At 41.7% G+C, this 143,249-nt stretch overlaps 1 protein-coding gene across 3 annotated transcripts; it reads right to left on the reverse strand.

Moving 5' to 3' along the window:
* Positions 1-10,500: 10,500 nt before the first annotated feature.
* On the reverse strand, positions 10,501-115,101 carry me2 (malic enzyme 2, NAD(+)-dependent, mitochondrial). 3 transcript variants are annotated; one of them, XM_043720243.2, is made up of 16 exons: positions 114,966-115,101; positions 101,520-101,641; positions 100,085-100,218; positions 87,939-88,088; positions 83,556-83,631; positions 75,768-75,929; positions 72,808-72,911; positions 70,016-70,125; positions 63,872-63,969; positions 42,784-42,897; positions 38,722-38,836; positions 35,806-35,948; positions 24,814-24,916; positions 22,746-22,816; positions 21,531-21,629; positions 10,501-12,840 (listed from the first exon to the last, which is right to left on the reverse strand). In XM_043720243.2, the coding sequence occupies exons 2-16, from the start codon at positions 101,625-101,627 to the stop codon at positions 12,679-12,681; spliced, it is 1,749 nt and encodes a 582-aa protein (XP_043576178.1). In that variant the 5' UTR covers positions 101,628-101,641; positions 114,966-115,101; the 3' UTR covers positions 10,501-12,678. The 3 variants fall into 3 exon arrangements, with proteins under 3 accessions (XP_043576178.1, XP_043576266.1, XP_087846790.1); XM_043720331.2 differs by lacking the exon at positions 114,966-115,101 and adding an exon at positions 101,733-101,852; XM_087990664.1 differs by lacking the exon at positions 87,939-88,088.
* Between the last annotated feature and the right edge of the window lie 28,148 nt (positions 115,102-143,249).

Consider the following 143,249-nt stretch of genomic DNA (forward strand, 5'->3'; position numbering starts at 1 on the left):
GCCGGGCCAAGGCAAGCGAGCTTCTTTGAAGAAGTGTCCACTAACCTCGCTTCCATCGACGAGAACCAGTGCGTCATCCTCGGGGGAGATTTTAACTGTGTCCTCGAGGGCAGGGACCACGGCGGTGCCCGCACTGGCTGGGCGTCGGGGAGGAGGTTGGGGGACTTGGTCAAATCCTTCGACCTGGTGGATGTCTGGCGGAATCTCCATCCCGACTCCATCGCCTTCACCTTCGTGAGGCCTGGGGTCGGAGTGTCCAGAATCGACCGCCTGTACGTTTCGCGGGCGTACGCCTCCTGTTTTCCGAAGGCCTCCATGCGGCAGGTGTCGTGCACGGACCATCACCTGGTGTGGGCGGAACTCCTTCCGTTCGGCGCCAGGCTCGGCTCCGCGTATTGGCACTTTAACAACCTGCTGCTGGAGGACGAGCGGTTCCGGGACTCGTTTCGTCATTTCTGGGCCGGCTGGAGAAGGAAGCGGGGAAGCTTCCCCTCCCTGAGGCTATGGTGGGATGTGGGCAAGACTCACGTCTGCGTCTTCTGTCAGGAGTATGCGAGGGGGTCGACGAAGAGGCGGAAATCCAGGATCGGGGAGTTGGAGAGGGAGTTGCTCGACCTGGAGTCACGCCTCGGTCAGCCCGATGCGGACCCGGCCCTGCCCGGGGCGTACGAAGAGAAGAAGGCCGCGCTCCGGGACCTGCAGCTCGTCTGGGCTCGGGGCGCGTAGGTGAGGTCGCGGATCCAGCTCCTCCAGGACCTGGACCGTGGTTCCCCCTTCTACTCATTGGAAAAAAGGCGTGGCACCCGTCAGCAGCTCCTTGTGCTGCTGGCCGACGACAGGTCCCTCGTCTCTGATCCGGAGGGCATCAGGGCCCACATCCGAAACTATTACACAGCTCTGTTCTCTCAGGATCCGTCCAGCGAGGATGCTCGCAGAGTTCTGTGGGAGGACGTGCTGCAGCTCAGCCCGGAGGATGCCGGAAGGCTCGATGCTCCCGTCACTTTAGAGGAGCTGACCGGCGCTCTCGAGGGGCAAGTCCCCGGGGCTGGACGGGCTGACTGTGTGGAGTTCTTCAGGGCGTTCTGGGACGTCCTGGGGAGCGACTATGCACAGGTCCTGGGGGAGTGTCTAAATGCTTGAGAGCTGCCCCTTTCTTGGTGCAGGGCGGTCATCATCCTGCTGCCAAAGAAGGGGGACCTTCGTTCCTTGAGGAACTGGCGTCCAGTCTCCCTCAGCAGGGACTACAAAATCTTCACCAGGGTGTTGTCTTCTCGCCTGGCCTCCATGCTGGCCCACATGATTCACCCGAACCAGTCCTACACGGTCCTGGGCCAGGGGATACACGACAACATCCACCTGGTCCGGGACCTGATCCATTTCTGTCGACGGGCTGGTCTGCCGAGCGCCTTCCTGTCTCTCGACCAGGAGAAGGCGTTCAACAGGGTCGATCACGAGTACCTGCTCGGGACTCTGCAGGCATTCGGGTTCGGGACGCAGTTCGTCGCCCGGATCCGACTTTTGTACGCCGCTGCAGAGTGTCTGGTTAAAGTTAACGGGTCCCTGACAGCGCCACTTCGCTTCGGGAGAGGAGTGCGTCAAGGCTGCCCCCTGTCCGGCCAGCTGTATTCCCTGTGCGTGGAGCCTTTCCTGCGCCTCTTGCGGAGGAGGCTGTCGGGGCTGGTTCTGCGCGGTGTGGGCACGGGGGTGGTCCTCTCTGCCTACGCCGACGACGTGCTCCTCACTTTCACCGACCCGGCTGAACTGGGGAGGATGCGCGAGTGCCAGGCCGTGTACTCGGCAGCGTCTTCTGCCAGGATCAACTGGGCCAAATGTTCCGGACTACTGGTCGGTCCGTGGCGGGTGGACTCTCTGCCGGAGGATTTACGGGGGTTCAGCTGGAGTACCACCCATCTCCTCTATCTGGGGGTCTACCTCAGCCCGGCTGAGGAATCCTGGCCGGCCAACTGGCTGGAGCTGGAGGCCAAAGTCTCGGCTCGCCTAGGCCGCTGGACAGGACTGCTCCGAGTGCTATCTTACAGAAGTCGAGTGCTGGTCATAAACCAGCTGGTGGCCGCCATGCTGTGGTACCAGCTGGTCACTTTGGTCCCTCCTCCTGGCTTTGTCGCTGACATCCAGAGAACGTTGGTCGACTTCTTCTTCTTCTGGGACAAAAAGATGCACTGGGTCGCCGCGCAGGTTCTGAGTCTCCCTATTGAGGAGGGCGGTCAGTCGCTGGTGTGCGTCCGCACCCAGGTCGCGACGTTCCGCCTTCAGACCTTGCGGCGATACCTTTACGTCGAGCCTCCTCCTAGGTGGTGTGCCCTGGCGATGTATTTTTTCCGCCAGGTGCGTAACCTCAACTACGACACGCAGCTCCTGTTCGTCGACCGTGACGGTTTGGAGGTCGCCCTCAAGACGCTGCCTGTCTTTTACCAGGACCTGATCACTGTCTGGAACATGGTCGAATCGCGTCGCGCCTACCCTCCGGCTGGAGTAGCGGCTGTCGTCAGGGAGCCGTTGCTCAGGAATCCGCACCTCCGTACTCGTGGGTTCGAGTGGCTGTCGGAGGGGAGGGCCGCGGCGGCGAGGGTGACCAGGGTCGGGGACGTGCTGGGTGCCGGGGGCCTGGGCTGGACGCTGCCGCAGGACATAACAGGCAGGGCAGCGGTAGACGTCCAGTACGTGGCCACCGCCATCCGACGCCTCAAAACGGCGGTGCTCGGACCCGACGTAGTGCACCAGTTGGAGGACGCTCAGGTGTGCGGTGGGATCCCGTCCGCGCTCACCCCAGCCCGGACGGAATTTCACATTGGGCCCCAAGGTCCCATACTTCCCGCGGGAGCCTGTGCCCCACAACCTGAGCCGCCTCCAAAATTTTAATTTTGTTTTGTTTAAGAAAATAAAGAGTCCTGTACCGACTGCTGCTGCACACCATCCACCTCTTCTCCCTCATCCACCGTCCGGACACGCCTTGGCGTGCCCATTTGCCACCGGGTGGTGGGGATCCCCAGTGGAGGGCTCTCTACGCGGGAGTCCTCCCCCTTTCTCTCGGGGATCTGGGGTGGAGGGTGCTGCACGCAGCAGTCCCCTGCAACCGCAGGTTGCGGTGGTTCACGGACTCCCAGCCCAACATGCAGTCCGTGGACCATGTATATATTGGGTGTGGGCGTTTGCACTCCCTTTTTGATTTCCTTAAAAACCTTCTCCTCTGTTTTTGGCTGCACTTCAGTCCCACCCTCCTGATCTTTGGGCACCCGGTACGGAGGAAGGAGGGCAGGTCTGAAGACCTCCTCGTGGGTCTGCTCCTGGGCCTGGCCAAAACCGCCATCAACAGGTCCAGGCAGCGGGCCGTGGAGGGGGTCGTTAGGGCCGACTGCCTGCCCCTCTTCCACGGTTATGTTAGAACCCGGGTGTCCTTGGAGAAGGAGCACGCGGTGGCCACCAACACCCTGGAGTTGTTCAGGGAGAGGTGGGCGCCGCAGGGAGTGGAGTGCATCATTTCTTCCTCCAATTCTATTTTGATTTAGTCCCTACCCTCCCCTTCACTGTTTTGATCACACAGCACTGTCCCTTGATGTGAAGGGCAGTGTTTGTCACTGGCCACTCGGATGTTTTCCTATCTTCCTGGTGGTGGAAATTGAATAAAGATTCGTGCACTTTGTGTCTCTCACTGTGTCTCCCACCTGCACACACACACACCATGGGTGCTGGGGATAAAATAAGCACTACCGCATTTAGGTGGTAGTGTGGCGGTTAAATTTAAAAAAAAAAGAAAAGAAAAAAATAGAAAGCAGAGTGTTACGTTAGAGCCCGGGTGTCCTTGGAGAAGGAGCACGCAGTGTCGACCAACACCCTGGAGTTGTTCAGGGAGAGGTGGGCGCCGCAGGGAGTGGAGTGCATCATTTCTTCCTCCAATTCTATTTTGATTTAGTCCCTACCCTCCCCTTCACTGTTTTGATCACACAGCACTGTCCCTTGATGTGAAGGGCAGTGTTTGTCACTGGCCACTCGGATGTTTTCCTATCTTCCTGGTGGTGGAAATTGAATAAAGATTCGTGCACTTTGTGTCTCTCACTGTGTCTCCCACCTGCACACACACACACCATGGGTGCTGGGGATAAAATAAGCACTACCGCATTTAGGTGGTAGTGTGGCGGTTAAATTTAAAAAAAAAAGAAAAGAAAAAAATAGAAAGCAGAGTGTTACGTTAGAGCCCGGGTGTCCTTGGAGAAGGAGCACGCAGTGTCGACCAACACCCTGGAGTTGTTCAGGGAGAGGTGGGCGCCGCAGGGAGTGGAGTGCATCATTTCTCCCTCCAATTCTATTTTGATTTAGTCCCTACCCTCCCCTTCACTGTTTTGATCACACAGCATTGCCCTTTGATGTGAAGGGCAGTGTTTGTCACTGGCCACCCGGGTGTTTTCCTATCTTCCTGGTGGTGGAATTTGAATAAAGATTGGTGCACTTTGTGTCTTTCACTGTGTCTCACACCTGCACACACACACCATGGGTGCTGGGGATAAAATAAGCACTACCGCACTTAGGTGGTAGTGTGGGGGTTAAAATAAAAAAAAAAATAATAATAAAAAAAAGAGACAGGGAAAAAAAAATATAAACAGGAGAGCTGTTTTCCTATCTTCCTGGTGGTGGAAATTGAATAAAGATTCGTGCACTTCGTGTCTTCCACTGTGTCTCACACCTGCACACACACACCATGGGTGCTGGGGAAAAAAAAAAAAGCACTACCGCAGTTAGGTGGTAGTGTGGGGGTTAATAAAAAGAGGAGAAAAAAAAAATTTAAAAAAATGGAGTAGCGGCTGTCGTCAGTGAGCCATTGCTCAGGAATCTGCACCTCTGTACTCGCAGGTTCGAGTGGCTGTCGGAGGGGAGGGCCGTGGCGGCGAGGGCGACCAGGGTCGGGGGTGTGCTGGGTGCCAGGGGCCTGGGCTGGACGCTGCCGCAGGACATAGCGAGCAGGGCAGCGGTCGACGTCCGGTACGTGGCCACAGCCATCCGACGCATTAAAACGGCGGTGCTCGGACCCGTCGAAGTGCACCAGTTGGAGGACGCTCAGGTGTGCGGTGGGATCCCGTCCGTGCTCACCCCAGCCCGGATGGAATTTCACATTGGCCCCAAGGTCCCATACTTCCCGCGGGAGCCTGTGCCCCACAACCTGAGCTGCCTCCGGAATTTTAATTTTGTTCCCTTCCAGGGGGTAAAAAGGAGGGCCCTGTATAGACTGCTGCTGCACACCGTCCACCTCTTCTCCCTCATCCACTGTCCAGACACGCCTTGGCGTGCCCATTTGCCACCAGGCGGTGGGGATCCCCAGTGGAGGGCTCTCTACGCGGGAGTCCTCCCCCTTTCTCTCGGGGATCTGGGGTGGAGGGTGCTGCACGCAGCAGTCCCCTGCAACTGCAGATTGCGGTGGTTCACGGACTCCCAGCCCAACTGCTTGTTCTGTGGTGCTGTGGGGTCCGTGGACCACGTGTATATTGGGTGTGGGCGTTTGCACTCCCTTTGATTTTCTTAATAACCTCCTCCTCTGCTTCTGGTTGCACTTCAGTCCCACGCTCCTGATCTTCGGGTACGCAGGAGGGAGGGGAGGTCTGAAGACCTCCTCGTGGGTCTGCTCCTGGGCCTGGCCATCAACAGGTCCAGGCAGCAGGCCGTGGAGGGGGTCGTTAGGGCCGACTGCCTGCCCCTCTTCCGTGGTTACGTTAGGGCCCGGGTGTCCACCAACACCCTGGAGTTGTTCAGGGAGAGGTGGACGCCGCAGGGAGTGGAGTGCATCATTTCTCCCTCCAACTCTATTTTGATTTAGTCCCTACCCTCCCCTTCGCTGTTTTGATTACACAGCATTGTCCTTTGATGTGAAGGGCAGTGTTTGTCACTGGTCACTCGGGTGTTTTCCTATCTTCCTGGTGGTGGAAATTGAATAAATATTCATGCACTGTGTGTCTTTCACTGTGTCTCATACCTGCAAACACACCATGGGTGCTGGGGAAGAAAAATAAGCACTACTGCACTTAGGTGGTAGTGTGGGGGTTAAATTAAAAGGGGAAAAAAAAATAAATATTTGTGCACCTTAGGTCTTTCACTGTGTCTCACACCTACATACACACCATGGGTGCTGGGAAAAAAAAATAAACAGGAGTGTCAGGGGTTCTGTTCACTCAGAGCTGGCTCTGAAGGAGCTGGTCCAGTGTTCAAGGATGGAGACAGAGACGGATAAGCAGTACTGCAGTTAGGTGGTAGTGTGGGGGTGAGAAAGAAAAAATAGAAAGCAGAGTGGCCCTCTCCTTCACTGTTTGATCACGCAGCATTGCCTCTTGAGAAGGACACTGCTTGTCACAGGCTACTCGGGTGTTTCTTTTCCTCCTGGTGATGGAATGTAAATAAAGATTTACACGTTTTTCACTGTGTCTAATGCCTGCACACACACAACATGGTGTTGGGGAAAAAAATAAGCATTAAGAACAAAAAAAAGGAAAAAGAACTCAAAAGCAGAGTGTGAGAATAAAGATTGTAATTTGGTGGCAGAAGTTGGGAAGTGGTATTTCTTAAGCTGGAACAACTGTTATTCACAATTTACATTTATAATTTGGACTTGAGAATCAAAAATCACAATTTCTACATTTGCAGATTATCTCCCTGACCCTTATTTAGTGTAATCAATATTGAAGACAAGCAAACTATAGGAGAACATTATTAATCTTGCAGAATGGGCAAATTAAATCCAATTCAAATGTCAAGTTGTACATTTTGGTGACAATAGGGAGATCACATAAGTCAGGCAGCATCCAGGGAACAGGAGAATCGACGTTTCAGACATAAGCCCTTCTTCAGGAAACTTATGCCCAAAACGTCGATTCTCCTGTTCCCTGGATGCTGCCTGACCTGCTGCGCTTTTCCAGCAACACATTTTCAGCTCTGATCTCCAGCATCTGCAGACCTCACCTTCTCCTCAAAGATCACATAAGTCAAAATGTACAAGTCTAGGTGGGAAAGAAGATGAACAACATTTGAAAGGCATTTTGACAAATACATGGAGAGTTAAAGAGTAGAAAGATATGGGCCAAAAGCAGGGAAATGGGGTTAACATGGATGGACATTTTGGTTGGCATGGATCAGTTTGGGCCAAAGGACTTGTCTCCATGCTGTAGAATTTCGATCAAATGGACCTCAGATTGTACATGTGTGTATGTGCGCATGCATGTGTGCATACATGGGTGTATACACACACACGCAAGTTGTGGTACAGAAGGTCAATGAAAACAAAAAGCACGTGTATATAGAAATTAGACCACCTCTAATGGGTGCAATAACATGCGCAGTTTTGGCTGCCATATGATAAAAAGGAGTGCGAGTGAGATGAAAATGACCAGGGGTGGGGAGTGGTGGACACTACATTTGTGGGTGTCACAAAGATTAGCTGAATGGATGAAGGTGGAAGGAGGTCTCAGGTTACAGTATATAGATGGATATGTCAGATGGGCAATTCAGTGACGCATGGAATTTAATCCCGATTAAAATGTGAAGTGATACACTTTGGGAGTAACAAGACAATGAATGCCAGGACACTAAAACTCAGAGGAATAGAAAGATCTTGGGGTGCTTGACCTTCGATCCATGAAGGCAGCAGGACAGCTTTGTTAGAGTAGTTAAGGTGTCATATTGGACACTTGCCTTTACCAGCCATGGCATAAATTATAAGACCATGGACATTACGTTGGTGCTACACAAAAAGCAAAACTTTGGTTAGGCCATAACTAGAGTACTGTGTGCTGTTCTAGTCACCACACTAAAGGATAGATGTGCAGAGGAGATTCATCAGAATGTTGCCTGGGATGGACCATTTTATGTATCAAGCGAGGTTGGATGAGCTCTGCGTATTTTCTTCAGAGCAGGAAAGGCTGGGGCCTGACAGGTGGAGAAGATGGAGGGGCCTGGATGGATTGCACAGGAAGCAGCTGTTCCCTTCAATTGAAGGTTAAATAACCAAGGGGCATAATTTTAAAGGTGAAAAGCATGATGTTCAGGGGAGATTTGAGGGAACTTTTCATCTGAGGTGGTGGGAATCTGAAATGCACTGCCTGGGAGGGTACTTAGGATGGAAAACCTCTCAATCTTTAAAAGGTGCTTGGATGACCATTTGAAAAGGTCTTAGCACTCAAGGTTACGGGTCAAGTGTTTGTTGGTGCAGATTTGATAGACCAAAGGATCTCTTCTGTATCCCATAATTCTATATACTGGAGAGAGTGCAGAGATTTACAAAAAATGATTCCATAACAATATGGACATATTTATCTGGAAAGAATTGGAATGGGGTGAGCTAACAGAGATCTTTATAAGTATGAAAGACTTTGATAGTGGTTATACAGGGAATGCTTCCTTCTGTGAGGAACAGCTTAAGTAGAACTAACAATATAAGATAGTCACCTATGGAATTCCAAAGAAACCTCTTCATCCCAACAGTGCCAAGAATGTGGAACTCAGTGACATTGTGTGGTTAAAGGAAAGTTAGACAAGTATTTGAAATGGCACAGTGGTTAGCACTGATGCCTCACAGCAACAGGGACCTGGGTTTGATTCCAGCCTCAGGCGACTGCCTGTGTAGAGTTTTCACATTCTCCCCATAGCTGCATGGGTTTCCTCCCACAATCCAAAACATGCAGGTTAGATTAATCGGCCATGTGAAATTGCTGATAGTGTTCAGGAATATGTTAGGGGTAAATGTATGTAGGAGAAAGTGAGGACTGCAGATGCTGGAGATCAGAGCTGAAAAATGTGTTGCTGGAAAAGCGCAGCAGGTCAAGCAGCATCCAAGGAGCAGGAGAATAGACGTTTCAGGCATGAACCCTTCTTCAGGAATGAGGAAAGTGTGCCAAGCAGGCTAAGATAAAAGGTAGGGAGGAGGGGCATGGGAAATGTGATAGGTACCTATCACATTTCCAATGCCCCTCCCCCAAGTCCCTCCTCCCTACCTTTTATCTTAGCCTGCTTGGCACAGTTTCCTCATTCCTGAAGAAGGGCTCATGCCCGAAACGTCGATTCTCCTGCTCCTTGGATGTAAATGTATGTAATATGGTTGGGGAATGGGTTTAGGTTGGATACTCTTCAGTGAGTTGGTGTGGACCTCTTGGGCTAAAGGGCCTGTTTCCACACTGTAGGGATTCCAAGCGAATAGATGGTTTCAGTGGATGACTTGGATCAGAAAAGATGGAGGATATGTGAACGAAAACACAAACACCAACATAGACTGCTTGGGTCAAATGGATTGTTACATATATCCTATGTAATTCCACCGTCTCTCACCATCTGATACCTTCTCCTCAACATCTAATAATCTATTGGTTTCTGTCCTGCATGTACTAAGTGACAAAGCACACACCTCTGGGGAAAAGAAAAAGAGAATTCCAAGTTCACACTCCTTTGACTGCAGACATTTCTCATTCTTCTCAAAGGCTGCTCATTTATTTTGTTACTTGCCACAAGCTCTAGTCTCCTCAGCCTATGCAAACATACTCCCAGCACTTACTCTATCACATGTCTTAAGAATATTGAAGGTTTTATCATTAATTCAAGGGAATATGCTTCCAAATGATTAACCTTTTTCCTTAAAAGGACAATTCTGTTGTGCCAGGAGGATCAAGTTTAACCCACCTTAAATACACTCCTTCAGGAAGTGGTAATATCACACTAAATCAGAGGTTCAAGTTGAGGCATAGGGGATAGATATTTCAATTGTACCTTGGCAGCTAATTTGATGTTTTTAAAAAATTGCACTAATCAGTTGGGAAATGAGACAATGTGAAGTTGATCATTTAAGGCTCTTGTGGCGTACTGACCTTAACTCTGGGCCAGAAGATTTAGTTTAATTCCTAACTGCTCTAAAGGTTTGTGATAACTATCTGTACAGATTAAAATATCCTTTCATAAATAAGGGGAACAAAACTGCATACAGTCCTTCAGTTGTAAGCTCAAGGTCCTTTACAGTTGTGGAGCGATTTCTCACTCATATTCCAAACCTTTTGTAATATTCTTTTTATATTCTTTCATAGGATACAATGCCAGTGGTTAGGCCAGCATTTATTGCCCATCCCCAACTGCCCTCTAGATATAATGGCTAACACACTATTTTGTTTCTTAATTGCTTACTGCATCTAGAAGTTAACTTTCATTGATTAGTATACAAGATCACCCCAGGACCCTCTGTCTGTTTTCTCCTGTCTCTTCTCATATAAAAATATTCTGCTTTTACAAATAAAATGGGTAAATTCCTGTGAAGGTTTTATTCCTCAAAAGAAATTATACATATTGATAATTATATCAAAAGGAAGGTACATTTGACAATAATGTGACAAAACAACAGCCCTCAGAAAGCATGACAAATTTCAGTTCAGGTGGGACACTGTCAGAACTCTAAACAGCATGTTAAAGGGAAATGGGTTCCTGTACTTAATTAGCTCTAAATTTTAGCAAACACCAATACAAAAATATTGAAAAGACTTTTATTATTTCAGTAATAAGCAATTACAGACAAACACCGATACATAACACATGGACCATCAGGAATATGCCTATGTAGTTCACGTTCAATGTAAAGATTCCATGACGAAAAAGGTGATAAATCACAAAGCCTACATTCCAAGGCAGGGCAGGGAATGGGAATAAAGAATCATGGTTTAAAAAAAAAACAGTATGGTGTCAAGTAGTTAACACTGATCATCAATAAATAAAATCTTTACCATATGCAAGCATTTCTTTCAGTGCATTCCATTCTGATAAATGTTTTGGTTAAACCAGAGACAAAGTTTTAGATAACTATTCCTAAGATCACAAAGTCCTATTTATTAAAAATAAATAATTTAAAGGCAGGATTTGAATTGGAAAGTGCTTTGAGAACCTTTCTCGTATACTGCTATTTTTTTCCATTATTTATTTAAACAGTAACATCACCGATCGCAATTGTGTTTAAGCTTCAAAAGGTAGTACAGCCATATTCATTTCAAAAGTTACTAATCTCAAAAAATACACATCTACACTTCACAGGTGCAGGCACATTCAACAGGCTCAAATCACCAGCCACAAAGTATATTAATACCATTCTAGCCCAATTCTTTGGAACAGCCTCCAGGATTTCTAAGTGACCAGAAATCGGGATAACTTCAGGTTGTCAGGCAAACAACAAATGATGGAAGAAGTAATCACTAAAGGTTTAAATGAGTGACTAGCTTGCTATCATTTAGTTTTCACCTTAGGAAAGTTCAAATTAATCCCATTTAATTGATACTAGGAGCTCGTGCAGATTTAGAGCAAAGAGGTACAACACATGCAAAATTACAAACATTTTCCTTTATTGCTATTTGCCTCATATGGGTTCACAGTTTTTCCAACTTCACCTAAAGCCATCCTTTCCATTGTATAAAGATTTAGCCTTTGCAGAATAGCTACCAACACCAACTTAAAAGTGGAACAGACCTAACTGCCCCGTAATCTAGCATCCCCCTTAGCGACTACACAAGAACTCTCACTTTTAATTTCATTCGTAGATAATGAATTAGGTAAAGGTATATTTTAAGCGAAAGATTTAGATCAGAAAGTTCCTATAGGAGCTTGTGAAGTGTACTGCGAGGTAGGCCCAGACAATGGACAGGATCGTTTGAGAAATGTGCAAAAAAGGGATCAGCCAGCACATTAACAGTAATTATGCATTGGTTGGCAGAATCATTAACAAAAAAATCATGGCAACCAAAGCAGTGCTCTTGTGTTCCCTTTCAAATATCAGACTGCAAATTAATTCATGATACAAAAGCAAAATATCCTAAATCTGGAAAGAACATGCTAAACATTCTCAGTCAGGCAACATTGGTAGAGACTGGAACAGAGAAGTTTACTACTACTTCTTGCAGATGTCACGAGATCCAAGAATTTCCAGAATTTGTTTTTAATCTTGTTTTCCCGACATTTCTGTCCTTTGAGTTCTGCATATAGTATCCAAAATATGATTCAATATGTAAAAATATTCAGAATATTCAGGTATATCTTCGAACTACAAAGTTTAGAGTTTTAGAAAATGTCATTATTTCTTATACACTTGCCATCCTTACACACAAAATATAGTGAAGAGATGTAGAATTTCAGAGGAAAGGAGTGTCATAACTAATGCTTTTTTGATGATTTACTAGGAAAATACAGATTTCCAAAGGTGACAGAGTATTTTTATTTGTAAATTCATGCCAAGGTACTGCAAAACTGAACTTGGCCCAGTACCTGGACTCTTGTGTCCAAGTTGAAACTTAAAATTTTAGCACACAAATGAGACAGATTGAGACACTCCTACTTTGTTGGAGGGGCCATCTTTCAGATTAAAGAAATCTGTATTTCAAGTTGGTAACTGTATTTGACAGAACAATTTGGAACATCCTCAGACAATGAAAACCATTTAAACATAGTTCTTTCTTTCTTTAGATACAAATTGAATATTTCCTATGAATAGTGACTAATGAAAGGTGAAAAACAGATCAAGTTAATAAAATCAATTTGCAAGATACAAAAGGAGGTGATTGGTAAGTTTGATAATTTAAAGAAGAGTGGTCTGCTGCCAGCTGGATAACGTTCCTATAGTTAGTAAACCAGATACATTAGAAGAAAACTTTTAAACATAGCATTGGACTACATCTTAGGTAGTCTTGTTGCAGTCTCTGACCAATCGTAAACATCTGGAAGGAATGACTCATAGTCCGTCTTCCAGACCTTTGACAGAAAATACTTTTCTTTGTCCTTAGGTTCTGGGAACTCGAATGCCATCCCATTTGCATACAAGTATTCAGCAACCTATAAAGAGACCAAAACAACTTTTAAAAATTTAAGCATCACAGTGGAATATGCCAAGAAGACACTATCTGCATTTACGAAGTTATAATATTAAAACTTTTACAGACAGCATACATCTATATTGGAAAGAGGGAAAAGAAAATGGCAAAATACAGATACTGCTAGAAAATCAGAGTACAACATAGCATCAACACAATAGGGAACAATGCCTCCTTCCCGAGGGAAGAGATTTGTTGTCAAACAGGCAAAATGCAGGGAAGCACTCTCAAACAGTATGCCAGATTGTCCTTTACTTTTTACACATCCCCACAAGGGCTGTGCAGTAGTCACTCTTCCCAATACTGTCTTGGACAGATGCATCTGCAGCTAGCAGATTGGTAAGGATGAGGTCATGTGTGTTTATTCCTCTGGTTCCCTCACCAACTGCTGCAGACCCAGACTTAGCAGCTAAGCCCTTTAGGGCCCTACCAGCTCCATCGGTAGTGCTGCTGATGAGCAACCCAGAGTACATTTTGCACACTGCCACCCCAGTGCTTCCTCCAAGTGTTGTTCGACACGATGGAGTATTAATTCATCAGCTGAGAGGGGATGGTACCTGGTAATCAGCAGGAGGTTCCTTACCCATGTTTATCCTGAAGCCATAAAACTTCATGAAGATTCCCAGGGCACCTCCCTGTATACCACTGTACCTCCAGCTCTGCTGAGCTGGTCCTGGCAGTTGGACAGGACATATTCAGGAGATGGATATCGTGGTTTCTGGGACATTGTCATACTTGGGGAATTCATACCTTACAGACAATGTCAAGCTGTTGCTTGACTAGTCAGACAGCTCTTCAAAGTTTGGCACTAGCCCCCAGGAGGACACTGCAGAGTGGATAGGACTGTTTCTGTGACTGTCTTTTCTGGTGCCTTAGTCAATGCCAGATGTTCTGATTTCATTTCTTTGTTGAGACTTCATAGCGATTGATACAATGCAGTGGCTTGCTAGGCCATTTCAGTCGGCAGTTGAGTGTAACTGATGTCGTCTGGAGTTACATGTAGGCCAGACTAGGTGAGGATGGCAGAATTCCTTCCCTGAAGGACATTAGTCATCGAATCATAGAATTTTATAACACTGTTTTTGATCCAGCTGCTGAAAAAGCTACCCAGCTTGTCCCACTCTCTAGCCCTTTAAAATTCATCTCTTTCAAATATATATCCAGCTGTTTGAGACCTCCTATGGTATCTACCTCCGCTACTCTCCCAAGCACGGCATTCCAAATCTCAAGTAAGTAAAGAACTTTCTCATCTCACTCCTAGCTCTCTTGCTGACAATCTTGAAATTGTGACTCCTAGTTACTGACATGCCAACTAGTGAAAATGAGAGTATCTTTCTTTACTCTGCAAAAACTGTTCAAAATTTTAAACTCTTCAACAAGATCACCTCTTAATATTTTCTGCTCCAAAGAGAAATGGCCCAATTTCTCCCATCTTTCCTTGTGTATAAAATCCTGGTATCATTCTAGTAAATCTTCTTTGAATTCTCTCCAGGGCTTTAACATCCTAGGGCAGCATGGTGGCTTAGTGGTTAGCACAGCTGCCTCACAGTGCCAGGGACTCAGATTTGATTCCAGTCTCGGGTGTCTGTCCGTGTTGAGTTCGCACATTCTCCCAGTGTCTGCGCGTGCTTCTGCCAGGTATTCCAGTTTCCTTCTACACTCCAAAGATGTGCAAATTAAGTAGATTGGCCATGCTAAGTTGCCCGTGGTGTGTAGGTTATGTGCATTAGCCTTGGGAAATTCAGAGTTATAGGGATAAAGTAAGGGGATGGGTCTGGGCGGGATACTCTGGGAGAATGGTTAGATTCGTGGCAGCCATTTTGTCACATATTAAAAGCCTGGAAACCATATTGAATCTCATCTTAGTGCCTGCTTGCTAAAAGCTTGTGTTTTCCCATGCCCAGCTAAGACAGCTAAGGCCTTGCAGCTGTATGATACCTGATAAACAAATTCTTCTCTTTGCATAGAGCTATTCTTCTCTTTGCAAGAACCTGTTGCATACTAACACCTGCTTATCAGCTACTAACCGACACCGTTTGAAACAGACATTATGTGACTGAAGCAAATGACTGGGCAAGATGTCTAACTTGCTCATTATCCTGCAATTAACAGTTTGCTCATTGTTAATCAGTTCTGACCTATATAACCACACAATGCTGCCTTGTCAGAATGATGAGTGGCCATCCGATCAAGCTGGTTGCCTTGTCTCTCCCAGTGAGCTCATGAATAAATTAGTCAATACTCAAGGCTTTTGTGACGCAGTATTTCTAAATTGGATCGCTATGAGCGAGTCACCCAATGCATAAATTATTTTTTTCCCCCCAACAGATACTTGAAGGGTTGGTGTGGATCTTTGGACCAAATGGCCTGTTTCCACACTCAGGATTCTATGGTATTCTGTGGTATCCTTACTTAAATAAAAGGTGCTCAGAATTGAACACAGTACTCCAAATGTGGTCAAACCAATGATTCATAAAGTTGCAACATCACTTCCTTGCTTTAGTAAGCCAAAAGGATTTTTCCCATAATTGTTTCATGGTCATCATTAGATTCTTAATTCCAACTATTGTTGTGGTTCTGTTCGCTGAGCTGGAAATCTTTGTTGCAAACGTTTCGTCCCCTGTCTAGGTGACATCCTCAGTGCTTGGGAGCCTCCTGTGAAGCGCTTCTGTGGTGTTTCCTCCGGCATTTATTAGTGGCCTGTCCCTGCCGCCTCCGGTTGTCAGTTCCAGCTGTCCGCTGTAGTGGCCGGTATATTGGGTCCAGGTCGATGTGCTTGTTGATTGAATCTGTGGATGAGTGCCATGCCTCTAGGAATTCCCTGGCTGTTCTCTGTTTGGCTTGCCCTATTATGGTAGTGTTGTCCCAGTCGAATTCATGTTGCTTGTCGTCTGCGTGTGTGGCTACTAAGGATAGCTGGTCGTGGCATTTCGTGGCTAGTTGATGTTCATGGATGCGGATCGTTAGCTGTCTTCCTGTTTGTCCTATATAGTGTTTTGTGCAGTCCTTGCATGGGATTTTGTACACTACATTAGTTTTGCTCATGCTGGGTATCGGGTCCTTCGTTCTGGTGAGTTGTCGTCTGAGTGTGGCTGTTGGTTTGTGTGCTGTTATAAGTCCTAGTGGTCGCAGTAGTCTGGCTGTCAGTTCGGAAATGCTCCTGATGTATGGTAGTGTGGCTAGTCCTTTGGGTTGCAGCATGTCCTCGTTCCGTTGTCTTTCTCTTCGGCATCTGTTGATGAAATTGCGCGGCCACTACAGCGGACAGCTGAAACTGACAACCGGAAGCGGCAGGGACAGGCCACTATAAATGCTGGAGGAAACACCACAGAAGTGCTTCACAGGAGGCTCCCAAGCACTGAGGATGTCACCTAGACAGGGGACGAAACGTTTGCAACAAAAATTTCCAGCTCGGCGAACAGAACCACAACAACGAGCACCCGAGCTACAAATCTTCACCCAAACTTTAATTCCAACTATTTTTTGTTGAATTCAAATTCCACCACCTGCATGGACAGATATGAATCCAGGTTCTCAGAACATTAACTGAGTTTGTGGGTTAATAGTCTAGTACTAGGCCATTGCTTCCCCTGCTAATGAAAGGCTCTTCAATCTCTCATACCCACTCACTGACAGGAGGTGGTCAAAATCCTGGAATTGCCTCCCTAAAATCATTGCGGGCCAACCTACACAGGAGGACTGCAGCAGTTCAAAGTGGCAGCTCACCAACACCTTCAAGGGCAATAAATGCTGGCCAGCCAGCGGCACCCACATCCAATGAGTGAATTAAAAGCAAAGGATGAAATGGTAATATTGCAAGATTTCACTGCTTATGGTTTATTGTAATTGTATTCCAGAAGCCTGATTCAGAGAATTAGTTTAAATCCTGTTTTGGCAGTGCAAAAATTTGAATTTTAATTAGTATAGAATCTTACATCAGCGGTAGGAAACTTATTGCAGGAGATTCTTAGGGATAGGATTTACTCACATTTGGAAAAATATGGACCTATTAGCAATAGGCAGCATGGTTTTTGTGCAAGGAAGGTAGTGTCTTAAACTTGATTGAGTTTTTTGAGGAAGTGACAAAGATGATTGATGAGGGCAAGGTGGTAAGATGCTGTCTACATGGACTTCAGCAAAACCTTTGACAAGGTCCCTCATGGAAGGCTGGTACGAAAGATGAACTCACATGGGATCAACAATGAGATGGTAAGATGGATACAGAACTGGTTTAAACATAGAAGACAGAACTGTGGTGGAAATGCATTTTTTGCAACTGGAGGTCTGTGACCAGTAGTGTTCCGCAGGAATGTGCTGGGTCAGTGTATGCAATGATTCTAGGGATAATGCAGGTAGCTTTATTAGTAAGCTTGAGGATGACAAAAAGCTGTGGATAGTGAGGAGGATTGCCACAAGATACAGCAGGATATAAAAATAAAGCAGGCTGGAGACTTGGGCCAAGAAATGGCAGATGGAGTTTAACCCAAACAAATGCGAGGTAATGCATTTGAAAGATCTAATTCAAGGGAAGTATAGAGTAAATAACAGAAACATCAATAATAGTATTAGTAGTCAGACAGGTCCATGTTTCCCTGAAAGTAAAGGGAAAACAAGGTGGTCAAGGCAGCGCAAGTCATGCTTGCCTTCACTGGTCAGGGCACAGTATAAAAATTGGCAGGTCATGTTGCAGCTACATTAGAACTTTAGTTCGGCCACATTTGGAATATTGTGTACAGTTTGGGTCACCACGCTACCAGAAGGATGTGGATGTTTTGCAGAGGGTACAGAAACTGGTTTACCAGGATGTTGCCTGGTTTGGAAGGTATTAGCTATGAGGAAAGATTGGTTTGTTTCCACTTGAACTTCAAAATGTGACTGGCAGTCTGATAGAACTTTACAAAATTAAGAGAGGAGTAATATGGGCGGCACGGTGGCCCAGTGGTTAGCACTGCTGCCTCACAGCGCCTGTAGACCCGGGTTCAATTCCCGACTCAGGCGACTGACTGTGTGGAGTTTGCACATTCTCCCAGTGTCTGCGTGGGTTTCCTCCGGGTGCTCCGGTTTCCTCCCACAGTCCAAAGATGTGCGGGTCAGGTGAATTGGCCATGCTAAATTGCCCGTAGTGTTAGGTTAAAGGGGTAAATGTAGGGGTATGGGTGGGTTGCGCTTCGGCGGGTCGGTGTGGACTTGTTGGGCCGAAGGGCCTGTTTCCACACTGTAAGTAATCTAATCTAATCTAATAGAATGGACAATCCTTTTCCCAAGGCAGAAATGTCAACTATTAGGGAATATGGGGGTAGTGTAGAGTTCAAAGGCGATATAAGATGCTAAGTTTTATTTCCCCAGAGGACAGTAAGTGCCTGGAATGCACCGCCAGATGTGGTGGTGGAGGCATACAATAACAGTGTTTAAGATGCATCTTGACAGATACATGAATAGACAGGGAACAGAGGGATGCGGACTGCATAGAGGCAAAAGGCTTTTAGTTCAGAAAGCCAGCATGTGTCAGCACAGCCTTGGTAGACTGAAGGCCCCCTTCCTGAGCTCCTTTGTTGGAAGCAAAGTGGCAGTGAAAACAGCTGTGAGGCAATGGTTTGTCATATAAACCAAATTGGTTCATGTATCAAATACCAGCCTATTCAGCATTGTTCACAATTCAAGAATAAATGTTTTTTTGGAAATGAAAAGGGGACAGAGGATAAGAAAATATGACATCACATTAATGAAATTTGTATATTCAGTTGACAAATTGCAAGGATGAAGAACATAATTTCTGATGCTCATTTAAAAAAAAAACTAAAAACATAGAAACAGCTGTCTACCATTCAAAACCCCTGACCTGTTCTGCCACAATAGGTTCTGGCATTGATTGGATCATACCTAACCTGTCTCTCAACTCCAATACCTGCCCTTGCTCCATATTGCTTAATACTTAACCTTACCTGACAAAGTATCAGTGTCGATCTTCAAAATACTGACTCCTAGACTTCCACCATCCTTTGTATGAAAAAAATGCTTCCCGATTTCCTTTATATACGGTCTAGGTTAATGCTGCCTTGTTTGGACTCACCCAAAGAAAATGTGCACAGAAAAACTACACCACTGATATCTACTGATTCGCTACCCATGCATTTGTGAGGTCGGCCCTGGATCCCTTTTTTCTCATTGACTTATTTGGTTTGATCACACAGCCTTTGTGGTATATTAAAGAGTTACAAAAGGAGCAGTATCTGTGCTTTGCTGTCCACAGACAATCAGTGTCTCTATTCCCTGTGGATAACAAGGATAGGCTGCATTAAATGATTTTCCCAGGCAAATGCGAGGTGAGGCATTTTGGAAGATCAAGTACAAATGGAAATTATACAGTGAATAGTGAACCCTTAGGAGCATTGATACGCAGAGGGATCTGTGTGCACAGGTCTATAGATCACTGAAGGTGTCAGGGCAGGTAAGTAAGGTCGTAAAATAGGCCTAAAGCATAAAGAATAAAAAGATAGACAAGTTATGCTGTAGCTTTATAGAACTGTAATTAGGTCACATTTGGAATATTGCATACAGTTCTGGTTGTTCCCACACTACCAGAAGGATGTGAACGCTCTGGAGAAGGTACAGAAAAGGCTGGTATGGGGGAAGTTTAGCTCTGAAGAAAGGTTGGATAGACTGGGTTTGTTTTCACTGGAAATGCAGGAAATTGAAGGGGTGACCTGATAAAAGTTTATAAGATTCTGAATGGCATGTATACAGCAAGAGGCTTTTTCTCAAGGTGGAGGGGTCAATTACTAGGGGACACAGATTCAAAGTGGGGGGGGGAGAGGGGGGGTGAAGATGTTTAAAAATATGTGCAAGGCAATTTTTCACACAAAGGGTGGAGTGTGCTTCGGACACATTACCGGAGGTGGTGGAAAGAGACACACCAACAGCATTCAAGAAGCACCTGGACAAATACATGAATAGGAAGGGAATAGAAGGATACGGATGCTGTAAGTGAAGACAGTTATAGAATGGAAGGGCAAAATGTGGTGGCGCAAGCTTGGAGAGGCAAAGGCAGGGTGGGAGTGTCTGTCTAAAAGGGATGTTTGAGGCAAGTCTTTCACTCAAGGGTGCTGAGTGCCTGGAACTTGCTGCCAGAGGTTGGAAGCAGACACAATAGCAGCATTCAAGAAGCTCCTGGCTGAATACAAGAATAGAGAGGTGATAGAGGGATATGGATCCTCTAAGTGTCGACAGTTTTAGTACAAAAGGGCAAAAACGTGTCATCGCAGTCTTGGAGGACTGAAGGGTCAAACAGTAAAGTGGAATACACCATAAAGAGGAAGATACTGAGAGGAGTAGATGAAGTACTGGTTGATCTGTGTGTGCCAGTGCACAGGACCCTAAAGGTTGCAGTAGAACAGGTAGATAACATTGTCAAAATGACATATGGAATGTTCTCCTTTATTGGCGGAGCCATAGAATACATAAAGAGACATAATGATGAAATTGTATAAGATACTGCTGAGGCTGCAAACTGGAGTATTGTGTGCAGTCTGGTCACCACATTACAGGAAGAACATATTGCCCTAGAGATAGTGCAGAAAAAAATCACTAGAACGTTGCCAGGGCTGGAGAGCTGTAGTTATGAGGAGAGATTGGAGGGGCTGGGTTTTTTTTCCTTGAAACAGAGAAGGTTAAGGGATAACATGATTGAGGAATGCAAAACTGAGAGCAGTAGAGATAGAGATAGACAGGAGGAACCTTTTTCCCATAGCAGACAGTTCAAAAAACAAGGATCATAGACTCCAGCAAAGGATTAGAGGGCACATGAGGAAAAACGTTTTTAGGCAGAGGGCGGTAGGTGTCCGGAATTTGCTGCCTGAGTTGGGGATGGAGGCAAAGACCCCAACCTCTTAAGGTATTGATGCAGGTACTCAAGTGCTGTAAGCTGCAGAGCTCTTGGCCAAGTGCAGGAAAATGGGATTAGAAAGGGCATCTGGGTGTCTTTGGATCATCACTGACAAGATGGGCTTAATGTCCCCCTCACCCTGTGCTGTACCATTTCTGTGGTTCTCTAGATTGGATTAGTTTGGAATGGCATCACGGTCAGCATAGATAAGGTGGGCCAAAAGGTATGTTCCTCTGCTGTATTGTTCAGTGTCCTATAAAATTTATTTTGTCTAAATGTCTACTTATCTAATGGCATCAAATCTGTTTGCTCCTCCACAATATCTAGTCTCACAATATCAAGTGCACTGCACTACATTGACTTTTGCAAAAACTTGTGAAATCAAATTTTATTTTAAAACTGAATAGTTATAATAGAAAACAATATGGGGTAAAAGTTGTGTCTTCATATTCAAAACAGTATATTAACCAGTCCAACATGCAGGACGGCTGAAATTAATATCCGGGAAAACTTATACTAACTAATGATGCACTCCCAACACTGTGGTGAAAATGCAGCTTGATGTACACAAGCGGAAATAATAAAATCAGGAAAATCATAACTCTCCATTTTCTAACTGTGGAATTTTATTTCTCCAAAGTGACAAAAATAAAATCAGAACTTTGACTACAGATATGGACCTACACAATATAGACAAAATAGGCACCTGTCCTATTACACTTTGATATAGTAAAAAGTAGTATACTTTCAGTTTAAAAAAAGATGCTCACCTTAGCTGCAGTATGAATGGAGACTTTACGGATCTGAGACAGTGGTGGATAAAGGCGCCCTTGGGTTAATTCATCATTGGTCACCTGCTCAGCCAGTGCCTACAGAAAAATTACATGAGGAACTGTAAGACATTACAAATACTCTTACTATACTGCAGGTTTAATGAATTTCAGCAGAACACTGCAAACAATTTCCTAGTGAATAAATAATTTCAATTTTAAAGCAATTACTTCTGATCATTGTAGATTTAGCATTACACATTTATCAGATCTTAAATCTACTGGCCCTCGACTTTACTTTGAAGCAGGCAGTGAATGGCAGAAGTGTATGCCACAGAGGGTAAGGAAGCAGTACTGGCTTTCAAAATTAATTTGCATTTGCCAACAGGCCTCACTTCTGCCCAGACCATCACCCTGCCCCTCTCAAAAATCATTGGCGTAACTTTTTTAGCTTCCTCTTCCCAGTGAGTACTCCAACTTTTATCCATTCGGAAAACCACATCAGCTTTTGTGCTTAGAAATGCTAAAATTGAAACCAGGTTCCTGTTACATCATGGGGACCTGACATGTAAATGAAAAGGTTCACAAAGACAGCTTTGGGCAGTGGCCTGGTCAGCTGCTTGGTGAACTTTCAATGTACACTTTAAACTTTCCATTGGGCTCCTATCATCTTTCACTTTGGCCCATTTTCTGCTCAGCTGCAAGTGTTAAAACCATTTTTTTCAATTTTGAAATTCAATCTTGAGTTTAAAATTAATTTCAAGATATGGCTGCTTTACAAATTCTAAATTATGCAGTCAAACCCAGCATAGATGATGAGAGGGTTGGGATTGATTTTGAAGTCACATTGAAAAATCTTGGGATATAATTTCTCTTCCTCTTCCACCCAAGTGTCAGAATCTTTGAAATTAATGATAACTGGACCATAAGAATATGGAGGAAGTTGATACTGGTGATTCTTCAGCAAAAGATAGAGCTCTTTTTAAGACAAATAATTTAAACTAAGATTTTTCCACACACTTAAATGCAGATGCACTAGGAGTAAAGTCATCCTAGTGACAACTGGCCACTGGTCAGTTGATATCTGAAGTTATTTAGCATCTGCTTAGGATGCTCGTATTAAATCTTCAGCTAACGTTAAATGACACGTTTTGTGTAAGAAACCTTTGTGCCTCCAAGTCCACATATTCCAGTACTTTTTTTGTTTCCACAAACCTTTGCAGCTGTCAAGAAAACGTGACTGCTGATAGTACGAACCCCAACAAGAATTACAGCCAGTGCCACACCTGCAATTAACAAGCACAACTTTAGTGACAGTCATCTTATTGTACAAGTGGACAGTAATCCTGCATAGACATTTATATTTGGAGAAAACAAAGTAGAATATGAAATCCCACAGCAACAAAAGTTCATGGTTCAAGTCAGTAGCCTTCAATGAGAAACAGATGATGTTAGGGGGATAACAGGTTTTAAGAAAGGATGCATTTATAGTCATTGGTACTACTAAATGGAACACTGCACACACAAAATCAGAAAGCCATTATTAACAAAAAAAACTCCTACTCTGGGTACCTGCAACCTAACTGTCTAGAAAGTTTTAAAAATTTGAAATAACAATAATCTCATTTGGGAGTCACAATTCATTTTACTTTGAATTAACAAAATGCCACTTCTGCCAAAGTGGGTAGTGAAGACCATTGAATATTTGATTTAAACAAGGCTATTATTATTACAGCATTACTTTTGAATCAGAAATATTTTGCATGAAGAGACATTGGATAGTTTCAATTATCATCAAGAGCTGGTGAAGTCATGGTTGCAACTATGCATTTGAACAGATGGAATATGGTTTCCATATTTAATGGCAATGCCCTGCATTCGGCATACATACCAGGACAAAAGTCCAGAAGAGGGTGGAAGGTAGCCCACATTAAATGGAAGAGGGGTAATGGCACCATGCAAAACGTGGTAGTAATGGGACAAGAAAAGGAACAAACAAACAAGAGGAAGTGCAAATTGAAAAGTATCCTCATGCTTTCCACCCCATTACAGATATTTCCTTCTATTCTTTCACCTTTACCGTTCCCCGTCCTCAACTAAAACCTGCTAGATTTTTAGTTTGTTCCAGTTCTGATAAAAAGACCAGAAATGTGAAGCCTGTACTCCCTCTCCTCTACACTCATGCTTCCAACTGGAGTACTTATAGCATTTTCTGCTTTTCTTCCATTAACTAAATGTTACATACTGAAAACAGTAAACACTAATTCAAACAATATTTCTGATTAGATTTTCATTGAAAATCATTTTCTGCAATAGAAATTCTTTTCAAAGTTAATTGTAAGTTATAAACAGTTTTAGTTTTATGTTAGAGTGCTGCAACTTGCGGTTTTTAAATAGGCAAAAATATCTCAACAGTAATTGCCTGCTAATTTTTAGTTTTCTTTTTAGGCCTACTGCCCAGTGCACCTTTACACATCAAAACAAAACAAATCTCCATTTGGAAAGAAAACAAATCCAAAATGGAGATTGAAAACTGAATAAAAGTGAGGTCTGAAAATAAAAAAAAACATTTATCTCTCCACTTGCAAAAATCAACATTCATAAATACTTGAATGGTTAACAAAAGCAAACAACTAGCAGAGAAAAGAAAATGTATTTATTGTGGATGAAGGAAAATTTGATAGTGCAAAAAGGGAAAAATGCATTAACCTGGTGCTTTTTTGGACTATTGGACTCAAAGCACTTTGCAGCCAATGAGATACTTATTTAAGTGTACTCACTGTAGAAGACAGTCGTCAAGCCAAACGTTGTACTATTGATCGTGGGATAAATACTGGTCAGAACTCTGGGATAATTCCCCTGCTCTTCAGAATAGCACTGTAGGACCTTTTACATCCACCCAATCAGGTAGGTAGCGGCTGGATTTAATGTCTCAACTGAAAGACATCTCCAGGAGTGTATTGCTTTCTCAGTACTTCATTGGAACATCATTCTTTTTTTTAAAATTCAAGCCTTGGAATAGGACTTGAACTCAAAACCTTGTGACTGGGTGGCAAGAGTGCCACTAATTAAGTAATAGCTGTTGCACTAACTTAGGCAGAGAATCTTAAAAAATAGACCATGTTAACTGAATTATTTGATATCGAGAGCAACAAATAAGCTATTCTCAAAATACGACAGGGTAGTGATGAACAAACTAACAAAATATATCAGATAATATTAGTGAGCTTAAACTATAGCAAAGAGTTTTAAGTAAGCACAAGTGCAAACACATTGTACTAACCAGGGAAGATATAAGCATTATTTCCTTGTCCTGGTTGAAATACACGTCCATCTGGCAGAGTCACTGGGTCAAATGGACTACCACTGGCAAAAAGGCACCTTCCCTATAAAACAAGCAATTAAAAAAACAAATTTAGCATCTAAGATGCAAGTAACTTTGCCATTAAACTTCATGTTTTCCAAGTGCAAGTCATGTTTCGGAATTTAGAATCACAAATGTTTGAAGGAAAAAACCTTCATTTAAAGGCCAGGGTATTTGAAGGGAAGACAAAAGGCATTTAAAACACTCCTCACAGTCCAATGAAGTTCAGGAAGTAAAAATAAGACACACAGACTGACGTTTTTAACAACTGAAAGCAAGCATTTGTCAGACTTAGAAACTGAAAATTCTGAGAGCGTTGCACGGTCTTTTGCAAAGTGAAGTATTCTTGAAGTCAAAGCATTTGACACAGTAACAACCACAGCCAAAGAGCTAAGTAAGTGATTGTAAAAGGAAAATGCAGACTGAAATAAAACAAAGAACTGCAGATGCTGGAAATCTGAAACAATAAAAGATATGCTTGAGAAACTCAGCACGGAGTTGAAAAATGTGGTGCTGGAAAAAAATACAGCAGGCCAGGCAGCATCCGAGGAGCAGGAGAATCGACGTTTCAGGCATAAACCCTTCTTCAGGAATGAGGCTGGTGTGCCAAGCGGGCTGAAATAAAAAGGTAGTGGGGAGGGAATTTGGGGGAGGTGCACTGGGAATACGATAGGTGGAAGGAGGTGAGGGTGAGGGTGATAGGCTGGAGAGGGGGTGGGGGCGGAGAGGTCGGGAAGAAGATTGCAGGTCAAGAGGGTGGTGCTGAATCAGAGGGCTGGGACTGAGATAAGGTGGGGTGAGGAAATAAGGAAGCTAGAGAAATCTACATTCATCCCGTGTGGTTGGAGGGTTCCTAGGCGGAAGATGAGGCGCTCTTCCTCCAGGCATCGTGTTGCCAAGTCTGGCGATGGAGGAGGCCAAGGACCTGCATGTCCTTGGCGGAGTGGGAGGGGGAGCTAAAGTGTTCAGCCACGGAGCGGTTGGGTTGGTTGGTGCGGGTGTCCCAGAGGAGTTCCCTGAAACGTTCCGCAAGTAGACGGCCTGTCTCCCCAATGTAGAGACCACATCGGGTGCAGCGGATACAGCAAATGATGTGTGTGGAGGTGCAGGTGAATTTGCGAGAAACTCAGCATGTCTGGCAACATCTGAGGAAAGAAAGCAGAGTTAACTTTTTGAGTCTAGTGACATTCAGAATTCTGGAAAGTGCAAAGTCATTAAGACAGTAAATCTGACAGCATCAACTATTATTATTTTCCTGAAAACAACACAAACTTCTGGGATTTTCAAATTTTGATGAAGACTCATTATTGATTATAATTTGGAAACTTGTGTTCTGCGTGTTTTCACTAAATGTTATCATCCAGAGGTTGATGCGAAAGTGGAAAATTCTGTTTGTATGGGTGTTAGAGAGAAGCCCTCAAAACATTGAAGTAATATTTAGATATGCATTTGTAATGCCACAGCATAAATGAACATGGACCAAATGCTGAAAAATGGGATTAGATTAGATTTCGGTTTTGACTGGCATGACTACGATGGGCTGAAAGGCCTTTTCCTGTGGTGTAGATCTCAATGACTCTCTAAAGGGGAAGAATGAGTGTGTGTGTTCAGTCTAATTTGTATTATTACACGGTGTACATTAAGAGGAGAATGACACAGTTTCAGTTTCATTCTTGAGCTCAGAGTGGTATGGTTTGTCTGAAAATTTGTTTGCTTATTTAAGATTTTTGAGGTAAGAATTCAGAACAATAGGTAGAAGAGACAAAAAATGATTTGGGACATTGCCTAGCAACAAGGTCTCCTTTGATTGAGGGAGACCAAGACATAAACAAGTTAATTTAGAAAGGTCACATGGGTTTCATTTTAGAAAGGAGGGGGTCATTCAGAGAGAAAAGACCAGCAACACAGTTTAACAGTGTCCAAAACAGTCAGGGCAGAAGAAACCCTGAAAGCTAATATCCTTAAGAAATTAGCTCCAGAAGCAGCAGGCTGTGGAAGCAGAGTTTGGGAACCCATGTTAAAAAGTATTTTAGCAGCTTTATTAACATCCCTTCCTCAGTCCCTTAAAGAAAGGAACAAGAGTTTGCATAAAAGAAACAAATTAAATCTGTTGCCAACTAATTTTTAACTGGAAGGGTGTACCCTGAGGTTTGAGGAGCTGCAAGGATGCCCTTGATGGTAAAATGGCTGAATCTTGATTTCTGATATATGGAATAAAGCTGTATCATATCATTCTTATACTATAGAATAGTTTTTTCCTTTTGTGTGTAATAAGGTTTGATGTTCTTTCATTAGAAGTATTTTAGTAGCTTTTCATGAATATGATCAGTGAACCACCACAGTACACAAATAGTAAAATTAAAATTTATGGCTGATCAAGCTAGGTCTCACTCTGACTTGTCCAATATTACCATCACCTGGGATTATAAAATACACAGTTAAACACTCAAATCCAAAAGTTGTTGAAATTGATTGTATACATCTCCATAGCGTACAATGAGGTCAGAACGCACTAAAATCAAATAGAAGTCATTTGAACTGATTTTTACACTAAGTATATGTGTAAGGTATAAGCAGGCAGGGAAAGAGTTAAGTTCTGAGTTTTGTGAAACAAGACGTTCAGCTAAGCATGACTCAAATCAGATAAAAACTTGCAGTTAACAATGGGGTGCTGGTTAACAAGGTGGAAAAGCAGTCATTATCAGAGCCATTTATCAATATTGAAAGCATTCCGTATGTAAGGTCAGTTTAACAAGGTGAAAGTATTAATTATATGAAGATAGTTATTCATTGTGTAACAGCAGATGGCATAATCTTTATTGTTGATGCTCACTGATTGTAATGGTCCCCCAATTAATACATACATTGCCTTATCTGGATGCTCCTCCCTGTAAAATGACAATATAGTTCACTGAGAAACTGTTCTTCTAGAGAAGACCATGAACTCATGTCCTGTGCACATGGGTGATTATTCTCTCTCCCTCCAGGGCCTGGTATACAGATGAAGAAGGTAAAACTACACTGACTCTCAGCTTTTTGCTTCGACTGAGGTGGGGGGAAATGTGACGACAATATTGGTGTAGTTGGCAGAATCCAAACGAATAGTTACGATTGGATGGTGTCAGTGGTCACTCGGAACATCGGTGTCTCGAGACAGATGGACCCACAAGGTAAGGTTTTAAACCTTGGTCGCTCTTGATATTCCTGTGTGCCGGAGACAGTCCCCTCGTTCAATTGCTCTCTATCCTATGGATTCCTTGAACGGTAATAAATTTAGTCAAGAGACAGTTTTGCAAGCGGGCTGGCAGGCAAAGGTTCAAGTCCTCTGTGCTACATGGGGGGGGGGGGGGGGGGGGGAAGGGGGTGTGAGATTGAGGTTAGAGTCCTCTGCACAGTACTGGGGTTCGAGTCCCCTGGGGTGGGTTTGGTTGAGGTTCGAGTCCTCTTTACGGTACTGGGGTTAGAGTCTACTGGGTGGGTTAATTTGAGATTGGATTCCTCTGCACTGTGCTGAAATTCAAGCTGTGTTTAATTGGGATTCGAGCTCCCTCGGTTTAATTGGGATTTGAGCTCGCTGCATTTAATTGGGGTCCTAGCCCCCGTGAGGAGTAAAGTGAGAAAGGGGTTAAAGTGCCCTAGTGGTGAAATTTGAGGCTCTGCGAGTCTTTGTTCTGGGGCAAGAGAGTGGCTTGGACTGTGGCACTATGTGGTCTGTTGCGAGGGCTTTCTCTTTTCATAAGTGTGATTTCAGTGAGAGATTGCAAAAGAGAAATGCTGAAATTAAGGCTGTACTAATACTTGGGTTGAAAAGGTAAAGTTTCAATGTAAATTGTGCCATGCTCAGTGTGTTTGATGTTCAAAAATTTTGGTTGTTAAAATCCTGGTTCAGAAAATCCTTTTAAGTAACTGTTTGCCTTGTTTGAATCAGGAACTCAATTCAATGTGTTTTGTGGGTTACGTAATAGATTTTGTTATTACATTGAAATTTTTAAAAGGATATAATGTTATACAATTATCAAACTTATAACCTTAAAGTAAATTGGCTGGTTTGAGGCCCTGAATGGTTTCACATTCTACAACGTCTGTTTTAAAAAAAAGTTAGGTCAGTGGTCATGCTTTAGCCAGATGAGAGTATTGTATTATAATATCTTTGCTGTTGTGTATTTAATGCAGAGTGCTCACAAAAAGAAGAGTGTACTTTTTGTTTGATGTTTTGTTAAGATTTTCTAGAGGATATTAGAACTGGAGGCTGAGCGGTTTCAATTCTATTAATTATTGTTACGACTTCATTGACCCCTTTCATATTGCAAGTTCAAAGCATGTTGATCTGTACCAAAATTCTCACCGTAATTTCTTCGGTTTTATTTCAGAAGCTTCATTTGGAGAAAATATTTGGCATTTGTTTCCCACAAATATTTGAGATTTAAATCTGAAATGAAACTGCTTCAATTGCTAAAACACAGGAAACATTGTTGTTTTCTTGCTGTCCCAGACTTTTGAAATACTTATCCTGACTGCTTTCACATTAGGGGAGAAAGTGAGGTCTGCAGATGCTGGAGATCAAAGTTGAAACTTTATTGCTGGAACAGCACAGCAGGTCAGGCAGCATCCAGGGAACAGGAGATTCGACGTTTGGGGCACAGGCCCTTCTTCAGGAATGCTTTCACATTAGCCAAGTATCAATTTGTTAACGGAAAATAATTATTGAATAACCTGAAATGGGTCCCCCGAGGGTTTGATTTTAGGACCATTGATTATTGTTTATAGTTGACTGAATTGTTTAGGCAGTACAATGTAGAAGTTTGTGGATTATATAAAACTTGATAATGTCGTAAATAGCGAACAGAGTAATAAACTTCAAGAATTCAAAGTAGATTGAACTTGGCAGATACAATTTGGTTAAAATATGTGACTGTCTTCATACTGATAACCACCTTGGCAGGGAAGGAATGAGAGAGGAAATGCAGAGATACTTTCAGCAGCTAACATCGTCTCTAGAGTTTCTCCATTCACAAGTAAAGCACGCCTTTGGCCCACTGCCAACCCTCCACAACCTGATCCAACAGATTCAATCAGCTCCCCCAGTCATGAGCACGAAGAAACTAACAACAGAGGTCGGTGTGCTTTTTGTCAGTGGCCTTCCTACGGACATTAAACAAAGTGAGCTTTACCTTGCCTTTCAATTATTTAAGGTATATGAAGGATCACTGATCAAGCTAACATCACAACAGCCAGCAGGTTTTGTTACATTTAACAGCAGAGGAGCAGAAGCAGCAAAGAATGCTGCATTCACCCAGCCTGCTGCTGCACACTCTGATGTGCTGGTAACCTCCATCTGAAGCATCTCTGAAAGAATGGACGTCTCGTCAGGTTTATTAAGTATCTAACTGCTATTATCCAAGAATTCAGATTTCTCCATTGAGTGATACACAGGACAGACTGAATTTTGTTTTAAGGTTGGACTTTACTCAAGATGATTTTGGAGAATGGCTCATTTCAACTCAACTTGGAGGGGATGGAGTAGTCACTAAGGACTGTGGATTTAATAACTTTACTGGTGATTTTTTTTTCCACATGGGAGAATTCTTCAAACTTCGATTACTGTAATGGACTTTTTTCGCCCGTAGGTGTTCAAAGTTTGCGAGAAGATTTGTAGCTCGGGTGCTCGTCGTTGTGGTTCGGTTCGCCAAGCTGGGAATTTGTGTTGCAGACGTTTCGTCCCTGTCTAGATGACATCCTCAGTGCTTGTCAGCCTCCTGTGAAGCGCTAGGAATTTTTGTTGTTATAATCTTGTATGCTGTGTGTCAATAGCTTGCTTAAACATTGGCTTATGAAAGCTGGTAGTAGCATTGGTTATCATGAAACGGTAAAAGGAATGAGAATATGTATGGGTATAAGCAGGCAGGGAAAGGGTTAAGTTCTGAGTTTTGTTGAAACAAGAGGTTCAGTTGTGCATAACTCAGATCAGATAAGAACTTGCAGTTAACAATGGGTTGCTGGAGGCAAGGTTAATGGGTTAACAAGGTGGAAAAGCAGTCATTATGTAAAGCCATTTAACAAAATGAGGTAGCAGTCAGTACATGAGGTCAGTTTAATAAGGTGAAAAGTATTCATTATGTGAAGTCAGTTATTCATTGTGTAATAACAGATGGCTTAATCTTTACTGTTGATGTTTGCTGATTGTAATTGTCACCCAATTAATATGTATGTTGCCTTATCTAGATGCTCCTCACTGTAAAATGACAATATAGTTCATTGAGAAACTGCTCTTCCAGAGAAGAGCGCGAACTTATGTCCTTGCGCACATGGGTGATCGTTCCCTCTCTCTCTCTCTCTCTTTCTCCTCCCCCGCCCCGGGGCAGGGCCTGGAATAAACATGAAGAAGGTAAAACTATCGCGTCTCTGAGCGTTTTGCTTCAACTGAAGGGGGGAAATGGAACGACAAACCTTTCTGAAAGGTTGTTTTGTTAGTATGCCACTAAAAATCACATAACTACACCTGAAGTACATGTCCAGCCTTGGAAAACTATTTGGATATTTGGGGAATATCAACACTTCCATCATGATAAAATATTCAAAGTATTCTATATTTTAAGAACATCAGAAATAGATCCATTAGCCTGCTCTGCCATTTCATAAAACCACTGATGTTCTAATGTGGCCTTCATGCCACTTTCCCATCTGCCTCCCATATAACTTGATTCCCTTGTAAACAAAAGTCTGTCTAACTTAGCCTTCAAGTTCAAGTTCATATTTCAACCTCAAATGCATATTTCCCCAATAATTCATTTCATATTATCTAATATTTTGTAAGTGAAAGAAAACAAGTATATTTTACAAATATTAAACCATCTGTAGATGCCGGAGATATGAAACAGAAACAGAAATAGCTGCCAAAACTCAGCAGGTCTGGCAGCACCTTTGGGAAGAAAGCAGAGTTAACGTTTCGAGTCTGGCAATGCTTCATCAGAACTGATAGCAACTAGGAAAAACTGGATTCTTAAATAGATCATGAGGTTTGGCTGTGCTGAAAAGCAACTAATGTTATAATAGAAACAAAAACTGCTGGAAGAATGTAGCAGATCTGGTAGCATCTGTGGAGACAAAAGCAGTGTTAATGTTTCAGATCCTGTGAGATTTCTTCAGACTTGCTGAGTTTTTCCAGCAGTTTGTTTTTGTTTCTGATTTCCAGCATCCATAATTCTTTGGGTTTCTTCCATGTTGTAACAGGATTGGGTAAAAAACAAGGATGGATGGAATCAGGCTCAAAAGTTGAGAACTGTATGTTGAGTCCCAGAGGCTGCAGGGTCCCCAAGCAGAAAATGAGATGTGCATTTTACTTCCTAGTTCAGCAACTGTAAGAATAACATAATTTGGTTAACTCTTTACCCTGCTTAATGATATCACTGTTGCTCTATGGTGGATGATCTCCTCGATTTTGGTGTAAAACTTTACATCAACATTGGGAACGATTATGCCCAAGTCAGAGATTGTTAGATCTTTGCAACTTTGTTCAAGAATAGCAGCAAGCAACATTACTTCGCTGCGGAAACAAAACTTGGGCCATTATTTAATCAAGAGAGATAAGCCATTTGTGCAGCAACATAATATGCTCATTATTTTGTATTATAAGAAAATCAGTTGTACTGATTGAACTAAGTGGGTTCAAGCATACTATTTTTCTATAGGTTCACTTGCTTCATTTTTGGCATTGGCATTGGCTTACTATATGCTTTCTCAACACACTTTCAAAAGAATTGAAGGTACACACAAAACCTTCTGTGTTTGACACAAATATTCAGTCAGAACAGGTAGAGAAACAACTGATACATCCTAGATTATCATAGAATACCTACAGTATTTGGCCTAACAAGTCCACACCAATCCTCCGAAGAGTAACCCCACCCAGACCCATTCCCCTAACCTATTATCCCAGATTTACCCCTAACTAATGCACCACACGTTTACATCCCTGAACACAATTACAATTTAGCATGGCCAATTCACCTAACTTACACATCTTCTGGATTGTGGGAGGAAACCAGAACACTTGGAGGAATGTCCAAACTCCACACAGGCAGTCGCCCGCGGCTGGAATCAAACATGGGTCCCTGGTGCTTTGAGGCAGCAGTGATAACCACTGAGTCACCGTGCTGCCCCAATAAGCCATCCTCCAGTCCTCTGTCACTTTCCCTGTGGTCATCGAGGAATTAGAAACTAGTGTCAGAGCCCTGGCAATTTTCCCCATTGCCTCCCACGGCAGTCTGGGATGAAGTTCATTCGGGTCAGGGGATTCATCTGTTTTTAAGCCTGACAGAGCTTCCAATACCTCCCCATTTCCTCTATGGAACTGCAAGTTTCTCACAGTCCCTTTTCCTGAATTTCCTACTTTCTCCTTTTCCACAGTAAAGACTGAAGTGAGGTATTCATTTAACACCTTTCCAATATCCTGCAGCTTCATACATTGGCTGCTAATAGGGCTTGTCCCTAATAGGCCAAATTCTTTCCCTGGTTCACCTCTTCTCTTTAATGTATTTATTAAATATGTTAGGATTCTCACTAATCCTGATCGTACATCCTTTCTCATGTTCCACCTTTGCTCTTCTAAATGCTTTTTGAAATTTCCTTCCTGCGGTTCCTGCAGCCCTCTAGGGCCGCAGTTGAATTGCTTCTTTTGAATTTGCTAAAAGTCCTACTGTTCTTCCTCATCCAGCCCTGAATTGTCCTGACATCCAGTGTTCTCTTTACTTATTACCCCTATATTTTCCTCTCAAGGGTAGATGTTGGAGCTGTACGCTCTCCAGCTCCTTTCTGAATGCCCCTATTGCTCCACTGTAGACTTACCCACAAAGCGCTGTTCCCAGTCTACTGTGGCCACAAACTGCCTTCAACCAATCCCAAGTCATCTTTGCAGGCCAACATTTTCCCTTGTCCTGAATAAATGTGCTGTATTGTGGGTTGCGATCACTAAAATGTTCTCTCACTGCTACATCGAATACTTGTCTGGCTTCTTTCTCTAAAACCAGATCCAGCACTGCACCGTTCTTTGTTGGGCTTTCGACTATTAATGCAAGAAACTCCCTTGGACACATTTGAAGAAATCCATACTCCCTGAGCCTTGAACCTCCATTCTCTTCTTTCCCCTAGTCCTTTGAGTAGCAGCGTGACCACCTCTCCACGGAACTCCAAGCCTTGTGGATGTGCCAGTGTCTCCACCTGCTGCTCAAGCTCAGAGACCTGGAACTCCAGCTTCTGCAGCCGGGAACCCTTCATGGACATGTGGTCATCTTGGATACTGACAGCATCCAGGACTCCCCAATGTTATGAAAAGGTTAACCAAGTTCCCTCTGCTCAATCTCTGTTCGGATAAGAAAGCATTTCCATTAATTGTTAGGTGCTCAGTACTTGATGATGTTATCAAATCGTCTGATATTGAGAAACACAGACACACCCCAAAATATAAGAAACATAAACCACTTGCATAAGTGACAGGCACTGATGTAAATCCAGGGCAAGACAATCAACCAGTTACTTGGGACACTTTAGTTATCTAACATCTGTAGTGCAAACCGTTGCAAAATATTTTACGGAAATAATGTAAAGCAAAACTCAAGATGTAAGGATTTAGGGTAGATGACCAACTCTTTAAGGAGTTTTTAAGTGGAGGAGAAGTGGATAGAGCGATGGAGGAAGTTCCAGAGCTTAAATCTTTTGCAGCTCAATACACAAACCTATGGAGGAGTGGTTAATATCCAGGATACTCAAGATTTAAAAGGAGGAAGAATTTAAACAGCTTACATGTGTCAAAGGCTTGAGAGACTGAAGGAGATTACAGAGATAGGGAAGAGTGAGGCACTCTTCAAGCAGGAGTCAGGCGAGTAGGTCAGCAAGTATCAGGTCCCTGGGTGATTTCTCAGTAAAGACATCAAAAGAAGGAGCTAATTCGACTGCACCATTTTAAAGGTCAACTTGAGCACAAGATGGAGCCCATTAAGACATGCAAGGAAATTCTTCCATGAAGCTTTGGATTCAAATATAGAAAACATATCATAAGATCTGACATCCATCTACATGGTACTAATTCTGCCAAAAAGCAGATAAATATTATTACACTGCTGAACCAGCAGATATGGAAGCATTTAATAATGGGGATCTGGGAACACAGTTTGGTTCTTTTAAATCTGGTATTACTCAACATGGTCATGGAGGTGATACCAAATCATTTGTCACACAAAAAGGACAAATATAAATAAGTAGGACAATTTACAGTTTAATTACAGGATTTGATTATATGCTTAAATCCCTGGAGCAGGGATTTAAGCATATAATGTGTATATATAGAAATTACAGGAGAAAATGTATATCATTTGATTAAACAACTGAAAATCACAGATGGCATAAACTGTATTTATTTCCCTCCATCAACCTCAACTCAAGAGAAGACACTTACATGGAGTTTAAAAATTTAGTGCTCTGTCAGCTGTGGAAGTACACCTGGCCTCAGAAACACAAAGTCCTGGGTTGAAGTCCCAATCCAAGGTTTGAGCATAAGTGTCAAAATTGAGATTCCGGTGAACTATTCTACTTTTGAAAGTGCCATCAAAATTCCTTCTTTTCTCATTGTAAAAGCATGGCATGAATATTAAAGAAGCAGAGTGGAGTTATTCTTGTTTTGGCCATTACGTATCCCTCAACCAACACCATAAAAACACATTATCTGGTCACCATTACATTGCTGCATGCAAATTGTCTGCTATTTCCTGCATTACAATAGTGACTGCACTTCAAATATACTTATTTCATTGCAAAAGTCTTCAAGACTTCTGGGGGCATTAAAAAAAAACACAACATCAAATGCAAGCCTTTCTATTTGAAGGCAAATGAAGGAAGAGCATTGTTTGTCCACAATACCTCAGTTACATTGTACGCATCCTCAGCAGTACATTCAGCTTTATCTGTCGGATTACTTAGTGCAAAAATTATAGGGCGTTCATTCATCCTTCCCATAGCATTAATCACTTCTTTGCTGAACAGTCTCCCAGCACCTGCTACCCCTGCCAAAAACAAATTGAACCGAAGTCAACCTTTGTTGAGAGTTGCAGGGAGAGGGGTGGGGCATGGGAAGAAAGGCGAGACAGAAGGGCGGGGAAGAGGAAAGGGAGAGAACAGGCTCATACTTTGACTATAAACATTAATAATTTATAAAATACTTATTAACTTCACTGTTATGTCTTTTTAGTTTACACTGTCAATTTCAAACATTTTCACTTTGTCTTTATTGAAATGGTTGAAATCAGAATCAATGCAAGATTTAACATTTCTTCTATTTTACCAAGTCACTATAATTTTTGAATGTTATTTTTGTCAGAATTTAAAGTCCTTTTTTTTTCCATAGAAAGATTTACACTCATACAGAAGATGAAATCCAGAATTTATATACAAGAAGGAGATCTTGTAAATTTTAAAATCAGTTTCCAAAGGTTATCAGAGGATGCCTCCAATGTTTAAATGCAGCTTAAGTATTTATTCTTAATAAATTATATGTTTTCTGCTGAAGCAGAACATTTTAAATAATATCCCAAACACCAACTGATCCCAGATGCAGTTTTAGCATTTGGAGGATATTAATATTCTTACTCATAAGTTATTTCACAAGAAAACAGACATGAATAGCTTTCAAAAAAAATTGTATACATGATCATTAATGCTAATAACACTTACACAGATACTAGTCGTGATTTGGAGATGCTGGTGTTGGACTGGCATGGATAAAGTTAAAAATCTCACAACACCAGGTTATAGTCCAATAAGTTTATTTGGAAGCACTAGCTTTCAAGGCACTGCCTCTTCATCAGGTGGTTGTGGAGTAGGACCAGAAGACAGAATTTGTAGCATAAAGGTTACAGTATCACAGAGCTGTAATGATATGTTAAACAAACTTAGATTAAGTTTTGCATCTTTTAGGATAGGATATGCTGGTTTAGGTTCTTTAATATGTAAACGTAAAAACTCCTTTTAAGTTACTTAACAACATCTTTCAGTCCTTTCATATGTAAATTGCAGAACTTTTTTAAAGAACTGAAACCAACATGTTCACTTTAAAAAGATGAGACTCAACAAACAATCCAGGTCTTTTCCAATCAGTTACATCACACTGCAAACTTTTGCTATGAATTCGGTGTCTTACGATCTTATACTCCACAACCACCTGATAAAGGAGCAGCTTCTAAATAAACCTGTTGGACTATAACCTGGTCATAGTCAAAGAGATGTACAGCATGGAAACAGACCCTTCGGTCCAACCCGTCCATGCCGACCAGATATCCCAACCCAATCTAGTCCCACCTGCCAGCACCCGGCCCATATCCCTCCATACCCTTCCTATTCACATACCCATCCAAATGCCTCTTAAATGTTGCAATTGTACCAGCATCCACCACATCCTCTGGCAGCGCATTCCATACATGTACCACCCTTTGCGTGAACAAGTTGCCCCTTAGGTCTCTTTCATATTTTACCCCTCTCACCCTAAACCTATGCCCTCTAGTTCTGGACTCCCCAACTGTTGCTGAGTGATGTTTTTAACTTTATACACCCCAGACCAACACCGGCATCTCCAAATCATGACTATACACACTCTTTCACATGCATACATACCCACATGCACACACCTACTGTCTCTCCTGCACGTGTGCACATAAATCTATGGGATGGATCTGTAGTTGCTGAATTACATTTTATTTTGCTCAAAAACTGCATGAATCCACGTACATTCTGAAAGTCCCACTTTATAAATAAAACTGACTCAACATTGGGATAGACTTTAAGTTCACACCTTTAACACATTAGGCAAAAGCGAGGACTGCAGATGCTGGACATCAGAGTCTAGATTAGAGTGGTGCTGGATTTTCCTGCTCCTTGGATGCTGCCTGACCTGCTGTGCTTTTCCAGCACCACACTAATCTAGACCTTTAACACATAATCTAACAATAGGTGTTATCTTAGCTCAGACTAACTGAAGCCACCTTGAGAATGTAGCTTAAAAGGAGTTCTCAAATGTATGTATTAAAGAGCCTAAACCAGGATATCCCACCCTAAAAAAGATGCAAGACTTAATCTAAGTTTGTTTAATATATCATCACAACTCTGTAACCACTGTAACCCTTATGCTACAAATTCTGTCCTTTGATCCTGCTCCACAACCACCTGAAGAGGCAAATAAACCTATTGGACTATAACCTGGTGTTGTGTGATTTTTAACTTTGTACACATTTACAGGAAGAGAATTATGGTTTAAATAAAACTGAGTGGAAAATTTATAAAAAGTTTTTTTTTCGGAAAAGAAAATGAACAAGTTTTAAAGAAATGGACAAGAATGAAAAGAGCGATCGTGGTCCTTTGAGGGGGATCCGGGGCAGGTGTGGGAAACACAAGAAACAAATCAAATTTGATATTGTGAAAATGGGTAAAAAGCTACAGAAGTGAAAAGCTGACTGGAAATTCCAATTGAGTTATAGGAAATAAAGTCATAGACTTGGAAGTTCACAATACTTTCAAGATCTTCAGAGAAGACAGATATTGGAGATAATATGGATGAATGTATGGATTATCAATTGAGCAAATATACATATATGCTTACAACAAAAACTTGTGATTGGTGCAGTTCACAATCCCCAAGAGCACTCTACTGCTATTCAACATTGAGATTGTATCTAGTGTTTAAAAAAAAATCCTCAATACACTTTCACAAGCACTATTTGAAATTAAATCTATGGAATAGCAAATGAAACCATTTCCATACATTTTGTTGTAGCTTTTACCACTTACCAATGATAGCAGTGGGCTGTAAAGTATTAACTGCATCCAGAAACGTCTCAATTTTCTGATCAGGTGCGGTGTGGACATATGGTTGTTGGTGCTTGTCAGTTGGCTCTGATCGACCCTATAGTCGAAAGCAGAACTCTTAGAATTTAACTGCAACATTCATACTCAGTTAATTGACAACTGAGGAAGACTTAAAGGTTTCTTCCTAAATAAATATAAGCTACATGCTTATCTTTCTCCACTGGAGTTTCTAAAGTCATACACCATCAGAAATCCAGAAAATGATAAATAAGTATTTGACAACTTACATATAACAGCCAATGTAATTCCAACTGTTTTGAAATATTTCAGGACAGGATAGGCATCAGCTGCTTTTTGATAACAGGCTCTAGTGGCATTTCTGCACTAACTACCTCGTATGCTGAACTGGAAATTCAGGTAATTGATCTTCATATGGAAATTATAAAACAAAGTTACCTATGCTATCCCAGAAACTACAGAAACAGGCATTAAATGTAAACACTTGAAATAACTGACTGCAACTATCACTGCACATTTTACAACTGCATGGAATTCAGAGGGAGAGTAACAGATTATTAACTGGTTTCATTTTCTAATGAAACAACAAACTTGAGTACAAATTCATTTTTCCTTCTTAGAAATTTATTCACAATCAATCAGGATGAAATAATTTCTCTCTCATGCTTTCAACTACTGAACTGATTTTATAATCTAACTTCCTTCACTTGTAGTCATGTTAACTCAAGTTATGGACTACTTTGATTATGAATTCTTTCAGAACTTCCAACATACAGTTTTGAGGTGTTACACTGGTATTTTTGGTTGCCTCTCAAACTATTTTTTTTGGAGATTGTTAAACATTTTAAATATCCAGGATAACAAATGGATCACCGGCTTTGAGGTTATTTTTGCATAAGATATCATTAACTTACTTTGAAAGAAATATGGTGGTACATAATTGGCATTTAAATGCATTGACTTTCAGCTTTGAATGTAAGAACGTAGGAAATAAGAGTAGACTACTGACCCCCTCAAATCTGTGTTATCATACCATAAGATCATGGCTATCTGACCCAAGCCTCAAATTTTCTTTCATGTCAGCTTATCATAGCACCTCTTTAAATGCTTTTAGCAATGTAGCCTCCATTCCTCTCTGGTGTAGAAAATCCCAGGCAGTGACAACCCTCAGGGAGAAGAAATTATTTAGTATGTTTTAAATCCACATTCCCTTATTCTGCAAAAATGTCCCTCTACTCAGAAGACCACGAGACCTAGAAGCTGAAATGTGTCATTCGGCTATGGAGTCTGCTCCACCATTTGACCACAGCCAACATATTTCTCAACTCCATTTCTCCTGCCTTCTTCCAGTGACTCTTGATCCTCATACCAGTCAAGAACCTATTTCTGTCTTAAATATACTCAATGAATTGGCCTCTCTAGCTTTCTGCAACAATGAGTTCCACAGATTCATCACCATCTGACTAAAGAAATTCCTCTCCACCTCAACTCTAACGGGTCATCCCTTCGCTCTGAGGCTGAGTCCTCAGGTCCTAGTCTCTCCTACTAGTGGAGACAAGCCCTTCACCGCCAGTATCATTCTTGTAAATCCCCTGTGGACCCCTTTGAACACCAGCAGATCCTTCGACATGGGGTCCAAAACCATTTACAGTATTTCAAAAACGAAGTGACCAACATCTTATACCTCAGCAGTACTTTTCTGCTCTTGTATTCTAATGCTCCTAAAATGAATGCTAAAATTGCATTTGCCTTCCTAACTGAACTTACATGCTAATCTTAAGTAGTAAGTGTAACATAATGGCTCAGTGGTCAGCACTGCTGCACAGAGCCAGGGACCCAGGTTCAATTCCAGCCACGAGTGACTGACTGGACTTTGCATATTCTACTGTCTACGTGGGTTTCCTCTGGGTGCTCAGTTTTCCTCTTATAGGCCTCACCTTCACATCCAAAGATGTGCAGGTTAGGCCAATTGGCCATGCTAAATTGCCCAATAGTGTCTAGGGATGCTCAGATTAGGTGGATTAGCCATGGTGATTCAGGGATTATAGAAATAGGGTGAGAGAGATGCTCTTCAGAGGTCAGTGTGGACTCACTGGATCAAATGACCTTTCTGCACTTGGGAATCCTAGTTCAGGATTAGAATCTTGGAATTCCGAAGTTCCTTTAGGCTTCAAAAATCTGAAACCATTACCCATTTAGAAAATGGTCTACGGTTCTATTCTTACTACCAAAAAGTGCATAACCTCACACGTTCCTAACTTCTTTGCCCAGTCTCATAGCCTGTCCAAGCCCTAACACAGTCTCCCCACTTCCTCAACACTACCTCCACCTATCTTTAGGCATCTTCAGTATGACAATAGTATGACAGTTCCAATGCCAATCATTAATGTATAATGTGATTAGTTGTGATCCCAACACTGACTCTGCGGAACTCCACTAGTCACTGGCTATCATCCTGAAAATATATATATATCTATCTCCCTACTCTATCTTCTGCTGGTCAGCCAATCCTCTACCAATGACCAAAGTCAGGCTAACCGACCTGTAGTTTACATCTTCTGCCTCCCTCCCTTCTGAAACAGGGTGTTGCATTATGATTTCCACAACATCATAGTTGCCAATTTCGATCTACATTGAGCTAATTTACCTTGTTTCATACACTGCATGCATTTAAGTTCAACACTTTCTGTCCTGCACTGACTGCCTTCTTTCTCATAGCTGCCCCCAAAGTCAGATTCCTGACTTTTTCCATTTTCTGTCCTATTACTTGTCCTAGAAACTTTAATGTCTGCTGAGTTCCCCATCCTTTAACTTTATCCAAAATTTTCTACGCCACTGAATCCACCACCATCACCGATTTAGTTTCAAGCCCTACCCACAGCCCTAGTGATATGAAATGGAGTCCATCCTATCAGAACAGCTTCATCCTTTCCCAGTACGGGTGCCAACATTCCATGAATTTGAATCAGTTTCTCCCACACCAATCTTTAACTACACAGTTATCTCTTGAATCTTGTTGATCCTGTGCAAATTTGCTCGTGGCTGAGGGATTATTCCAAAAATTACTACCTTTTTGGTTCTGCTTTTCAATTTAGCCCCTAGCCACTAAAATTCCCTTTGCAGAACCTTCCTTCTTTTTTCTTGTATCATTGGTACCTACATGGATCACAGCAACTGGATTTTCCCCCTTCTCCTCAAAGTTTCTCTGCAGTGTAGATTGGATACCCTGAGCCTGCGCACCTGACAGGCCACAAAGCCTTCGGGACTCTCAATCCTGGCCAAGAGGGAAGTGTCTATTTCCCTGACTATACTAGCTCAGATTATAACCACATCTCTATTTTCTCTCCCGGTTGAATGGCTCCCTGTACCATGGTAATATGGCCAGTTTACTGATCCTTTCTACAGCCTCCATTCTCATCTACACAGGGAGCAAAAATCTTAAATCTGTTAGACAAGTTCAAGGGCTAAGGTTCTTTCTGGTCTACCTCCTGTATCCCTGTTCCTGCCTTACTTGTCGCCACACCCTCCAGTCCCTGACCACTGATCAAATTTAAGGTAGCTAATATAAGGGGCATGACTGTCCCCTGAAACACAGATTCCAGGTAACACTCTCCCTCCATGGTGTGTTACAACGTTTGAAGCTCAGACTCCACTCATCAACTCGAAGTCAGAGTTCAAGCAACCAGCACTTGCTACAGAGGTGGTTGCTATAAACCACAACAAGATCTACCAGCTCCCACATCACATTGCGGGACAACACATTGTCTGGCCAGGCACCTCTAATTTCATTACTTAGTTTTCAATTTAATTTTTAAAGATTTTGTACTAGCCTTCATGCGAAACGTACAAAATTTGCAATTCAGACTTAATGAAGGAAAACAGGTATGTGCATAGTTGCAGTTCCAGGAGATCTAGATTTTTCAGCCTCTGGAAAGTTAGGAATTCACTTGGATGTCCCAGTTGCATATCTAGTTGCTTGTTCAGGAAGTTTGTCACAGAGGTAAATGTTTTAGCTCTCTTGCTCACCTGATAAAGTAAGCCATATTTGTCAAACATCCATATTTTCTTCTGAGCTTCCTCTTCTGATATTCCAGTTTCTTTCATGGCCAGCACAATCAAATCAGCAATTCCCAGGGCTGCCTGCATAAAACAATAACAGAGCAAAGAGTCACTTGAAATTATTTGTAAAATCATAAGACATTTACAAAACTATTCCTATTTCAAAATTTCATAAATTGCAAAGAACTTCAGTTACCTGGATAAAATTGGAGAAGTTAGCTTGAAGGAGAAAAAGTTCATAGACTTTTAATAGAGGCATTCAAATAATAGAGGAAGTGACGAGGACCAGAGGGGCAGCCGGGAAGGAAAGCAGTGACTATATATAATCAACAAGGCGGCTAAACCCGAGACTTTACAACTGTAGTGTCTCCCACCCGCCCTCCTCCTCTAACCTAGTTAATAAGGTAAGGTTCATTCTAAACTTCCTCTATTGAATAGAAGTTTGTTATTAATTTTATAGCAACTTCAACTAAGCTTTCTACATTAGTACTGAGTGTTCAGGTAAGTGGGGTATGGATGCTAGGGCAGTTGCTTGCTCCTCCTGCAGAATGTGGCAGGTGGGAGACATGGCACACGTCTCCGCTGGCTACATCTGCGGGAAGTGCACCCAACTCCAGCTCCTTGAAAACCGTGTTAGGGAATTGGAGCTGGATGGACTACGAATCATTCGGGAGGCTGAGGGGGTAATTGAGAGGAGTTACCGGGAGTTGGTCACTTCTCAGGCTCAGGACAAGGATAGATGGGTTACAGTTAGGGGGAGGAAAGGGGACAGACTGACAGTGCAGAGATCCCCTGTGGACATTCCCCGCAGCAATAAATATACCGTTTTGGATACTGTGGGGCTGACCTACCAGAGGAAAGCCATAGTAGTCAGTTCTCTGGCACTGAGCCTGACACTGTGGCAAAGAAGGGAAGGGGGCAGAATAGAAAAGTACTCATGGTAGGGGACTCGATAGTTAGGGGAATCGACAGGAGATTTTGTGGTCAGGATTAGGATTCCCGGAAGGTATGTTGCTCCTTGGTGCCAGGGTCCGGGACGTCTCCGATTGGGTGTATAAGGTTCTAAAAGGGGAGGGCGAATAGCCAGAAATCATGTTACATATTGGCACTAATGATAAAGCCAGAAAAAGGATCGAGGATTTAAAAAGTGATTTCAGGGAGTTAGGATGGAAGCTGCAAAGCAGGACGAACAGAGTAGTGTTCTCTAGTTTACTACCGGTGCCACGAGATAGCGAGGCGAGGAACAGGCGCAGCTTAACATGTGGCTGCACAGCTGGTGTCGAAGGGAGGGCTTCAGATATGTAGATAATTGGGATGCCTTCTGGGGAAGGTGGGACCCGTACAAGAAGGACGGGTTGCATCTGAACTGGAAGGGGACCAATGTCCTGGGTGGAGGGTTTGCTCGAGTATTTCAAGAGGGTTTAAACTATTATGGTGGGAGGGTGGGAACCTGAGCTGTATACCGCATCAACCTGAGAGTTGATGCAGATGAGGCAATAGCAAAAGGTAGACCAGCTAGTGGGAAGGATTTTCCTGGGAAGGAACCAAGGGATCAGTTAAAGTGTGTTTGCTTTAACGCAAGGAGTATCAGGAATAAAACTGATGAACTTAGAGCATGGATCAGTACCTGGTGCTATGATGTTGCGGCCATAACAGAGACATGGGTTTCTCAGGGGCAGGAATGGTTGCTGGATGTTCCAGGGTTTAGAGCATTTAAAAAGAATAGGGAGGGGAAAAAAAAAAAAAGAGGAGGGGGTGTAGCACGACTAATCAGAGAGGGTATCACAGCTACAGAAGCTTTCATTGTCGAGGAAGATCTGCCTACCAAGTCAGTATGGGTGGAAATTAGGAACAGCAAGGGAGCAGTCACCTCGTTAGGGGTTTACTACAGGCCCCCCAATAGCAGCAGGGAGATGGAAGAAAGCATAGGTCGGCAGATTTTGGAAAAGTGTGGACGTAGTAGGGTTGTTGTAATGGGGGACTTCAACTGCCTCACATTCTACATAGCTATGGAGAAGGAGAGGATTAGGCAAAATGGGAGGATATTTAATTGGGGAAGAGGAAACTATGATGCGATTAAACAGGAGTTAGGAAGCATGGATTGGGAGCAATTGTTCCATGGTAAAGGCACTATAGACATCTGGAGACTGTTTAAGGAACAGTTGTTGCGAGTGATGAATAAATATGTCCCTCTGAGACAGGCATGAAGGGGTAAGATAAAGGAACCTTGGATGTCGAGAGCGGTGGAGCTTCTCGTCAAAAGAAAGAAGGTAGCTTACATAAGGTGGAGGAAGCTAGGGTCAAGCTCAGCTCTACAGGATTACAGGCAGGCAAGGAAGGAGTTCAAAAATGGTCTGAGGAGAGCCAGGAGGGGGCACAAGAAAGGCTTGGCAGAACGGATTAGGGAGAACACAAAGGCATGTTACACTTATGTGAGGAATAAGAGAATGGTCAAAGAAATAGTAGGGCCGATCAGGGAGAGCATAGGGAACTTGTGTGTGGAGTCTGAGGAGATAGGGGAAGCCCTAAATGAGTTTTTTGCTTCTGTCTTTACAAAGGAAATGAACTTTGTAGTGAATGAAACCTTTGAAGAGCAGGTGTGCATGCTGGAATGGATAGAGATAGAGGAAGCTGATGTGCTGAAAATTTTGTCAAACATTAAGATTCACAAGTCGCCAGGCCCGGACCAGATTTGTCCTCGGCTGCTTTGGGAAATGAGAAATGCAATTGCTTCGCCACTTGCGAAGATCTTTGCATCCTCGCTCTCCACTGGAGTCGTACCTGAGGACTGGAGAGAGGCAAATGTAATTCCTCTCTTCAAGAAAGGAAATAGGGAAATCCCCGGCAATTACAGACCATTAAGTCTCACATCTGTCGTCTGCAAGGTGTTAGAAAGGATTCTGAGGGATAGGATTTATGACCATCTGGAAGAGCATGGCTTGATTAAATGCAGTCAACACGGCTTTGAGGGGCAGGTCATGCCTCACAAATCTTATCGAGTTCTTTGAGGATGTGACTAGAAAAGTTGATGAGGGTCGAGCTGTGGACGTGGTGTATATGGACTTCAGCAAGGCATTTGATAAAGTTCCCCATGGTAGGCTCATTCAGAAGGTCAGGGGGAATGGGATACAGGGGAACTTAGCTGTCTGGATACAGAATTGGCTGGCCAACAGAAGACAGCAAGTGGTAGCAGAAGGAAAATATTCTGCCTGGAAGTCTGTGGTGAGTGGTGTTCCACAGGGCTCTGTCCTTGGGCCTCTACTGTTTGTAATTTTTATTAATGACTTGGATGAGGGGATTGAAGGATGGGTCAGCAAGTTTGCAGATGACACAAAGGTTGGAGGGGTCGTTGACAGTATAGAGGGCTGTTGTAGGCTGCAGCAGGACGTTGACAGGATGCAGAGATGGGCTGAGAGGTGGCAGATGGAGTTCAACCTGGATAAATGACAGGTGATGCATTTTGGAAGGTCGAATTTGTAAGCTGAGTACAGGATTAAGGATAGGATTCTTGGCATTGTGGAGGAACAGAGGGATCTTGGTGTGCAGGTACATAGATCCCTTAAAATGGCCACCCAAGTGGACAGGGTTGTTAAGAAAGCATATGGTGTTTTGGCTTTCATTAACAGGGAGATTGAGTTTAAGAGTCATGACATCTTGTTGCAGCTCTATAAAACTTTGGTTAGACCGCACTTGGAATACTGCGTCTAGTTCTGGTCGCCCTATTATAGGAAAGATGTGGATGCTTTGGAAAGGGTTCAGAGGAGGTTTACCAGGATGCTGCCTGGACTGGAAGGCTTATCTTATGAAGAGAGGTTGACTGAACTCGGACTTTTTTCATTGGAGAAAAGGAGGAGGAGAGGGGACCTAATTGAGATATACAAGATAATGAGAGGCATAGATAGAGTCGATAGCCAGAGACATTTCCCAGGGTAGAAATGGCTAACACGAGGGGTCATAGCTTTAAGCTGGTTGGAGGAAAGTATAGAGGGGATGTCAGAGGTGGGCTCTTTACACAGAGTTGTGAGAGCATGGAATGCATTGCCAGCAGCAGCTGTGGAAGCAAGGTCATTGGGGACATTTAAGAGACTGCAGGACATGCATATGGTCACAGAAATTTGAGGGTGCATACATGAAGATCAATGGTCGGCACAACATCATGGACTGAAGGGCCTGTTCTGTGCTGTACTGTTCTATGTTCTAAAATCATATTGAGTCTGGACAGGATAGATGGAAAGAAACTATCTCTACTCTCAGGAGAATTAAGAATTTTTACTTTTAAACTTAGTAAGTGGCTCATAACTAAAATGCACTGTCTGAAAATGCGGTGTTTGCAGATTTAATACTGGCTTTCAAAGGGAAGTTAACAGGAAACTAATTGCATGGCTACAGGAAAAAATGGGGTGGTGATGGGGCTAGCGGAGTTGATTTTGCAGATACTTGGCACAGATACTTCTGCACTTTAGTGATTCCATGAGAAACCATATATGGAGCAGCACAAACATGATTGCCAAATTAGGAAGAATTCTTTTTTAATTGTCCATCTCCAAAAACTACTTAAATATTTGCTTTGACAGACATTTGAAGAATAAACTAAAAAGTTTGATCAGCAATAAATATATAACATTGTGACAAAGGGACATCAACCTGAAATGTGAAATGATCCTCTCTCCACAGTTGCTGCCAATCCTGCTGAACATTTCTAGCAATTTGTTTTCTATTCAAATTTCTAGCATCCACCCAGAGCATGGAGTGTAAACAAGTTGGATGCCAATAACTGCAAGGCATGTTACCACAGAATTACTTTCCTCCTCAATTGAAGTAGAGTAATCTTTTACAATCAACGGCTGGATATTGTTTAAACACAGAAGTGAAGAGCAGGACATTCAGACAGCAAAGTTCCAGATTGTTATGAACGGTGCATATGCACTCACTGGAAGTTGCTATTGAAATGCACTTTCAAAAGGTGAACTGCAACAATCTAATCAGTATTTCTACTGCAAAATTCAGGCATATATTGTGGACAGGTCTATATCATCATTATTGTTATGATCCTAGCTGATGTTATTACCAGACAAGTCAGAACCCAAACTGAAATTTGGCTGAATAGATCATGTTTTATTTTTAATTAAAAAGATTGTGTTTCACTGAAAGTGGATACAAAATAGAATAAATCAAGCTATCCACACAACACAATGTGAAAGAGTAAGTACAATACTCCATCTACCCCTCTATATTCCTTTACAATTAAAACACAAGACTGAATTCTCTTCCCTATCACATCTATAAGTTTGACTTAACTACTGCTTTCAATTCCTGGTCTCAAGTATTCGATAGCATCTTCCTTGAGTATTGACACAATGGAGCTTAGATTTTCTCAGCTTCAATTAACCTCTTCAGGATTCTAACCAAAAACAATCTGAAACTTTCAAACTAAAACTCAAACTGAAATAACACATTGTTTAATTTTCTGAACTAACTGTTTTCTAGGAAAAGTACAGTTTCATACATCTAATTTTAACTGGGACTTCCACAACTTGAAACCAAAAGCTTTCCAAATGACGGGGGCTTCCCCAAGCAACAAAAACACAAAGCAACCGAAATCTCTTCGGATATTTCCTGTGTTTGATTATAAAACTGTCCCATGCAAAATAATTCCTCGGAAGACTCTGTCTGGTATTTTATATAGATCCAGGAATGCTGACAAACTCACCCTAAAACCATCCTCTCTCTCAACATACCAAAACCCATTTGCCACAAGTTCAAAACCCAAACTGTAAAATTAATGATAATAAGCTATGTATAAATCACGGACTTTGCATGTCATTAGGAATCTTCATATTTATTTTGGCTTATTTTAATTTGACTTAAAACTGCTATTTATATTCACATGAACCTCCTTTACTTTCCTTCACCTTCATTATACCTCTACTGTTTCCATCATATTTATTTGCACTGCCTTAAAGCACATAAATGTTATCCATTCATTGGAATCACATAACATTTTCACCACTTTAAATCTATGAAGGAAATGTTCACATTTTCAGCAGCACCTTCTGTCACCTCAGTCAAATGGTTGAGTGCTCCCATGCAGATGCAGTTATGGGTATTTGGAGTCATACAGATGTACAGCATGGAAACAGATCCTTCAGTCCAACTCGTCCATGCTGACCAGATATCCAACCCTAATCTAGTCCCATTTGCCAGCACTTGGCCCACATCCCTCGAAACCCTTCCTATTCATATACCCATCCAGATGCCTCTTCAATGCTGTAATTGTACTAGCCTCCACCACTTCTTATGGCAGCTCATTCCATGCACTCACCACCCTCGTGTGGAAAAAGTTGCCCCTTAGGTACCTTTTAAATTTATTCCCTTGCACCCTAAACCTATGTCCTCTTGTTCTAGACTCATCCACCCCAGGGCAAAGACCTTGTCTATTTACCCTAACCATGCCCCTCAATTTTGTATGGAAATGTGTTGCTGAAAAGCGCAGCAGGTCAGGCAGCATCTAGGGAACAGGAGAATCGACGTTTCGGGCATTAGCCCTTCTTCAGGATTCCTGAAGAAGGGCTAATGCCCGAAACGTCGATTCTCCTGTTCCCTAGATGCTGCCTGACCTGCTGCGCTTTTCCAGCAACACATTTCCATCTCTGATCTCCAGCATCTGCAGACCTCACTTTCCCCTCAATTTTGTAAACCTCTAAAGGTGATGCTCTAGGGAAAACAACCCTCTCCCTATAGCTCAAACCCTCCAACCCTGGCAACATCCTTGTAAATCTTTTCTGAACCCTTTCAAGTTTCACAACATCCTAGATCAGAATCGCGCACAATATTCCAATATTTAGATAGGTAGTATCACATTTGTATTTACGGAAGCTTTTTGTGTATACATTGGATATTGCTCATGGTATGTTGCAAGTCATAGGTCAAAATAAGATTTTCTTCAGGATTCAAGATTTTCTTGAAGGCTACTCTCTAGTTTTCAGAGGCTTCTTTTTTGTTCTCCCCAACTCCTTTATTAGTTGTTGCAGATACGAAAGGAACAGTACCTTTTGTATTTCTGTTGACACACAGGGTAACTGGGTTCTCACAGAAGCAAAATTAGAAAGATTCAACAATAATGATCAATCCTCCATTAAAACTAAAGACAACACAAGGCAAGTATTAATTCTAAAGTGCCAACATATTTTAATTGATGAGATAACAGGCTCAAATTTGTTTTCAAAATAACTGACATGTCTACCTTAAAAAAGTCTAAACAATCTTCTGTACACTGGTGAGGTCACAGCTACTGTGTATCTACTGGATTGCGACAGGCTTACAGAGTTTGGTCTTTGCAGCCTCTTTGTCTCCTCACTGTCCCTATTTAGCCTACTTCATACAAACAGGATTAGGCCATTTGGCCCTTCAAACCTGCTTCACTTCCATGCTGTACATCTCTATGACTCTGTAACCTTTCAAGAAGTTCCTGCTTTCTCCCGTTATAGAGTCATAGAGATGTACAGCATGGAAACAGACCCTGTGGTCCAACCCACCCATACCGACCAGATATCCCAACCCAACCTCGTCCCACCTGCCAGTACCCGGCCCATATCCCTCCAAACCCTTCCTATTCATATATCCACCCAAATGCCTCTTAAATGTTGCAATTGTACCAGCCTCCACCACTTCCTCTGGCAGCTCATTCCATACACGTACCACCCTCTGTATGAAAACGTTGCCCTGTAGGTCTCTTTTATATCTTTCCCCTCACACCCTAAATTATGTTTGATCTCGAACATAGAAAAGTACAGCACAGAACAGGCCCTTTGGCCCACAATGTTGAGCTGAGATTTAATCCTAATGTAAAATATAGTAACTTAACCTACGCACTCTTCAACTCACTGCTATCCATGTGCTCTTTTTCTTTCAGTGCTATATCTAACTTCTTCTTGAAAAAATTATGTTTCAGCATCAAACACTTTGTGACAGAGAATTCCACCGCTCTCTGGTTGAAGAAATTTCTCCTCATTTCAGTCCTAAATGGCCTACCTTGTATCCTTTGACTGTGACCTCTGGATCCAGACTTCCCAGTCATCAGGAACATCCTTCCTCCATTTGCCTTGTCCAGTCCTTTAGACTTTTACAGATTTCTGCGATTCCCACTTCTTCTAAACTCCAGACTTAACCAGTTCATTTCTCTTCACAGGCCAGTCCTGCTGCCACAGGAATCATTCTGGTTAACTTCTGTTGCACTCGCTCCATAGACAGAGCATCTGTCCTCAGGTAAGACGACCAAAACAGCACACAATGTTTCAGGTGTGATCTCAAAGAGCTGTACAATTGCTCCTCTCGATCTGAAGGCCAACTTTGCTTTCATCACCACCCATTCTATCTACATATTCACTTTCAGCAGCTGGTATACAAGGACACCCCGATCATGTGCACCTCCACCTTCCCTGATCGATCACCATTCCGATAATGTCTTGCTGTTTTTGCTACCAAAGTGGATAACCTCACATTTACATCCATTATATGTCAGCTACCATGCATTTGCTATCTCACTCAGCTTATCTAAATCACACTGAAGCATCTCTGCATCCTCCTTTCAGTTCACCCTTGCATCCAGCTTTGTCTCATCTGCAAACCTGAAGGTATTACATTTAGTTCCCTCATCAAAAGCACAAACACATCTTATGAAAAGCAATCAGTGTTAGGATCTCAGCTAAAGTACTCCACTGGACACTGGCTGCTACTTGGAAAAAATACTTCTTTATTCTTACTCTTCCTTCCCTGTTTGGAGACTGCTTCTCTATCCATGTCTGTAAGTTACACTCAACCCTGTGCTTTAATTTTACATGCTAGTCTCTTAAGTGGGACTTTTATAAGAAAACCTTCTGAAAGTCCAAGTAAACCACATTCAATGTATGCCCCTTATTAACTCTACTAGCTTCATTCTCAAAATTCCAGAAGATTTGTCAAGCATGATTTTCCTTCCATAAATCCATGCTAACTTCTGATTCTGTCACTGTTTTCTGAGTGTTCTGCTATTAACTCTTTTATATCGGACTCTAGCATTTGCCCACTATCAATGTCAGGCGAATGAGCCTATAATTTATCCTTTTCTCTCAACTTCCACATCTACAAGACACGGACAGTAGATGAACAGGAACAGTATCATCTACAAATTTCCCTCCGTCACACAGCGTTCAGTGTGGATAGCACAATTAATGAGCTGGTCACAGCATCAGCAAGGGTTACACAGGCAAAAAAGGAAGACAAGCAAGCATGCATAGGTAGTGCAGAAGTTGTTGGTGGTCATTCCCCTCTGAAACAGATATATTGTTTTGGATAAGGTTATTTTTCAGGGGTGGGGTGGACCAGGCCTCTCAGAGGAAAGCAAGAATAGCCAAGCTGGTGGCACCATGGTTGGCTATGCTGCAGGGGAGGAAAAAGACAGCGACCTTTAGTGAAAGGGGACTCAATTGTAAGAAGAACTGAGTGGTGATTCTGTGGCAGCAAAATGAGGACAAATCAGATGAATGCGTGACTGGAGAAATGGTGTACCATGCAGCGATTTAGATCCTTAAGAAATTGAGACTGTTTCTGGGAAGTGTAGGATCTGTACAAGCCTGGGCAGAGCTGGGACAAATATCCTCATGGAGGCTTTTGCCAGTTTCGTTGGTGACGCTTTAATTAGAATGACAGGGAACCAAAGTGTAGCTTAGATGGGTCAGACTCTGATCAGGAAATGGGAGGTAGGGCATTAGTTAATGTAGTCAGCAACTTGGAAAGAAAACAAATGAGGATTAAAAATGCATCCAGCAAAGTAAATAGATGGGGTTGATTTGTTTATACTTTAGTGAATGTAGTATTACAAATAACGCAAATGAACTTAGTTATAATGGAAATCTGGCTAAAGGATAGGCAAAATTAGCAGCTCAATATCCCCGGATGTAGAGTTTTCAGGCAGGATAGAGTGAGTAACAAAAAAAAAGAGGGGACGTACCACTATTGGTTAAAGAATCAATTATAATTGAGAGAAGGAATGGTATACTAAACAGATTAACAAATGAGGCTTTATGGATTGAGCTTAAGAATATAGTATAGACCCACAAATAGTGAAAGGGAGATAGAAGAACATATATGCAGAAAAATGTCTGCCTGTAGGAATAAGAGGACAATAACAGTACGAAACTAACTATCCCAATATTATCTGAGCTCCAAATAACATAAATGGGTATTGAGGGTGAAGAATTCATGTATGTGTGTGCAGGAACGTTTTTTAAAACAATACATGATAAGCCCAAAGATAGGAAATGCAATTCTGGACTTGGTTTTTGGAAAAAAAGATGGGCAAGTGGATGAAGTGAGTGTGGGCAATCACATCAGGGAAAGTGACCACAATTCAATTAGATTTTGTTTTTATTATGGAAAAGGAGAGAGATAAATCAAGAGTAAAGCTTTAAACTGGGAGGAAGGCAAATTTTATAAAACTGAGAAATGATTTGGCAGAGATGGATTGAACAGGGCTGGTAAAGGATAAATCAGTGGTAGACCAATAGGGGACACTAAAAATGGAGATCTTTAGGCCATGAAGCAGATATGAATAAAAATAAGAATAGTACTGCCAAATTTGGACCACCATGTTATCTAGAAAATTACAGGGGAAGATTAAACAGAAAAAGACAGCTCACGATACAGGTTGTTTTGCTATAATGCAACAGTTGCATTCTTCTGCAAACCCATGCTATAGAAAATCACACTATGGAAAACCATAATGGATAATCGCACTGTAGAAGTCTGCTACACCTGTTCAGCAGAAAGTTTGTGTTATTCAAACATCGTCCACAATTCATCAATCGCATTAAAGCCAATTCGCATTCATGAAACGCGAGTTATATCAGAGCAACTTATACTTACAAAAAACTCTACAATCCAAGGCTATTTGCAAAGTACAGAAATCAAATTTAAAAAAAAAAGGAAATCAAAAAGAGGGCATGAAAAAATATTAGCAAGACAAAGAAAGACCCAAAGATATTTTACCAGCACATAAAAAGCAAAATGATAGTTAAGGAAAAAGTGGGATCTATCAGAGATGAAGAAGGAAACTTGTGTGAAGATGCAGAGGAGATGGGAAGAATTTTAAATGATTTTTTAAAATCTCTATTCACAAAGGAAAGGGATGATGTGGAAATAATAATCCAAAAGGTGCAGACTGAAATATTGGACAAAATAATCATAACAAGAGAGGAAATGTTTGTGGATTGGAGTCTTGAACGTCAACAGGACAAGATAGATATTGGAGGAGGTCAGGTAGGAAATAGCCAGTGATCTGAGGGCTCTTTTCCAATCTTTAATAGGCACAGGTGGTGTCTCCGAAGACTGCAAATGTGGCTCCGTTGTATCAGGGTAACGAAGGAAATGCCAAACAATGCCAGTTAGTCTCACTTTGATAGTGGGCAAATAGTTAGTATTAATCCTGAGAGATTGGATAAACTATCACTTAGAAAGGTGTGGACTAGACAGGGATAGTCTGCATGGCTTTGTAAAGGGAAGGTCAAAGCCTTACAATTTTGATTGAATAGTTTGAGTACGTGATAAAGGGAATCAATGTTGTAGTGGATGTTATCTACATGGATTTTAGTAAGGCATTTGACAAGGTCCCACCATGGCAGACTGACCAAAAAAGTAAAAGCTCAAGATACAAGGTAACATCTCAAAAATTTGCTTAGTAACAGGAAACAAACGGTAATGATCAACGATTGCCCTTGTGAATGAAAAGCTGTTTCAGTGATGTTCCACAGGATTTGGTGCAGTTTATATTGTGCATTGACAATTTGAACATTGGGAGAGTAATTGGGAAATTTGTGGACAACTAAGTATTAAAATGATATGAATTGGAGTGGGCAGGGCAGTGGTAGATGGAGTTCAACTCTTATAAGGGTAAGGTAATGCATTTAGGGAGGACAAACAATAAAGGAGATGCATAATGGAAATATAGCAAGAGGGATAGATGAAATGAAAGATCTTGGCATGGGAGGCGGCACCTTGGCTCAGTGGTTCGTACTGCTGCCTCACAGAGCCAAGGACCCGGATTTGATTCTGCCTCAGGCGACTGTCTGTCTGTGTGGAGTTTTCACATTCTCCCTGTGTCTGTGTGGGTTTCCTCTGGGTGCTCCAGCTTTCTCCCACAGTCCAAAGATGTACAGGTTAGGTGAATTGGCCATGCTAAATTGCCCACTGTTAGGTGCATTAGTTCAGGATAAACATAGGGTAGGGAAATGGGTCTGGGTGGGTTACTCTTCGGAGGGTGGGTGTGGACTTGGGCCAAATGGCCTGTTTCTATCATGTACGAAATCTAGTCTAATCTAAAAAGTGCACAGGTCCCGAAAAGGTACCCGTATAGGTATAAGCTTATAAAACAGGCACATGGAATGGTCTCCTTCATTGGCAGAGGTATAGAATACAAAAGTAGGGATATAATGATGAAACAGTGTACACAACACTGGTGAGGCCACAAATGGAGTATTGTAACCACTTATGGTAATCATATTACAGGAAGGACATAAGTTATCTGGAGAGAGTGCAGAGAAGATTAACTAGAATTAACTAGGGCCGGAGAGCTATAATTAAGAGGAGAGATTGAAACGATTGGGGTTGGTTTTCTTGGAACAAAGGAGGCTGAGCAGTGACATGATTGAGATAAAATGGAGAGAGGTAGAGAGTAGACAGGAGGAACCTGCCTTCCTTGGCAAATAATTCAAAAACCAGCAGTCATATTTTCAAGCCGAGTGGCAGAAGCACTACAGACGACATTAGGAAACATTGTTTGACAGAGAGTGGTGGGTGTCTGGAATTTGCAGTCTGAGTTGGTGATGGAGGCAGAGACCCTAAACGCTTAAGGAGTACCTGGATCTGCAACTCAAGTGCTCTAAGTTGCAGGGCCATGGGATTTGAAAGAGCCTCTGGGTGTCTTTGGGTCAGCATGGACAACATGGACTGAATGGCCCTTTTCTGTGCTGTTTTGTTTCTGTGCCTCTTAATTAGAGCCAAAGGGTTGTTATGGACCAGGCCAGACCCCCTCAAAACATTTCAAGAAAGTAGTCCAAACCCTAACTTTGCTAGTTGTTTTAACCAGATGTAAAGCAAATATTCAAAGAGAGATGCTGCAGGTCAAAGCACTTCGTTTTAGACAGAACAGAATTTATTTACATGATTACCGAATGAAACACAAACAAAAAGAGAACAGAATATAGAATAACGTAACCTATCTGAAAACCCAACAGATTATCCCAACTTAATGATGATGTTCCAAATACTTGCAACAATCCCAACAAACACCCCTTGGCATAACAGCTAAAATCAAACAAACAGTCTTACAGGAGAGAAGTCAAAGAGAGAGCACTAGCATGTATCTGCTTCTTTGGGTCCAGCAGCATCAAAAACTGCCTGACTGTCTATTTCTTGAAACAGACTGGTAAAAACCAAATCAAACCAGAGAATAACTGAGCGAGGAGAACTGGCCACTCCCCTTTCATTGTACAAGTGTTTTTAAAACACTTGAGAGGCAGTATCTGTTAGCTATAATCAAACTGCCACTAAATTTCATCCAAGCCAAGACTTTTCAGAGTCTGTGTCTTTTACGACCTCTCTGAAAAAAAAGGACAATATAACCTTGTTAAAGGAGCAGCAGCATCGTCACAGGGTGATGATAGAGGGCTGTTTTTGTAATTGGAAGCCTATGACCATTGGTGTACCACAGGGATCGGTGTGGAATGCTTGTTTATTGTTACATTCACATCCAAGTCATTAATTTACGCAAGAGGTTTAATAAGTAAGTTTGCAGATGAAGCAAAAATTGTGAATGTTGTTGGTAGTGAGGAGGATGGACTCAAGTTTCAGTCTGGCAAACTTTATTTTTTAAGATTAGATTACTTAGAGTGGAAACAGGCCCTTTGGCCCAACAAGTCCACACCGACCCTCCGAAGAGTAACCCACCCAGACCCATTTCCTCTGACTAGTGCATCTAACACTGGACAATCTAATATGGCCAATTCACTTGATCTGCACATTTTTGGACTATGGGAGGAAACCGGAGAACCCAGAGCAAACCCATACAGACACAATGAGAATGTGAAAACTCCACACAGACAGACAGTCACCCAAGGCTGGAATCGAAACTGGGACTCTGGTGCTGTGAGGCAGTCTTTTTAACCACCCTGTGTACATGTGACACAAACTTCTAAGATTTAAGTACCTGCAGCCCGAGGTGCCTCTGTTCTATAAACTACCGAAGGCCCTACCATGAATTGTAAAATGCAATTTTACAATTGTAATACCAAAATGTAATACCTCTCATTTATCCAGATTGAACTCCATCTCTCACTTTTCAGCCCATTGACCTATTTGATCAAGATCCCTTTGTAATCTTAGAAAACCTTCCTCATGGTCCACTATACCAAAACTTTTGGTGCCATCTGCAAACTTACTAACAATGCCTTCTATATTCTCACTTATGATAAACAAAAAGAGGACCTACAAGCAATCCCCGTGGAACACCGCTGGTCACAGGCCTCCACTCTGAAAAGCAAGCCTCCACTATTACACTGTCTCCTGCCATTAAGTCAATTATGTATCCATGCGGAACCTTGTCAAAGGCTTTACTAAAGTTCAAATAAACAACGTCTACTGCACTGCCATCACCAATCTTTTTGGTAATTTCCTCAAAAAAATTCGAGAGACAGACATTTCGTTGCACAAAACCATGCTAACTATTCCTTTTGAGGATGTAACTCTGAAGATGGACAAGGGAGATCCAGTGGATGTAGTGTACCTGGACTTTCAGAAAGCCTTTAAGAAAGTCCCACATAGGTTAGTGAGCAAAATTAGGGCGCATGGTATTGAAGGCAAAGTACTGACTTGGATTGAAAATTGCTTGGCTGACAGGAAACAGTAGTGATAAACAGCTCCCTTTCAGAATGGCAGGCAGTGACCAGTGGGGTACCGTAGGGATCAGTGCTGGGACCGCAGCTTTTTACAATATATATTAATGATATAGGAGATGGTATTAATAGCAACATTAGCAAATTTGCTGATGATACAAAGCTGGGTGGCAGGGTGAAATGTGATGAGGATGTTAGGAGATTACAGGGTGACCTGGACAGGTTAGGTGAGTGGACAGGTGCATGGCAGATGCAGTTTAATGTGGATAAATGTATGGTTATCCACTTTGGTGGCAAGAACGGGAAGACAGATTACTACCTAAATGGAGCTGAAAATGTGTTGCTGGAACAGCGCAGCAGGTCAGGCAGCATCCAGGGAACAGGAGAATCGACATTTCGGGCATAAGCCCTTCTTCAGACTACCTAAATGGAGTCAAGTTAAGTCAAGGGGCAGTACAAAGAGATCTGGGTGTTCTTGTATACCAGTCAATGAAGGCAAGCATGCAGGTACAGCAGGTAGTGAAGAAAGCTAATAGCATGCTGGCCTTCATAACAAGAGGGATTGAGTATAGAAGCAAAGAGGTTCTTCTGCAGCTGTACAGGGCCCTGGTGAAACCGCACCTGGAATAGTGTGCGCAGTTCTGGTCTCCAAATTTGAGGAAAGACATTCTGGCTATTGAGGGAGTGCAGCTAGGTTCACGAGGTCAATTCCTGGAATGGCAGGACTATCTTATGTTGAAAGATTGGAGCGACTGGGCTTGTATACCCTTGAGTTTAGAAGACTGAGAGGGGATCTGATTGAGACGTAAAAGATTATTAAAGGATTGGACACTCTGGAGGCAGGAAACATGTTTCCGCTGATGGGAGAGTCCCGAACCAGAGGACACAGCTTAAAAATAAGGGGTAGGCCATTTAGGACAGAGATGAGGAGAAACGTCTTCATCCAGAGTGTGCTGGGTGTGTGGAATGCTCTGCCCCAGAAGGCAGTGGAGGCCCAGTCTCTGGATTAGTTTAAGAAAGAGTTGGATAGAGCTCTCAAGGAAAGTGGAATCAAGGGTGATGGAGATAAGGCAGGAACAGGATACTGATTGAGGATGATCAGCCATGATCATAATGAACGGTGGTGCAGGCTCAAAGGGCAGAATGGCCTACTCCTGCACCTATTGTCTATTATCAATGTTTGCCTGTCTAAGTGTCCACAATTCCTATCTTTTATAATCAACTCCAACAATTTACGCACAACTAAAGTCAGACTCACAGGTCTATAGTTCCTTGATTTCTGCTTACAACCTTTCTTAAACAAAGATACAATCCTCCAGGCATCAGGCACCTCACCTGTAGTTACTGATAAGGCAAATTTCTGTAAGGGGTCTCACAATTTCCTTACTTCCCACAATGTTAGATTAGATTCCCTACAATGTGGAAACAGGCCCTTCGGCCCAACCAGTCCATACAGACCCTCTGAAGAGTAACCCACCCAGACGCATCTCCCTCTGACTAATGCATCTAACACTACGGGCAATTTAGCATGGCCAATTCACCTGACCTGCACATCTTGGGATTGTGGGAGGAAACTGAAGCACCCGGAGGAAACACACGAAGACACGGGGAGAATGTGCAAACTCCACACAGACAGTCGTCCAAGGCTGGAATCGAACCTGGGACCCTGCTGCTGTGAGGCAGCAGTGCTAACCACTGAGCCACCGTGCCACCCATTCTGGAATACATTAGAATTATAGAGATGTACAGCATGGAAACAGACCGTTCAGTCCAACTTGTCCATGCTGACCAGATATCCCAAACCAATCTAGTCCCACCTGCCAGCACCTGGCCCAAATCCCTCCAAACCCTTCCTATTCATATATCCACCCAGATGCCTTTTAAATGTTGCAATTGTACTAGCCTCCACCAGAAATTTATCCACCGTTATATTCTTTACAACCTCCTGAACTGCCTCTTCTGTAATGTGAACTGTTTTTAAAACATCAGAAGTTCATTTCTCTACATTCTCTAGACTCCATTTTTTTCACCACAGTAAAAACTAACATGAAATGTTCATTCAGTATCTCTCCCATCTCCTGGTGTTCAACACAAGGATGACCCACTTGATCTTTAAAAGGCCTTATCCTCTTTCTCTGGTTACCCTTTTGCTCTTAATGTATTTGTAGAGTCTCTTTGGATTAACCATAACCTTATCTACCAATGCTATCTCATATCCCCTCTTTGTCTTCCGGATTTCTTTCCTAAGAATGCCCCCACACTCTTTATATTAAGAGATTCAATTGAACTAAGGTGCTTATATCGAAAATAAGATGCTCCATTATCCTTGACTAGAACCTCAATATCTTTATTCATCACTGTTCCTTAATCTTACCAGCTTTATCCTTCACTCTAACAGGAATATAATGCCTCTGAACTCTCGTCATCACAGTCTTGAAGGCCCCTCCCACTTATCAGACGTCCTTTTACCTCGAACAGTTTAATCAACTTCTGAAAGTTCTTGTCTCATTAAAATTTGCCTTACTCCAATTAAAAGCTTTAACCTTTCTGGAACCTTATCAGTTTCAAAATGGTTATGGAAAACAATAGAATTATGATCGCTCGACCCAAAGTTTTAATTCGGTCACCTGTCCTGCCCATTGCCCAAAGGAAGGTCTAGTTTTGCTCCTTCTCTAGCAGGAGCATTTACATGTTGATAAATAAAATTTCCTTGTACACTTGACAAATTCTTCACCATCTAAACTATAACACTATTGTAGCCCCAATGTTTGGAAAATTTAAATCCCCCACTTTATATTCACATAGATCTGAGATTTCCTTCTTACTATTGGGGGCCCTATCGAAGTGATTTTTCCTTTCTTATTTGTAATTTCTACTCCTTTTCACAGACTATTTTTTTCAGAAATATCTTTCCTAGTTACAGCAGTAATGTATTCCTTAATTAAAAATCCCCCTCTCTTTTCTTGCCTCCTTTTCTATCCTTCCAATAGCATCTAAAATCCAGAACATTAAACTGCCAGTCTCGTCCATCTCTCAGCCAAGATTCTGTAATAGTCATGATGTCCCAATCCCATTCTCTTAAACATGCCTGGAGTTCATCAGCCTTAGTCTTGCATTGAAATAAATGCAACTTCGTTCTTTGGAGTTACTACATACTCTTGACTTCTCTCGTCTTTCTTTTCTAATGAACTTGCTCTCCTCACATTCAGAACCTTCCCCATCAATTCTTCTATTTACAGTGCAGCGCTACTTAGAATTCCTCCACTCCCCCTCTCTATCAGAACAAAGTCTCCCTTGTTGGAATGAGCAAACCTTCCTGTTAAGATATTGGTCCCTTTCCAGTTTAGGTTAGGCCCATCCTTTTTGAATAGGTCTTTTCTATCCCAAAAGACATTCCAATTATCCAAAAACCTCAATCCCTGAACAATACCCCAGCTCTTCAGCCATTGATTTATTTCCGCTAACCTTTTGTTCCTTCCCTCGTTTGAGTTTCTGGGAGTAAACCAGAAATTACTACTTTTAAGGTTTTTTTTTTAAAAAAATCTTCTAACCTCTTAGATTCCCCCTGTACTGTTTTAATCTTTTCCCTGAAAATGTCATTCTTACCAATGTGTACAATAGTTTCGAGCTTCTCAATCTCACAATATGCTTGAAACATTTAAAGACATCCTTAATCTGAATAACAGGAAAGCAACAAACCATCTGCATTCTACATTCCTGATGACAGGCTTTTGCTGGAAACACTGATTTTCCTGCTCATCTGATGCTGCCTGACCTGCTGCGCTTTTCCAGTACTGCACACTTGACTCTAATCTCCAGCATCTGCAGTACTCACTTTCACCATCTTAAATCTATGCTCACTGCCTCCTGGCAATGCCCCTTACAGGACAGTCCACTATAACAATAATTCTATTAAATCTTGCCAAATGCTGCCTAACATCAGAATCATTGCAAGTGTCCAATAACTGACTGCCTCTTTGATTTTCCTCGGAGAGACTATCCCTTTCAACAGTTCCAAAAACTGATATCTATGTTACAGAAATAGTCATCTGAGACTTTTGAACTACCTTCTCACCCTTCCCAACAGTTACCTATCTATTTGATTGATCCTGCTGTGCAATAACTTTTCTAAGTCTACTAGCTGTCTCATTCTGTACTTCATAATATGTCCCTAATAACATTAAACCTAAAAAGGAACTAACAATAACACTTTATATATGAAATAAACTCTTCCATTATTTTCTGGAGGTAATGTTAAAATGGAAGAAATTAAAAATATATCAAAACAGAAAACTTAAATAAAGTCAACCTTTCAGCTGATTAACTGAATATAAAAAAAAGACTCTTCAATAAATTCCTTGAAAAAAATTCTTCTCCAGAGCTGACCACACATAGGACTTCCCAAATCAAAAACGCTTTAAAAAAACCCATTCAGAATTGGCAATGTAAAAAACCCTCTAAGACACATACAGGTAATTCACCTATAATGCTATAGAGTCATAGAGATCACAGCATGGAAACAGACCCTTCGGTCCAACCCATCCATGCCCAAAAGATATCCCAACCCAATCTAGTCCCACCTGCTAGCACCCGGCCCATATCCCTCCAAACCCTTCCTATTCATATACCCATCCAAGTACCTCTTAAATGTTGCAAATGTACCAGCCTCCACCACATCCTCTGGCAGCTCACTCCATACACGTACCACCCTCTGCGTGAAAAAGTTGCCCCTTAGATCTCTTTTATATCTTTCCCCTCTCACCCTATACCTATGCCCTCTAGTTCTGGACTCCCTGACCCCATGGAAAAGACTTTGTCTATTTATCCTATCCATGCCCCTCATAAATTTTGTAAACCCCTATAAGGTCACCCCTCAGCCTCCGACGCTCCAGGGAAAACAGCCCCAGCCTGTTCAGCCTCTCCCTGTAGCTCAAATCCTCCAATCCTGGCAACATCCTTGTAAATCTTTTCTGAACCCTTTCAAGTTTCACAACATCATTCCGATAGGAAGACCAGAATTGCACGCAATAGTCCAACAGTGGCCTAACCAATGTCCTGTACAGCCGCAACATGACCTCCCAACTCCTGTACTCAATATTCTGACCAATAAAAGAAAGCATACCAAACGCCTTCTTCACTATCCTATCTACCTGCGACTCCATTTTCAAGGAGCTATGAACCTGCACTCCAAGATCTCTTTGTTAGGCAATACTCCCTAGGACCTTACCATTAAGTGTATAAGTTCCAGGGAAACCTCGCTTAATATAAATAATAGGGCCTAAGGGAAAAATGGGTTTAGGGGCAGACCAACAAAAAAAAAACAAATACTCACGATTGGTCAAAAATGAAGTCTAACACAAAATATAGCACAGCCCGAATTAAGGTATAAATTATAATTATTAACAAAACAAAAGTAAATTTAACATGTTACATTAAAAATTGCAAGAAAGCTGCTCTCTGTACAGTACCTCTGACATCAACACATGCACAGAACAGCATGGATATTGATGCATGCACAGATCAAAGCACGCTAACAGACGCTGGAATTGTGAATAGATGTAAGCGTTCGAGAAAATACTGTTCTCTAATTCTTCAGCGACGTTATAGCCAAATTGCATTGCCGAAACAAGTGTTATTCCACTTGTATAGTCTTTAACTTCTGAATTTAGAATTTCGAATTAAGAAAAAAAGTCAGCTGTTCACTGTAGGCTCTGAAAAGCGAGTTTAAAAAGATTCTCCTTTCCTGAATCTAATGACCACAAGACCTTAATGTTAAAATAATAATGCTCCTACTTTACTACACATCTTGCACCCTAGCATGCATCACCAAGGTAACTCGTGAAAACAGCATAGCAACCCATAATGACAACTTCAAATGTGGCACTTATGGCAAAGCCTGTCTCTCGAGGATTTACCTTCAGTTGTCAGAAAAGGTCTGCCATATGAAGATAACCTATCAGAAATAGATTTATTTGCTGTGTGTCCTCATCCTTCACTGATGAAGGATGTCAGCTAACGGGTAAGTTGACATTCTGTTTCACTCTCAGTTACCTCAAGGGCACTCACCTACATAACTTGTTGCATTGTCTTCACTTTTGAAAGCAGTGTTAAAGGGAAAGAAATAAACTCACCTCCCCAGCTCCTAGGAACAAAAACTTGTGATCCCCAAGTGGTCTGTTAATCACTCTCTGGGCTGACAACAGTCCTGCCAGTGCTACTGCTGCTGTGCCTGTGTATTACAAAAGCAACACTAGGTGGCAAACATTGACTACATAAAGCAAAGCAAGACAAGTTTAAAATCAGCTTCAAAGAACACTGGATCTACTGGTTACTTTAAATTAAAAATCAATTATAGATTTATTTTGTTTAAATAGGTGTGATTGCAAATAAAATGATACAGAATTTAGATTTTATGGCCCAAATCTTCCCAACATTGCACCCTCTTTCCGTATCTTGTTCATATCAAAAATCTACCCTCTTGCCTTCTGCCAACGATAGAGGATCCCAAAGGACTCAGTTGGGCAGGAAACCTCAGACACATTCGTGAATGATATCAGCAAATCCATATCTGCTTTTTGCTGTACTAGCGGTCATATTCTAATATGTTTACTGATGCTTTTTGATATCAAAACAGCTTTTCAGCTTGCGGATGAATGGGTGAATGGCTGGCTAAACTCAGTAATGAAGCCATAACCAAATCAGGGTCCAATGGCATTGCTGATCCAAGGAGCAGGAAATAAATTATCAGAAAGATCTGATGCAAAGGGTCTAGCTTGAAACATTAATAAATTCATATTGGCCACAGTGGGATCAGGAAAGATCACATCTGTGATATTACTTTATTGTTTAATGTTCCAACATTCTTCACAATTAAATAATTTCTATAACCTTAGACTCTGCCTTCAAAATAACCTTTACAGGACCATAAGATATAAGAGGAGTTAGCCGTTTGGCCCCAAAGTCTGGCCTGACATTCAGCAAGATCATGGCTGATCCAGCATTCCTCACAGCTGCTTACCTGCCCTTTCCCAAAACCTTTGATTCGACAAATGATGAAGAATCTACTCAGCCTTAATCATACAGAAGGATTCTGCCCTCACAGCTCTCTGTGGCAAGAAGTTCCAGAGACTCTCAGCTTCTTCTTTCGCATCTCAGTCTTAAATTAGCACCTCTTTATTCAAAGACTATGCCCTCTGGTACTATTCTCTCAGCATTTATCCTGCCAAGTTCCTTAAGAATCCTCTATATTTCAATGAGATCACTTTTCATTCTTCTAAACTCCAATCAACACAATCTCAACCTGTTCAGCCATTGCTCGTAAGGCAATCCCTCCGTACTAGGGATCGTCATTACTAGTCTGCCTTTCCATCCAGAAATTCCTTAATTTATCAGAATATTTATTGAATTTGTGCTGACCTGGCTACACTAACCCAATAGTCTTGAATGTTATGACATTTAAAATTCTCATCCACATTTTAAAAGGTGGCAAGATTTCCTGCCACCACTATCCTCCCAAGCAGTCCATTCCAGATTCCCACCACCCTCTGGGTGAAAAAGGGTTTAACCTCAAACCCTCTCTAAACCAACTGCTCTTCACCTTAAAATAACGTCCACTCACTACTGTCCCAACTCAGGGGAACTACTCCTTCTATCCATGCCCCTCAATCTGATATACTTCAATTAGATGTCCCCTTACTCTTCTCTGCTCTAATGAAACAACGCAAGTTTACCCAGCCTCTCTCCATCTCAAAAAAGATCCACCTAGACATCATGGTAAAATCTCCTCTGCACCCTCTCCAGTGCAATCTCATCTTTCATATTGTGTCGTGATCAATAGTGCACAGAGTTCTCCAGCTATGGCTTAAACATAGTTTTGCGCAGCTCCAACATGACTGTCCTACTCCTGTAAATCTTCACCATGACTGATAACCTCGTTGATAAAGGCAATTGTTGCATATTCCGTCTTAAACACATTATTAACCTGTCTGGCCGTCTTCAGCGATGGCAAATGGAGTTTAATATAGATCAGTGTGAGGTCTTGCATTTTGGAAAGTCAAATCAAAATAGGAGTTTCATGGTGAATGGTAGGGCCTTAAGGAGTGTGGCTGGTACAGCGGGACCTTGGAGTCCTGGTGCACAGTTCTCTCAAAGTGGAAACACAGGTAGTCAGGGCAGTGAAGGAGGCTTTTGACACACTGGACTTCAGTCAGGGCACTGAGTATTGAAATGGGAAGTTATGTTGAGGTTGTAAGGACATTGGTGGTGCCATACTTGGAGTATTGTGTTCAGTTTTGGTCCACCTTGTTATAGGAAGGATGTTAAACTGGAGCGAGTGGAGAATAAATCTATAAGGATGTTGCCTGGACACAATGGTCTGAGTTATAGGGAGGGGTTGGACAAACTAGGACCTTTTTGTTTAGAACAAATGAGACTGAGGGGGGACCTTATAGAAGTGTATAAGGTCAGGACAGGCATAGATAAAGTGAATGCACTCAGTCTTTTTCCCAGGGTTGGGAATTGTGGACTAGAGGGCATTGGTTTAAGGTTAGAGGGGAAAGAATAAAAGGGAACCTGAGGGGCAATTTTTTTTTTTTTAAAAAACACAGAGGGTGGTACATATATGGAAGGTGCTGCTGGTAGAAGTTGTTGAAGCAGGTATATTAGCAACATTTAAAAGGCACTTGGACAAATAGGAATGGCTTAGAAGCATATAGCCCAAGTGCAGGGAAATGGTGTTAGAATTGGTGGACATTTTGGACGGCAGTGACCAGTTTGGGCCAAAGGGCCTGTCTCAGTGTTGTTGGACTCTACTGATCTAACCAATCTATTTTTCACACCTAGTTACCAAAGACCTCCTTCTTTACTGTTAACCATCTGGCCAATCTACAGGTCATTCCAAATTTACTTATCAACCCTCTCTGTCTCCACTACCACCCACACCACTACCCCCACCCTCCGCCTCCCCTTGGGAGATCAGCTGAAGACCTGACATTACGTTTCTTCCCTAAAACTACATTTCTCACCCATTCCCATCCATGAAAATGGTGGCACGATGGTTACCAAAACAGCTTCACAGCGCCAGCACCTGGCTTCCATTCCAGTGCTTTGGGTGCTGCAAACCCCACACAATTTCTCCATGTCTATGAGGGTTCAAGCAGAGTGCTTCAGTCTAAAGATGTGCAGAATAAGTAGTTTGGCCATGCTAAATTGCCTACTAGTGTCTAGAAATATGCAGGCAAGGTGGGTTTGCCATGGTAAATGCAGGGTTAAAGGGATCGGGCAGGGGGTGGGGCTGTGGGTTGATCTTCAGAGGGTCAGTGCAGATTCGATGAGCCAAATGACTTCTTTCCACACTGTAGGGATTCTGCATTTCAATGATCTATAACCTTCATTCCCTCTCCAAAGTTGCATATGTTGCCATTTTGGATAAAGAGTGGAGCTGGAGAAAGCACAGCTGGTCAAGCAGCATCGCATCAGAGGAGAAGGGGAATTAGTGTTTCATCAGGAAGTTCCAACCTGAAACGTCCCTTCTCTGATGCTGCTTGACCTGCTGTGCTTTTTCTAGCTCCAATCTTTATCCACTGACTAGTATCTGCACATGTATCTCTGCGTTATTTCCCCAAAGTGGTGTTCATCCTTCTTGGACTTCAATTTTGGAATTCTTCCAAAAAATGTTTCAAGCCTAACATATTACCAAAATGGCTTCTCCAAAAGGTACATATGATACCTTAGTTCGTTGCAACATTCGATTGTTATGAAAACTAATCATTACCATGAATTATATATGGATATATTAAACATTTAAGTACGTTTGTATCTTTCACCTAAAAAAAAGGATTCAATAGATGGCCAAGAATGTAAATTCAGGATCCATTCTGAAGGGTCACTGGACCTGAAACATTAACACCGATTTCTCTCCATGCATGCTGACTTTTTCCAGCTATTTCAAATTTTTGTATGTATGTTCAGTGTTTCTCTCAAATTCCTATGTGGATTACACAATGTTTTGAGGGGAATCAAATCAATCAGACTTACCCATAAAGTAACAAGGGAACTTCAGACAGTGGCAGTTCAAGTGTACAGATTTGACTGAAAGAACAGAACTGTGATCTCTTGTGGATTTTATTAAAGGTTGTGCGTAATGGGAGTTGAAAAGCCATTCTGGGCTGAGGATATGTTTTGTTTCCAGAAAGACAAAACAGGGTTAAAAACAAAAAGAAAAATCACCTGGCTTCTGTGTGCTAGGGTGCTACATTGTTGTCACGTTAGTGTACTAGCTTGTGGTTCAGTTCCACTCAGTATGAAGCGTCACAGCTCAGAGCTTCCACTATACATCACTGTGTGCTTAGACAAAAAAGAATAAAGTTTTCCTCTGATTACTGAAAACAAGGAATCAATCTGGCCAACTGTTGAAAGAATATGAACAAACTCTTATCAGCTAAATGCTAAACCAAGAATCTCCAAACTACTGCTCAACTGTCAAAGTCAGTGCCATCAGAATCACTGATCTTAACAACCTGATGACCTTTCAACCCTTTGCTTGACAAGAATTTACCTTTGCCTTAAATACATTGAAGATTTCTGCATTCACCAATGTTTCAGGGAGAGTTCCAAAGACTCATGACCATCAAAATATTTTGCAGAGTCTCTTATAAATGAGTGACTACTGATTTTTAAAGTGATAGCAGTTCGAGATTATCCAATAACAGGAAACACCCTTTAGGAAAAAGTGAGGACTGCAGGTGCTGGAAACCAGAGTTGCTCTGCTGCTCTATTCCTGATGAAGGGCTTTTGCCCAAAACATAGATTTTCCTACTCCTCAGATGCTGCCTGACCTGCTGTGCTTTTCCAGCATCACACTGATCTAAACTCAGAAAACACCCTTTGCACATCTACCTTATCAATATGCTTCAGAATTTTGTGTTTCAATCTTCTGAACTCCAAGACACTATCCTAAAACAGTGTCAATTTCAATAAGTCTGCTGACAACACTCAGCTCTTCAGTTTGATGTCATGTGACTTTCACAGGTCCAGAATCAATGTTGAGGACATAGGGGGCAGCTTCCTCTGTGCTACCACCTTTACTGTGCTTGTCCTCCCAGTGGAACAGTGATGTTGTGTGCAACATTGTGTGTAAGGTAGAATTCTGAGATTATGACTGTCGGGCTGCTGCTCGACTAGTCTGAGAGACAGCTCTGCCAAATTGGGTGCTAACACCCAGATGTTAGGACAACAACTGTACAGGCTGACTTGGCAGTTGTTTCTGGTGGCGAGGATGATGCCAGGTAGTCTGTCTGGTTTCATTCATTTTTAGCAGTCAACACAACTGCAAGGCTCACTAGGCCATTTCAGAAGGCTGTTGAGAATCAGCCGCATTGTTGCGGGTCTGGAATCACTTTTAGGCCCCCCCATTTTCCTTCCTGAAAAAGGAGATTAGTGAGCCAGATAGGTTTTTTGTGACAATTGACAATCATTTTTATTGAATTCAAATTTCACCATCTGCTGTCATGTGATTCAAACTCTATTTCACATAACATTAAATATGTTTCTGGATTACAAGTCCAGTGACTCCCACTAGGTCGTCACTCCCCACTTGCAACCTATAGTTCTCTTCCAATTCCACTTCTTTGTGCATTTACTATTGGAAGCCTCTCCCAAGTCAATTATATCTATACTTTCAAGTACACAATCTTTGGCTCTTGCCCTTCGCCATGATACTTTTACAGCTATCAATCTGTTGAATTATTCTCTAGTCTCTTGTTTTGAATGCCACTGTCCCCAACAAAAATCACTGTCCCTATCAAATAACCTGACCATTCAACCTTAGACTGTAAGGTTAAGGATACTTCCAACTACAAGGGATGTTAACATACCTTGGGTAAAACTAGTTCATTGGGATGCTAGTCAAAATATTTTCCTTCAATTCTCAATTATTTGGTACCATCATTTTAACATTTTATTGTACCAACACTGACCCCAAAACCTGTAATCTATACATTCTATATAACATTTCTCATTAGCATTTTACATTTACAGAAGAACTTTGATTAATGGACAGGGAGTATTTTGCTCAGATAATTGAATGCTGAATAACAGTTGAACAAATTATCGGGATCTTGCTTGGATAATTGAGGTTCCTCTGTACGTCATTATCTCGTGTTTGTCACTTGTGTAGGTTTATGGTTCATCAGTTATGTACACATTGAAGTTTGAGAGTTTAGCTATTTTAAGATTAAAAAACAGTTTGCAGTTGTCAGGATCGTGCTCGAACTTACCTTGAATATCATCATTAAACGTACAATATTTATTTTGATATTTCCTCAAAAATCTGAAGGCATTTTGATTCCCAAAATCTTCAAATTGAATAAGGGTATTGCGACCATACCTGCATTTAAATTAAAAAAAAATACATTTGTAGACAGCTAGATTCTGTCAGTCAAAGCATAAAGCTGCAAAAACAACTTCAAGATTATTTTATATCTATTAAACTGCAAAACATTCAGTTTTATCTGAAGATATCGAGTTCAATCCTTGGTTGGTGCAGAGTTGGTATATCTCCGTAAACAACATAGTAAAATTGACTTTGTTATTCTCCCATACAGCTACAAAGTGGTCTGTATCAATCCTAGGTTAAAAGACATCTAAACGATGATATCTACACTCACTAGCCTGACTAAAGTGCAAAGAGTGGTCATTTAAAAAGCATGATGGAAAGGAACAAAACTTGGAAGAAAAATAACTATTTAGAAACACAGCTGGATATGTATTAAATGAGAGATTAAGAAATAAAAGGATCAGCAAACATCTAAGATAAGTGATTGCAATTCTTTTTCTGGATCTGGTTGGATCATTAAAATTTTAGAGATAGGTAGTCAAAGGGAGATGGATACTGAACTTTAGCTTAGTTTACCCAGTGTATCATTAGAAAATTAATAGATCGCATCGATTGTACTCTCTATGATACAAGCTTGTTTGGTTAAACTGCTTAATATTTGGTAGCCCTATGTAAATTTTTAAAAATGATCATTGCTAATACAACTCAAACAAGATTTAAACCAAAGATATTGGCTCTTAAAAATTTTTCCCTTCTTACTGAAGTGCTTAGAACCCTCATCAGCCTCCTACAACGATACAACTAAAAAGAAGAACTTTCCAAGATAGAAACCATTACTGTGTGTGTGTGTGTGTGTGTGTGTGTGTGTGTGTGTGTGTGTGTGTGTGTGTTTTATTAGTTAAGAAACTTTTTTGGAGGAACATGAGCTGAAGGGTTGGGCATGGCAGGTTTGGAGGGGTAAGAGGTTGATAACTTCACTGTTCTTGGAAATCACCATAGGGGTGCAACGCCATGAGAGATTGGTCAGCGGCACTAGTGCGTGGTAGTTTTTATACTTCAGTCTAATCAATGTCATCTTATTGGAGTAGATTAATAGTCTTTGAAAACTGCTAAAACATGCAATAACTGGATATCAATTTCACTTAGCAGATTAGCTTCCAATGGTGAAACAAAGAAAAAACTATATACCAGAATACCCAGGCTGTATAATTCATACAAACTCAAGAATTAAAAGGAGCAGGCTATTTGAGATGATCACTGAGCCATAGAACTGTTACAGAAAGAGGTTAACCTGTGCCAGTGCCAATTAATTTTAACAGCAGTTTAACAAGTCCATCTTACCTATGTCCAAAGCCCTGCAGAAACTTTTCTTTCACTTAATTATCCAATTTCCACCATTCAAAATCACAGCATCCACTCAATAGGGAAAGCCAAAGGATCATAACCCTTTGAGTTAAGAGAAACATAGTTGCATTCCCATTGGCAAGCAATCCTTTCTCGGATAAGCAGGCCAGAACTGGTCATGATATTTCAGGAATGATCTCAGCAATCCACTTAAAACTGCAAGTGAAAGGTACCATTAATTTTCCCAATTGTTTGCCAAACCTGCATCTCAACTGTCATTTATGCACATCCATCTCTCGGAATACTTCCAAGTACCTCATTATTTAAAGTAGTAGTTTTCTACTTGTTCACCCAGAGTTTAAACTGAACTGAATTTTCTCCATAGTTTATTTCATCTCCCATATTCTTTGCACTCAAACTATCTGCATTACTGTCCAGTATATTTGAATCCGTATAACCTAGTTACTTGAGAAAGTATCACCTTTTAAAGTGAAGTAGGTGTTGATGAAGATAAAGAAGGGAAACTCCATAGAACATCAATCAATGGCCATCATAGCAATTCTATTAATTGCCCTCGTCAAGTTAAGATCTTACTGACTCAGTATTAAGACCATAAGATATTGGTCAAATTATGTTTGTTTCAGCCCATCAGGTCTGCCCCACCATTCAATTATTGCTGACATGTTCCTCAATCCCATTCTCCTACCTTCTCCCTGTAACCCTTGACCCCCTTAATAATCAAGAATTGCATATGGTACAAACAAACACAGAAATTATTGGAGAAACTCGTTAATGCTTCAAGTCCAGTGATCCTTCTTCAGAACTTGTATATATTGTTCCATTTTACATGAAATAGAGATGGGCACCTGTGTGGAAAGCTGACTAAGAAGCAAGCTGCAATTTTCATTTCGGCAATAATTCAGTGTTCACTTGTGTATTATAATTTTAATAAAATTACAAATAAGTTTAATAAAATTAAGTTTTCAGTTCTATTATAGTGTGAAATTAACAAATTGTGGGACAATATTAAAGATTTGTGACTACAGCTCTCATTTCTTTGAATTGTAGAATCCTACACTGCAAACGAAAAGCCATTCAGCCCATCAAACCTGCATGGACCCTTTGAAGAGTATTCTACCCAGACCCAGGGAGAAAAATTCCACACAGTCGCCCAAGTTTAGAAACAAACCCAGGTCCCACCACTGTGCCACGTATCCTCCACAGCTCGATTAAGTGTTAGCTGACCCAAAATACAAAACCCAGTTTGGCTCCCAACAAAACCATAACATTTAACATAAATGCCAATCACTGGACCAAATGCTTTACAATAATTTTCCCTGTGAAATTAAGTCTCTACACAAAAGCCAGTCAGAAGGCAGATTTACTAACTTGTTTACAATTGCTTCCATAAATTCATCAATAAGTTCATCATAATGCTGTGAACGGTCTCTCTTCTGGTAAAGACCCATGTAAAAAGGATCTTTCAATAGCATCTGCAAAGAGGAAAATATATCACATTTGAGCAATGGGAAGATGTATTCTGGAGCACATTGCACATATTTTATGGAAAGGCACAAAATTACTCAATTAAATAATGCAGCTTTAATTAAAAAACTAATGAGCATTACTTCCATTCTGAACAAAACTAGAAATGACAGCGTCTACAAAGTGAATTCACTCTCCCCTTTTGTCACACCTTTCATCAGCTTTCAGCCAGGACAGAGCTCAAGAAAATGAGCAAAGGAGGCATGAGTACAATAGAAAACAAAGAAAAAGTGATCCACCCATATAGAGAGATATATAGCCATTCAGAATTTTACCATAATGTTTTTTGGGGATGGTGAGGAGTGGAGAATTGTTGGAAAGTAACAAAACAGCAATTAAAAGAATTAACATCACAGAACTGATAGTATAATGAGAGAAGAGTGACACTGCCCTCTACAGCAAGAAGAGCATTCAAGAGACAGTATCATCTGCCAATTGCCAAGGGTGGAGACCTCTGCTCAGGGTGGGAGAGGGAATTCCCAGTGAATGATGCTGATGAGGTAGAGTCAGAAGTTGATGAATGAGACAACATAAGCAAAGATGTTCTGCATAGGCACTATGAGAAGCTAGGCAACAAAATAAGAAGTTCAAAGATAATTGTGTCTGCAGTATTACCTGACTAACATGCAAATTGCCAAAGGGCAACTAAAACTGTAGAAATCAATGCATGGCCGAATGACTAGTATGGTAGATATAAAGTCCAGTGTATGGAACACAGAAGAAAGTGGGAGCTAAACTATTGGAAAAGTAGAGGTAACGAATGTGAGTAAGTCACTAAAATGGAAACCAATAAGCAGACTGTAAACAGGAAAAGGTAAGAGTATAAATCAGTGAATCAGCAGACAGGGTGAGAAGTTTCAAAATAATAAAAAAGGTCAAATCTTGAATGCTACATGCGTATTCTTAAATCAGATGAACTGATGGAGCAAACTGAAATAAAGTAGATAAGACAGCTGCTACAGGTACATGGTTGCAGGATGACTTACTGAGACCTGTATACTGAAAGGAAGGACATTTAGGAAGGACAAAAAGCTAGGATAAAAGGTTGAATAATGACTCTTAATAATGGGTAGTATTAATTAATGGATACGGGCACAATAGAGAGGAGATTCAAGTTTGGGTGGAGTTGAGAAACAAAATGGCCAAAAATCACTTGTAAGGAAAAGATAATGGGAGTTTATCAGAAAAAAACTCTTGCAGTAAAATCTGACTTTAGGTCACAGTGATTGTAAAATGACTGCGCATTCAATTTGAGGGAGAAAAGACTAGGGCCAAGTCTAGCATTTTAAATTTAAATAAGGGCAATATTGGGGGCATGAAAATTGAGTAGCAAGACTAAACTAGCAAATTAGGCTAAGGGATAGCTCAAATAGAAATGCAGATGTGGTAGACATTTAATATCATATTTCAGAATATACACAATCTATACATTTCAAATGAGAAAGAAAATTTCTAAAAGGGGAGAGGGAGTTTTCATTCCACATTGGTACCAACAACATTGATCAGATGTGATGTTGGGCTGAGAAGTGACAGATGGAGTTTAATTGAGATAAATGTGAGGTGATGCACTTTGGCAAGGCAAATCAAGGCAGGACTTGTACATTTAATGGTAAGGTCCTGGGGAGTATTGCTGAACAAAGACTTTGGAATACAGGTTCATAGTTCCTTGAAAGTAAAGTCACAAGTAGACAGGGTACTGAAGGAGGTGTTTGGTATGTTTGCATTTATTGGTCAGTGCACTGAGTATAGGAGTTGGGAGGTCATGTTGCAGCTGTACAGGATCTCAGTTAGGCCACTTTTGAAATACTGCGTTCAGTTCTGGTCTCTCTGCTATAGGAAGGATGTTGTGAAACTTGAAAGGGTTCAGAAAAGATTTACAAGGACGATGCCAGGGTTGGCGGGTTTGAGCTATAGGGACATGCTGAATAGGCTGGGAGGCTGAGGGCTGACCTTATAGAAAGTTATAAAATCATGAGGGGGCATGGTGAATAGCCAAGGTCTTTTCTCCAGGGTAGGGGATTTCAAAACTAGAGGGCATAGATTTAAGGTGAGAGGGGAAAGATAGAAAAGGGACCTAAGGAGCAACTTTTTCCACACAGAAGGTGGTATGTGTATAAAATGAGCTGCCAGAGGAAGTGGAGGTGGCTGGTACAACTACAACATTTAAAAGGCACCTGGATCAGTACACGAATAGGAAGGGATTAGAGGGGATATGGGCCAGATGCTGGCAATAGGATTAGATTAATTTAGGATATTAAATTGGTGTGGACGAGTTGGACCAAAGGGTCTATTTCCACGCTGTACATCTTTATGACTCTGTGACGCTGACAGACTAGAAAGCAGGCTTTGCTGAAAGATATTAAACAGTTAGGAGCTAAATTAAAAAACAAGAGGTTATCCCTTGATTATTATCTGAGCCACAGGCAAACTGGCATAGGTTAAATAAGATCAAGGGGTTACATGAAGATTGGTGAGGGTGGGATGAGGACTCAGATAGAAGGGAGCTATTCTGCTGGGATGGGCCTCACTTGAATCTTGGAACTAGCCTTCTGGTGAATTGAATAATTTATGATAATGGAGGGTTGAGAAAGGGGATATGGAGATTTGCAAAGCAAGAGTACGTGGAAGCACATGGGACCCATGGCTTGGACTGAAAGTCTGTGTTTAATAAAATTTATAGCATTATTAAATAAAATGCTTTGTTTAAAATTTGATTTTGAGAAATCAAGCGAAGTGTCATTTAGTCCAGATAGTATATCTTATGCAAATACATAATGTACAATTAGATTAATTTATACAGTTACCTCATTGTCAGTGCCCACATCAATACAAACAGGAAGACAACTATGGGGATCAATTCCAGCACAAGTTGTATATAGACACATCTTTCCAACTGGTATCCCCATCCCATAAACACCTAGATCGCCAAGTCCCAATATCCGTTCTCCATCTGTTACAACTACAGCCTAGGATAAGAAATAAAATTAAACAAGTTACAATCCTGTACAAGGAATCTCTTCTACATGCCTTCAAATCAAAGTCTTTGACATTTATGAATAAACTAAGGTAAATTATTGTGAGCTGAATTTGACTTCCCATATTTCTGTATACCTGAGCTACATTTAGTTACAAATATAGGTAAAACTTGCAAATGCAAAGCAGGCAACAGTATTGGAATATTCTACAAGAATATAGCAGCATTCTAAATCTAGAATGCAGAGCAGCAGAAGGATACAAAACAAACTGATTATATAATTCCTTCCTGTAGCACAGATTATTGAACTGGAGATAAATTTAAACATGAAAGAGAGCAAAGACTAAAGTATTAGCACATACATAATAACAAACACCTCAATAGTCCTTATCTCCCACTTTCAGATATACAGTTTTGAGTAGGACACCATGCTGAGCAATAATTTGAACATCAGCAACTTCAACATCAGGTGCAACACAGTGGCAATCTCAGTTTCCAAGAAACTTACATTGCTGCATTACATTTCCTTTTTGTTTACAACCCTAGCAGCTGTATGTTTGCCCTCAAAAAACCGTATCTTTCCTTATTTTTTTCCCCAGTCAGCCTTTGTACTGATTCTTCATCTTTTGTGACTTCAATTTCCAGCCCTGCTCCATCTATCTACCAACACACAAACCTCTCATTTCTTCCTCCTTATAAACTGTTCTACAAACATTTAAATCCATCTTGGACAATGACTGTTCCCATGCTTTCCAAGACTGAGAAAGATTTTCATATCCTAAATTCCCCCCTCTCTCTCTCCCCTCATGCCATTTTAAACCATCCCCTTCTCCATCTGCCCTCCGAAAAGAATCACTCATTCCATACAAAGCACAACTTAATCTGTGTTGTCACCTTTGGCTTTCTACTTACTATTATATTTCCACAACCAGTGAATCCCCTTACATACTTACCAATGACAGACTATTCATTATGTTACTTCTCCCTAGCCAGCAAACCTGTAATCACCCATGCACAGCTGCCCCAGCCAGGAAACAATCTCTCTTCTCAGTCTTTTCATATGCACTCATTAAGTTAACCTTTGCTGTCCATCTCCTTCAACTCCATTTCTGATGTTGAAATAGTTACTTGCCTTCAGGGATGCTTTCTTTCCCTTTCAGTTATCCATCCCTCTAAAGGTCACTGTCTACTAACGCCATACACCCCAGTTATCCTACAACTCTATCGCCCATGTCTTGAAACTCTTTGCATTACTTTGTAAGCCACCCATGCAACCAACTATGCTCAAGGACCAATTTGTTCGTACCTCACATCCCATCAACTTCTGACTATACCTCAGCAGCATCATTTAGAATCAGTTTCTACATACTCATCTGCTCAGCTCTCAAGACTGACATTGCAGAATTTTTTGCGAGTAATAGACATCACCATTTTTCCAAGGGTTTGGTAACAGTGCACGTAGAAAATCATAAGATACTTGATAGGGTTTTATGGAACACAAATCATGCCTGATAATGTATTACAAGGATAAAACTATTAGAGAGGAACTATAGGAGGAAGAATATTTGGATTTAGAGATATTAAATAATGTGCCACATGAAAAGTCGTTGCACAAGCAAAAGCTCCTGAGGTGTAAGGGTTTATATAGAAGCAAGGGCAGCTCGGAAAACAGAGGAAAGATTATTTTATAAAACTGGCTAGGCCATATTTAATGCCCATTCCTAATTGCCAGAGGGAAGTTAAGAGTCAACCACATTGCTGTGGGCTTGCAGTCATGTGTAGGCCAGATGAGACAAGGATGGCAGTTTCCTTTCGTAAAGGAAATCAGTATACCAGGTGGATTTTTCTGACATTCAAGAATTGTTTCATCATCATCATTATACTCTAAATTCCAGATTTTTTTTTGTTTTGAATTCAAAACTTCACCATTTGCCATGGTGAAATTTGAACCTAGGTCACCAGGACATTACATGGGTCTCTGGTTTAATTGTCTAGCAATAATACTGCTGGGCCAATGCCTCCCCCTATTGGGAATAAACATGGCAAACAAGTGGTAACTTGGTATTAGGGAATTTGAAAACTGATAAAGAGGGGCATATTTGCTTGAAGCTGTTAGTGCTGCATTCATCAGGGCTGCTCACAAGTAATACCATAAGTTTACTGTATGAGAGGAGTACTGCTTTATTAGCAAGTGAACTCATTAGAAGAGGTGAAAAAGCTGTCAATTCATGACTGACTGCCAAATTTCAAGATTTGCTAAAACTCTAAAGCAGACAAACAGATTAGTCAAGGCATTGCCCTGAGAAATGAACCAGAGAATGGTCATAACCTATATCGCTTTGTTGGAACAGGTGCTCTGTGGATATATTATTTCTTTCTTTCAATAACAGGGCCCCGAGTACAGTATACATACCTTGAGTGCATGCAAATGCATCATACTGCAAGCCTGATTTTGAACACTAATTTAGTCATTAACATAACATTATGCTAAATAATCCTGAATGTGCAAAACATTAACAAATCACAGAATCTGTGAAGAACAGGATGGAGTGAATTGGTTTTACATAGATTTCAGTACATAAATGTCTAGGTTTGCAAAAACTCAACAGTAGCTGACATGAATTCTGAAGTTAGATGGCATTTGCTAAATAATCCTGAATACATAATGAAATTTATAAAAGTAAAGTACTGCAGATCTGAAGTAAAAAATAAGTGCTGGAGGGGGAAAAAAATCAGTCAATAATAGGGTGGTTATGGTAGGGGATTTTAACTTTCCAAACATAGACTGGGACTGCCATAGTGTTAAAGGTTTAGATGAAGAGGAATTTGTGAAGTGTATACAAGAAAATTTACTGAGTCAGTATGTGGATGTACCTACTACAGAAGGTGCAAAACTTTACCTACTCTTGGGAAATAAGGCAGGGCAGATGACTGAGCTGTCAGTGGGGGAGCACTTTGGGGCCAGTGACCATAATTCTATTCATTTTAAAATAGTGATGGAAAAGGATAGACCAGATCTAAATATTGACGTTCTAAATTGGAGGAAGGCTAATTATGACAGTATTAGGCAAGAACTTTCAAAAGCTGATTGGGCACAGATGCTCGCAGATAAAGGGGACAGCTGGAAAATGGGAAGCCTTCAGAATGGAGATAACGAGAGTCAAGCAGAAGTATATTCCTGTCAGGGTGAAAGGAAAGGCTGGTAGGTGTAGGGAATACTGGATGACTAAAGAAATTGAGGTTTTGTTTAAGAAGAAGAAGAAAGTATATGTCGGGTATAGACAGGATAAATTGAGTGAATCCTTAGAAGAGTATAAAGGCAGGAGTATACTTGAGAGAAATCAGGAGGGCAAAAAGGGGGCATGAGATAGCTTAGGCAAATAGAGTTAAGGAGAATCCAAAGGGTTTTTATAAATACATTAAGGATAAAAGGGTAACTAGGGAGAGAACAGACCCCCCTCCAAGATCAGCAAGGCAGCCTTTGTGTGGAGTCGCAGGAGATGGGGTAGATAGTAAACAGGTATTTTGCTGTGGAAAAGGACATGGAAGATATAGAATGTAGGAAAATAGATGTGACATCTTGAAACATGCCCATAATACAGAGGAATAAATGCTGGATGTCTTGAAACGCATAAAAGTGAATAAAGCCCCAGAACGTGATCAGATGTACCCTAGAACTCTGTGGGAAGCTAGGGAAAAGATTGATGGGCCTCTTACTGAGATAGTTGTATCATCGATAGTCACAGGTTAGGTGCTGGAAGACTGGAGGTGTCACTATTTAAGAAAGATGGTAAGGACAAGCCAGGGAGCTATTGACCAGTGAGCCTGACATCGGTTGTGGGCAAGTTGTTGGAGGGAATCCTGAGGGACAGGATGTACACTTATTTGGAAATGCAAGGACTGATTAGGGATAGCCAACATGACTTTGTAAGTGGGAAATCATGTCTCTCAAACTTGATAGTTTTTTTTGAAGAAGTAACAAAGAGGATTGATGAGGGTAAACCCGTAGGTGTGTTTTATACGGACTTCAGTAAAGCGTTCAACAAGGTTCCTCATGGGAGACTGATTAGCAAGGTTAGATCTCACAAAATGCAGGGAGAACTAGCCATTTGGATACAGAATTGGCTCAAAGGTAGAGGGTGATGGTGGAGGGTTGTTTTTTCAGACTGGAGGTCTGTGACCAGCGGAGTGCCACAAGGATCAGTGCTCTACTTTTTGTCATTTATATAAATGATTTGGATGTAAGCATAAGAGGTACAGTTAGTCAGTTTGCAGATGACACCAAAATTGGAGGTGTAGTGGACAGCGAAGGAGGTTATCTCAGATTACAACAGGATCTTGATCTGATGGGCCAATGGGCTGAGAAGTGGCAGATGGAGTTTAATTCAGATAAATGGGAGGTACTGCATTTTGGGAAAGCAAATCTTAGCAGGACTTATACACATAATGGTAAAGTCCTAGGGAGTTTGCTGAACAAACAGACCTTGGAGTGCAAGTTCATAACTCCTTGAAAGTGGAGTCGCAAGTAGATAGGATAGTGAAGGCGGCATTTGGTATGCTTTCCTTTATTCGTCAGAGTATTGAGTATCGGAGTTGGGAAGTTATGTTGCAGCTGTACAGGACATTTGGTTCGGCCACTGTTGGAATATTGCGTGCAATTCTGGTCTCCTTCCTGTCAGAAAGATGCTGTGAAACTTGAAAGGGTTCAGAAAAAATTTACAAGAATGTTGCCAGGGTTGGAGGATTTTAGCTATAGGGAGTGGTTGAATAGGCTAGGGCTGTTTTCCCTGGAGTGTCAGAGGCTCAGGGGTGACCTTATAGAGGTTTGTAAAACAATGAGGGGCATGGATAGGATAAATAGGCAAAGTCTTTTTCCTGGGGTGGAGGAGTCCAGATCTAGAGGGCATGGATTTAGGGTGAGAGGGCAAAAAGATATAAAAGAGACCTAAGGGGCAATTTTTTCACGCAGAGGGTGGTACACGTACAGAATGACCTGCCAGAGGAAGTGGTGGAGGCTAGTACAATTGCAACATTTAAAAGGCATTTGGATGGGTATATGAATAGGAAGGGTTTGGAGGGATATAGACTAGGTGCTGCCAGGTGGGACTAGATTGAGTTGGGATACTGGGTTGGCATGAAGGGTCTGTTTCTGTGCTGTACTGTGTCATGGCAGCAGCAAGCAGCTTACAGAATGCACCCATTTCCCCCTCACTCTCTTTTTGGGCAAAAATAGAAAATCGAGAAAGAATCCTAAAACAAGCCAGATCTAGGTCCAAAGAATGATCAGCATCCTCCATTGCTAACAAAAAAATGGATTTAGAAAGTAACTCTCCATCTTCTGGTCTTGACTTTTGATCTTTGGAATCTTTATTATCCTGTCTATAGCTTTTCCCCACGAATAGTATATATGTGTCATAGCACTGCTGCCTCACAGCGCCAGAGACCCGGGTTCAATTCCCACTTCGGGCGACTGTGTGGAGTTTGCACATTTTGTTCGATAATGTTTTCTCTAATACATAGATGACTGAGAGCCAATTTCTCTCTCGAGCTCAGGACTGTTATTCATGGGGTCTTTGTCCAACTGCCCCTTTCCTTTATATCCTTGATGACATAACAATTATCCTTACATAGGATTGGCCACATGTTGTCAAACTCATCAGATTTAAATTTAATATGTTTTTGATATCTAAGCACCTGGTTTAAATTGATTGGCTAAAATTAAAAAGACCGTTGTCTTGATAAAAACAATTGCTTGGCCTGCTAATGGTATGGTCTTTGGATACAAATGTTTCAGTTTAGGCGCTCTCTGTTCCTGCAAACTTTACCTCCAAGTATCGAAAAAACACTATCTTTTAAAGGGCCCATGCAAAGTTCTAACTTCCTAGCTCCGAATCTATAATTGCGATACCCAATGTCACAACAATTATTAGCAGAAAAGTATTATTGTAATACACTTACCCTGAACATTTATCAGAGAAAAGAAACTGTGCACAATATTCCAGGCATGCTCTCACCAAGGCTGTATTCAATTGCACCAAGACATCTCTGTTCCTGTACTTCAGATATTAGGGGGAATAGGCTTACGGTAAGGAAGAGAAGTTTGAGATGTATAGGTCAAGGTTATTTTTAAAAAGAGGCTGGAACACACTGCCGGGGAGGTGGTAAATATGATGTTTAGAGGTATTTAGATAGACAGGGAAAAGAGGGATGGGGACCATGCGCAGACAGATAGGGTTAGTTTAGATCAGCATCATGGTTGGCATAGACATGGTGGGCCAAAGGGTCTATTCCTGTTCTAAACTGTTCTGAGTTATATGCAAAAGAAAGGATTTCTAATTCACTACGATGCTGCTTAAATTTAGCCCTTCAAAACCTATTAACTTAATCATGAATAAGACAGACAAAAGACAAATGTTACTTAGATTACTTACAGTGTGGAAACAGGCCCTTCGGCCCAACGAGTCCATACCGACCCGCCAAAGCGCAACCCACCCAGACCCATTCCCCTACATTTACCCCTTCATCTAACACTACGGGCAATTTAGCATGGCCAATTCACCTAACCTGCCAATCTTTGGACTGTGGGAGGAAACCCACACAGACACTGGGAGAATGTGCAAACTCCACACAGACAGTAGTTGCCCGAGGCGGGAACTGAACCTGGGTCTCTGGCGCTGTGAAACAGCAGTGCTAGACGAGGGGTCATCGAATCAAACATATTCAAACTTATGATACAAAGCTAGGTGGGAAATTATATTGTGAGATAGTCAAATATGCACAAAGTGGTACGAGGAACTGAATGAATAGAAAAGACATCAGAGACGAGGAAAAATTACTGAATTCACCCACTGGACTTCAAATATCTATTTCTTTATTCAGAGTAATAAATGTTCAGTCATCAAGTATATTTACGGTGAGTTTGACGGACTTTTGTGCTCTTAGTGGATCAAATGAAATGAGGATTAGGTGTCAAAGTTAGTTTGAGATTAAGGATCAACTAGAAACTTATTAAATGATGCAGAAAGCTCAAGGAGCCAACTAATCTACTCCTACTCCCACTTCTGACAATCTTCTATGCCTCTAGATTAACGTTAGGAAAGACAAACCCATTTCTTCCGACCATGCCACTTGTTCCTTGTTCTGACCAACGACTCAATTCTCTGTCCACATCAAAGGAATACTGTATTCTCTCTCCCAACCTAATGTGTATCTTTCAAGTATAGCCCTTCCAAACAGAGAACACAGATTTGACTGCATCATGCGGGGCAAAACAAAAATGTTATCCATCCTAAGACCCATACTTCTGGCTTCATTTATACAATTCCAAAACAATTTGAATCAGCAAAACATTCCTGATCAGTTAGACTGAGTTAGCACTTCATTTCTTAAGCTGAACATGAGGAGTCTCAAGAACTGGGAACTAGGAAGGAAATGAGGGCTCTAAGTGATATAAGTTCCTCATCTATTATTTAAGGAAATATCTAATTCTCTCAACTTGGATTCTGTCCAGTAATAAACACCCAAGAGATATCAGGCAAAAATATTACTGCAGTGTTCAAACATTAAATGCACCAGACATACTACCATCTGCAACTTTAATATACTATTTATTATTTACCTTTACATTTGTATCTGGCCAGTTGTCAAGAATTGATCTAACATGACCTTTGTCCATGATGGAAATAAACACGCCCCTGTGGTAATGTGAAAGAAAAATGAACATACAAAAATTACTTTTGAAAAGATGCAAAGTTGTTTTGGTAGTACAAACTTGGATATTGCTGAAAAATGACACCTGTTTTTCAATCAAAACAATTTACAAGAAATGCCAAAGGGAAACAATAATTATATTGAGTGAGTGGACAGTGCTAAATTGGTTGGCAATTGTACGCCGATTCGCAGAGTATTACAATGGACAATGCAGTTAATGATAGCTGACAGTTAACTGCCAAGCTTTGTTTAAATTTTAATTAAGGTCAATTTACTGATTTGCGAAGGCATTAGCCTGAGAAATGAACTAGAAAATGGCAGTTACCTTTTTTTTTATTTGAAACACTGTGCATATATTTGTTATGCCTACAAAGACCAGGGCACTATGTACTGACATATATAGCTTCCAGTAAATAGAAGTGCAACATTTTGCAAGCCTTACTAACAAACAGTCGTCAGCCTAATTCTTTGCACACTCCATTATTTCACAAATACAGTTCAATCACAGAACCACAAAAAGTTGAACACTTTTCTAAGTTTTGCAAGTAGAGCTAGTTGCATACTCAGTAATTTGTTTGCTGTGAACAATGATAAGGAAATGCTGTTTGCTATGACCAATCATTGGGCCATACAGCCTATTTACTTAGCATCGCATTGTCACTCATTTGAGAGATAGGTAGAATGTCTTTTGGTTCAACAGCAGCATCCTGATAGTACTAAACACTACTGTGTAATAACAGTGTGAAACTGTTTCACATGTTTCTCAAACATCTGAGATACTTTATTCTCCCTGGATATGCCCAAATTGAAGGTGCTGCCAAAGTATCCCCACTTTGTACAGTTTCCTCAGATAAATTTGTTTGCAACCATGAGAGATGTCTTTGATGGAATTACACCCAATCTCCTACTCTTTACATATTTCTGGTAGGTGATGAAATGTTTGCTATATTGGAATTTGCAGTCATATGTAACAATTGTCTTACAATCTTAATAGGTTCTATTCTGCATTCAAATTCATCTTTTAAGTGGCACAGTGAAATAAGCTAATTTCTTCATATCCTTGTTGAGAAATTGGCCAGGGGTTCTTTAGAACTGGATACCAAACCTCTACTTTTATGACCAGGATACACCACTGGGATTCCTACAAATTTAAGTGGTACTAAATTGGCTTTATAGGCAAACTTGTAAAGAAAGTCTGAGCCATTTGTTCACCATGCAGGCTTACTGAAGCAATAAGATGCACAAGACTCACCCTGTGGGATAATGTTGGTTTTATCAGATATGTTCTCATTGTGTATCACACAACCTCATTCACAGATCCAAGATTATCACTTTCAGTCCTAAAAAGGTGCCTAGTCTATACAAATTATGCTGGAATGTACCTCAAACGTTTGAGCAAAAGATCAAGTTATTTCACATTGCTACTATCCAGCAGCAACACAAATCGTGGTTATCGCTAACAGGACACTTATTAAGTCAAAAAGATCTTCAGCCTACTATGAGAGTGAGCAATATTATTCATGTCTTTTAGTACTGCTGTGATGTCAGGTACGTAAGCCACACTGACCAATGATGGATCACATTTCCCTTCCTGGTCAGTACCGTACCTACTCAGCTTGCACTTGCAAAACATGAAACATGGCATATAATATTATTATATATGATCCCACAATTAACAACATTTACTAAATTATCCTGAGCATGTGAAGAATTACACCGACAACCAATGGTCAGTCGATTGAAGGTCGAACCCATTTTCATGTGCTGGAAGTTACATTTCATAAATGAAGGCAGAAAGGAGGAAGAGACGAACATACTTACACGGTCTGTTTAATTTAAACGAGGTGTCAGACATCCTCTAGCCCATTTCTGAGGATAATGCCTTAACTGGAGTTAAATGCAAGTAAAGCTTCATAGTTAAGTGTCATTCATTAACTGATACATCTACCATGGAAACACATTTGCCAATCCAAATCCATTTGTCAACCAAAGAATCAGCACATCCATCACAAAATGTCATTTTTCCTTTCCATTGGTATTACTTGCAAATTTAAAAGATAATGAAAATTTGCAAAATTGACTTAATGTTCACCTGAATAATCAGGGAAAAGGAAAATATCAGTCCATTCCTGGTTCTAACATTAAAACACCTCACAGTATTTAAGATTTTTCTGTCACTCCAATATCTTGAGCAAATATTTCCTACAATGTAGTCCAGACATTTGAGCAAAGATTTCCTGTAATGTAGGTACAGGCAAACATACCATTCTTTCATGGCATTTGCCTCAAAGAAACAGGCCAGGTTGCTAGTGTCCACATAAATCCCCTCTGTACTCTATCTTACCGCTTCAAAGTATCCTTCTCCTTCATGTTCTTAGCAAGATTCATGTTAAAAGGTTATTGAAATCAAAAATAGGTTTGTTTCACATTCACGGAGAGGTTTGTTCCTACTATTTTATATTTATTAATGACATTAATTGCCCCTAGTTATGGACTGTACTGTAAAAACATCTCTATATTCCATCCAATTATTTTCACAATTAATGTTGTTATCTTGACATTCTTTGAACTATTATCTAAAGTATTTATCCAGGTCCTGTTTGAAAATTACTACTGAATCTAGATCCACTCCCGTTTAGATACTACATTCCAGATCACAACTTGTTAATTAAAAAATACACTCCAGACTAAGTGCGTCATATTATTGTTGCATGATGTACACTGCACAACTGAAGCCAGAGAGGATGTGGTGGATGCTGAAGTGCTGGGAGAGTAGTAGCAGTCTTCCTAAAATGATTAGGATGTTAATCACAAGAAACAATCTTCTGCATGACAGAGCATAGTGGACCAGATACAGGACTTAATTCACACCAGCTTCCAATAGATGTGCATTAGGTGACATGATAATTTGGTTACTATAGATTTGCTGTTGGTTGAAAGGCAAGCAGCCCCTGTTTATTCCTAGCTTTTTTTTGCATTGCTCTTCCCATCACTCAATAAAGATCAACATTTTTAAGCTGTTTGTGGGCGTACCAACATGTGATGTGCCAATGAAAAATTGACAAGCTGTTGTATTAGACTGGGCATCAGCAAAAAAAGCACTCCCTTGGACAGAGTTCTAACCTGGTATGGTGGTCTATGCAGCTTGACTCTTACAACTCGGTTACAAATCAGTGATAATGTAAAATCATAATATTTTTGAAAAACTGAGCTTCTATTTCCACTTGTGCTCTTCAAATCAACTTCTCCATGTTTCCCTCCCATACTGTACAACTCCCATGTGTTGTGAAACAATATTTGTATCTGACAGAGGTGAGCTGCTGCACAGTTGGCTTTAAAATATAAGGGAAAGTGAGGACTGCAGATGCTGGAGATCAGAGTCAAAAAGTGTAGCGCTGGAAAAGTACAACATATCAGGCAGCATTCGAGGTGCAGGAGAATTGATGTTACAGGCATAAGCACTTGGAAGTGGCAGCAGTGCCAAGTACTTCCAATGCCGTTGAATGCAAGATTGCACAAGCGCAGCATCATAAAACGCATAGTGCACATATGATGAGTTGAGCAGAGAATTTGTATGAGATTACTTGAAGCTCAGACAGAAACCTTCCATGAAACATTCCGATTTACCACTTGAAAGAAGCATTCAGCAAAAATCAGGTAATAGAACACGAAAAGACTTGGCTGCTTAAAAAAAACATTTCCATTTATTTCTACTGACATATGTTTTCAAGCTTAAAGGCCCTTTAAAAAAAAAAGATGTGCATAACATTTCAATCAGACCACAGCACTTGAAGATGCTTAGTCATTTCCTTAAAAAGTTTAAAATTTTAAACAATTCAGCAGGTTGTACTTCCTATCTGACACCAAAAACATCAGTAAATGGTTTAAAAGGCTAGATTTTCTGTTTCACTTCTTTTCTGAGCAATTCAGCTTACAAAACTCAAGTCTTCCCCAGGGTTTCTCATATCAGAAAAATTCTACCAACACATTGCTTGCACTCAAGCTAAAAAAACACAGCTAAAAAAGTTGTAGGCTGTCCAGGCCAGCCCATTACCAAAAAGGGCAAGTGTGCATAATATCATTTCAGACAGTACGTTATTTTAAGATGGCAAAAGCTTTGGTTGCAATTAAACGGTTGCAATTACTGTAAACAAGCAATGCTCTAACAATGATGAAATTATATGCTAATAGGCTTCAGCCTTGACGATTATATTTGAATGCAAGGATAAAGTAAGTCAGAAAACAAAACTCTATACAATGTTGAATAGCTGGGTGTGAGATTTTGACTTACTTTGGCCTTCTAAAGATGTGTCCATACTGTAAACAGGCTAAGCCTACTGTTGGGGTATAAACAATTGGTAACAACTCTTCAATGTTGTCAAGCAGAACCCTATAGAATAGTTTTTCATTCCTTTCCTGTATTCCCATCACATACACATACCTACAAGAGAAGAAAAGCAATGACAGCAAAGTTCTGCAAGATATTCATGCAAAGATATTTTCCTTTAGCATTTTATAGGCTTTAGAATAATTGAGGTTTTTTTTTAAAAACAGGCAAGTTTAACATGCTTCATCTTTCCTTTCCATTGCTCCCAAAAATCAACTCTTTACTATATTTGGTCTAACAGCATCTGTGGAGAGATTAACAGATTTAACATGGAGTGCAATATGACTTCTTCATATTGCTGCGTTTTGCCAAGAGTCTATTTGTATCAGATTTCTAGCCACCACAGAACTCTGCTTCCCCTCTTTCCCCCATATTTTGCTGCAGAGTTAAGTTTTTACTATCAAAGACATTTGTGTGAAACAGAACAGTTCATCTTAGATTGTACCCGATTCACCAACACTTGAAATAAGGCCACACGCACAACTTGGTATCTGCGTTTAAAGTGAAAGGTGAGGAATTGCAACACCATTCTAAAGTACATATACCAACACCCAAATAGAAACTACCTTGCAACTTGCTTAAAATTAAGGATTTTTGCCCAACTATAAATTACCGGTGCATCATAGATGTTGCAGCAACGGTACCAGTCATAATTTATGTTTTTAAGTTGAGTGCCAGGTTATAATAAAAATATCAACATTTGTTTCGGATGAATTAAAATTTTCAATCATCATCGTTGGGTCAAAATACTGGAACTTCCTATCTCCAGCACTGTAGAAGTATCTTCACTACAAGGATTGCAATGGTTTTGATTTAGGTAACACAGTAAAACCTGAAATTTTTGAAATACTATAAAGCAGGCTCAAAAGACATTTGAATTATGTAGCTAGAATTTGGATATTTTTGTATTGTTCAGATTTTACACTTCATAGAATCCATACAGTGTGGGGACAAGCCATTTGGGCCAACAAGTCCACACTGACCCTCCAAAGAGTATCTCACCCAGAACCATTCCCCGACACTATTACTCTACATTTCCCCTGCCTAATGCACCTAGCCTATATATCCCTGAACACTATGGGCAACTTAGCATGGCAAATTCACTTAACCAGCACATCTTTGGATTGTGGGAGGAAACCGGAGCACCCAGAGGAAACCTATGGAGACAGGGAGAATGTGAAACTCCACACAGACGGTCGTCCAAGGCTCGAATAGCAAGAAGTAGTTTCCAGCTTGTTATTAAATTGCAAAAATGAAAAAGAACTCCTTCAAAAGGTGCCAAACAAAAAAAAAAGTCTAAGTGGAAATATCATCTTAAGTTCACATTACATATTAACAATCAATGAAACTTATCCTAGAATGTCAAGGGGAATACTTAACAACATTATCTTTTTAACTGCAAAATTTACATTCCTGCGGTGCTAAAAAGGCAAACATTCAAATTGTGTAATTTCATTCCTTCAGTTTGCAGATTTTTAAAATCTCTAACTTTGTATTGTCTTCTCCCTTTCAATACAATATTTTGTTCCTTCTCCATTCACTACTTGCTTTAAATCACATTTACCCAATCTGCTTCTCTAGTGTTCTGGATTCTATCTTTAAACACCATTGATTAAAGTTGATTCTGTGATTCACCAAGATCCCAAATGTCCCATTGTCATCAGCATGCTGTTGTCAACACATACTTGCAGCGCCCTACAGCTCAGAAAATGTATACTTAAAAAGGTGAGGGATAAAGTCTAAAAGTGGGTCAGGCCAGATCAGAGGAGTACATTATGAACAATACTGGCTTAAAAACATCGGAGCAGAAGTGTTTATATCATAGGAATTGATTGTATTATTTTTTTTGAAGGAAAAAGATTTTAAATGAAGCCCTTTTAAATGTTGATAACATTAGCCAGACTCGACTGAATTCAAAATCATGAGCTTTAATGCATGGAGTAGAAAATGGGGAAACAAGCTTGCATAAATGTAAATCACTGCAAAATGCTGCAGATCTGAAATAAAAATAGAAAATGCTAGGGAAAATTACTAGGTCTAGCAGCTTCTGTGGAAAGAGAAACCGAGTTGATGTTTCAAGTTTAATGACTTTTTTTTTAAAAATTGGGAAAACAAGCTTAAGAACTGTGTCAAAAGGCATAATAAATCAAGGTTTGTGTAAAGATTTGTAGCTCAGGTGCCGGTTGTCATGGTTATGGGTATGTTCACTGAGCTGGCAAGTTGATTTGCAGATGTTTCGTCTCCTGTCTATGGGACATCTTCAGTGCTTTGGAGCCTCCTGTGTGGTGCTGCTGTACTGTCTCTTCTGGAATTTATTTTGTTCTGTTTCTGCTGCTTCTGGTTGCTGGTTCCAGTTGTTTGTTGGGTCCTTGTGGATTTGTGGTCCTTGTCATCTATGCATAGGGCTACTGGAAAAGCTGGTCGTGGTGTTTAGTGGCGAGATGGTGTTCATGGACACGGATTGCTAGTAGTTCTGCCTGTTTGCTCTATATAGAGTTTTGTGCAGTCTTTGCATGGAATCCTGTAAATTATGGGTATAGGGTCTTTTGTCCTGGTGAGTTGTTGTCTGAACATGGCTTCGGTTTATGGGCTGTCATGAATCCCAGTGGTCAGAGAAGTCTGGCGGTCAGTTCTGGACGCATTTATGTAAGGAAACATGGCTAGTGAGTCAGGTCGTTGCTTCTCCTCATCATGTTGTCTCTATGTTAAGCATCTGCAGATGAGTTCTTGGCAAATACTCTGTCGAGGTGCTCATCTTCCCTTTGTAGGTCGGCAGACGTTGTGCCCCTTTTGACCAGGGTCCTAATGGAGCTTCTCATGTATGTTTGGGTGTTTGCTGTTATAGGGAGTCAAGAATGTGGTGCTGGAAAAACACAGCGGGTCAGGCAGCATCCGAGGAGCAGGAAGTTGGGTGCCATTATAATTCAGGACCTGTATTACAACAACCACCCAAACACACAAGAGAAACTGCGTCAGGACCCTGTTAAAAAGGGCTACAAACACATGCAGCACTCCCAACCAATGAAGGGAAGAAAGACAGTATTATGGATATCGCTGCAACTTCAGCGTGACTATGGGTAAAAGAGTAGGCAGGGAGCAGATGATCAACGAAAAGAGACTAGTGGTCTGAGGTGCATTAGTTTTAAATGCGAAAAATGTAGGTAAGAACTTAGGGCTTGGATCAGTACTGGGGGAGTATGATGTTATTGCTATTACTGAGACTTGGTTGAGGGAAGGGCAAGATTGGCAACTAAATATCCCAGATATTGATACTTTAGGCAGGAGAGCGAGAGAGCGAGAGAGCGAGGTAAAAGGGGTGGAGGAATTGCATTATGACAGTTGTGCTGAAGGAAGGCACTATAGAGGACTTGAGCAGTGAGGCAATGTGGGAACAGCTCAGAAATAAGAAGGGTGTGGTAACAATGTTGGGGCTGTAGTACAGGCCTCCCAACAGCAAATGTGAGATAGAAGAACAAATATTAAACAGATGATGGAAAGATGTAGGAGCAACAGGGTGGTGGGTGATAGGAGAATTTAATTTTCCCAACATTGACTGGGATTCACTTAGTGTTAGAAGCCTAAATGGAGCAGAATTTGTAAGAAGCATTCAGGAGGGTTTTTGAAAGCAGTATGTAAATAGTCCTTCTAGGGAAGATGCCATACTGGATCTGGTGTTGGGAAATGGGAAATGTTGGCCTGGTGGTCAAAGTTTCAATAGGGGATTACTTTGGGGATAGTGATCACAATTCCGTAAGTTTTAGAATGGTCATGGGCAAAGACGAGAGTGGTCCTAAAGGAAGAGTGCTAAACTGGGGGAAAGCCAACTATACCAAAATTCAGCAGGTGCTGGGGAATGTAGATTGGGAGCAGCTGTTGAAGGGATATGTGGAAGGCTTTTAAAGATAGGTTGATTAGAGTCCAGGAGACACATGTTCTTGTGAAAATGAGGGCTATAAATGGCAAGAAAAAGGATGCGTACATAAGGTCTAGGTGACTGAAGACAGAAAAAGCTTTGGAAGAATATTGGGAATGTAGGGCCAAATCTGAAACGAGGAATTAAAAGGGCTAAAAGAAGTCATGAAATATCTTTAGCAAACAGGGTTAAGGAAAATCCCAAAGCAGGAAAGATATGTGTGGAGTGAGATTCTTAACGAGTACTTTGCATCTTTATTCACCGAGGAGAGGGATATGACAGATGTTGAGGTTAGGGATAGATGTTTGATTACTCAAGGTCAAGCTCAAGTGTTGGACAAGCAAAAAGGCATTAAGGTGGCCGAGTCCCCAGGTTCGGATGGGATCAAACAAAGGTTATTGAGGAGAACAAAAGAAATAGCTGGAACCTTAACATATATTTGCAGCACCCCTGAACATGGGTGAGGTCCCAGAGGACTGGAGAATTGCTAATGTTGTTCCCTTGTTTAAGGGTAGCAGAGATAATCCAGGTAATTATAGACCTTGAATTCCAGGAGTGCAATTATTGTTTTATATGCTATTGCATTGTTTTGAAACTTTGGAAAAAAATGTCAGAACAGCAGCACTTTTAAGAGGGAGAAGAACAGACAAAGGAAGTACATGGGGAGGTCAGTGAGACAGAATGAAACTGACAGCAGTGAACCTGCACAGTTACTGCCTTTGCTGTTGGAATTCATGTATCACTGGACATCCGAGTGTGTCTGGGAAAATTAACAGAGCGAAGTTCACAACCGATCTTGGAGAAACTGTTTGGGTGAAGTTCACAGCACAGAATCAGATAAGTGCGTGTTTTTAAGTGGGACCCACAGAAGGTCTGCAGTAGTGAGTAGAGTGGGTACTTTCTTGATTATATGTTTTTTGAGATATGTCTTAGTTAAACTTAAAATATAAGCTGTAACTATTAATTTAACCTGGGGCAGTGTTTTGTAGAGGAATAAGACTGTGTTATTTTCTGTAGACGGTGAAGGAATAAAAATAGCTTTTAGTAGAGTGATTTGCGCTTCTTGTCAGATATGGGAGTTTAAAGAGAGTTTAAGGGTTACTGCAATAAATGCTGTTGGTTGCGAATCTTATCAGATCGAATGGATTGGTTGGAAAGACAGAAGCAATGAGGAATTTGCAACAACAACAGTATGTGACGGATGGCAGTTATAGGAAGGGGGGAAAGTCTCAGATACAGTCACATAGATGGGTTAACTCCAGGAAAGGTAAGAGACGTAGGCACTTAGTGCAGGAGCCTTTTGTGGCGATACCCATTTCAAACAAGTATGCTGTTTTGGAAAACGTAAGGGGTGATGGATTCTCAGGGGAACGTAGCACGAACAGCCAGGTTTCTGGTATAGAGACTGGCTCTAATGCAATGAGGGGTATGTCGAGCTCCAGGAGATCAATTGTGTTAGGGGACTCTCTAGTCCGAGGTACAGACAAATATTTCTGTGGCCAGCAGTGAAAAATCAGAATGGTGCGTTGCTTCCCTGGTGCCAGGATCAAACATATCTCAGAGAGGATGCAGAACGTTCTCAAGGGGGAGAGTGGCCAGCAAGAGGTCATTGCCCACATGGAAACCAACCACATAGGAAGGGAAAAGGTTGAGATTCTGAAGGGAGATTAGAGAGAGTTAGGCAGGAATTTAAAAAGGAGGTCCTAGAGAGTAAAAATATCTGGATTACTCCTGGTGCTACAAGCACGTGAGGGCAGCAATAGGAGGATAGAGCAGATGAATGCATGGCTGAGGAGCTGGTGTATGGGGATTTTTGGACCATTGGAAATCTCTTTTGGGATAGAAGTGGCCTGTCCAGGATGGATTGCATCTAAATTGGAAGGGGACTAACATACAGGCAGGGAGATTTGCTAGAGTTGCTCGGGAGGATTTAAACTAGTTAGGTGGTGGGGGGGGGGGACCCAGGGAGATAGTGAGGAAAGAGATCAATCTGAGACTGGTACAGTTGAGAACAGAAACGAGTCAAACAAACAGTCAGGGCAGGCAGGGAAAAGGTAGGACTAATAAATTAAAACTGCATTTATTTCAATGCAAGGGGCCTAATAGGGAAGGCAGATGAACTCAGGGCATGGTTAGGAACATGGGACTGAGATATCATAGCAATTACAGAAACATGGCTCAAGGATGGGCAGCTTAATGTTCCAGGATACAAATGCTATAGGAAGGATAGAAAGGGAGGCGAGAGGGGAGGGGGAGTGGCATTTTTGATAAGGGATAGCATCATAGCTGTGCTGAGGGAGGATATTCCTGGAAATACATCCAGAGAAGTTATTTGGATGGAACTGAGAAATAAGAAAGGGATGATCACCTTTTGGGATGGACTATAGACCCCGTGATAGTCAGAGGGAAATTGAGAAACAAACTTGTAAGGAGAACTCAGCTATCTGTAAGAATAATAGGGTGGTTATGGTAGGGGATTTTAACTTTCTGACATAGACTGGGACTGCCATAGTGTTAAGGGTTTAGATGGAGTTGATAATTTCTTAAGTGCATATAAGACAATTTTCTGATTCAGTATGTGGACGTACCTACTAGAGAAGGTGCAAAACTTGACCTACTCTTGGGAAATAAGTCAGGGCAGGTGACTGAGGTGTCAGTGGGGGAGCACTTTGTGGCCAGCGACCATAGTCCCATGAGATTTAAAATAGTGATGGATAAGGATAGACCAGATCTAAAAGTTGAAGTTCTAAATTGGACAAAGGCTAATTTTGACGGTATTAGGCAAGAACTTTCAAAAGCTGATTGGGGGCAGATGTTCGCAGGTAAAGGGATGGCTGGAAAATGGAAGCCTTTAGAAATGAGATAATGAGAATCCAGAGAAAGTATATTCGTGTTGGGGTGAAAGAAAAAGCTGGTAGGTATAGGGAATGTTAGATAACTAAAGAAAGTGAGGATTTGGTTAAGAAAAAAGAAAGCATACGAAAGGTATAGACAGGATAGATCGATTGAATCCTTAGAAGAGTATAAAGTAGGAGTATACTCAAGAGGGAAATCAGGAGGGCAAAAAGGGGACACGAAATAGCTTTGGCAAATAGAGTTAAGGAGAATCCAAAGGGTTTTTACAAATACATTAAGGACAAAAGGGTAACTAGGGAGAGAATAGGGCCCCTCAAAGATCAGCAAGGCAGCCTTTGTGTGGAGCCGCAGAAAAGGGGGAGATACTAACCAAATATTTTGCATCAGTATTTACTGTGGAAAAGGATATGGAAGATATAGTCTGTAGGGAAATAGAAGGTGACACTGTGCAAAATGTCCATGTTACAGAGGAGGAAGTGCGGAATGTCTTGAAACACAAAGGTGGATAAATCCCCAGAACATGATCAGGTGTACCCTAGAACTCTTTGGGAAGCTAGAGAAGAAGTGATTGCTGGGCCTCTTGCTGAGATACTTGTATCATCGATAGTCACAGGTGATGTGCCAGAAGACAGGAGGTTGGCTAACATGGTGCCACTGTTTAAGAAGGGCAGTAAAGACATGCCAGGGAACTATAGACCAGTGAGCCTGACATCGGTGGTGGGCAGGTTGTTGAGGGAATTCGGAGGGAAAGGATGTACATGTATTTACAAAGGCAAGGACTGATTAGGAATAGTCAACACTGGTTTGTGTATGGGAACTCATGTCTCACCAACTTGATTGAGTTTAATTGAGTCAATAAAGTAGTCAAAGAGGATTGATGAGGGCCGAGGGGTAAATTTGATCTACATGGACTTCAGTAAGGGTTCGACAAGGTTCCCCGTGGTAGACTGGTTAGCAAGGTTAGATCTCATGGAATGAAGGGAGAACGAGCCATGTGGTTACAGAACTGGCTCAAAAAGGTAGAAGATAGAGGACAGTGGTGGAGGGTTGTTTTTCAGACTGGAGGCCTGTGACCAGTGGAGTGCCACAAGGATTGCTGCTGGGTCCTCTACTTTGTCATTTACATAAATGATTTGGATGCGAGCATAAGAGGTACAGTTAGTAAGTTTGCAGATGACACCAAAATTGGAGGTGCAGTGGACAGCAAAGAGAGTTACCTCAGATTACAACAGGATCTTGATCAGATGGGTCAATGGGCCGGGAAGTGGCAGATGGAGTTTAATTCAGATAAATGTGAAGTGCTGCATTTTGGGAAGCAAATCTCAGCAGGGCTTATACACTCAATGGTCAGATCCTAGGGAGTATTGCTGAACAAAGAGACCTTGGAGTGCAGGTTCATAGCTCCTTGAAAGTGGAGTTGCAGGTCGATAGAATAGTTAAGGCGGCTTTCTTTTATTGATCAGAGTATTGAGTACAGGAGTTTGAACGTCATGCTGTGGCTGTACAGGACATTGGTTAGGCCACTGTTGGAATATTGTGTGCAATTCTGGTCTCCTTCCTATCGGACAAATGTTGTGAAACTTGAAAGGGTTCATGAAATGATTTACAAGGATGTTGCCAGAGTTGGAGGATCTGAGCTACAGGGAGAGGCTGAACAGGCTGGGGCTGTTTTCCCTGGAGCATTGGAGGCTGAGGGGTGACCTTATAGAGGTTTACAAAATTATGAGGGGCATGGATAGGGTAAACAGACAAAGTCTTTTCCCTGGAGTCAGGGAGTCCAGAACAAGAGGGCATAGGTTTAGGGGGAGAGGGGAAAGATATAAAAGGACCTAAGGGGTAACTTTTTCATGCAGAGGATGGTACGTGTGTGGAATGGGCTGCCAGAGGATGTGTTGGAGGCTGGTACAATTGCAACATTTAAGAGGCATTTGGATGGGTATATGAATAGGAAGGGTTTGGAGGGATATGGGCCGGGTGCTGGCAGGTAGGACTAGATAGTATTGGGATATCTGGTCGGCATGGACGGGTTGGACCGAAGGGTCTGTTTCCATGCTGTACATCTCTATGACTCTAAGACCTATGAGCCTGACGTCAGTGGTAGGGAAGATACTGAGGAATAGGATCCATTCCTGTTTGGAAGAAAATGGGCTTATCATTATGGCACAGACAGGGAACACAGGGGGCTAACACCTTCAACATCTTATCTGGCTGATAAATTGTTACAGTTAACCTGAGAACCTAACTTTTAAAAAAGGTTTTGTGATTTACATGAGAAAGAAGTGAAACTATCATGGTCATTCTAACAGATGTGGGTGGCACGGTGGCACAGTGGTTAGCACTGCTGCCTCACAGCACCAGAGACCCGGGTTCAATTCCCGCCTCAGGCGACTGACTGTGTGGAGTTTGCACGTTCTCCCTGTGTCTGCATGGGTTTCCTCCGGGTGCTCCGGTTTCCTCCCACAGTCCAAAAATGTGCAGGTCAGATGAATTGGCCATACTAAATTGCCTGTAGTGTTAGGTAAGGGGTAAATGTAAATGTAGGGGTAGGGGTATGGGTGGGTTGCGCTTCAGCGGGTCAGTGTGGACTTGTTGGGCCGGACGGCCTGTTTCCACACTGTAATGTAATCTAATCTAAAAAAAATATGAGACTCAACAAACAATCAAGGTATTTTTCAATGTATAATTTCAGTTACATCACACTGTAAACTTTTGTTATAAATTCTGTGTCTTACAATTGTGTCCTCCACATCCACCTGATGAAGGAGTGGCGCTAGTGCTTCCAATTAAACCTGTTGGACTATAACCTGGTGTGTGATTTTCAATTTAATAGAATTCTTTGAGCAAGTAACAAAGTTGATTGAGGGAAGGGATGTAGATGTCATATACATGGACTTCAGTACGGCATTTGATAAGGTTCCCAATGGTAGGTTGATAGAGAAAGTAAAGTCGCATGGGTCCAGGATATGCTAGCTAGATGGATAAAGAACTGGCTGGGAAACAGGGGACATAGAATAGTACTTGAAGGGAATTTCTCAAAATCGACAGCTCTGACCAGTGGTATTCCATGGGGATCTGTGTTGGGACAACTGTTGCTTGTGATATACATAAATGATTTGGAGGAAGGTATAGGTATTCTGATTAGCAAGTTTGCAGATGACACCAAGATTGGTGGAGTAGTAGATAGTGAAGGGGACTGTCAGAAAAATACAGCAGAATATAGATAGATTGGAGAGTGGGGTGGAGAAATGGCAGACGGAGTTCAATCCAGGCAAATTTTGGAAGATCCAATTCAAGAGGGAACTATATGGTAAATGGAAACACCCTGGGATAAATTCATGTATGGAGAGATCTGGGTGTTCAGGTCTATCGTACCCTGAAGGTGGCAACGCAGGTCAATAAACTGGTCAAGAAGGTATACGGCATGCTTTCCACATCGAACGGGATATGGAGTACAATAGTTGGCAGGTCATGTTGCAGTTGTATAAGACCTTGGTTCAGCCACACTTGGAATATTGCGCAAAGTTCTGGTCGCTACATTACCAAAAGGATGTGGATGCTTTGAAGAGGGTGCAGAGGAGGTTCACCAGGATGTTGCCTGGTATGGAGGGTGCTAGTTATGAAGAGAGGTTAAGTAGATTAGGATTAACTTCATTAGAAAATTGGAGATTGAGGGGGGACTTGATTGAGGTCTACAGAATCATGAAAGCTATAGACAAGGTAGATAGCAAGAAGCTTTTCTCCCTAGATTGGGGAATCAATTACTTGGGGTCACTATTTCAAAGTGAGAAGAGAAAAGATGAGGGGAGATATGTGTGAAAAGTTCTTTACGCAGAGGGTGGTAGGTACCTGAATGCAGTGCCAGTGGAGGTGGTAGAGGCAGGCACGATAGCGCTATTTAAGATGTATCTAGACAGATACACGAATGGGCAGGGAGCAGAGGGATATAGATCCTTAGAAAATCGGTGACAAGTTTTGATAGAGGATCTGGATTGGCGCAGGCTTGGAGGGCCGAAGAGCCTGTTCCGGTGCTGTAATTTTCTTTGTTCTTGTTCTTTGCTCATCCATAGATGTCGAACAGACAAACAACGTGACAATGACATGCCACGACCTAATTCACTCCAGTACCTAACATAAAAGCCTCAGAACTAACAGCTAGGCTTCTCTAACCACTGGGAAGTGTGACAGCCCATAAATCTACATCCATGCTCAGACAAAAGACTCTATACCAATCACGTGCAAGACTAACACAAAGACTGCATGAAACACTTTATAGAGCAAACAGGCAGACAACTAGCAATCCACATCCATGAACACCAACTAGCCACCAAACACCATGACCAGCTGTCCCAAGTAGCCATGCACACAGGTGACTAGGACCACAAATTCAACAATCATGGGACAAGCTAAGCATAGGACAGCCAGAGAATTTCTATAAGCATGCCACTCAGCAACAGACTCCTCCAACAAGCACATGGACTCAGACCCAATGAAGCGTCCACTACAACAAACAACTGGAAGCAGCAGAAATAGAACTAAATAAATTCCAGTACTCAGCAGTGCTTCAGAGGAGGCTCAAAAGCACTGAAGATGTCACAGACAGGGGATAAAACGTCTGCAAATCAACTTCCCAGCTCAGTGAACATACCCACAACTGTGGCACAATAAATCTATATTACATATTTGTTTCCAGCTATATGTTTGAAACAACAAGATACTGGAACATACAAACATTGTATGTGCAATTGATTTGCTGATCCACAAATTGCAAATTCAAACAAAAAGTCAGATTTTACTTTTAGAAATCCGCACAATTGTTTATTTCCCTCAAAATTTCTCTCTTTTCAATTTGTTTGAACTGCAAAGTGGCTACTAAAAAAATCCACGTTTCCTCAGTGGATTGTTATATTAATAGAAGTATTTCTGACAGAAGTTACCACATAAAAACAGCTGCTTACAGCCAGCAATTAATTTTTAAAACTATACTACCACTTCACAACTGAAAGAACTGCTGACAACTTTCTCAGTATTCAAAAGCAATGCATAAATCTTCAGCATGCCAGCGGCTGGTTTCAAACATATTTCTAAACAGGCAAGATAGCATTACTATCCTAGTTGGATATACTATGTCACAATTAAACTCAAATTGGACATCTAATAATGAGTAAAGTCAATATTAAAAAATGTAGAGTTTTCCAATGACTACTTTTGCATGCAAAGGATCAAAGCAACTTCATTGTACAATAGAACTAAAACAATGTTCAATAAATAAGATAGCTCTTACTTCGTTAGGGGATCACTAATTTTTTTCAGGTTCTGTTTAAAGCGCATTGCTTGAATTTCTTGTGTTTCTATTTTAGGAGGTAGAAGTCCATGCAGGCCAAGAATCTGTCGTTCTTGTAACGTGAATGCCATGCCCTGGAAAGATTGTATTCACAAATGTTTCAGCTCTGACAATTAATGTATTATAAACTGTATTCAAAGCTGTATTACACACATTTTGACATTACAAGTACAAAGGTAGATGCAATGAATTTTGCCTAAAGTCTGACACGATTTTAGTGGAAATCGTGCTGTTTAGTGGAAATTGAGGACAGGAAAATCACCTCTTTTCAATAGTGGAATCGTTAAGAAACGATGAAATATTGCTAGAACCATTTTACAGTATTATTTCAAAAGTCTTTTCTAGTAATTTATTTCAATTATACATTTGCCTTTAATATTAGAAAGAAAATCAAAGAATTATATCCAATCTATACATTTCTTATCCGATTTGTCAAAAACAATTTACATTATTTAAGATTATGCCCTTGCCATGCCTAGATTAAAACTAGAGAGATTAAATATATTTTAAAGTACAAAATTCATTAAACAAACCTCACCCTTGTCAGATATGACTAGTTTATGAGCAAACATTCGGCTCGATTCAAGCACTTCCCTTACACAGAATTGTGGTTGCCCTACATTTATCGGAAGTGGCTAAGAACAATCTTATTTCAGTCTTGAGTTGTAAAATTCAGATTCTGCAGGATCAGCGGATATCCAACACGTAAACCGCAGTCTCCAGTACGCTCTCTCCCTCACTGCCCCAAAACTGAGGACCAAACATCCATATCTAGTAATTAACATTCCTTCCCTATGCCTCACATTGCAAATCTCCCTCTCTTCCTTAAAACCCAACTTTTACACAACATTATGGTCACTCTTCCTAATATGTTCTGCTTTGGTATTAGCTTATTACCCCAATCCCATAATGCAGATTAGAATTTTAATAATTGGTGTTAATTAAATACAGTAAGAACAAGAAAAAAAACTAAGGCTGGCAGCATCTGTGGAGAGAAACTACATTAGTGTTGTAGGTCAAGATCTTTCATTAGTTTTATCAGCTGTCCAGCATCTTGTTGTAAATAAATACAATTATTTTCTCCTTCCTGTGTATTACAGGCAAAGGCAGAATGTGTATTTGCGATGGTTTTTTCCTACAACAATCAATCGTGAGTCCGAAACAGGAGTGTAAATAAGGAACAAAACAGCAAATTTTTAGATGAAGTGTTATGGACCTGAAACCATTCAACAGCTGCGCAGTCACAGCATTGTATATTATGTTAAGATTAAAAAAAGACCATACGAAAAAGTGCTTGCTTTTGGTCAGGAGATGCAGAAAACTCTAGTGGTGCTCTAATACTTAAGGAAAAATACATAATTTGTAAAATTATTACCTTATTTGTTCTGGGGCTCAACATCAGAGGTTTGCCTATCTCCTTTGTGTGGACACAACGGCATATATATACCCATGGCTTCACAGCCAAATTAAGTCGTGACAACATCTTCAATAGTCAATCTTCAGGAGTTAAAGTAAATCATATTAGTAACATAAATCAACAGCATTCTAATGTCAATACAATATTTATCTAAAGCCTAAAGAAACTGACTTCAAAAAGATGAATCCAAAAGCATTTACAAGTGGTAGTAGTGTCCCTCTTTGCCAGTAGTGCCACTTCACAAACCTTTCCCAGAAAGAAATACCTAGCTTTGAACAATAAACATGGAGAGGGACACTCCTATTCATCCTGTTCACGTCAGCTTGTGGAAATCAACTGATTGTGTTAGGAGTTTCCAAGGATTAATATAATTATTAACCTGTTTCCCATCATACATTTAGGTTTCGTTTTGTGTAACGAGATGATTTAGATAAGATGACGACGTAGATCTTTTTATGAATATAAAATCAAAAAATGTGAATGTTTGTATTTGATCTCCATAGACAATTACTTCAGCTTGACAGGAAATAAAATTAATAAATTTTCATCCAGATTGCAAAGCTTAAAAGGCTGCCGAGTTGCTAACTACATCTATATAGACAATGAAAGTCAATGATCCAGACATATTCAACTTCCTGAAAGTTATGAACGTTAATTATGATTATAGTTCAATAGTCATTCTTTCAAGCAGAACAACCACTCCTACTTCTGGTAAAACCAACCATATGGCAACATTACAGTCAAGTTCATTAAAGCCTAGTTACACATTGACTCATAACAATGTAATGTATTGCATGTCATTCTACTTTGAGGGTTTAAATCCTCCAGCATGCAAGAAAATCTAGAAACCCAATAATTCCATCACTAAAAGTTGCAAAGACTGCAAGCCCTCGAGATGCTGCTACTGGCAATTTATATTTTCACTAAGGAGAGGCAGAACCAAGTAATGCATTCACTGCATAAAAGACAATATGCACCAAATCGCGAATGAATAAATTGAAAACAGCATTACTACTTTTCAAAGTAGTTTCTAAGATGTGGAATTCTCAGCTTGAAAATAGCTCCCGTAATTTCCAAGAACTTCCCTTCCACAATGGATTTGTGATCAGCCTTGGTTGGCATTAGTTTGAATGAATTTTAGAATCAAAGTGGAGGAATTGCAAGAAAATAAAAAGATGAGTCTCAGAACAAAGTGACTTTGATGTAGCAACAGATACAGCAGCATCAGAATGCAAGTTATAAAGTTCAAAACTTGTCAGTTATTACACCCTGACCAGGAAATGTGGATTTCACTTTGTTCACCCTCTGAACAATTCAGTTCTTTGAAGTAAAATTTACAAAAAAGGTTTGCTCATTTAATCCCATATAGCAACTCTTACATTGTCTGGGAAAAGACAAAAGGAAGGTCAATTCCTCACATTTCTGATTATAGAGGTGGGTGTCAGCTCACAATTAATTTGTAGGCCCCTGAATATAGCGTGTGATTGCAGTGTCCTCACTGAGTGTTTTTATGCAATGACCTTGAATTTCTAAGTTTTCATTTAGGTACCGTCCAAAAATTCAAATACAGAAGAGTGGAAAACAAAATTAAGAAAGAAAGACGATATAGCTTAGAAGGCAAGTTTCTGTTTTTTAAGAAAAATACAAGTAGCAGCAACACCCCTCAATCTTTGTCTAGGCATTATCTTGGTACTGAAGATCTATAAACTTGGTTGGCCTGACAAGTTGGACCAAAAGGTTTGTTTCCATGCTGTATGACTCTATCAGAGCATTCTGGATTAGTGGTGCTGGAAGAGCACAGCAGTTCAGGCAGCATCCAAGGAGCTTCGAAATCGACGTTTCGGGCAAAAGCCCTTCATCAGGAATAAAGGCAGTGAGCCTGAAACGTGGAGAAATAAACTAGAGGAGGGTGGGGGTGGGGAGAAAGTAGCATAGAGTACAATGGGTGAGTGGGGGAGGGAATGAAGGTGATAGGTCAGGGAGGAGAGGGTGGAGTGGATAGGTGGAAAAGGAGATAGGCAGGTAGGACAAGTCCGGACAAGTCATGGGGACAGTGCTGAGCTGGAAGTTTAGAACTAGGGTGAGGTGGGGGAAGGGGAAATGAGGAAACTGTTGAAGTCCACATTGATGCCCTGGGGTTGAAATGTTCCGAGGCATTCTTCCTCCAGGCGTCGGGTGGTGAGGGAGCGACGGTGAAGGAGGCCCAGGACCTCCCTGTCCTCGGCAGGGAGGGGGAGTTGAAATGTTGGGCCACGGGGCGGTGTGGTTGATTGGTGCGGGTGTCCCGGAGATGTTCCCTAAAGCGCTCTGCTAGGAGGCGCCCAGTCTCCCTAATGTAGAGGAGACCGCATCGGGAGCAACGGATACAATAAATGATATTAGTGGATATGCAAGTAAAACTTTGATGGATGTGGAAGGCTCCTTTAGGGCCTTGGATAGAGGTGAGGGAGGAGGTGTGGGCGCAGGTTTTACAGTTCCTGCGGTGGCAGGGGAAAGTGCCAGGATGGGAGGGTGGGTTGTAGGGGGGGCATGGACCTGACCAGGTAGTCACGGAGGGAACGGTCTTTGTGGAAGGTGGAAAGGGGTGGGAAGGGAAATATATCTCTGATGGTGGGGTCTGTTTGGAGGTGGCAGAAGTGTCAGTGGATGATTTGGTTTATGCGAAGGTTGGTAGGGTGGAAGGTGAGCACCAGGGGCGTTCTGTCCTTATTGCGGTTGGAGGGGTGGGGTCTGAGGGCGGAATGTAGACGAGATGCGTTGGAGGGCATCTTTAACCACGTGGGAAGGGAAATTGCGGTCTCTAAAGAAGGAGGCCATCTGGTGTGTTCTGTGGTGGAACTGGTCCTCCTGGGAGCAGATCCGGCGGAGGCGGAGGAATTGGGAATATGGGATGGCATTTTTGCAAGAGGTAGGGTGGGAAGAGGTGTGATCCAGGTAGCCGTGGGAGTCGGTGGGTTTGTAAAAAATGTCAGTGTCAAGTCGGTCGTCATTAATGGAGATGGAGAGGTCCAGGAAGGGGAGGGAGGTGTCAGAGATGGTCCAGGTAAATTTAAGGTCAGGGTGAAATGTGTTGGTGAAGTTGATGAATTGCTCAACCTCCTTGCGGGAGCACGAAATGGCGTCAATGCAGTCATCAATGTAGTGGAGGAAGAGGTGGGGAGTGGTGCCGGTATAATTACGGAAGATCAACTGCTCTACGTAGCAACAAAGAGACAGGCATAGCTGGGGCCCATACGTGTGCCCATGGCTACCCCTTTGGTCTGGAGGAAGTGGGAGGATTCTTAGGAGAAATTGTTAAGGGTGAGGACCAGTTCGGCCAAACGAATGAGAGTGTCGGTGGAAGGGTACTGTTGGGGACGTCTGGAGAGGAAAAAAGGGAGGGCTTGGAGGCCCTGGTCATGGCGGATGGAGGTGTAGAGGGATTGGATATCCATTGTTCAGTTAGAACACAGAACATTACAGCGCAGTACAGGCCCTTCGGCCCTCGATGTTGCATCGACCTGTCATACCAATCTGAAGCCCATCTAACCTACACTATTCCATGTACGTCCATATGCTTGTCCAATGACGACTCAAATGCATTTAAAGTTGGCGAATCTACTACCGTTGCAGGCAAAGCATTCCATACCCTTACTACTCTCTAAGAAACTACCTCTGACATCTGTCCTAGTTTTTGGCATGAATGTACATTAATTTACTTCAAAACTGAATTAAGAAGACAAAACACTGAATTTTGATTCATTGACTAATTTCCTACATTGCCAAAGCAAAAATATTAGATATGTTGGTGTGGGCTTGTTGGATCGAATGGCCTGTGATTCTATGCCTATACTATGTATAAATACACAATACATGAAGTGTAACCCTGAATAAGAATTCAATATTTCTCCCTTTCTCCACCTTTTAGAAATTGTGCCCAGCACAGTGGCTCACTGGCGAGCACTGCTGCCTCACTGTGCCTGGGACACAGGTTCAATTCCAGCCACTGATAACTGTCTGTGGAGTTTGCACATTCTCCCATGTCTGCGTAGGTATACTCTGGGTGCTCTGGTTTTCTCCCACAGTCCAAAGATATGCAAGCTAGGTGGATTAGCCATGCTCATTTGCCCAGAGAGTCCAAGGATGTGTTGGTTAGACAGATTAGCCCAAGGAAATGCAGGGTTCTTGTCTCAGGGGTGGAGTCTGGAGATGCTCTTCCAGAAAGTCGGTGTGGATTTGCTGGGCTGAATGACCTGATTTCATACTGTAGGGATTCTATGATAACTTCACATAATGTTGTTATCAATAGTCAGAATCTACGTTAAATTTGTGTCACGAACAGAAAGCTGGAACAGCACAGAAAGCAGAACAAATAGAAATGTTTGAGAAATACTAAAAGGTCACGCTTAATTGTTTTGAATACTGCAAACTACAGACAAGATAAAAGCAATTACATAGATTAGAAATGCCCTCAACTGCACATCGACTTGTTTGTTCACTCTTACTTTTCCCCTTCCTCCCAAGGCAAAGTTAAACTAAAATAAATCAGCAACGGTAACTGACTAAAAAAGACCCATCAGTTTAGCAACTCTTGCGTAACTCTGGCTGGTGACAAGATTTCTTTCCAAGTTAATGTAATTTGACCTGCTGCTGAAGCTCTCTTTATTTAATTTTACACTCACGTGAGACATAGTATTGGTCAGAAATTAAGTCAGATGACCAAAATTTCACAAAAAATATTTAGAAAGGGGATAGAAAGGTTTAGGAAGGAACCTCATTAAGCTGAAAGCCTACCTACCAATGGTGGAACAAAACACAGATTGTGACATCGCACAAGAGGCCATTCAACTTGTCTTGACTGGTTCTCTGCTCATTTTGACTTCAGCTCATTAGGAAAACTCCTAACTTTTCCCCATAATGCTGAACATTGTGTCTACTTAAACGATTATCGAATAGCCTCTTGAATGCCTTTATTGAACCTTCTCCCACCAAAGGCAGGGCATTCCAGACCCTAACAACTTTCTTTTTATTCACTCACAGGATGACGGCATCACTGTCTAAGCCAGTATCTATTGCCCATCCCTCATTGTCCAGGAGGACAGTTCGAGTTAACCACATTGCTGTGGGTCTGCAGTCACATACAAGATCACACTTTCCTTCCTTAAAGGATATCAGTGAACCAGATGGGTTTTTCCTGACAATTAACAAGGATTCATTGTCATCATGATATGCTTAATTTCTTTTTTCAAAAAGAAAGACTAAATTCAAATTCCATCATCTGCCGCAGCAGGATTTGAACCCAGATACCCAGACATTACCAGTCCAGTGATAATATTACTGGGCATCACCTCCCTGCAAACTTGCTACATGACAGGAAATTATGCTTTTGAGAACTTCTATCAAGTCTCCTTTTAGCCTTCCTTCAAGGAAAATAGTCCCAGTTTCTCCAATTTATCATAATTGAAGTTTCTTATCCTTTGAAAAACCTCTTCTGTGCCCTCTCCAATGTATTTTCATTCTTTCTGAAAGGTAGGGCACCTAGAACTGTACACAATACTCCACATAAAGTCCAAGTACTGTCTTACACAAGTTCAGCAGAACCCCTTGACTCTTGTGCTCTATACCCCATGGAGTCTAGAAAAGCACATGCTTTATAAACTTTCTCACTACCTGTCCTGCCATCTTTTATGACTTATCCAGATCTTTCAGCTCATGCACATCTTTTAGCATAGCCTCTCCATGTTCTTTGCACCTAAATGTATCACTTCACACTTCTCTGCATAAACTTTATCTGCCTCCTGACTTCAACTCATCTATGTCCTTTTGGAATTCTACACTATCCTCCTCACAAGTTACATTGCTCTCCAAATTTGGTCATCCACAAGCTTTGAAACAATCCCCAACACACCAAGATTAGATTTTTTAATATAAAAATCAAAGGCAAGATTCCAATACCTATCCCTGAGGAACACCACTGTCAACCTTCTTCCAGCCTGAAAAATACACAAATCACCACACTATTGTTCAGGTGGTTTTATACCTACATTGCTCCTGACACTTTCTCACAATGCTCATGTAGCACCATTGAATGCTGTCTGGAAATTTGCACACAGCACATCAACATTCTCCCTCAACCTTCTGTTACTTCTTCAAAAGACTCCAGCAAGTGAGTCATTTTCATCCTTTCTAAAGTGGCATCTGGAACTGTGCACAATCAACGACGATTTCATGGTCATCAGTAGATTCTTAATTCAGATTTTTAAATTTGATTTCAGATTTCACCATCTGCCGAGCTGGGATTTATACCTGGTCCCCAGAACATTGGCTGAGTTTCTGGATTCTTTACATGAAGTTCAATTAATGTTTTATACAATTTTTCCTTAACAAACCCATCCTTGTTATTCCCAAGTAATTTCTGTTCCTCCCAGTGATTATTAATTCTATCCTGAATGATTGTTCTATCAATTTTACTTTGGGAATTTGGAGGTGGAAAGGCTAACAGACCTGTAATTGCTGGGCTTATCTTTACAACCTACTTTGAACAAGGACAAAAGAGTTCTGCCAGAACTCAAATCCAAAAAAAAATTGAAAGATTATCCCAAGTGCATCTGCAATTGCCACTTCCACTTCCTTCAATAACCCTGGATGCATCACAAGGAGAGGGGGAGTAAGGGGAGGCAATGGCCTGGTTGCACTGTGATTAACCCAAAGAACCCAGGTAAGGTTCTGGAGACCTGGGTTCAAATCCCACCATGACAGATGGTAGAATTTGAATTCAATAAAATCTGGAATTAAGGGACTAATGATGACCTTTCGAACTATTGTCGATTACCATAAAAAAACTAACTAGTTCACTAATAACCTTTAGTGAAGGTAACCATTGTCCTTACCTGGTCTCACCAAGAGTTGTTAAAAATAGAAAGCGGTTGCATCATTAACATGCTATTTTGTACTACAGCAGATATAGTGCATCATGAAATATTTAAAAGCTACAAACATTTGAAATACAAAAGGCCCAAGCTCAAGTCTCACCTGCTCCAGAAGTGTGTAATGACATCTCAGAATAGGTTGATTAGAAAAATAGGATAAATAATAAAAATAACTATTGGCCACAATAACACCCACTTAGTACCCTCCTCAGCATTTCATAAATTCCTGTCTGCTTTGAGAGAATTATGGTAATATCATTAACAATGCATCAACTTCTGGAGAATTATAAAGAAATCCCATTTGGTCAATGTCCTTTTTATTAACTTATGTTCTATAGTATTGAAAGTACAATTATTAGTATATTAACATATTAGTGAGCAACTCAATGTCTTATCTAAAAAAAAATCAGTTTGGTTAAATAATAGTGTTTGTTGTTGTAATAGTTGTAAATTCATGCACATCTAGAACTGAGCACTCAACTGAGACTGATGCAAACTAGAGGATTATGGGAAGTGTTTTTTTTTCCAACTAAGATACTGATTGGTCGGGGGTGGGTAGAGACAATAATGACCTAGTGGCATTATTGTTGGACTATTAATCCAGCAACTCAGCTAATGCTCGAGGGACCGGTGTACAATCCCACCACAGATGGTGAAGTCTGAAATCAATAAAAAATTAGTCCTGAATTAAGAATCTACTGATGACCGTTGAATCACCATCAATTGTCAGAAACACCTGTCTGGTTCACTAATGTCCTTCAGGGAAGGAAATTTGCCATCCTCAATTGGTCTGGCCTACTCATGACACCAGACCTATAGCAATGTATCGGATTCTCAACTGCTCTCTGAAATAGCCTAGCAAGCCATTCAATTGTATCAATCGCTACAAAATCTCAAAGAATTGAAACCAGACCAATCATCTGGTATTGACCTAGGCACTGGAAAAGACAATGGCAAAAAACAGCCCCGACAAATCTGCAAAGTCCTCCTTACCAACAGAGTCAGATGTACAGCATAGAAACACACCTTCTGGTTCAACTTGTCTATGCTAACCAGAATCCTAAATTAATCTAGTCCCATCTGCTAGCATTAGACCCATATCCCTCTAAACCCTTCCTATTCATATTCCCATCCAGGATGCCTTTTAAATGCTGTCATTAAACCAGCCTCCATCACTTCCTCTGGCAGCTTACTCCGTACATGCACCAGCCTGTGTGTGAAAAAGTTGCCTCTTGGTTCTGGACTCCCCCACCCCAGGGAAAAGACATCTGGGGCCTTGTGCCAACATTGGGAGAGCTGTCTTACAGCCTAGTCAAGCAACAGCCGGAGAGTCATACTCATGGAATCATAGCTTACAGACAATTTCCCAAATACCATTATCATTCTTGTGCCCCAGTGGCAGGACAGATCCAGCAGAGATGGCAGCTGGTATAGAGTCAAGAAGAAGTTGCTCCGGGAGTCCTCAACATAAATGCTGGACCCCATGAAGTCAGAGATGTACAGCATGGAAACAGACCCTTTGGTCCAACCTGTCCACGCCGATCAGATATCCCAACCCAATCTAGTCCCACCTGCCAGCATCTGGCCCATATCCCTCTAAACCCTTCCTATTCATATACCCATCCAAATGCCTCTTAAACATTGCAATTGGACCAGCCTCCACCACTTCCTCTGGCAGCTCATTCCATACACATACCACTCTGTGGGGTAAAGTTGCCCCATAGGTTTCTTTTATATCTTTCCCATCTCACCCTAAACCTATGCCCTCTAGTTCTGGACTCCCCGACCCCAGGAAAAAGACTTTGCCTATTTACCCTATTGATGCTCCTCAATTTTGTAAACCTCTATATGGTCACCCCTCAGCCTCCGACATTCCAGGGAAAACAGCCCTAGTGGTTTCAGGTTAAACATGGGCAAGGAAGCCACCTGCTGTCCTCCCTCAGCTAATTAATCAGCATTCCTCAATATTGAACACTTGGAGGAAGCACTGAGGATGGCAAGGACACAAAATATATTCTGAGTGGGGCATTTTGAAGTCCACCACCACCTGTGGCTTGGCAGCAGCACTATTGATTGAGCTGATCAGGTGCTAAAGGACATAGCTGCTAGACTGGCTCTGCGGCAGGTGGGGAGGAAACCAACAAGGAAAAACATACTTCACCTCATCCTTACCAATCTGCCAGGCGCAGATGCAATTGTCCATGACAGGATCGGTAAGAGCGACTACTCCACAGCCCTTGTGCAGAAGTCTCACCTTCACATTGAGAATAACCTCCATCTTATTGTGTGGCACTATCACCATGCTAGACGCTGTGGGCCATCTTATAAGGATGCCTCTCAACTGCCTACACTCCAGCCTTTATTTAAAACTCAAGCGTTCTATACCCATCAACATCCTGGTAAATCTCTTCTGAGCCCTTTCCAGCTTAATAATATCCTTCCCACAACTGGGTGACCAGAAATGGACACGATATTCCACAAGTGGCTAGATCTGGCCAATATCCAGGCTTGAACTGACAACTGGCAAGTGACATATGCGCCACACAAATGCTAGGCTACAACCATCATCAATAAGAGACAATTTAATCACTACCCCTTGACTTTCAATAGTGTTAGCATCATTTAATCCCTGACTATCAACATTCTGGGTGTTATCATTGACCAGAAACTCAACTGTACTCACCAGAAAAACATAATGGCTACAAAAGCAGATCAGGCCTCCAGTCCAAAAAACCACCACCATCTGTTTCCTACCCTCAAATCAATTTTATATCCAACGGGCTAGCTCCACCTGGATTCCATGTGGTGTAATCTTGCTAACCAATCTACCATGCAGAACCTCGTTGAATACCTTGCTGAAGTCCAGAGACAACATTTACCGCGCTGCCTTCATTATTCTTTGTCACTTCTTCAAAGTACTCAATCAGGTTTCTTAATTCATGAGATAGCTTTATAGGAAAGTCTCAATCTCTGCAGAATCTTATTTAACTTCGCTTATTGGGGAACAAAGACATCTCAACAACCAGTCTCTCAATAAAGATGATATGGGTTTGAAATAGCATTGAAAAAAAAAACAGCTTCACAGTGTGACTGAGCTGTTCCAAGTTACACAGAAATCCATGCAGAATGTCACATACTCCGATTGTATTTTGAGTACAATTCCAAATATAAAATATTCAGATGCTTTTAAACATGCACACATCCTGTCAATATTCTACATCCCTGTCATTCTTCACAAAGATAGAAAATAGGAACAGAAATAAGGTATTCGGCCTTTTGAGCCTGTTTCTCCATTCAAGATGATTATCGCTGATCATCCAACCCAGTACACTGTTTCTGTTTCACCCCATTCATTTTGACCTTTTACCCCAAACAGCTATATCTAACTCATTGAAAACATTCAATATTTTGGCCTCAATTGATTTCTGTAGCGGAGAATTCCACAGGTTCTCCATTTTCTGGTGAAAGACATTTCTCTTCATCCCAGTCATAAATGGCCCATCCCATATTTTTAAACTGTGACCTCTTCTGGACTCCCTCGTCATCAGGAACATTCTTCCTGCATTTACCCTGTCTAATTCTGTTTGAATTTTATTGTTTTCTATGAGATCTCTCTCATTCTTCTAAACTCCAGTGAATACAGTCTGAACCAATCTAGTCTTTCGTCATACGCAAGTCCTGGCATCCCAGAAACAAGTCTGGTAAACCATGTAAATAATTCCTGATGAAGGGCGTATGCCCGAAATGTCGATTCTCCTGCTCCTTGGATGCTGCCTGACCTGCTGTGCTTTTCCAGCAGCACACTCTCGATCCATGTAAATAAATTGCCTGATTTAACCAGTCACGTACATTTATCTTTTGGGTCATTATCCAGTGTTAAAAAGTCTTACATTTACTCAGCACTTTCAGAAAATCAATTTCACAAACTGCTTGGTAATCCATCACCAGGATGAATACTGAAAATCCTCTTTTTGCAATCACTGCATAGCTTATCTTACTGCGACCTAAGCAAAATTAAAACGTAAATGGTAAAAAGCAAATGCCATGAGTCATGAGACTAGTGATTCAGCACAGGGGAAGTTACATGTAGTCTGCAGTATTTGAAAGATTTTCTATAAAAAGTGAACCTTCTACTAGAATACAAAATCAAAGTGGAATTCCACTATCATACAATTCATTGAAAACAAAATGCTCAGGCCAGGCAGCATTTGTCAACTGAGAAACAGAGATAATGTTGTCCAGGTTAATGATCTTTAAGACCTGAAAGCCAAATGTCAGACAGAGGGCTGTCTCACTGCAGTTTTACAGAAAGACCACATCTAAATATTATGTACAGTTTTGGTCTCCCTACCTAAAAAAGGATTTTTCTGACACAAGGGGACTGCAGCAGACATTCACAAAGTAGATACTGGGGACTGTCCCATGAGGAATGTTTGGTTCAACTGGTTTTGCCATTACATGGGCTGCTATTACAAATAACCTAATGTCAGCCATTAATTAGCAGCTATCGATTCTCCCCAGGCTGACTTTTTCCTAACTACGATTAGTTCTGAAGAAGGGTCAGTGAACTCATAACGTTAACTCTGCTTTCTCTCCAGAAATGCTGTCAGACTTGCTAAGCTTTTCCAGCAATTTCTGTTTTTGGTTCCAGTGGGCCTCAGTAAATTTTAGAAGGATTAGAGTGAATCCAATTGAAACATTTAGAATTCCAACAGGGCTGAACATACTATATACAGAGAGAATGTTTTTTTTTCCCCCCAGTTGGAGAGTCTAGGACCAGGGGACACAGTTCAAGATTTAAGAGAGGAGGAATTTTTTTTTCACTCAGGGTAGTAAACCTATGGAAATCTATAGTACATAAGACTGTGGAGATGACGTCACAAAATTATCCACAATCAGACTTGAACAAACTTAATAACACAGCATTTAAGCCTTTTGCAACAAAGTCAGAAGAAATCCCTCCTCATCTCTGTCCTTACTGGGCAACCCTTACACTGAAAAGGTGCCCTCTGGTCTTAATGCTCCCACAAAGGGAAAACACATTTCAGCATCCACCCTGTTAAGCCCTCCAAGACTTGTATATATCTCAAAAGGTATCACCTCTCATTCAGGTAACTATGATATTGTTGGCTGCAGCAAGATGTCCAGAGATAGGCAGGGACAGTGATGGCTTTAGAAGAAACTTGTTTGTGTTCAGTGGTGCGAGAGATAGAATGCCAACTTTCTGATAACTCTGGTCTCTGTAAGGTCATTTAGCAAACAGCACTTCAGTTGACAGTATATTTATTGACAATACAAGAGCAAAATACTCCACATGTTGTAAATCTGAAATAAAAACAGAAAATCTTGGAAATATCCAGTAGTACAAGCAGATCTGTGGAGAGAAAAAAAGTGAGCTAACACTTCAGGTCATATTCTTTCACCATGTTTACGGATATTAGGGGTGCGTCTGAGAAAACAGAACGCTGCAACTTAAGAAGAGTTATGGATGACAATAAGGAAAGAGAGCAGAGAAATTGAGCTGGATATTATGACATCAGATGTGATCTGATCATTAGTAAAATGATAAAGTTAGGAAGGCGCGTAGATGTAACAAGAATTCTGAAGATAAACGTGTGGTCTGGGCAGCGGAACATTCTTGGTTAAAAATGTTCCAACTTTGTACTCACAAAGAAAGCTCACCAATGTACTCAGACAAAAATTCACTGATTTGGGTGCATAAAGCAACGTGATGAAGTAAAGGCCTCAGCTTTCTGAAGAGTTGCGAATCTTTTTGGAATAATCAATCCCAAAGAATTGCGGATAGTCGATTGTTGAACACGTTTAAAGATGCAAGGCAGATTTACAGCCCTTTAGGGAAAGAAAGGATATGCCAAGCGGACAGGGAGGGTTGAATCCAAGATCAGCCACTATTAAACCGAATAAGGAACAGGCTCAACAGGCCGTTGTTACTTTTTTCTTCCGTTCTCGTGAACTGGAAATACAAGCCAAGACACATTTGAGAAGGTGCGAGTTGGAATCATATACAGTAGCACATTGCATTCGGCTTGCGTGCAGACAAGGAACATCAAGTTATTTTAGGTGATGTAAATAATAATCGGGAGAAGCATGAAGGGTGGAACGCCGACTGAAATCCACATAAAATGAGTGAAGAGCCCCAAGACATTTGCTGAGGAGAGAAAAGTGGCTGTGAAAGCGAGATTTTACACAGGAAATAAAGAACAATGTGGACGAACAAAGGTTAAAAATCCGTCAAAAGAGGAGGAATGAAGTTCCTCGAGGCTGCCTGAACGAGAGGTGGCAGTGATTCAAACGCCAATGTGGTATTTTTTACCAGACCCAACCCTCCATAAGTGAAGCCGCCGAGGGGGGAGGGCAAACCAGTGTCTTTCAGCAGCGAAGACAAACCCAGGAGAAGAGCCAGCTATACCCATCCTCTAGGCTCACACACAGGAATCGCCCGAAGATTTTTGAACATCGACTAGAGATAACTTACCGCAACCCTGATGGTTCCCTCGCCCAGCCTCCCTGCACAATCAGCCGCCACAGTCCGTCTCCGCACCCCGAGATACCTCAGGTCATGACCCACCGACTGACGCCGAGGCGAGAGAGGGCGAACGCGTGTGGGGAGGGGAGCAATTGAGGTACGGGATACTAGATAGGTGACCGACAGCCTTTCTGACCAATAGAGGAAGGGTATAGTGCGTGGGGCGGAGCTACAAACGGGAATCCGAATGCCTGTCTGACCAGTGGGAAGGCGAGAGGTGGGGCCATTGCCTGGAGTCGAGCCAATAGGATTTAGCGAAGGCAAGAGCGCGAGACGTTGGTGTGAGGGAGGGCTAACGGTTTTAGTCAGCGGTGGCGACTCTTTGAAATTAGGTGCAGCACCGAGGCTGGTGATGGGTCGGTCTCTGACCCAGTTGAGAGTTTGTTGCATGAGTTGGACAAATGTCGATGAAAGCGTGGACGCTGGAAATTTGAGATAAGAACAGAGAGTGCTGGGATGCATATATAAAATCAGTTTTGGTCTGACAGCTTCATAGCAGCCATGCTCAGGGTAACGCATCTTTCTATTATTTCCAGTACGGCTGGACAACTTGCTGGCCAACACTGAAACAGTGTTAATGTTTCAGGTTGACTGGATTGACTTTTCTCCGGGGAGAAAGTGGGGACTGCAGATGTTGGGGATCAGAGTCGAAGAGTGTGGTGCTGGAAGAGTACAGCAGGTCAGGAGCAGAGAGTCGACGTTTCAGACAAAGCCCCAGCAATGGGTGGTGGCCTCAGGGGGCTGAGAGATAAATGAGACGGGGCTGGGGGGGGGGGAGCTGAGAATGCGATTGTTGGATGAAGGTAGGGGTGAAGGTGATAGGTCAGAGAGGAGGATGGACAGGTCAAGAGGGCAGTGCCGAATTGGAAGGTTGGATCTGGATAAGGTGGGGGGAGGGGAGATGAGGAAACTGGAGAAATCTACTGATTCCATGCCATTGGAGGGTCCCAAGGCGGAAGATGAGGCATTCTTCCTCCGGGTGTCAGTTTGGCAGTAGAGGAGTCCCAGGACCTGCATATCCTTGGCAGAGTGGGAGGGGGAGTCAAAATGTTAAGCCACGGGGCGGTGGGGTTGTTTCGCACGTGTGTCCTGGAGATGTTCTATGAAGCATTCTGCAAATAGGTGTCCTGTCTCCCCAATGTGGAGGAGACCACATAGGGAGCAGTTGATACAGTAGATGATGTGTGTGGAGGTGCAGGTAAATCTCTGATGGATGTGGAAGGCACCTTTGGGCCTTGGACAGAGGTAAGGGCAGAGGTATGGGTGCAGGTTTTGCAATTCTTGTGGTGGCAGGAGAAGGTTCGGGAGTGGAGGGGGGCGAGGTCAAGATTAGAGTGGTGCTGGAAAAGCATTGCAGGTCAGGCAGCATCCAAAGAGCAGGAAAATCGACATTTCGGGCAAAAGCCCTTCATCAGGAATGACCCTAACAAGGGAGTCACAGAAGGAATGGTCTTTACGGAACACAGATAGGGGTGTGAGGGAAATATATCCCTGCTGTTGGGGTCTGTTTGTAGGTGACAGAAATTGGAGGATAATGCAATGTATCTGGAGGTTGGTGGGGTGAAAGGTGAGGACCGGGGGGGGTTCAGCCCCTTGTTGCGGTTGGGGAGGTAGGGTTCAAGGACGGAGGTGCGGGAAGTGGATGAGATGTGCTGGAGGGCATCATCGACCACGTGGAAAATTACGATCTTTGAAGAAAGAGGCCATCTGGTATGTTCTGTGATGGAATTGGTCCTCCTGACAGCAGATGCTACAGAAGCGGAGGAATTGGAAATGAGGGATAGCATTTTTACAGGAGGTGGGTTGGGAGGAAGTATAGCTGTGGGAGTTGGTGGGTTTGTAGTAGATGTCTGTGTTGAGTCTTTCACTGGAAATGGAGATGGAGAGGGAGGGAGTTGTCCGAGATGGTCTAGGTGAACTTAGGTCGGGATGAAACGTGTTAATGAAGTTGATGAACTGTTTAACCTCCTCGTGGGAGCACAAGGTGGTGCCAATACAGTCATTGATGTAGCAGAGGAAAAATTGCGGATATAATGCAGAAGATGCAGGGTCAGTTTGTTCTAAAGAGGAAGAAAGATCCTAAGGGAAGGCAGGGGTGACCGTGGCTGACAAGGGAAGTTAAGGATTGTATAAACATAAAGGAGTAGAAGTATAATATAGCAAAGATGAGCGGGAAGCTGGATGACTGGGAAGCTTTTAAAGAGCAACAGAGGATAACTAAAAAGGCAATAAGCAGAGGAGAAAATGAGGTATAAAGACAAACTGGCCAAACATATAAAGTAGGATACTAAAAGTTTTTTTAGATATGTGAAAAGGAAAAAAATGGTTAAGACTAAAATTGGGCCCTTGAAGACAGAAACGGGTGAATTTATTATGGGGAACAAGGAAATGGCAGACGGGTTGAATAGGTACTTTGGATCTGTCTTCACTAGGGAAGACACAAGCAATCTCCCAGATGTAACAGTGGCTGAAGGACCTAGAGTAATGGATGAACTGAAGGGAATTTATATTAGGCAGGAAATGGTGTTGGATAGACTATTAGATCTGAAGGTTGATAAGTCCCCGTGACCTGATGGTCTGCATTCTGGGTACTTAAGGAGGTGGCTCAAGAAATCGTGGATGCATTGGTAATCATTTTCCAATGTTCTATAGATTCAGGATCAGTTCCTGTGGATTGGAGGGTGGCTAATGTTGTCCCGCTTTTCAAGAAAGGATGAAGAGACAAAACAGGGAATTATAGACCGGTTAGCCTGACGTCAGTGGTGGGAAAGATGCTGGAGTCAATTATAAAAGATGAAATTACGATTCATTTAGATAGTAGTAACAGGATAGGTCAGAGTCAGCATGGATTTACAAAGGGGAAAACGTGCTTGACTAACCTTCTGGAATTTTTTGAGGATGCATGGCAGATGCAGTTTAATGTGGATAAATGTGTGGTTATCCACTTGGGAAAGAACAGGACAACAGATTACTATCTAAATGGAGTCAAGTTAGGTAAAGGGGAAGTACAACAAAATCTAGATGTTCTTGTACATCAGTCAATGAAAGCAAGCATGCAGGTACAGCAGGCAATGAAGAAAGCTAATGGCATGCTGGCCTTCATAACAAGAGGAATTGAGTGTAGGAGCAAAGATGTCCTTCTGCTGCTGTACAGGGCCCTGGTGAGACTGCACCTGGAGTACTGTGTGCAGTTTTAGTTTCCAAATTTGAGGAAGGACATTCTGGCTATTGAGGGAGTACAGTGTAGGTTCACTTCACGAGGTCAATTCCTGGAATGGGGGGACTATGCTATGTTGAAAGATTGGAGCGACTGGGTTTGCATACACTTAGGTTTAGAAGGATGAGAGGAGATCTGATTGAGATGTATAAGATTATTAAAGGATTGGACACTCTGGAGGCAGGAAACATGTTTCAGCTGATGGGTGAGTCCAGAACCAGAGGACACAGTTTAAAAAAAGGGGTAGGCCATTGAGAACAGAGTTGAGGAGAAACTACTTCACCCAGAGAGTGGTGGATATATGGAATGGTCTGCCCCAGAAGGCAGTGGAGGCCAAGCCTCTGGATACTTTCAAGAAAGAGATGGAAAGAGATAGTGGAATCAAGGGATATGGGGATAATGCAGGAACAGGTTGATCAGCCACGATCATAATGAATGGTAGTGCTGGCTCAAAGGGCTGAATAGCCTACTCCTGCACCTATTGTCTTATTGATTTGGAGGTGTTCTTATGTGTTTGCTACCTTATCCTTCTAGATGATAGTGGTTGTGTGTGTGTGAGGTGCTGTCTGGTGACCTTTGGTGAATTTGTACAGTGTATCTCATGTGGTACAGACTGCTGCAACTGAACATTGATCGTGAAGGGAATGGATGTTTGTGATGTGCCAATTAAATGTGCTTCATTCTAGGTGGTGTCAAGCTACTTGAGTATTATTGGAGTTGCACTCGCCAGGCAGGTAGGGAGTATTCCATCACACTCCCGACTTGTGCCTTGCTTTTGGAGTGGACAGGCTTTGGAGTTCTGAAATTCATTTCTGCAGAACACTCATGCCAGATTCAATTTTAATTGTTTTTCTCTCTCCATAGATATTGCCAGACCTGCTGAGGTTTTCCAAAATTTTGTATTTGTTTCGGGTTTCCAACATTCACAATATTTTGTTTTGATTCAAAAGTAATTGCTGAAGTTGCTGAAGATGATTGGGCCTAGGACACAAGATTGAGGAGCTCCTTCAGGGATATCCTTGGAGCTGACATGACTGACCTCGAACAACCATAATCATGTGCTAAGTATGTCTTGCATCCTGTAAAGAGATTAGCTGAGCCATAACAAAATGAATTCCAATTGCCTTCTAATAATTGTCAATGTCCTATAAAGCTAGTCATTAATTACTTCTGTTATGGTCTTCATTTGTATTTGTTGCTGCCTGCCTTTGGGAAAAGTGGTCATAGCCAAAACAGATTCAGGAATCTTGCCCCTAAACATGTCATCTTTAAACATGTCTCCAAGGTGCTGGGAATAATTTATCCTTTATCAGAGAAAACCAATTATCATCCCACCTCTGGGCAGCTTGACTAACCAGGAAAGACAATAGATTGGCACATTTATTCTGTCATAGAGATGTACAGCATGGAAACAGACCCTTCGGTCCAACCCGTCCATGCCGACCAGATATCTCAATCTAATCTATCCCACCTGCAAGCACCCGGCCCATATCCCTCCAAACCCTTCCTATTTATATACCCATCCAAATGCCTCTTAAATGTTGCAATTGTACCAGCCTCCACCACTTCCTCTGACAGCTCATTCCATAAGCGTACCATCCTCTGTGTGAAAACGTTGCCCCTTAGGTCTCTTTTGTATCTTTCCCCTCTCACCCTAAACCTATGCCCTCTAGTTCTGGACTCCCTGACCCCATGGAAAAGACTTTGTTTATTTATCCTATCCATGCCCCTTATAATTTTGTAAACCTCTATAAGGTCACCCCTCAGCCTCTGACGCTCCAGGGAAAAAAGCCCCAGCCTGTTCAGCCTCTCCCGATAGCTCAAATCCTCCAACCCTGGCAACATCATTGTAAATCTTTTCTGAACCCATTCAAGTTTCACAACATCTTTCTGATAGGAAGGAGACCAGAATTGCACACAATATTCCAAAAGTGGCCTAACCAATGTCCTGTACAGCTGCAACATGACCTCTCAACTCCTGTACTCCAACGCCTTCTCAACTATCCTATCTAACTGCGACTCCACTTTCAAGGAGCTATGACCCTGCACTCTAAAGTCTCTTTGTTCAGCAACACTCTGCAGGACCTGCAGGACCTATTACATGTATAAGTCCCGTGGAGATTTGTTTTCCCAAAATGCAGCACCTCACATTTATCTGAATTAAACTCCATCTGCCACTTCTCAGCCATTTGGCCCATCTGGTCAAGATCCTGTTGTAATCTGAGGTAACCTTCTTCGCTGTCCACTACACCTCCAATTTTGGTGTCATCTGCAAACTTACTAACTGTACCTCTTATGCTTGTATCCAAATCATTTATGTAAATGACAAAAAAGTAGGGGACCCAGCAACGATCCTGATGGCACTCCACTGGTCACAGGCCTCCAGTATGAAAAACAACTCTCCACCACCATCCTCTGTCTTCTAACCTTTGAGCCAGTTCTGTATCCACATGGCTAGTTCTCCCTATATTCTGTGAGATCTAACCTTGCTAACCAGTCTCCCATGGGGAACCTTGTCGAACGCCTTACTGAAGTCCATATAGATCACATCTTCTGCTCTGCCCTCATCAATCCTCTATTATTTCTTCAAAAAGCTCAATCAAGTTTGTGAGACATGATTTCCCCCGCACAAAGCCATGTTGACTATCCCTAATTAGTCCTTGCCTTTCCAAATACATGTACATCCTGTCCCTCAGGATTCCCTCCAACAACCTGCCCACCACCGACATCAGGCTCACTGGTCTGTAGTTCCCTGGCTTGTCCTTACCACCTTTCTTAAACAGTGGCACCACGTTAGCCAACCTCTAGTCTTCCGGCACTCACCTGTGACTGTTGATGATACAAATATCTCAGCAAGAGGCCCGGCAATCACTTCTCTAGCTTCCCACAGAGTTCTCGAATACACCTGATCAGGTCCTGGGGATTTATCCACCTTTATACATTTCAAGACATCCAGCACTTCTTCCTCTGTAATATGAACATTTTGCAAGGTGTCACCATCTATTTCCCTACATTCTATTTCTACCATATCCTTTTCCTCAGTAAATACTGATGCAAAATACTCGTTTAGTTACTCCCCCATTTTCTGCGGCTCCACACGAAGGCCGCCTTGTTGATCTTTGAGTGGCCCTATTCTCTCCCTAGTTACCCTTTTGTCCTTTAATGTATTCGTAAAAACCCTTTGGTTTCTTCTTAACTCTATTTGCCAAAGCTATCTCATGTCCCCTTTTTGCCCTCCTGATTTCCCTCTTAAGTATACTCCTACTGCCTTTATATTCTTTTAAGGATTCACTTGATCTATCCTGTCTATACCTTGCATATGCTTTTTTCTTTTTCTTAACCAAACCCTCCATTTCTTTATTCTGGATCAGTGGTGCTGGAAGAGCACAGCAATTCAGGCAGCATCCGAGGACAGGCAAAATCGACGTTTCGGGCAAAAGCCCTTCATCAGGAATAAAGCTTTTGCCCGAAACGTCGATTTTGCCTGTCCTCGGATGCTGCCTGAATTGCTGTGCTCTTCCAGCACCACTGATCCAGAATCTGGTTTCCAGCATCTGCAGTCAATATTTTTACCTCCATTTCTTTAGTCATCCAGCATTCCTTATCCTACCAGCCTTTCCTTTCACCCTAACAGGATTATACTTGCTCTGGATTCTCGTTATCTAATTTCTGAAGGCTTCCCATTTTCCAGCTGTCCCTTTACCTGCGAACATCTGCCCCCAATTAGCTTTTGAAAGTTCTTGCCTGATACCGTCAAAATTGGCCTTTCTCCAATTTAGAACTTCAACTTTTAGATCTGGTCTATCCTTTTCCATCACTATTTTAAATCTCATAGAATTATGGTCGCTGGCCCCAAAGTGCTCCCCACTGACGCCTCAGTCACCTGCCCTGCCTTATTTTCCAAGAGTAGGTCAAGTTTTGCACCTTCTCTAGGTACATCCACATACTGAATCAGAAAATCTTCTTGTATGCTCTTAACAAATTCCTCTCCATCTAAACCTTTAACACTATGGCAGTCCCAGTCTATGTTTGGAAAGTTAAAATCCCCTACCATAATCACCCTATTATTCTTACAGATAGCTGAGATCTCCTTACAAATTTGTTTCTCAATTTCCCTCTGACTATCAGGGGGGTCTATATTGCAATCCCAATAAGGTGATCAACCCTTTCGTATTTCTCAGTTCCACCCAAATAACCTCCCTGGATGTATTTCCAGGAATATCCTCCCTCAGCACAGCTGTAATGCTATCCCTTATCAAAAGCACCATTCCCCCTCCTCTCTTGCCTCCCTTTCTATCCTTCCTGTGGCATTTGTATCCTGGAACATTAAGCTGCCAGTCCTGCTCCTCCCTAAGCCATGTTTCTGTAATTGCTATGATATCCTAGTCCCATGTTCCTTACCATGCCCTGAGTTCATCTGCCTTCCCTGTTAGGCCCCTTGCATTGAAATAAATGCAGTTTAATTTATTAGTCCTACCTTTCCCTGCCTGCCCTGACTGTTTGACTCGTTTCTGTTCTCAACTGTACCAGTCTCGGGTTGATCTCTTTCCTACTTTCTCCCTGGGTCCCACACCCCCCACCCCACCTTACTAGCTTAAATCCTCCCGAGCAGCTCTAGCAAATTTCCCTGCCAGTATATTAGTCCCCTTCCAATTTAGGTGCAATCCGTCCTTCTTGTACAGGTCACCCCAAAACAGATTCCAGTGGTCCAAAAATGTGAATCCTTCTCCCATACACCAGCTCCTCAGCCATGTATTCATCTGCTCTATCCTCCTATTCCTGCCCTCACTACCTCATAGCACCGGAAGTAATCCAGATATTACTACTCTCGAGGGCCTCCTTTTCAAATTTCTGCCTAACTCTCTGTAATCTCCCTTCAGAATCTCAACATTTTCCCTTCCTATGTCATTGGTTCCAATGTGGACAATGACCTCTTGCTGGCCCCTCTCCCCCTTGAGAACATTGTGCACCCTCTCTGAGATATCCTTGATCCTGGCACCAGGGAAGCAACACACCATTCTGATTTTTTGCTGCTGGCCACAGAAACGACTCTCTGTACCCTGGACTAGAGAATCCCCTAACACAATTGATCTCTTGGAATCCGATGTACCCCTCGTTGCATTAGAGCCAGTCTCAGTACCAGAAACGTGGCTGTTCGTGCTGCGTTCCCCTGAGAATCCAAAACACTGTTCCATCTTAACTTAATATTCATGGCTTATATTTTAAGTTTAATCAAGAGACATATCTCAAAAAACATATAATCAAGGAAGAACCCACTCTACTCACTAATACAGACTTTCTGTAGGTCACACTTAAAAACAATACACTTATCTGATTTTGTGCTGTGAACTTCGCCCAAACAGTCCCTCCAAGATTAGTTGTGAATTTCGCTGTTTGTTAATTTTCCCAGACACACTCCGATGTCCAGTGATACATGAATTCAAACAGCAAAGGCAGTAACTGTGCAGGTTCACTGTGTCAGTTTCTTTCTGTCTCTCTCCTGCACTGACCTCACCATGTGTTTCCTTTGATTGTTCTTCTCCCTTTTAAAACACCAGCTCCTCAGCCATGCATTCATCTGCTCTATCCTCCTATTCCTGCTCTTTTGTTTCCAACAACTCCAAAACAATGCAACAGCATACAAAACAGTAATTGCTGCTCCTGGAATTCGAGGAAATCATCTTCAACACCTAAGAAAGACTCAAAAAAGGAGCAGCTATCACAGCCAGAAATTTTTCCCATTCTCCATCTTGGCAATGCAAAGATTTTATATTAAAGAGATCCCACCATACAAAGCCTCACCAATACTTGGAATTTTCAGGCTGTCCATACAATAGATAGAAGACCTGGCAATCCTGCTGTCTGGATCTCTCATCTTACCTGGAAGTCAATCTGTGAAATGTGACACTCCTCAGAGCTGAACTGTGCCTAGGGTAAGATCAGTCTTTATAACTTTAGGTGTAGGTGGCTAAGGAAGCCAATTACAGGACTGTGGTCCCTTCAATTTGGAGCAGGCTCCAAGACGATGTAGGAGCTCAGGAACACAGGAAAGATATAAACCTTACACTCCCATTTGCTCAGCATTGTCCTGCACAGGTCAGCACACTTCTTGGTTCAAGGGTTCCTACTCCTCCAGACATCTCACATCCCCAGCCAAACAGATGATACTTACAATACACCTTCAGCATATTACAGTCTCTCACCGATGCCTCACAGTCACTATCACATGGTCTCCTCTCCTCCACAAAACTGGGGGAGGAAGGGTGGACCTCCACTGACAGGCACTTTATCAGCCTTCGGTTATAGAGAAAAGGCAGGAAAAAACCTGAGGATTATCAGATATGGTGGAACAGACTCAATGCGCTGAATGGTTTATTTCTGTTCCTGTGTCTATTAGTTTTTGGCAAGGCTATAGGTGACTACATTGCCTGTGAAAGCCTGAGTATCCTGGGATATTGGTTCTGTAAGACATGTCAAGAGAGCTATTTCTTTGCCTGTACATCATGCGTTGTGGGTCTCCCCTCCTCCTGTATGAATCATTGTGTACAGCCTGTCTGCCTGTGGAAAGGCATGAAACTGCATACAAGCAGCTAATGTTGCTGGTGTTCTTTATAGAGATATGAACTCTGCACTTGATACTTTATACAGATGGAAGATGAAGTTGTCGAGTGGAGTGAGCCCAGAGGAAGAGAAAAATAAGCAAATAAAGGGATGGCTAATAGTAAGCCATGGAAAAAGAAAAGCTGATAATAGGAACTATTAGTAGGTGAAAATGGGTTGGCTGTGCTGAAAGCAGCCCATATGATGACGGGGCTTGGGTTGCGGGGCTGGCTAAAGTACATGGAAGAAAGTGTTCAGGTTTCTAAAATTATTGAGCTCATTATTGAGTCCTGAAGGCTGCGGGTCCTCAAGGAAAAAATTAGATGTAGTTCTTTCAGCTTGTCCTGAGCTGAAGTGAAGTATTGTGTTCAATGTACATCTAGTGTTGATATATACTCCAGCATATATACCACTCTTTCCTAGCTACTATCAATTCAGAAGAAAGATCACTGGACATAAAAACTTCCACTCCACAGATGCTGCCAGACCTGAGTTTCTCTAGCAATTTTTGTTCTTTTTTTGTACAGATTTGCAGCATCCGCAGTATTAACTGCTGAACAACCTCTAACCGCTAAATTACTTACTTGCCAGCTCCATGGAAGATGTACAAAACACCCTGGGGGTAAACCCAAGAGGGCTGGATCACATTGACATCAGTAGGTTGACTTCCGATTCTGTGGCTTTTCCAGTCTTCACTAGCCAAATCCAGCTCCAATGTGCTAGAAGAGCTTTACTGAAATGCCCTTACTCTTCGCAAAAAGGTTATTGCCTCAGGCTGATTTTAAGATGCTGGAATACATTTTTCTGTTTCTTAAGACAACAAAGTCAGGCAGTTTACATGGCGTGTACTTGTAAAAGTGACTTGTATAAATAATCTCAATACAAAGCATTCTAACTTTAAAATGCGGTCCTTTTTTGTTTGGTTTTTTTTTGGTTGTTATTGAAAAAGGAACAACACTCCGACTACAATGTTGCATAATATAATTATTCTGAAAGAGTTAATGTTGGAGACTGCATCAAACTCTACTCAATCTGATGATGATAAATGGTCTTTCAGTGGGCAAATCAGGCGGATAGCTCTGGATCTTGAAGAGTATGTGTCTCTAACTAATGGAATGTTATGCAATACACTACGTCTTGTTATGATAAAAGCCTCTTAAGCCTTATAAGTGGTTGTTACTGTAAAGCAAATAGGTTCTTAGATCCAGTCAATGAAGGATCCTTTTATCTAAACATAGCATATCTTGTAGAGCATTCTGATTGCTCTCCTTCCTTGTCAGGCCATTCTGTTGATGGGAATTGACTGAGAACATGTGTGTTGGAAATCTTGGTATAAATTTCTGTGAGCCTAATAGAGTCATACAGCATGGAAACAGACCCTTTGGTCCAACTAATCCACACGAACTATGTTCCCAAACTAAACCAGTCCCACTTGCCCGTGTTCGGCCTATATCCCTCCCAACTTTTCCTATTCATATCCTCACCCAAATGATTTTTAAATGTACCTGCATCCACCACTTCGTCTGGCAGTTCATTCCACACACAAACCACTCTGTGTTTAAAAAGAAAGTTGCTCTTCATGTCCGTTTTAAATCTTTCTCCTCTCACCCTTATTTTGAACTCTCCCAGCCAAGGGAAAAGATCTTTGATATTCACTTTATTTATGCCCCTTCTGATTTTATAAGCCTCTATAAATTCACAGTTCAACCTCCTACTCTCCATTTTTAAAAAAAGCCCCAGCCTATCCAGCCTATTTTTTATAACTCAAACCCTCCATTCCTAGCAACATCTTGGTAAATCTTTTCTGAACCCTCTACAATTCATATATTAGGGTGACCAGAGCTGCACACAGTACTCTGAAAGTGGCCTCATCAACATCCTGGGAGAAAGTGAGTACTCAGATGCTGGAGATCAAAGGCAAGAGTGTGGCGCTGGAAAAGCGCAGCAGGTCAGGCAGTATCCGAGGAGCAGAAGAGTTCCTTCATCAGGAATGGGGCTTATGCCCAAAATGTCCATTCTCCTGTTCCTCCAATGTTCCGTGAACTGCTATGTTTTTCCAGCACCGCACTCTCGGCACTCATCAGCATCCTGTACAAACTCAACATGATGTCCAAACTCCTATACTCAAAGGTCTGAGCAATGACTGCATGCTAAATAACTTCTTAATCACCCTGTCTATCTGTGACCCAACTTCAAAGAATTATATGCCTGAACATGCAGATCTCTGTACTACAATACTACCCAGGGCTCTACCATTAATTGTATAAGTCCTGCCTTTGTTTGTTTTACCAAAATGCAATACCACACACTTATGCAAATTAAACACCATCTGTGTTGTGAACTTAAAATATTTCATACAACCTCTCAAGCCTGCTCCGCCACTCAATATAATTGTGACTGACCATCAAGCTCAATACCTTAACCCTGTCTTCCTCCTAGTAGAATCTTATAGGTTTCTATGAGATCCCCTTCCTCATTTCAGCTAAACTCTCCTGAATACAATCCTAATCAACTCAATCTCTCCTCATTCATCTCTCCTGTAATTCCAGGAATCAGTTTGGTAATCCTTCACTGCATTCCCTCTATAGTCAGAACAAAGTTCCTCTGATAAGGACACTGAGCCTGCGCACAATATCCCAGGTGTAGCCTCACCATTGCCTTGTATAAATGCAGCAAGAGGTCCTTGTTCCTGTACTTAAATCCTCAATATTTCAACTATATTAATGTTTATGTTCCTGTTTATATTATGGCTGTTTTTACGTTTTAATTGTTTCAATAACTTATTTCTCCCAATCAACATCCTGGAGCCTACCATTCATCAGAAATATCTTTTTTTTTTAATTCATCGATGGGATGAGGATGTCACTGGCAAGACCAGCATTTATTGCCTGTCCCTAATTGTCCAGAGGGCAGTAAGAATAAACCACATTGCTGCTGATCTGGAATCACAGACAGGTGAGAATGGCAGTTTCCTTCCCTAAAGGAAACCGGTTTGTTCCCAACAATTGACAATGGATTCATGGTCTTCCCTGTTTTTATCAAATTTAAATTCCACCGTCTGCTATGACATGATTTGAACCCCGGTCCCCAGAACATTACCTGGGTCTCAATTAACAGTCCAGCAATAATACTATTAGGCCATCACCTCCCCTGGGCAGCCACACAAATACCTTCACTTCAAGAAAAGGTCAGAAGCTGGGAGTTTGGTGACAAAACTCAAAACTCTCCAAAGCCAGTCCATCTACAAAGCTTAAGTCAAGAGTGTGGGGGTATATTGTACTCCCTTTGCGTGGATAAATACAATTCTAACAACATTCAAGACAATTGGTACCAATCAAAACAGAGCAGCTGGCTTTAACATTAATTCACCTATAATCTTAAAAGAAGCCCTCTCTCCACCACTGATGTATGGTAGTGGCAGTATATACCATCTTGGAGAGGTAATGCAGTATCTCATCAGTGTTCCATCAACAGCACCTTCCAAAACTGACCAATTCCATCGAGGGGAAAAAAGACAACAGACCTATTGGAACACCACCACCTACAGGCCTCTCCACGCAACACCATCCTGATTTGGAACTGAATAGAAATTTCCTAGCCCCTGTCGAACATGTGCAACTGTGAGTTAATTGGGAAAATATGGCAAGCTTGGAAAAATTAGATTCGCAACATCAAGAAGGCAAAGTCCTATCTTACACCCAAAGTTTGAATTTCAAGATGAGAATCTCACAACTGAGCAGCAAGAAGCCTATTTGCATCTTATTAGTACTTAATTTTGCCTTATTTATATGCAGTTTCTTATTCCCCCACATACCTGAGAGAATCTAGATAATTCATGACACGAAAGCAAGAGTGGCTAGTACAAGGCAGCTCCAGCTTACAGCTCTGGGCTCTCCATATTGAATAGAGATGAGTACCCTCCATAGCTAGCAACTACCCGTGAAACCCCAACCTCTACTTCTCTTTCCAGCCTCCAGACACGCCCGTCCCCACACCACCTCGAAAATCCATACAAGTTAGCATCAACCATGCACCATCCTCACCTCGTGGTATATCTCTGACCAAATTCTCTTTGGAGTGCACCAATACCTTTCTTTGTAATCAGTGTTCCCTCTAATCTGCACAGATATGCAGCCATTCTGAGATTTCTTAAAGGTTTCAATGCTTTCCAATGGACATACTGGCAGATTGATTTTCAGTTTTGGAAGTCATTGCCATGCATGGACCTTGGAGATCCACTCACCAAAAAAAAGAGGGTAATGCTGCTGACAGGCTGCATTGTGTGCAAGGTAAAAACAAGGACTGCAGATGCTGGAAACCAGAGTCTAGATTTGAGTGGTGCTGGCAAAGCACAGCAGGTCAGGCAGCATCCGAGGAGCAGGAAAATCGACGTTTCAGGCAAAAGCCCTTCATCAGGAATAGAGGCAGGGTGCCTGCAGAGGGGAGAGATAAATGAGAGGAGGGTGGGGGTGGGGAAAAAGTAGATAGAGTATAATAGGAGAATGGGGGTGGGGATGGAGGTGAAAGGTTAGAGAGGAGGGTGGGGGAAGGTAGCGAAGTGTACAATGGATGAATGGGGGGTAGGGTTGAAGGTGATAGGTCAGAGAGGAGGGTGGAGTGGAAAGGAAGATAGGCACGTAGGACAGGTCATGAGGGTGGTGCTGAGCTGGAAGGCTGGAGCTGGGGTGAGGTGGGGGAAGGGGAAATGAGGAAACTGGTGAAATCCACATTGATGCCATGGGGTTGAGGGGGTTTAAGTGTTCCCAGGCAGACGATGAGGTGTTCTTCCTCCAGGCGTCGATTGGTGAGGGAGCGGTGGTGGAGGCGGCCCAGGACCTGCATGTCCTCGGCAGAGCGGGAGGAGTAGTTGAAATGTTGGGCCACTGGGTGGTGTGGTTGATTGGTGCGGGTGTCCCGGAGATGTTCCCTAAAGCGTTTTCTAGGAGGCGTCCAGGGAAATTGTGGTCTCTAAGGAAGGAGGCCATCTGTGGCCCCAAAGGAGCCTTCCACATCCACCAAAGGTTTATCTGCACATCCACCAATATCATTTATTGTATCCGTTGCTCCCGATGCAGTCGCCTCTACACTGGGGAGACTGGATGCCTCCTAGCAGAGCACTTTAGGGAACATCTCCGGGACACCCGCACCAATCAACCTTACCGCCCTGTGACCCAACATTTCAACTCCCCCTCCCACTCTGCCAAACACATGCAGGTCCTGGGCCGCCTCCACCGCCGCTCCCTTACCACTCGACGCCTGGAGGAAGAACGCCTCATCTTCTGACTCAGAACACTTCAACCCCATGGCATCAATGTGGATTTCACCAGTTTCCTCATTTCCCCTTCCCCCATCTCACCCCAGCTCCAGCCTTCCAGCTCAGCACCACCCTAATGACCTGTCTTACCTGCCTGCCTATCTTCCTTTCCACCTATCCACTCCACCCTCCTCTCTGACCTATCACCTTCATCTCCACCCCTATTCATCCATTGTACTCTTTGCTACCTTCCCCCACCCTCCTCTCTGACCTATCACCTCCATCCCCAGCCCCATTCACTTATTGTACTTTGTGCTACTTTCTCCCCACCCCCACCCCCCCTCTCATTTATCTCTCCACTCTGCAGGCACCCTGCCTCTATTCCTGATGAAGGGCTTTTGCCTGAAACGTCGATTTTCCTGCTCCTCAGATGCTGCTTGACCTGCTGTGCTTTTCCAGCACCACTCTAATCTAGACTCTGCATTGTGTGCAAGGACAGGTCCCCAACTGAAGCATCAGAAAAGGACACACTTTTAAGGACCTTTCACTTGCTCTGTAAGTGTTCACCCATTTCATGCCTATTTGGATGTCTTGCCTTGCTTTGTCTTCCTTTGCTGCATGTAACTGCCTCATTCAGAACTTACAAGCTCACAGTAGTTCTGTCATGCCTTGCTGCTTAACACAGATGCAAAGCTAGGAACCAGCAGTGGTCAGTCAAGAGGCTGGACATGTTACTGTACTGCATTGCTCCATGTCATTGTCACACCATAGCAACTTTCAGAGCAAACACATTGCATTGTGCTTCACTCAAATGGCCATGTCTCATAGTGTAAGAGGAATAATCTTTAATCAGATTAAGGGAATTGTCGTCAGTCAGGGGTCCTGCCACAGTCAGTCATGAGCAGCATGCAATCTGCTTGGCTCACAGTCACCTACTTAGGGTGGTTGGGGTCAGGAGTTTCATTTCACTGCAGTCCAAGGAGTGGGCCACTGCAGGAGCAGTGCAACCAATCCAGGAATTGCAATTAGTCAGTTGTGGAGCTTTATGTTTATCAGTCAGGGCAGTCCTTCCAAGTTGATCAAGGATGTGCCATGATCAGTCCATGGGATCCTGTTCACTGAAAGTCAAGTAAGTTATCAAGGTCCGCTACTGTGGTAGAGAATTTGTGGATTGAAGGCAACATGCTGGTATGCAGAGGGAACAATTATGAAGGGAGGCAGCTCAATGTATAAGGGTGGAATACAATAGTGCATTGGAGAACATGGGTTACTATGGAGATTGTCAATGGTCACTACCATCCTGGTTTCAATACGATCATGATGATTAGCAAGACCAAGTCCAGAGGTCATGGTCAGGGATCAGGGGGAAATAAAGGCATAAATGACAGAGTCGGGTGGGTACTTGTGGAAGCTCAAAACTGATGGAGTCAACAGGGAAAGCAAGGAAAAAGAGCAGGAGGGTTTGAATAGGCCCTTGGGTTATCAGGCTGAGTATGTGACTCACTCTGCCGAGTGTAAACTGTGTTGTTCTGAATCCTCACCCAAATCACACTGTGAAATGGAAATAAGAAATAGCTGCATACACATCTGGGACAGATGGAGTAAGTTCCTGCCTCATTTCAAAGACTGGAAGCCTTACAAATATAGTTATCCTCCTAATCATTACTGATGATTTCATTATGCAACCCCCTGATTGAAGCCAAGTCTTGGCGAGGTCACAGCACAGAAGCAGATAAGTCGATTTTAAGGGTGGCCTTAAAATAAGTCTGCAGTAGTGAGTAGAGTGGTTCTTTCTTGATTATATGTTTTATTGAGTTATGTCTCTTGATTAAACTTAAAATATAAGCCATAAATATTAATTTAACCTGGAGCAGTATTTTGCAGACGAATAAGATAGTGCTATTTTCTGGATCTGTAGATTGAAAGAAGCAAAAATGGCCTTGTCAGATATGGGAGTTTACGGGTTACTGAGGATTATATCTGCAATAAATGCCATTGATTGTGAATCCTATCCAATCGGTTGGAGAGGCAGTTAGAGGCAATGAGGAATTTACAAAAGCAAGGGGATGTGATGGATGGCAGATACTTGAAGGGAGGAAAGTCTCCGATACAGTCACATAGATGGTTTAACTCCATTAAAGGTAAGTGAGGTATGCAGATAGTGCAGGAGTCTTCTGTGGCTATCCCCATTTCAAACAAGTATGCTGTTTTGGAAAGTGTAGGGGCTGATGGATTCTCATGGGAACGTAGCACGAACACCTAAGTTTCTGGTACTGAGACTGGCTCTAATGCAACGAGGAGTACATTGGGTTCCAAGAGATCGATTGTGTTAGAGGACTCTCAAGTCCGAGGTACAGACAGACATTTCTGTGGCCAGCAGCAAAAAATCAGAATGGTGTGTTGCTTCCCTGGTGCCAGGATCAAGAATGTTTCAGAGAGGGTGCAGAATGTTCTGAAGGGGGAGAGGGACCAGCAAGAGGTCATTGTACACATTGGAACCAATGACATTGGAAGGGAAAAGATTGAGTTTCTGAAGGGAGATTACAGAGAGTTAGGCAGGAATTTGAAAAGAGGTCCTCGAGAATAGTAATATCTGGATTACTCCCGGTGCTACGAGCTAATGAGGGCAGGAATAGGAGAATAGAACAGATGAATGCATGGCTGAGGAGCTGGTGTATGGGAGAAGCATTCACGTTTTTGGACTATGGAAGCTGTTTTGGGGTAGAAGTGACCTGTCCAAGAAGGATGGACTGCACCTAAATTGGAAGGGGACTAATATACTGGCAGGGAGATTTACTAGAGCTGCTTGGGAGGATTTAAACCAGTAATTACAGAATGTGGCTCAGGGATGGACAGGAATGGCAGCTTAATATTCCAAGATACAAATGCAATGGGAAGGATAGAAAGGGAGGCAAGAGAGGAGGGGAGTGGCATTTTTGATAAGGGATAGCATTAAAGCTGTACTGAGAGAGGATATTCCCAGAAATACTATTTCTAGTAGTTTTAAAATAGTGATGGAAAAGGATAGACCAGCTCTAAAAGTTGAAGTTCTAAATTGGAGAAAGGCCAATTTTGATGGTATTAGGCAAGAATTTTCAAACGCTGATTGGGGGCAGATGCTCGCAGGTAAAGGGATGGCTGGAAAATGAGAAGCCTTCAGAAATGAGATCATGAGAGTCCAGAGAAAGTATTTTCCTGTTAGGGTGAAAGGAAAGGTTGGTAGATATGGGGAATGCTGGATGACTAAAGAAATTGAGGGTTTGGTTAAGAAAAAGAAGGAAGCATATGTCAGGTATGGACAGGATAGATTGATGAATCCTTAGAAGAGTATAAAGGCAGTAGGGGTAAACTCAAGAGAGACGTCTGGAGGGCAAAAAGGGGACATGAGGTAGCTTTGGCAAATAGAGTTCAGGAGAATCCAAAGGGTTTTACAAATACATTAAGGACAAAAGGGTAACTAGGGAGAGAATAGGGCTCCTGAAAAAAAAAGCATAAATGACTGGATAGGGTAGGGCTTCACCCCCCCCAGTGCAATGAATTCGCACTTTCCACCAAATTCCCAGATGTACTCCCTCACTGAGTTGCTGTCTCACAAACGAAAGGTGGTTTTTGTGTGGAGCTGGAGGAGATGGGCAGATACTAAACAAATATTTTGCATCAGAACATGGAAGATATAGAATGTAGGGAATTAGATGGTGACATCTTGAAAAATGTCCATATTACAGAGGAGGAAGTGCTCGATGTCTTGAAACGCATAAAAGTGATAAATCCCCAGGAACTGATCAGGTGTACCTTAGAACTCTGTAGGAAGCTAGAGAAGTGATTGCTGGGCCTCTTATTTGTGTCATCAATAGTCACGGGTGAGATGCCAGAAGACTAGAGATTGGCTAACGTGGTGCCACTGTTTAAAAAGGGCGGTAAAGACAAGCCAGGGAACTATAGACCGATGAGCCTGATGTGAGCGGTGGGCAAGTTGTTGGAGGGAATCCTGATGGACAGGATGTATATGTATTTGGAAAGGCAAGGATGATTAGTGATAGTCAACATGGCTTTGTGCGTGGGAAATCATGTCTCACAAACTTGATTGAGTTTTTTGAAGAAGTAACAAAAGAGGATTAATGAGGGCAGAGCAGTAGATGTGATCTATATGGACTTCAGTAAGGTGTCCGACAAGGTTCCCCATGCGATACTGATTAGCAAAGTTAGATCTCACGGAATACAGGGAGAACTAGCCATGTGGATACAGAACTGGCTCAAAGGTTAGAAGACAGAGGATGGTGGTGGAGAGTTGTTTTTCAGACTGGAGGCCTGTGACCAGTGGAGTGCCACAACGATCGGTGCTGGGTCCACTACTTTTCATCATTTATATAAATGATTTGGATGTGAGCATAAGAGCTATAGTTAGTAAATTTGCTGATAACACCAAAATTGGAGCTGTATTGGACAGTGAAGAAGGTTACCTCAGATTACAATGGGACCTTTGTCATCTCTCCACCCTGGAGGCTTCCTGCCTCTATTCCTGATGAAGGGCTTTTGCCCGAAACGTTGATTTTCCTGCTCCTCGGATGTTGCCTGACCTGCTGTGCTTTTCCAGTGCCACTATGATCTAAACTCTGGTTTCCAGCATCTGCAGTCCTCACTTTTGCCCTCTTTATCAGTTGGGCTAATGGGCTGAGAAGTGACAGATGGAGTTTAATTTAGATAAATGTGAGGTGCTGCATTTTGGGAAAGCAAATCTTAGCAGGACTTATACAGTTAATGGTAAGGACCTAGGGAGTATTGCTGAACAAAGAGACCTTGGAGTGCAGGTTCATAGCTCCTTGAAAGTGGATCGCAGGCAGATAGGATAGTGAAGAAGGCATTTGGTATGCTTTCCTTTATTGGTCAGAGTATTGAGTACAGGAGTTGGGAGGTCATGTTGCAGCTGTACAGGACATTGGTTAGACCACTGTTGGAATATTGTGTGCAATTCTGGTCTCCTTCCTATCGGAAAGATGTTATGAAACTTGAAAGGGTTCAGAAAAGATCTACAAGAATGTTGCCAGGGTTGAAGGATTTGAGCTACAGGGAGAGGCTGAACAGACTGGGGCTGTTTTCCCTGGTGCGTTAGAGGCTGAGGGGTGACATTAGAAAGGTTTATAAAATCATAAGGAACATGGATAGGATAAATAGACAAAGTCTTTTCCCTGGGGTGGGGGTCCAGACTAGAGGGCATGGGTTTAGGGTGAAGGGGGAATGATATAAAAGAGACCTAAGGGGTAACGTTTCCACTCTGATGGTGGTACGTGTATGGAATGAGCTGCCAGAGGATGTGGTGGAGGCTGGTACAATTGCAAAGTTGAAAAAGCATCTAGATGGGTATATGAATAGGAAGGGTTTGGAGGGATATGGGCCAGGTGGGACCGGATTGGGTTGGGATATCTGGTCGGCATGGACAGGTTGGACCGCAGGGTCTGTTTCCATGCTGTATGATTCTAAGTATAGGTATAATGCAAGGGCACTTATGATGTAGTGGTAGTGTACACACTCAAGGAGTAAGAAGCTCAGGTTCAAGTCTACCTGCTCTTGAACTGTGTCACCACATCTGATCAGGTCAAATAAAACATATCTAGACACAATGCAGCTTATCCTTCCAAAGGACCATTGTGATGCAGATATTGAACCTCCTGAAGATGAGGTTCTGAATGCTGCTATGCGTAACTGGAGCAGGCAAAAATGGGATGTGATGAATGTTGAAGAGCTGAGACAGCAACATAAGTCTTCTGAAAAGGAAACTGAGAACATCACCTTCAGAATGATAGACTGCTGCTCGGTTGTGCATGCACAAGAAACTAGTTACAGCTTGACACCTAGTTCCAATAGATGAGAGCTGTGTGCAGCAATCATTAATTGGTTGTAAGCTTGTTGCTGCTCAAAAGGTAACTGGTCCCTGTTTGTTCTCAGAAGCAAATGCAGCTTATAAAAGCAGACATTTTCAACTGTTTGAAGTCTTACCAACATTTGAACAATGTGATGCTGTGTTGGATGTTAGGAAACAGTAGTACTTGTTTCGACAGGGTTCTAAGATGATATGGTGCTCAGGACAAGTAACATGTGTAGCTTGATCTTTCTAGCTGCAGTGATAGTCTATCAAACAGATGATGATCTGAAATAGTAATGCATTTATGAATGAGAGCTTGCATTTGTAACAGAGTGCTATCAGAAGCTTTTGTTTGCCGTTTCAATAATCTGTCCAGTTTATTTTGGAGAAAGCTGGCACTTTCAGATCACTATTTCTGGAGTTTGTAGTCTGCAAGTCAAAAGCAACCATAATGTTTGCGGTAGTAAAAATGGAACGTTTTAATATTCTAAATATTCACTATAATCACTCTCTGAAATTTAAGGATAAAACATTGCAATAGGGAGTATTCACAATTTTTAAATTAAATCATATTTTGTACATCTTAAAATCTTCAGTTTCATTTCCAGAAAAACAATTTCAAGTTGCATAAAAGTTCTATGGGGTAGATGGAGTACAATGTGGGAAAAGGTGGATTTGTCCACTTCAGCAGGAAGAATACAAAACAACATACATAAACAGAGAGAGATCATAGTACTAGAAGGATCTTTATGTCCTGTACCTGAAACACAAAATGTTAGTGTGCTAATACAGCATGAAAGTACCAAGTTAAATAGAATCTTCTTGTCTGTTGCCTGGGGAATGGGTTATAAAAGTAGGAATGTCTTGCTACAGGTGGCACAGTGGTTCGCACTGCTGCCTCACAGTCCCTGGGATCTGGGTTCAATTCCAATCTTCGGTGACCGTGTGGAGTTTGCATGTTCCCCCCATGACTGCACAGGTTTACACCGAGTGCTCCAGTTTCTTCCCAGTCCAAAGATGTTCATGGGTTATGAGGATAGGGTGGGATGTTCTTCAGAGGGACAGTGCAGACTTGATGGGCCAAGTGGCCTCTTTCTGCACTTTTGGGGTTCTGAATTGTACTGGGTTTTGATGAGTCCACATCTGCAGTAATGTGTAAAATTTTGCTTTCCTTATTTGAGAAAGCATACATAAGCACTAGCTGTCATCCAGAGAATGTTCACTTCCTGGGATGAAAGGGCTGCCTTATGAGGATTGGTTGGACAGGTTGGGCCTGTATCCATTCGAGTTTAGAAGAATGAGAGTTGTTCTTATTGAAAAAAACGATCTTTAGCATACCTGAAACTGGAGGAGAATGTTAAAATAATGTTTCCCTTTGTGCAAAAGAGTAGAACCAGGGGATGCAGTTTAAAATTAAGGGGTCATCCACTTAAGACAGCTGAGGAGAATTGAATGTTGAGTCAATGAAATTCTCTTTCAAAGACAGTGATGTAAGCAGGGTCACTTAATGCAGAGGTAGATTCTTGACCAACAGGGAGTCAGTGTAGAAGTAGGGAAAATGTGGAGTTGAGGCCACAATGATGTCATCAAATGGTAGCGTAGGCTTAAGAGGTCAAATTGCCTACTCTTCCTGATTTGAAGAATTATATGATGCAAATCATTGTAGGGTATAGGGTAAGTAATCTTGAATGGTCCAAAAGTGCATATTCCAATGTGATTTAAGCTTCTGCATTTTTGTGGATCTTCCTTTTGTAGAAGGTGGCTGCACACACAAGGAATTTTACCTTTATGTTGTTAGCCACAGTTGGAAATCATTATTATACTTGGACATGTATTAAATGCAGAAATAAAAACCTGGGAACAGCTGGAAATGATAAGTTTGGGAAGACAAACCAAGAAGATTGCCCCTTTTAATTTCAAATGTTATCCTAAAACATACAGAAGCTAAAAAGATGAGTCCTGGACAAACACACTCTATGACTCTGTAACAATCAGTGTCCCCTTTGCTTTGTTATATTACATTTTGTAATGGCATTCAGGTTGTTCTTTTCATCTCAAATCTAAAAACAGAAAACAATTTTCAATGCAATTCACCTTTAATGCAAGATTACTTTGGCATTTGATAAATATATTTTACAGTAATGTGCTGTGTACATTAGCTGACCACAGAACCATTCCAGTGTGTAGTTCAATATCGTCTGAAGAAGTCATTATCAGACTTGAAATACTAGCTGTTTATCTCTCCACAGAAGTTGCCAGACCTACTGAGTTTCTCCAACATTTTGTTTTTATTCCATTGAAAAGTCTTGTTTCTCCATAAAATTAATAAAGTGCACAAGAAGTACAATTATACTGAAAAAATGATCTTTATTCATTTTTGGAGCTATTTACACATATAATTCTTTAACATCCCAATAAATCAGGAATAATTTAGGAACATGTATGCTTTTTAAAAAATAAACACCAAAACTTTACTTCCATTTCACACATTTTGAATCACATGTATGTGTTCTATTTATAAAAATGCACATTGAAATTGTATATTATGCATGAGTCACAGTACTGTGCAAGACATTCGTTTCTGTCACTATTTTTAAATATAAGATTTGTTAATACAGTGCATTATCAAGAGTTAATTCCAAAGCAATTGTACCCCTTTTGTAGGCCTACATTTGTTACAAAATATAGCTAAAACTTGAGGCCACATTTAGGTAAATCTCCTGAGCTGGCAACCACTTTCTTATCTCATCAAATTTAATTTTAAAAGGCCACCATCTTCGTGAAAAGAGATAATTCAGTTACTTGCACAACAAAATTATGGTATGGCGCTATCAATTGCTCTGAGATTTGTTTGTCTCAAAGAATGCTGCACAACTTTTCTAGTTATTCTGCCTGAAATAATAATGCCCCTTTAAAACCACAAAACGAGAAAAATATACTCATCAAGAGGTCTAACACTATTGACAGTTAAGGCACAACCATGATCATCAATTCCAACTTTCCAAATAATTGTGAATCCACCAGGTATCCAATGTACCTTACAAGTATGCAGGACATTTCAGAGATTCCTGTATAACCTACCCCAGTCCCAATGTTGTAGGGAAACTTGTCACATTGTGATATGATGCTTAATTGCAACTTCTGCAGCCAGCAAAGTTAATCTGGACTCTTCACATGTAAGGTATACTGATTTATATTGTCAGAAGAAAACGGTTAGGGCCATTTACAAGTTAATTGGTTCAAGCATACAGGAGGTTAGGTTTGTATTGGAGCCAAAAAATCCATAACGACTTATGATACACCTGGACACACTCAATGCACAATTATATTCAGTTATCAGTTCCACAGCTTCTATTCACAATATAACCACATGATATTAATGCCTTACTAACAGGAACAATTCTTTATCTCTGGGGGAGTTCTTTGAGCTTTCCGCTTCTTGTTCACTTTGTTTCACTTGAGCTCACTTATTAAAACTGAATTCCACAAATGAGGACAGGTCATGAAATATTCCTTATATTTCTTAAAAATTATCTTGTGACAAAAAAAACAGGATAATGATAAAAAGCCTGCTAAATTCTAAACCTTACATTTATATTTTGAACTTCTTTCATTTCTTTTACCTCACATTTTCTCTCTCACTTTCTGTCCTCATCTTTCTTTTGAAGTTTCAAATGATTCAAGGGTTCAGGGATACAAATCATATAAGCCCACATACTATGGGTGAATTTTTAAAAATCTGAATTATGATAAATATGGAGGAAAAGTTGGTCACCATAAGTTTAAAAAAAAGACATGAATTCTTAATAAGGATGCTAGACCATAGATTACTTTTAGAGATATCTTCTAATCCACCTGTTGAGAGATGTTACATACACAAGTCTGAAGCAGATAGGACTTGATAGGGACACGACCACTGTGCCACATAAGCCCCATATATTGTTTTGATTCTGAAATAAACCTGAATCCCATTAATGTCAGAAATGCAATTGTTACCGTGTAAACAATGTTTTAAGTCAATCAGATTCTAATTACTTCATAAGTGACCTTTTGGAATAAGGCCATTCAGAGTTTAATTGTCTATCATACGACAAGTCAAGAAGGTCTGGCTTTATTTCACTAATTTCGACATTAAGTTAGTTAGTCGTCCTTATACATTCTTACTCTTTATACAGGAATGTATATTCAGCTCCTGGGTAGTGGAGTGAGTGGGTCTTTCATGAATGATCAGCTTTCTCATTTTTTTTCCCCCAAACCTTGCCTATGAAAAGTTCTTCTGATGATCAGCTGTAACAAATGTGCATAGAATAAATGTAGCTATGATCAAGTATAACACAGCAATATAGCACAGAATGTGACATGGCGATATATACCATGCTAATCATAACTTTTTAAAATATATATTAGGTAATGATGCTCAATGAAGCGCTGGTGCAAATGTAATGGACCAATGGCCTCCTGCTGCACCATAACAATTGTGATATATTGTTATGTTAGAATACTATTAGATACACAACATGTTATATATTAGAATACTTTTAGTTACATAATCAGCTTTGTGTTGCTGCTGATGAAGGAGTAACGATTGTGACAATTACTGTTTTTCTCTCTTTGCTCTCATCATCCCAGATCATGGAAAAGCAGGTGGGCTATTAACTAATTTGCGTATGTGAAGACTTACTTCACATATTTTGAGCCACACAATTTCTTTCCCAGTATTTAGAAATATATAGAAATAAAGAGATTTTCTTGTTTGCAAAAAATTAGAAACTGCAAATTATCATCAAATATACGTAGTCAAAAAAATTGTAACAATTAGCAAAACAAAGCAAACACATGCCAAGGTAAATCCCATGGGTCTGTGCCACTGCAGCACATTCCTTGCAATTTATCTGTTCAAACAGACATTATGCAGAGTTCCATATAAATGGGATGAATTTATCAACTGCCACCCCCTCAACAAACATCATTTCACAAATGACTCATCCAGACATGCACACTTGCAATGTCTAGTAATTACACTGCACTACATTTTGCTGTTAAAAATTCATTAATGTAGGCTGGCAAGACAAGAAGCAATATGTCTGAACTGCAACATTGTCATGCCATCTTACTGACCCAAGGCATAGAACAATGCACTGCATAAAACCTGTACCGAGTAATAATACATGCAAGATTTTAAAAATGACTTGATTTTAATTAATCTGATTTTTATTTTTTCCCTATTCCCTCATGTAAAGTGTGTAAGTCCAGCTCTCTTCTGTAAACTACTGTAGTCAGTTGCCCCAGATAAGTGAGCCAATCTTGATGCTTAGATATTCCAGGACCATTGTAACCCCAGGACCTCTAATATCTCAATCTGAAACATGCAGTCAATAAAAATGTAAATTTGATATAGACTGTTTCAGCAATATGTTGTGGTGTGCATCCATTTCTTGAATTCACAATGTAAACTTTCTCTAGAGAGATATTATTTGGAGAACAAACACCCACTTCCTTCTACAGCAAAGAAGGAAGGGTAAAGCCAAGAGAGAGATTCCTTGCCATTTGCCATAGCCAAGTTAAAATAGTCTCTGAAGCAAATCTTCCACCGCTCCTCTTGGTGGTAAAGAAAAGGGAAGAAAATAAATTTATTGTTCTGTCATAGGATGTGAGCATCACTGACTAGCCCAGCATTTATTGTCCATCCCTAGCTCTCCTTGAGAAGGTGATGATAAACCACCTTCTCATTCTACTGTAGTCCTGCGTGGAGAAGGAGGGGGCAAGTACAGATGCACCCACAGTTCTGTTAGAAAAGGTTACCTTTCATACATGGCAAAACCCTGAAAGTTAACCTCATGCAGCACAAGACAGCTTTATCTGAATGGAGCTTTACTTTGTGAGTAAGATGTCATGGCTGATAAATCTCTTGAAGTCCTTTGAGGAGATAACATGAAACAAGTGGTTGTTATTTGTTTAGGTTTAAAGAAGGCTTTAAATAAAATACGACAACAGTGCTCCACATAGTTGGAAACCACATTATAAAACAATTGCTCCAGTTGAAAACTACCCAAAGCAGGGGCAAACATAAGGTGGATGCACATCATGGAAAATATGTGATGCCTCAGAATTAGTGGTGAGACTCAGAATTATGGTGTGGCTGTTTACATTATACATGGAAGATTTGTAAGTGGGGACCAAAATTTTCAAAGTTGCAGGTAACATAAAATTGGGAGAGATTGATAAAAGGGACAGGTTGACTGAATATCGAAAGACTAAATAGATAAATAGTAGATGTCATTTAAAATGGACCAATGTAAACTGACAATGTGGCATGATTTGACAAAGGTGGCACAGGGAAATATTGGTAGATTGGTTCATGAGACTTTCAGCATAGTCTGCAGAACAGGAGAGAAAGCAAATGGTTACTGGGTGTAGCCAGGGGAATGGAGCACAAATCTTAGAAAATAATTCAAAGTTTATATGGAATTCTGGTTGAACTTTACATGGAGTCTAATTTTGGTCCCCAAGAGGATCCTATCAGATGGTGGAAAAGACACAGCAAAGGACTACCGAATTGTTCATTTCGATAAGGTTTCTTGTGTACAAGAGCAAGGGTCTAATGTTGAACTTGTATAAGATACTTGTTAGACTTTAGCTGAAGAATTGTATACAGTTCTAGTACTGCATTATAGGAAGATGTGAATAGAGTGCATAAGCGGTTTACAAGAATGGTTCTAGGGATGAGGATAGAGGTGTGGCCTAGTGGTATTAGTGCTGGACTGTAATCTAGATACCCAGATAATGTTCTTGCAATATGGGTTTGACTCCTGGCATATGGTGGAATTTGAATTCAATAAAAATCCAGTGACAACTGACTGTCAGAAAAACCCATCTGTTTCTTTTGATGTCCTTTAAGGAAGGAAATTGTCATCATTACCTGGTCTGGCCTACGTATAACTCCAGAGCCACAGCAATATGGTTGCCTCTTAACTGAGCTATTAAAGATGGGCAACAAATGCTGGCCTAGCCAGCGATGCCCTCATTTCATGAATGAATAAAACAGATTGAAGACATTGGGACTGTTCTCCTTGGAGAGAAGAAATTTAAGAGCAGATCTGATAAAAGTTTTAAAAATCATGAGCCAGCTGATAGTCGAAACAGGGAGAAACTGTTCCTGTCTGTAAAAAGAACAAGAATAGCATGACAGATTTAAATTGATCTGCCAAAGAAACCAGGGTGACACAAGGAAAAACATTTTTAATGCAGCAAATATTTAGGGTATAAATCGCACTGTCTGGAAGTATTGTGGAGGCAGATTCA

Source organism: Chiloscyllium plagiosum, unplaced genomic scaffold, assembly GCF_037043375.1.
Source record: "Chiloscyllium plagiosum isolate Xiang-an unplaced genomic scaffold, Cpla_swu_hap1 HiC_scaffold_1, whole genome shotgun sequence".
NCBI lineage: Eukaryota > Metazoa > Chordata > Chondrichthyes > Orectolobiformes > Hemiscylliidae > Chiloscyllium > Chiloscyllium plagiosum.

Coding starts and splice junctions, on each gene's coding strand:
- me2 (XM_043720243.2), bottom strand. CDS start 101,627: ATGTTGTCACGACTTAATTTGGCTGTGAAGCCATGGGTATATATATGC. Junction 88,089..100,084: donor ATTAGTGATCCCCTAACGAA/GTAAGAGCTATC, acceptor CTTCTCTTGTAG/GTATGTGTATGTGATGGGAA. Junction 12,841..21,530: donor CCATTCATACTGCAGCTAAG/GTGAGCATCTTT, acceptor GTCTCTTTATAG/GTTGCTGAATACTTGTATGC.